The 136,969-nt window shown below is 47.0% G+C and overlaps 6 protein-coding genes across 15 annotated transcripts; 4 read left to right on the top strand and 2 right to left on the bottom strand.

Moving 5' to 3' along the window:
• The first annotated feature begins 39,366 nt into the window (after window positions 1-39,366).
• On the top strand, window positions 39,367-48,180 carry LOC120687677 (probable serine/threonine protein phosphatase 2A regulatory subunit B''delta). 3 transcript variants are annotated; one of them, XM_039969705.1, is made up of 13 exons: window positions 39,367-39,878; window positions 41,518-41,766; window positions 41,861-41,963; window positions 42,037-42,136; window positions 43,409-43,514; window positions 43,943-44,033; window positions 45,236-45,377; window positions 45,624-45,771; window positions 45,867-45,976; window positions 46,387-46,543; window positions 46,609-46,734; window positions 46,808-46,953; window positions 47,403-48,180. In XM_039969705.1, exons 1-12 carry the CDS (start codon window positions 39,726-39,728, stop codon window positions 46,946-46,948), a joined length of 1,626 nt encoding a protein of 541 aa, XP_039825639.1. In that variant the 5' UTR covers window positions 39,367-39,725; the 3' UTR covers window positions 46,949-46,953; window positions 47,403-48,180. The 3 variants fall into 3 exon arrangements, with proteins under 3 accessions (XP_039825639.1, XP_039825640.1, XP_039825641.1); XM_039969706.1 differs by having other exon boundaries at window positions 39,414-39,878; window positions 47,550-48,168; XM_039969707.1 differs by lacking the exon at window positions 47,403-48,180 and adding an exon at window positions 47,056-47,382 and having other exon boundaries at window positions 39,414-39,878.
• Window positions 48,181-50,086: 1,906 nt separating this feature from the next.
• On the bottom strand, window positions 50,087-53,914 carry LOC120690444 (pentatricopeptide repeat-containing protein At1g08610-like). Its single transcript, XM_039973089.1, is given in 4 exon segments — window positions 50,087-50,545; window positions 51,445-52,275; window positions 52,278-53,458; window positions 53,665-53,914. Coding segments are annotated over 2 exon segments (1,764 nt in total). The 5' UTR covers window positions 53,332-53,458; window positions 53,665-53,914; the 3' UTR covers window positions 50,087-50,545; window positions 51,445-51,565.
• Window positions 53,915-60,850: 6,936 nt separating this feature from the next.
• LOC120687545 (exportin-4-like) lies at window positions 60,851-88,275 on the top strand. Of its 4 annotated transcripts, none has more exons than XM_039969557.1 (32): window positions 60,851-61,201; window positions 62,783-62,870; window positions 63,271-63,379; window positions 63,467-63,565; window positions 64,125-64,167; window positions 64,473-64,544; window positions 64,637-64,732; window positions 64,852-65,085; window positions 65,155-65,338; window positions 66,138-66,249; window positions 66,338-66,424; window positions 66,749-66,887; window positions 69,357-69,447; window positions 69,583-69,645; window positions 69,734-69,843; window positions 69,976-70,080; window positions 70,381-70,454; window positions 74,367-74,442; window positions 74,600-74,836; window positions 75,197-75,268; window positions 75,662-75,733; window positions 75,826-75,890; window positions 75,973-76,075; window positions 76,145-76,276; window positions 76,362-76,505; window positions 79,311-79,418; window positions 85,409-85,459; window positions 85,898-85,975; window positions 86,062-86,175; window positions 86,960-87,156; window positions 87,303-87,372; window positions 87,597-88,275. In XM_039969557.1, exons 1-32 carry the CDS (start codon window positions 61,115-61,117, stop codon window positions 87,783-87,785), a joined length of 3,501 nt encoding a protein of 1,166 aa, XP_039825491.1. In that variant the 5' UTR covers window positions 60,851-61,114; the 3' UTR covers window positions 87,786-88,275. The 4 variants fall into 4 exon arrangements, 2 of the variants coding, with proteins under 2 accessions (XP_039825491.1, XP_039825492.1); XM_039969558.1 differs by lacking the exon at window positions 60,851-61,201 and adding an exon at window positions 61,820-61,886; XR_005680779.1 differs by lacking the exons at window positions 75,197-75,268; window positions 75,662-75,733; window positions 75,826-75,890; ... (8 more) ...; window positions 87,303-87,372; window positions 87,597-88,275 and having other exon boundaries at window positions 60,885-61,201; window positions 74,350-74,442; window positions 74,600-74,679.
• A 4,161-nt stretch (window positions 88,276-92,436) lies between these two features.
• Window positions 92,437-95,385, top strand: LOC120688871. Its single transcript, XM_039971227.1, has 3 exons — window positions 92,437-92,641; window positions 92,756-94,035; window positions 94,342-95,385. The coding sequence occupies exons 1-3, from the start codon at window positions 92,437-92,439 to the stop codon at window positions 95,383-95,385; spliced, it is 2,529 nt and encodes an 842-aa protein (XP_039827161.1).
• Window positions 95,386-95,672: 287 nt separating this feature from the next.
• On the top strand, window positions 95,673-124,829 carry LOC120691755 (probable methyltransferase PMT3). Of its 5 annotated transcripts, XM_039974941.1 has the most exons (9): window positions 95,736-95,956; window positions 96,910-97,252; window positions 97,339-97,503; window positions 98,052-98,234; window positions 98,346-98,940; window positions 99,342-99,454; window positions 99,569-99,789; window positions 100,203-100,484; window positions 124,579-124,829. In XM_039974941.1, the coding sequence occupies exons 2-9, from the start codon at window positions 97,004-97,006 to the stop codon at window positions 124,619-124,621; spliced, it is 1,851 nt and encodes a 616-aa protein (XP_039830875.1). In that variant the 5' UTR covers window positions 95,736-95,956; window positions 96,910-97,003; the 3' UTR covers window positions 124,622-124,829. The 5 variants fall into 5 exon arrangements, with proteins under 5 accessions (XP_039830870.1, XP_039830875.1, XP_039830873.1 ...); XM_039974936.1 differs by lacking the exon at window positions 124,579-124,829 and having other exon boundaries at window positions 95,673-95,956; window positions 100,203-100,662; XM_039974939.1 differs by lacking the exons at window positions 95,736-95,956; window positions 124,579-124,829 and adding an exon at window positions 96,376-96,593 and having other exon boundaries at window positions 100,203-100,654.
• A 320-nt stretch (window positions 124,830-125,149) lies between these two features.
• Window positions 125,150-128,553, bottom strand: LOC120691754 (pentatricopeptide repeat-containing protein At5g04780, mitochondrial-like). The gene has a single exon (XM_039974935.1). The coding sequence runs from the start codon at window positions 128,480-128,482 to the stop codon at window positions 125,690-125,692; it is 2,793 nt and encodes a 930-aa protein (XP_039830869.1). The 5' UTR covers window positions 128,483-128,553; the 3' UTR covers window positions 125,150-125,689.
• Window positions 128,554-136,969: the final 8,416 nt, after the last annotated feature.

Below are 136,969 nucleotides of genomic sequence, written 5' to 3'. Positions count from 1 at the left end.
CCTAATACCAGTCATTAGGAAAGGATTATTGGGTAACTGCTGGAGATGCTCTTAGGAATATATTGTCTTGAGCATGAAACTTGTGTGTCACACTATCTTTATCCATCATTTGTCTTACCCCTGTTTATTCAATTGAATATCCAAGCAAGAACTATTCATCAACTTACCTATTTATTAAACGTTGTCTTCCCTTGCGGATTTATCTAGGAACACCAACCTAGCAATGATGCTGGTAAACGCCAACAGGGTGTTGTAGTCTTCTATGGCTCTATTTCGCGGGACAACATGCAGGTAATGCCATACCCTGACTCGCGTCATGCCATAGTCATGTGGCTACAAGTCACATCCAAAATAAGAGAGGCTAACGTCGGCGGCACCTTAGTGGATGGCCTAAGTTCTGTCATGAACCTTCTAATATAAGATAACTAGGTGAATTACCACGCACGATGCTGCGGGATTTAAAAGAGAATCGTAGATACAAACATTTATGATTTAAGAGGCTGAGGTATACAAATGGGTTGCATCATGAGACCATCATATAAATTGTAAAAATATATAAGAAAGAGAACAATGGGTACGGTAGACAATTTATCACACACGAAGAAACCATAAAGAGCAATTGTGCACACGGCCACTTGACTGACCACTCTTGATTGCTCATCTTACTTGTCACTTACAGGAGAACAAAACAATAGATAGTTAATAAAATAAGGAGGACATGAATACATGGGGCATATTGTTTAATTTCAAGTGAGTGGGTGAGCTATTAATGTATAGGTAAGGATGAACCAATAGAGCGAAAGGATAGGATTATCTAAATAAAATAATTGGATGGATGAGATTATTCGGGTGATGTGGTTTAACGTGAGAGTATATAATAGTAGTTAATGATAGATAGTGAGAACCAATGGAGGGAACGGATAGGATTAACTAAACAAAATGATTGGATGGATAAGATTATTTAGGTGATGTGGTTCAATGTGAGAACAAAGAAATAGAAGTTAATGATAGATAGTGGGTTCCGCTTATATATATATATATATAGGATGACCTACCTAGTAATGTGATGAAGTGACCAGGCTGACCACTAACTACTAGGAGTTAAAGCCATGACACAAGAAACTACGAGTCTAAAGCCGCCATTGCCGCCGCAGCGGATGTGATAAGGCGGCTACGGGTATCAATGGGTTTTGATGCAAAATTTAGTATCATCATATTTTGTCGATTGTATTACAGAACCACGTGTAAGATAGTTAAACAAAGAACGGCCCAAGGTAGGAACATATGATTGGAGGATTGTGGCAAAAGAGAAAAGTCATCCTATAAGTTGTGATGGCTTTTGAGACTCATGCTTGCAATTTGCAAGCAGGTAATACTTGCGAATGTTATTTTTGACCGAATTGCACCCATCATATAATAAGTTGGCAAGTGGATTTATATTGGTCCAATAACTTGTAAAATGCATAATTTAGTTCAAACAAATTGGTAAATTGGTGCATCTACTATCGAAATATTAAAACAAGGATGTACTTGGACACACTAGATTGCAAGAGGAAGATATATTCGCACCATAACAAATAATTTTTTAGCATTATTTAGATGTTGATTGTCGGTGTCCAGACCCGGCGGCCTGGCACCAACTAGTGATGATGCTGCGCAATCCCTAACCCTAGATGGTTGATGCAAGAGGCAACACAGTAACGCACGAGTTTATCCTGGTTCCGGCCGCGGGGCCGTACGTCCAGTAAAGGTGTGCGAGGGCACTGTACTATCTTGCACCGGAGTGCTTGTAGTAGGGGGTACAAGCGAGGCGAGAGATGGAGGGAAGTTCCCAGGTCTCTGCTAAGTGATTGAGGCAAGTGCCAATATCGTGCTATGGAGAGCGGGGTGAGTCGTGCGTCGTGCGGTGATCGAGTGTTTGTTGTCCGGATGAGAGGCCCGCCTCCTCTTTTTATAGACACAAGGAGGGGTGGTGTACATGCACTGGGGGTCAGAAGTCGTCGTCTTCTCCCCGAATCGGGGGCGTGCAATGGATGTCTACTGTAGAAAGTACACTGTAAGGTATTGGAGATCATGGCGCCAGACGTGGCAGTTGTCCTGGGCGGCGTCCTGACCTCGCGGAGATTACGCCGGCGTCCTTGTGGCTCCAGTGGGTGTCGTGGCAGTTGCTGTGGAGGGTACCGTCCTCCACGAGTGACGTGGCAGAGCATCGGGGGTCCTGCAGGCGGGGGTCTTGCTCCGGTCAAAGTCCGGACCACGTTCGAGGGTCGCGCCCATGCCGTCCGAGGGTTCCGCAGCAGAGAAAGTACGCGGAGTAGGCAGCACAGTGGCAGGAGCAGTGCCGGGCACGTCTGCGCAGAGCGTCGCAGGCTCCCACAGTGCCGCTGCAGTGCTGGGGATGGCGGAGCAGTGACCGGAGTTGGCGGACGGGACCCCGGTCACAGCCGCTGTGCGGCATGGCGGCCTGACGCCGTCCGACCCGCACTCTGCGGCGGAGTGGTTGGCATTTAATGCCCTTGTCCAACGGGCAGGTGAGCCGGTGGATTGTTAACTCCGTCAGCTGAGGGGTAGCCTCGAGCGAGGCGGAGTTAGTTTGCTCTCCCGAGGGTAGGTCCGCTACCCTCGAGTGAGGCGGAGATGCGGAGTGCTATCGAGGGTCTCGGTGGGGAGGCCTCGAGCGAGGCGGAGATTGCTCCGCGGGTTCGAGGGGGGTTCGGACGGGCCGTACCACAGAGCTGGGCTGTGAATTGGGTGTAAGCATCTAGGCCCTCAAGGTATGTTTCGGTGATTAATGACAACCATTATTGTGACTAATGAGTTTGTGCAGCTTAATAGATCATTATCGCTCATTTGGTCATATGTCAAAAGAGGCCCCTCAATTTCGGTTATTCAAAAAGGCGATCTCGGTTTTCAACTTATATATGTCAAGGCTAAGGATCTTTCTAGTCCTAAGTGTCACAAGGTTGAGAAGGATACTTAGGTTAGTATAGGTTTTATAGTTTTGTAGTGATCGCACTATTAAGAGGGGTTAAGGCTAAGTAACTTGAGCATGGACATGGTCATTTGAAAATGGATGCACACTATGGTCACTCAGGTTTCTAGAAGTTCAAATAAGTGGTTCTCAAACTATATCTCAAGAATATTTGGATTTCATTCAAGACTCAAATCAGAAAAGACAAAATCAGAAAAAGTCTATACACCGGTTTAACCGACGCTCTCAATTTTCTATACGTCGGTTAAACGAAGTCAGCAGAGTCTGGACAATTCAATACACCGGTTAAACCGACGTGTTTGAATTTAACGTCGGTGCATTAGTCCAGAGTTGGTTTTTCCAGGGTATTTCAAGTTCTATACACCGGTTAAACTGACGATGTTTGAATCAAGACGTCGGTGCAATTGACCAGTGAGATGGTTTTTCAAAGGAATTCAGAAGTTGTACTCACCGGTTAAACCGACGATAGGTTTGAGTTAATGTCGGTGCAGTTGTCCAGAGACTTGGTTTTTCAGTTGATCAGTGGACAACTACACTCACCGGTTAAACCGATGATACGTCGGTTAATCTGCCCAAGTTGTAACGGCTAGTTTCCAGAAGGGGTAGTTTACATTCATCGGTTAAACCGACGATGACTATTGGAGGTACGTCGGATTAACCGGCGCTACGCAATTTTCTGGCAGCTTTTCTCCAACGGCTCTATTCGTGTGAGCTGCCTATATATACCCCTCCAATGGGTCATTTTGCTACTGTTGACACCAGGCAACATCCAAACACTTATACTATAGTCAAGAGCCACCTTGAGCTTCATCATTCACATACTTGTGCATTCAATCAATCAAGAAGCAAGATTAAGGACTTGAGTAGAGAGAAGCTTGTGTGGATCCGTTCTTGGTGATCGGTTCTTGCTCAAGTGAAGGCCTTAGCTTGTTACTCTTGGTGATTGGCATCACCTAGGCGATCTTGGTGATTGAGGTGTTTCTCGCGGAGCTTGCCAAGGATTGTGGGAGCCCGGAGAAGAAGATTGTACGTGGCTTGATTTCCACCACGCCGGGATGGTGAACGGAGACTCTTAGTGAGCGCCCTCGTCTCGGTGACTTGGGAGGTGACAAGACTCTTTGTGAGTGTCACAACGTGGATTAGGGGTGTGTGCCAACACATCGATACCACGGGAAAAAATCCGGTCGTCTCTTGTCCACTCTCTTTATTCAAGCATTTTCTTTCATGCAATTTATTCATGTGCTTGACTTAGAGATCATAACTTAGCTCTACCTTGCTAGGCTTTACTTCTCATTTTATCTCTCTTAGCTTATGTAGGTAGCTTAGTTATCCGGTTGGTGAATTGGTGCCTTACTAGCTTTGCATAGGTTAAGGTTGCTTTACTTCGTTTTAGAAATTGAAAAAGGCCCAATTCACCCCCCCTCTTGGTCCATCGATCCTTACATTGGGCCTCTTTGGGTCCTGGAGAGGACTTTTGGTGTTGTTAGGAGAGTTGGGGCCGTAGAGTAATCCTTCTTTCCCTTCAGATCGGAGGAAAATTGTGGGCCTTGACTCGTTGTGACTGTAGAGCATGTCGGGATGGCGGGCGTCATGGGCCCGGTTGCCCAATCGTGTTTTGCATTTTTAGGGGTGATTTAGTCCCTGGGTTAGGGTGCCCCTAATTATGGTACCCGACAGTAGTCCCCGAGCCTTTGTAGGGATGAGCATCAGCCCTATAGAGGCTTGATCCCTCGAAGCCGTGACTCAGATGCTGACTGTGGAGGTTTAGTTCTCCCCGCGGGGGCGTGTTAGCGCACCCGCGGGTGTTGTTGGAGGAGATTAGTTCAAGATCGGAGTTCGCCGATAGAGAAACAGCGGCAGGGCCACTCCGAGTTGTCTATGCAGACCATAGTCGCCTCGAGCACCGTGGTGTCGCCGCTGGGGGTGTCGTCGCCGCACCGATGGGAGGGTTTGAGCTGCTTTGCAGAACAAGATAGAAATGAGGAGAAGGGTCGGGTGCTTGCGGCCTTATTTGGAGCCGGAGGCCATGGGTGGAGACGGGTCCGACTCCGAACCCAATACTAGCTGAAACGAGGAGAAGGCTCGGTGCTAGGCTGGGGGTTGTGATCCTCGAATGTGTGAAGTTTCCTCCATGGGGGCGCGGTAGCACACCCGCGGGTGTAGACCCCGAGGCCTTGGGGGAGTGCGAGCACTCGTCCAAGGGCTAAAGACGTCGTGATGTATGGTTGTTCGGGTGGGGTGACCATTCAGCTTTCCTTTCAGCCGGCCTCAGCGTTCCTTCCAGCCGGCCTTGGCATTTTTCAATGCTATCACGGCGGCCCGCTGCCCTTTAGATGATCATGCGAGGGGGATTTGTTCGACAAGTGGAACTTCACAATTGGCGGCAGCCGATCTATTCGAGGGTGTGGCCTGAGCCGCGGCGTACGTGGAGCCTCCCGAGCCTTTGGCCTGTGTGAAGGCATTCAGGGGACCCTTGACTTTTCGGGTTACGACCCTCGTCGCCCTTCCGCACGGAGAAGGGGTGAAGCGCGCCATGCTACCCATGCCCGGACTGCGAGCCATGGTTGCTTCGGTGAGCTATTAGCGGGTGGTTCAAGTGGACGTCCGTGCCCCGTTCGATAAGGGTCGGCTTGTGGTCCGTGGACACGTCACATAAAGCGCTTGCAAAGGTTCGCTAGGCGGGGCTCGGATCCATTCAATAGGACCCGAGAGCTCGATGCTCTCTCTCGATGGGATCCCCCCTGCAAGGCACCCTCAGCTGACCCTGAACACTACGCAGGACATCTCGAACTTCGCATTCGAGGGTAGCTTGTACGGCACGTCCATGCAGTCCCTGACTCTGGCGATCTGGGATGCCTGTTGAACCCTCGGTGGGCCAGGCTTCGAACCTCTGATCAGTAAGGCCTCGAAATAAAGTTCCTTCGATGGTAAGGAACCCCCGGAGGGAATATTCCGTCACAGTTTGTAAACGGCGCGGGGATCGCGGGTCACGCGCAGGTCCTCCACTGATCGTGGGCTACGTGGCCCGGTGCGTGCGGTGCGGGCGCGCCTTTTCATGCGGCCGTCTCGGGCAGGCGAAGAGGCGTGGGCGGTGGCTGGCGGATGGGACGGCGCTACAGTGCCGCCGCCCGTGTCAGTTCTCGCACTGCGTGAATTATTGCACGTGCGCGTGGGGGGATTCTTGGTCGTGGGGCCCAGCTGTCGGTGGCTGTGAAATCTTCCGCATTTAATGCGGCGAATCCAGGATCGCTGCGTTGAATCCGCCCGGCGTAGTAATAAAAGAGAGAGAGAGATTGATTCGATTCACCTAGCCATTTGCTCTTGCCTCCCCTGCTCCCTCCGCCTCCCCTGCATCCGAGCCAGGAAGCGAGAGGAAGAAGAAGAGGAGGAGCGAGCGCACCTTTGCCTTCATTCGAGCTCATCCTCCATGTTCCCATCGATTGAAGTGATGGTGTAGTACGAGGAGCCGGTGCCATGGGCCAAGTCCACCGCCACCGAGGCGGTCCTGGAGGCGCTGGTCGATGAGGGGCTCCTGCTGCTGAACACCGAGTCATCGCGGCCGGTGTGGATCGCCCCGAGGCCGGAAGAGAGGGAGCCGAAGCCCCTGAGCGGCTACATCGTGAGCCTCATGCGGCTCCACGAGCGAGGATTCGGCGTCCCCACCGGCAAGTTCGTCTGCGCGCTCTGCCACCTCTACGGGGTAGAGCTGCACAACTTCGCCCCCAACTCCATCTCGCAGGCGGCAGTCTTCGTCGCCGTTTGCAAGGGTTTTTGGGGGGTGGAGGCGCACTGGGACCTATGGTGCATCTATTCCGCAGCGAACTCTGCACCGAGTACGTCCAGGGACAGGCGAGGAGATACGCGCGCGCGGGTGGCCTCACGCTCCAAGTGCGCGAGAATTGGGGGACTCTGTACATCCCCTACAAGATGACCATGAACAACGCCTGGTGGACCCGAGGGTGGTTTTACCTGCGCAACGACGATGAGCGGCTCCTGGCGTTCACCGACAAGGTGCTCCAGGAGAAACTGGACGCGTGGAAGTGGGGGGTGCCCCACGAGCGCCAACCCAGGCTCAAGGTGCTCGCCGATGCGCTGCAGCGCTTGGTGAGGAAGGGGTTGACGGCGCCCGCCAAAATCGCGAATTTTTACCGGCAGAGGGTGATTCCCCTCATGGAGAGGAGGTTGGCGATCTTCGAGCTGACTCCCGAGGCCGCGGCCGAGGGCTCGAGGATGTCGAGTGTGCTGCTCTCACTCGACGTCGCTGCCCTGAGGGCGAAGAGTGCGGTGTCACACTTCCCCTCTGACCCTGAGGATCTCTGAAAGATCAAGATGCACCCCGAGGAGGGGCACATCAGTCTAGTGAGTCCGGCTTCGATTATTGTTGATTTCACACCGTCCCTTCTCATTCTTCTTGTCTTTGATCCGGTTCGTGTGCGCAGGGAGTGAGCCATAAAGGCTATGTCTCGAAGCCCCTTCTCCCCGAAGTCCGCGAAGCGAACCGCCTGCGTGCGGCGGCGGACAAGTAGAGGAAGGACGAAGTGAAGGCGAAGGCTGCCAGGAAGAGGCAGAGGAAGGATGACCATGATAAGGCATGCGCCAGAGCGCAGAGGGAGGGCGTCCCACCGCCGTCCATGCCCGAGTCCACTGAGGAGGAAGACTCCTCGACCGGCGGGGTGGATTTCTCGAAGTCTGATGACTTTGGGATGGTGACGGGCGCAAGTCCCCCGCCGGCCCAGCAAGGGGCCGGTGTCGAGGCCTCGACGATGACACTGGGCGAGAGGAGGCTCGTGCCAGCGACACTTGTGGGGATGCCCGCGATGAGGGCGGATCGAAGGTCGCCCACGCTTGTGACGGGGCAGAGGTCACCTGCGCAAGCGGCGGGCTGGGATTCATCCACCCCGGCAACAGGCAGGGGATCGCCCATGCCAGCGGTGGCGACAGGCAAGCGGATGTCTGCGTTCGCAACACCGACGAGCGGTAGGACGTCTGTGGCGAGCACAGAGGCGCCGGGGCAGACGGCCCCGAGGGTTCAGGCCGACCAGAGGGTGACGCCCCCAGGCCAGTCATCAAGAGGCGGCATCGTGCCGTGAGCCCAGAGGAGCGGTGCGGGCAAGCGCAAGCTTAGCTCCCTGTCAGAGTAAGTGATCTTAATTCCTTTTTTTGTACTTGCTTGTTCGATTCCATGATCTTGCTGACTCCGGCATTCTCTCCCCCTTGATCCAGCCGCAGCGGCACCACCAAGGATCCAGTCCGCCTTGCGCCGACCAAGGCCCTCAAGATCAGGGCAAGTGCGACACCGCATTCAGTGCCGCAGCCCCCTACCGGAGGGTCCTAGATGCCAGAGGTGGCTGGCGCGACACTCCAGGAGGTGGTTGCCCGGGGGGCCCAATTGGCCCAGCAGGCCCGAGCGCAGGAGGGTGGGGACGACGCCGGCCAGAGCGGCGTAGCAGCGGCCGCTCGGGTCGATGCCGAGGAGGAGGCCGGCCGAGGCGGCGCGGAGAATGCCGCCCGGCCAGATGTCGAAGTCGAGCCCGGCCGCGGCGACGCAGATGACGCCGCCCGACCGGGAGCCTGGAATGATGCCGGCCAAGACGGCACGGGTGATGCCGCCCGGTCGGGAGCAAGAGAAGGAGGAGAGACTGGAGAGGATGCCCCGGGGCACCCCGTCTGTTAGGAGGAGAGGGAGGTCCTCATCCCTGAGCCCGCGGGGGCTGGGGTCGAGGGTGTCGCGGCAACGGCGACGGCACAATCGGCGCCGAGGGTGGAGGAGACCCCCGTCCCAGAGTCCGCGGGGACTAGGGACGAGGGTGCCGCTGCTGCGGCGATGGGGCAAACGGTGCCGGTGAGTGCAATGCCGGTGGTGGAGTTGCCGCCGAGCAAAGAGTACGGAGACTCGGAGGATATCAACCTGGCCGCCGCAGCTAGCGCCGCTGCCTAGATTGCCGAATTCGTCTCGGCCTCCGAGGGTGTCCTCGGTGCAGGGACGTCTGAGGGGCCCAGCCATGGGGCCAACTGGGGGATCGTTCAGTCCAGGGTCCCCTCGGATTTCGCCCGCGCCGAGCAGGAAGAGGGTGAGCTTGGCGGGCGCATATTGCCATCGGGGCCCAGATCGAGGAGTAGCTCTCCCAGGATCTGAATCTTTTTTCCCAAGCGAATTGCAACGCCAACAATGTGAGTGTCCTATTTGCCCATTCCTGGTTTCGTGCGTGTAATTCCCACTCATGTTTCTTCGTCTGCAGCAGCTGTTGTCCATGTCGCGGGACAAGAGCGACAGGCTGACGCGGCTGTAGTCCAGGGTGCACTGGCTTGATCGATACAATGCCACCTTGGTCACACAGCGAAACGAGGACAATGCCTGGGCAGACCAGGTGACACCCTTGGAGATGTGGATTCGCGGGCTGGAACGCGAGCTGGCTCGAGCCAACAGCGAGCGCAACATGCAGCGAGCCGCAGCTGACCAGAAGGCCCAGGAGGCCGAGGCACATGAGGCTGAGCTGCGGCGAGCTAGAGCGGCGATAGAGCAGAAGGATAAAGCGCTCGAGGCGAAGGAGGCCGAACTCCAAGGCGCAGAGACTGAGCTCCAGCGTAAGGAGGTTGAGCTCCAATGCGAGAAAGCGGCCGTCGTCACGCTTACCGTCACCCTCACGGAGAAGGACGTCATCCTCGAGGTGCGGGAGGTGGTAGTCCGCGAGGCAGAAGCCGCCCTCAAGGAGAGGGAAGCCTCCATATCCGAACTCAAGCAGCAGGCGGATGCCGCGTGGGCTCAGCTGGAGGAGGTGCGGGGATGTATCGAGGGTAAGTATCCGAGAGTTTGCTTAAGTCGATTCTTGATTGGCAGAGACTTATCTTCATTTTTTCCTCAGAGCTGAAGAATGCGGCGGCGGATACCGACGCGAAGGAGACCCTCCAGGTCACATATTCGTCGGCACAGAAGGATCTTAAGGACCTGGAGTGCGACGCCATGGCTGTGTGTCAAGAGCTCGAGGGTGAGGGGGGCTCGTCCGGAAGCTCGGTGACCAGTCGCCTGCGATCGCTGGGCGGTCAGGTGGCCGAGCATATCTGGAGCGCCTTCCGCCTCGGCGTTCAAAGAACCCTCGGCATGGCCTCGACGCATTATGACATGGACCTCGAGCGGGTGTCGTCGGGGTACGTCGTTGCACCCGGCGCTGAGGGGGATGCCGCAAGGGATGCTATGGAAGAGGCCAACGCCGCCGTCAAGGGCTACGCCGCCATTTTGTCTAGGAAGATTGGGGATGACCTCCTCCCTGATGTCGAAGACAATGCCGTTGAAGGTCCGCAGGGAGGAGGAGGCAACCTGTGAAAGCCTCGGGCCATGGAGCCCGTGTAAATAAGTCAGTACTTTGTCTTAGCTATGCGAGAAAACTAGTTAATGTGTATTGACAGTGTGGCCGCTCGGGGCCTTGTGCATTCGAGCCCTCGTTTTCTTTACTTTATTTCCGTGCTCTCGTACGTGTCTTAGATAGGCTTCTACGCGGAAGTTTACGTTCATAAGCAACTTAGGCGTACGGAGGTGAGTGGGGATGCCGTATCTCGGAGGCATAGGCGGTCCCGCGGCTCGGCCGATCCCGTTCCATAGTCGTTTATGCCTTGCGTCTACCTTTCTAAGTATACTAGAAGCTTGGATATGGAAATTTTTCAAAAATAACATTGGCATTTTTTGGGATGTTCGGGGGATCCCCCCCGTAGTAGCCCCCAAGAGAGGCTTGGCTTTGCCGAGGGTAAAACCGAGCCTACCTTAGTGTTCGTGTGCGGTCGAGCCCTCGAGGGTTCGGAAGGTTCCCAAAAAATAAATAAGTAAAGCATACTCTTTATTACTTCGGGAAACTTCAAATACAAGTACAAACGATGTACAAATAGCTTTGAATTTCAAGGATAGAAGCGACGTAGCTGCTGAATGTTCCAAGCGTTGGTGAACACTTCGCCATTTTCGTTCGCTAGCTTGTACGTACCGGGCTTGAGCACTTTAGCAACGATGTATGGGCCTTCCCATGGCGGTGAGAGCTTGTGGCGCCCCCTGTTGTCATGTCGAATCCTCAGCACCAAGTCTCCCTTGTTGAGGTCTCGACGTCGAACCCTCTGCACTTGATATCATCGTAGGGATTGCTGGTAGCGTGCTGAGTGCAGGAGGGCCACATCTCGAGCCTCATCCACTTAGTCTAGCGAGTCCTCGCGGGCTTGCTGGTTCTGCTGCTTCTGGTAGGCCTTGAGCCTTGGCGATCCGTACTCCAAGTCTGTGGGGAGGATGGCCTCGACGCCATAGATGAGGAAGAATGGGGTGAAGCCCGTGGCTCTGCTCGGGGTCATTCGCAGGCTCCAGATAACCGAGGGTAGCTCCATGAGCCACCTTCGGCCGAACTTGTTTAGCTTGTTGAATATTCTTGGCTTGAGGCCTTGTAGGATCATGCCATTGGCACGCTCTACTTGGCCGTTCGTCTGTGGGTGCGCCACAGCTGACCAATCCATGCGTATGTGGTAGTTGTTGCAGAACGACAAGAATTTCTTGCCCGTGAACTGTGTGCCGTTGTCGGTGATGATCGAGTTCGGAACCCCGAACCTGAAGACTTTGTCGATGAAGAACAGAACGGCTTGCTCAGACTTGATCTTGCCGATGGGTCGAGCCTCGATCCATTTGGAGAACTTGTCGATCGCCACCAACAGGTGAGTGAAGCCCCCGGGCGCTTTCTGCAAAGGCCCGACGAGGTCCAATCCCCACACGGTGAAAGGCCATATGATGGGGATGGTTTGCAGAGCGTGAGCCGGGAGGTGTGTCTTCTGGGCATAAAACCGGCAGTCCTCGCAGCGCCGCACAACGTCGGTGGCGTCAGCGACCGCGGTGGGCCAGTAGAAGCCCTGACGAAATGCGTTGCCCACGAGGGTATGCGGTGCCGTGTGATGACCGCAGACCCCGGCGTGGATGTCCCAGATCAGCTCCTTGCCCTCGGGGATGGGGATGCAGCGTTGCAGAACACCCGAGGGGCTACACTTGTACAGTTCGCCGTCGATCAAGACGAAGGACTTGGCCTGCCTGGCGATACGCCACACCTGAGCGCGGTCCGAGGGTAGGACCCCTTGGATCATCCAGTCGAGGTACTGGGTACGCCAGTCCCGCGGGGGTAGGGCCTCATCGATCTCCATTGCTTCAACCTCGTCTACCGAGGAGGTCTCAATGTCAGTGTACATGGCCTCGGACTCCTCTGTCGAGGGGTCTTTGGCCGATGGTTCGACGGCCACGGCCCTCAAGGGCTCGTGTGCCGCTCCGATGGCTTCCGCAGGGTTCTTGAAATCGACGGATGGCTTGGCGAGGTCGCGGGCGTAGACATTCGGGGGAACGGTGGTCTGCCGAGATGCGATTTTGGCCAGTTCGTCCGCTTCCTTGTTGTATTTGCGCGTGATATGGTTGAGCTCGAGCCCGTCGAACTTGTCTTCGAGGCGACGTACTGCATTGCAGTACGCCTCCATCTTCTTGTTGTGGCAGCTGGCCTCCTTCATCACCTGGTCGATGATGAGCTGGGAGTCTCCTTGGATGTCGAGGCGCTTGATGCCGAGCTCGATGGCGATGCGAAGGCCGCTGAGGAGGGCCTCGTACTCTGCCATGTTGTTCGACACCGGGAAGTGCAAGCGCACCACGTAGCGCATGTGTTCTCCGAGGTGTGAGATGAAGAGCAGGCCCACACCCGCACCGGTCTTCATCACTAACCCGTCGAAGTACATGAGCCAGCATTCTGCTTGAATCTGGGGTGGGGGCAGCTGAGTGTCAGTCCACTCGGCAATGAAGTCTGCCAAGATCCGGGATTTGACCGCCTTGCGAGGTGCGTAGGTGAGGGTCTATCCCATCAGTTCCACTGACCACTTGGCGATCCTACCCGTGACCTCCCGGTTGTGGACTATCTCCCCGAGGGGGAAAGACGAGACCACGGTGATGGGATGAGCCTCGAAGAAGTGGCGCAGCTTGCGCCGAGCCAAGATCACTGCGTAGAGCAGCTTTTGGATCTGTGGATACCATGTATTGGTTTCAGACAGTACTTCACTGATGATGTACACCGGCCTCTGGACGGGCAGAGCGTGTCCCTCCTCTTGTCATTCCACAAGGATGGCTGCGCTGATGACCTGAGTCATGGCTGCCACGTATAGGTAGAGGGGCTCGCCGTCCATTGGTGGTGTTAGGATCAGAGCGTTGGTGAGCAACGCCTTGAGTTTGTCGAGGGCCTCTTGGGCCTTGGGGGTCCACGAAAAGCATTTAGATTTCCTTAGGAGTCGATACAGAGGCAAGCCTTTCTCACCGAGGCGTGAGATGAATCGACTGAGAGCTGCTAGGCAACCCATGACCTTCTACACCCCCTTTATGTCTCGGATCGGTCCCATTCGAGTGATGGCCGAGACTTTCTCAGGGTTGGGTTCAATGCCCCGCTGGGAGACAATGAAACCCATGAGCATACCTCGAGGGACTCCGAACATGCACTTCTCGGGATTGAGTTTTACCCTTTTAGCCCTGAGGCAATCGAACGTGACTCTGAGATCGGCTACCAGGTCATCCGCCTTCCTGGATTTCACGACAATGTCGTCGACGTATGCTTCTACAGTTCGCCCGATATGATCTCTAAACACGTGGAGCATACATCGCTGGTATGTGGCTCCCTCGTTCCTAAGGCCAAAGGGCATCGTAACGTAGAAGTACATGCCAAAAGGGGTAATAAAAGAAGTCGCGAGCTGGTCGGACTCTCTCATTTTGATTTGGTGGTAGCCAGAATAAGCATCAAGAAAGGATAAAAGTTCACATCCCGCAGTTGAATCGACTATTTGATCAATACGTGGCAAAGGAAAGGGAATCAATACAGTAAGAGTTTTTGTTCTTTACCAACAGGTCCTCCCCTGCATCTCCCCTCTCCTCTCTCTCTGCCTGACGGCGTCGTACACCACTGATGTTAACTGGCCCTGTTCCGGCCTAGGGCGTCCACATCCGCACAGCCAAGTGGGCCCTGAGCCCCCGGTTTTGGCGAAACCAGCTCCCTTGCCAAAGCGCCAATGTGACTGGCTATATGTGATCTATGCCATAAGAGAATGTCTAACACTGCGGTCATAATTCTACCATAAAAATGTCTTATCTTACATGTAGGTGCAACAAGATGGAAACCTTAGTTAGTCATTGATTCAAAATACTTATTGTTTTTTAGTTGATAGAGTGACAAATTACCTTTTGTAGTCGTTTATGAAGTTTGATGCACGAGTAAAAAAGTTCGACAGTGATTCAATAAGAATCAAAGATGCATTAAATTTCTATATATGAAGACGCAAAAGAGGTTAGAAGCAACCATATCTTGAACTAGAGGGAGCGCTAACACAAGATCGGAAACATGTAATGCTAAGTCATATAAACCTATGTTTTAGAGTGTTTGGATATGTTAGGGTGGGTTGGAGAGACAACAAAAGGGTTCATCTTGTTATGTTGATTTAGAAACCAAGAGTGAAGTTGGGCCGATCTAGACCAAGCATGATGTTACCCATGGTCTGTCGACTTGAAAGGAGTTTCTGCATTTGTAATGAGGAGATTAATACTATAGTTGTTGCATAGTTAATAAATGTTTATTACTACACCATCAAGTTTTGATCTCCAGTCTTGAGAACCCAACACACATAAAAGTGGTTGCTCCTAGGGGCATGTGGTTGTAAGTTTATAACATAACCATAATACGCTATCAATCTGGTTTGCCATATCCATTTGTTGCTATTGACGTTATCAAATTCTGTAACTATTTATATATATACTTACTTTGATTGATGCATACCATAGCGGCATGTAAAAAGAGCTAGTTATGCAAAATGTAGAAGAAATGGTGCCAACTCGTTCCATCTTATCTTAACCATATTTTTACAATAAAATTATATAAATAAGTATTATGTAAGTTTTTTGCATTTAAACCACTTTAAACAATGTTAGTGTAATGTTAGTAAGGTAACGTATTAAAGATGTATCATATAACATAGAATGAAGTGTTCTCAAAATGCAAAACATTTCAATTCTTGTGCACTGCAAACTGACAATGCACAATACGTACTCTACTATACTATATAAAAAGAACGAAGTGAGTCTAGCTCTCCCATGGGTCTGCACTCTCCATGGTTCTGCCTCCTGTGACTCTGCCCAACCCTCTTTCCCGATCCGCTCCCACCCATGTGTCTGCCACATACATGTGTCTGCCGCGTCTCTGATTGCTCGTGAGTCTGCCTTTGTATCCCGCCTCTCTTGTATCGAGAAAAAAACCGATCGCACCCAGCCTATCCCCCCACTCGCGCACTCGCGAGAAGCTTTAGATCGCGTGCGAGCTCGCCCCTATCCCAGGCTGCCCCCGCCGTCGGCCCCACTCGCGCCTCTCTCCCCATGCTCGGCAATGCCTCGCATGAAAGCTCACTAGCGCCGTCGCCCATGTCCCCCCTCCACGGGCCTCCACGCCACCAACGAAGGCTGCTGTGCCTCTCTCCCCCAACCTGCAACCGGCCCTCGCAAGCCGCCTCCCGCAGTCTGTCATCTATGTCGCTCCCGTGCCTCGACCGCGCCGCTTCATCTCCCTCGACCCAACGGTCTCCTCCACGCTGCACCATGTCGCTCTCCCCCTCATTCCTGCGACACCCTAGGTGTTTAAAATGCAAAAGTAGGCTTAAAACAAAAACAGATGACTTAATGTGAGAGCAAGCCAATTAAAAGGGGCACCCAAAAGCTAAATACAAATTCAAAACAAAATTATGAGAGCATATTTAAGTGAAATAGGAAAAACTAAAGCAACTCACTAATAATGTCACCAATACCTTGGAAATTTTGTAGGCTTATTCCTAAGTATAATAGCAGCACATGTCAATTAGAACTATAGTTTAAATAATAATGCTGAAATTTGCATGAAATAACAAGTCCTTTTATGAAATATTTAAAAAATTAAATTAGTTCACAAACCATTGCTCAAATGAAAAAGTGTCTAAAACAAAAGTTGTAGATCTTGAAAAGTTACAAAAAATTGATATTCAAAACTTTTTGATTTGACCTCGAGAACAGGGAGTAATTTTTATTTTACAGTAAGAGTTTGTGTTCTTTACCAACAGGTCCTTCCCTGCATCTCCCCTCTCCTCTCTCTTTGCCTGACGGCGTCGTACACCACTGATGTTAACTGCCCCGTTCCGGCCTAGGGCGTCCACATCCGCACAACCAAGTGGGCCCTGAGCCCCGATTTTGGTGAAACCAGCTCCCTTGGCAAGCCCTGGCCACGCCACACGTCCCGATGGCCGCTCCGGGTGCCACGACGTTGCCGATGACCGTCGGCGTCGCCGTTCGCACGCTACTGTGCCAAATCGCACTCCCCCAGGTGTCGATTGCTTAACTTGGTCCTCCCTCGTCCTCGTCGCCTATAAAATCGACGTCGTCCTCCTTTGCTTCATGCACGAACACCGCCACCCCTCTCCGCCAACGCCGGCGAGCTCTGCTCCACCGCCGAGAGCCCCTCTCCACCCTTACATTGCCCAAACCCGATCCACACCCACCTTCCTAGAGCCCCACTGAAGCTTCTAAGCCGGACCACATCGCCCCTACCTCGTCGGAGCTCATCAGAGTCGAGCTGACCTCGTCGCTAGCGCACTGTCTCTGCCGAGCCGCCGTCTCTGGCCACCCCAGCTCCACACTGTCAGACCCGGGACAGCGGGTCTGCTTATAGACATAGAATGTTCTAGAGTAAGGGATAGCTCATGAATGTACCTTACCTCTTTTGTAACTACCCGAATAGGCATAGAACTAGCTGCAGTACGAAGGAAACTACCCGATTGTGTTGTAGTAGGACTCCAACTGTACTCGGCTAGGACTTTCCATGTAACCCTGTCGCCCCGGATATATAAGGGCGGGCAGGGACCCCCTCGAAACACATCAACACCTAAGGCAATACAAACCACACAGGATGTAGGGTATTGCGCAAACTCGCGACCCGAACCTATCTAAATCTTTGTGTTCCTTGTACCATTGAGTTCTAGAGCAGTCGATCCCTACCTACAAACCCTACTGCTAAGGGTATCCCTGAGCAGGTTTGGCGGTAAACACCGACAGCTGGCGCGCCAGGTAGGGGATTCGGCGAGTTCACCAACGAATTCGATGGCCGGATCAAGCAACGCCAACAGCGTGCCAGAAGGCACGACTTTCATTTTCGGCTCCTGTGCTTGCACGGCTGATGGAACGGGAGGCTTTTTCAACCACCTTATCATGCCTAACTCGCCTAAATCGAAAACCCGCTCCCAACTCGCCGGCATCCGCGAGTCCGCGGATCTCGACGAGAAAAGAGTTCCACCCGAACTCGACTCGGACAACCCAGGAAACGTGACAACTCAAAACCAAATTCTCGGTTTGGTCGAGTTCGACACAAATTCTGATTTCGAAAAGCCTTACTTTTCCAAAACTCATGGAAAATACCTGGCTCATCTGAAGACAATCAAACACCCTAAGACCAAAAACTCAGAACTACTCGCCGGAGTAGATTAAGTTTCATGATCAATTGTGGGCTGCATCAAACTTGCAGAAATTGCTCTCAGCTCATCTGCGCCACAACAGAACCCTAAAGCACTAAACCCACCGCAGAAGAGGTCGGGCGATATGCTCTCTGGGGTCGATCGGGTAAATCCGAAGCTTGCCAACTACATTAAGGTGGCTGAAAGCACTCTGCAAAACAAAGAGCAGAAATCAGGAGGAGGAATCTGCGGGGGAGCTAGTGAGACAAACCCCCGGCTTGTTCGGATGGGACCGTCTACCTCCAGGATACCTCAGAACCCTTCACCGAAACCTGCTCACATTCAGACTCCAAAACCAGTCGAGTCCAAATTCGATCAGGACTTTGATCGCTTCATAAACGGCCTCGAGAACTTTGAACCGTTCGACGATCTTGAAGAGTGGTGAGACAACGTCGAGCTGTTCATGGACGCTATGGCCAAACCAAACGAGCATGACGACGCTTTTTGGGAACTGGCCAAGCTTAAAAAAGGAAAAGCCAAGGCTCCAGAACAATCCAGCTACTCAGTCTATGACAAATCCTGGATTAAGGAGCCTGAGGGGCTAACTCCTACTCAATCATGGCTACACAGGATAAACGAGAACGCCCTCCGTGTAGAGATGGGCATACCGCTTCTTGCTCACCCAAAGCATACATACTCAAAAATTGGTGGGCTAACCGATTCCGAATCTGAGTACTCCTCCGATCCGGAGGAACAGCTGGACGACCTAATCCAGTATAGTAAACAAGTCTAGTCTAACTCGGCTAAGAACTCCAAGTCCGATCAGGACTCCCTCCCTAATTTGATTATATATGCAACGCCGCAAGGACGGACAGTGCACCTCAGGAAGGCACAAGATCCCAACACTTCTGCCTTACAGCTAGAGGATCTGCCCTACCAATAGAGCACTCCTTTAGACCCGTCCTCAAGCAAACAAGACCAAGAAGTTCAAGACCTCTGCCGTGAAATGCTCATGGTTCATATCGCCGGAAAACCTAAGGGCGATCCCACGGAGCGTCTTAACCTCGACGACTACAATTCTGATGATTTCAACGAGTACCTTTCTGGCAACAGGGAAGCTACTCCTCCTACAATCACAGAAGCCCAAGTTACTACCAAGGAGAATTTACCTGCTCCTCCTCCTCCTCCTCCAGCGGTGACCGTCACCATCTAACTGGACGAGCAGCATCCAGCAGAATATCTCTACGATCGTCGTCGCCAGCTCAACCAGAAGAGGGTGTTCAGGCGTCAGTGCCTTGCTAACAGCCTTCAGGAATAGCAAGGCGACAACTACGACTACTCCAACTGCGACCTCCGTAGTGTGATCAACGTTGGGCATGATGCGCGCAACATCATCATCTCAAGGAGAAAGGATCGGGAGGAAGTCGAGGCATATAGCCTTTCTTCCAACTACCGCATCCCCCCAACGGCTTTCGCATCCTTCAAGAAGCACAAGCCGGCAACCTTCACTACCCGTCCTCAGGGTAAACCACGCACCTAGCATCAAGCTGAATCGTCTCAGAATGGAAATAGGATCAACAAAGCACTGCTACGCAAGTGCTTTATCCACCCAAAGAGCTCTGACACGATCTTCCAGTGTGACTCACTCCACAAGGCCCTTGGGGCACCTCTCCTGAAGGAGACCCCACCAACAAATCCAGTCGACCTCTGCATCGACTAGCTCTACCCCAAATCTAGTCGACCCCCATATCAACTAGTACTATCTTCGAATAAGTTTTATTCAGATTATGTAAACCATTGCTCACGTCCAACGAGCAAGGGGTAGGTCTTAAGAGTCAGAGTCTGTCACTTTACAGTTATTGTAATTTCGACAAATCCAAATAAAGTTGATTTCTCCTATATCGACTACTTGGCTCTCACTCAAACGACCAATACCCCACCTTGAAAGTCTTGCTCAGCATTAGAGCAGCTATCGAGTAGTTTCTATGGTTCTCACTCGAGTGCTTTTTTGACATTTACGTCTTGGGCAACCCGACGGGGTCCGTACCTAACAGTTCTGTCCTAAAAGACACTCTAGTCCTCCGGTAGAACACCCTACTCGCCCCGCTCGAGTAGGTCTTGGATACTCTTTCGGCACCTTCATCTTGGGCAACCCGACGGGGTTAGTACCTAACAGACTTGCCCTAAGAGTTACTCCAGTCCTTGGTTAAAAGGACACCTTACTCGCCCTTCTCGAGTAAGTTTTGGATATCTTTCTAACATTTACGTCTTGGGCAACCCGACGGGGTTCGTACCTAACAGTTCTGTCTTAAGGATTACTCCAGTCCTTGGTTAAAGGACACCTTACTCGCCTTGCTCGAGTAAGTTTTGGATATCTTTCTAACATTTATGTCTTGGGCAACCCGACGGGGTTCGTACCTAATAGTTATGTATTAAGGATTACTCCAGTCCTTGGTTAAAGGACACCTTACTCGCCTTGCTCGAGTAAGTTTTGGATATCCCTTCGACATTTACGTCTTGGGCAACCCGACGGGGTTCGTACCTAACAGTTCTGTCTTACGAATTACTCCAGTCCTTGGTTAAAGGACACCCTACTCGCTGGCTCGAGTAGGTCTTGGATACTCTTTCGGCACCTTCATCTTAGACAACCCGATGGGGTTAGTACCTAACAAACTTGCCTTAGAGTTACTCCAGTCCTCAGGTAGGACACTTTACTCGCTCTGCTCGAGTAAGTTTGGGATGTTTCTAGAATATTCACATTTTGGTTAACTCGACGGAGTTAAATCCTAACAGTCCTATTCTAGAAATCAATCCAATCCATTAATAGGACATACTACTCGATACAATCGAGTAGTTTGGGCCATTTTCGTAAACAGTTGTATACTATCTAGGTAACCAAACAAAGTCTATCCTAAATGGTCAACTACGAAAACCCCTCAAGGAGTACAAATAAGTTCTTGATACTCTAAAATAAGTTGACACAAGTTTCCCGCTTACATAGTTTACTATGGGAATCTCCGCTACAGAATCTTTTTGCCTCGAGTACTTGACGGGTACTACTCGCTTGCTTGAGATACAAAAAGAACTCCTGTTCTCCCTCAGTAATTTAAGTATTTGTCAAGAGCTTCTTGTCTTCTTATCTATCGAGAAACTTCTTAAAACTCCTAAATACTCAATAAGAGTTCTTCCCCCATTTGGACAACAAAGTTCATATTAGCCGCATGCTAATTGAAAATTTTTCCTCCAAAAAGGAAATTCATACTAAGCTACGGCTTCTCACACCTTTAAGTGCTATTCCCACTTGGTTAATCCCGCGGGGTTCGATCCTAACCGGTCAGCACTACGGTTATGATTCAGAAACATACAAACTCGATTTGATTCGAGAATATGTTGCCTCCTAAGCCACCCACAGATACAATGCATCGTATCTACTATTATGACTGAGCGGGCTCGACGCTGCCTACACCCAGAACCCACGAGTACAACTACTCGACACATTAAGGGATTCCACAATCCTAGCAAGTATTTGACTTTATTCAAAGTACTTTTGGCTCACACGCCAACTCAAATACAAGAAAAGCTTAAGGAGACTCTGCCCTGCTTAAGGCTTCTACAATCTGATCAGCCACCCCGGAAGTTTCTGCCAAATACTGACAGAAATGATCATCAGTACAATCAGCCTTGGCTCCTCATCCAAGAGCATCCAGACGAGTGGTTGGCCAATAAGATTTCACCAGCCCAAGTACGTGACCTACGTACTGGTGGGTAATATGGGAGACAAACCTCTCGAAGGCCCCAGGCACCCTGCGAAGCCTCCCGGCCAGCGTAAGTGGTTCATCTCCATCTCTAACTGGGATATCCAGGGCCTCGGCTACCTCCAGGGCGGCATCTCTGACTTCTCTCAGCTCCACGAGCTCACGCTGCATCGAGTCTCGAGACTCTGACAAAGTCTTGAGTTGTTGCAGCATCGATGCTGCCTCACGGTCAGAGTCCTCCTTGATCTTCTTGAGCTTCTCTATTTCATCTGCGTTTCGGTACATAAGAATCTTTAAATCCAGTACCAAACTTTTCTGAATCTCTAAAGATTTGGCACAAGCTGTGTACTCGATAGAAAGAAAATCTTATAAACACTAAGCAGATCTACTAGTCGAGTGCATATCAAATGCTAAAGAATAACCTTTCTTAGATTGGGAAAGATTTTTCAGCTTCCCCTCAAGTGCAGTCTTCTCATATGAGAGCGTCTTAACCCTCTCCTTGCGAGCATTTAGCTCTGTCTCATTTGGCGTCTAGACACCCTTTCGTCCCGTTGCCTCCTACAAAACAAAAAGATCAGTATACTACTCGATCTATTATAAAAGTACTCGAAGCATTCGACTACTTACCTCCAGCAGCTTAAAAGCATGCTCCACCTTCTCTAGCGACAAGTCACTTCCTGATGTGACTTGGGAAGTACTCGCCACAACAACAGCCTTCTTGGGCACTTCTTCAATCCTTCCTACAGTATTTCTCGTGTTTTGGGAATCTAAAGAAAGAACACGCTACTTAATTACATTAAGAGCAAAAGGATACCTTTCTACAAGGCACTACAAGCTTACCTGCAGGGGTCTCCGCAGGCTGTTTATCATCGCCTCCCTCAGGAAGCTTCTCGCCTTCTCCTTCTCCTTCTCTTTCTCCTGGAAGCCTCTCACTTCCGCCATCCTCTGGGATTTCCTCATTGGCCCTCTCCAAGTTCGGCGATGGAGAATCCAGAAGCATAGCGTTGGCCATCACCTCCGCATCGCGAGCACTCATCTCAGGAGTACTCGGGAGCTTCTCCAGCCCCGGCTGAGAATCCGAGTGGCTCTCAGCTCCCACGTCCTCTCCTAGGAACGCATCTCCGCAAAGACAAAGTAGTTATAAACTACTAGATTCAAAACAGACCCTACACATACAAGTTCTAAAGAACTTACGCAGGAGCTCTTATTAGGGCAAACCCCTTGATGCCAAATTTGCGGGCAGGCTTTGTGATCACGGCCAGCCTACCCGCATCGATGGTCTTATTTATATCGGAACTACTCGCTGAATGAGTGGCCCCGATCCCACTTGATGGGTCCACTATGGTGGAGGGGACAGTTCGTCACACCGCAGTATCATCCCCAGATGGTGAGGTCCGTGGCATCTTAGCCGCCGGACTGGGAAAAGCAAACACACAAATCAAAACTTGCAAATTGACAACTAGAAAGTACTCGATTGCAAAATAACTAGCTACTTACCTATCGCTAGTGGTATGGGAGGAGCCGCTACGCTTCCTCGCCGCTGACCGAGTACTCCTTGGGCGCTCAGTCTGGGCATCAGCACTTGGAGTGGGGCTGTGCTCCCCATCACTCCTTTCCCCAGACGCTGCCTCATCTGCACAACCAAGTCTGGATATCAATACTGTTTATATGAAACCTCATATGAGCATGCTAAGATTTGATTAACAAATCGAGAAAATTAGAAGAACAAAAGGGCGAATAAATGCCTGGTAGCGAAGGACTACTCTTAAAGTGATCCATGTCCTCCTACAGAAAGCAAATCCTATCAGTTTTTCACTATGGTAAAGTACTCGATTTCTATGAATCGACTACTCTTATCAAGTACCTGCTTTGGTGGATTCGCAGCAGAAAATGTACCAGGAACAACTGGGATATTATTTACATTCTTCAGAAGTCGTTGTATTCAACTAAAAACTACATCATCCGAGATCTCTTCCTTCGAGTATCTTGACGGATCAGTTGTTCCCTGATACTGGAATCCAAACGATTCCCGAGCCTGCAATGGCTGGATTCTTCGCTTCATCCAATCAAACATGACTGTTTCCCCTGTCAACATATTTTGCCTTAAAATGGCAATCCGCACGAGTAGTTCAGAGATTTGACTCTCGTCGGCTGATTTTTTATTCCACTCGGGCCATTGGATTGGAGGGCCGGGAGTAATGGATGGAAAACTTCTCGGCTGGTTCTCAACATAGAACCACTTGGGTTTCTATTCGATTACTTTATTACTAAGGTTATAAGGGATATACACTCTATCCTTCCTTTGCCTAAGTTGGAGACCCGCGCCCCCTACTATATCTAAGACGAATCTGTTGGGCTGCGGTTTCAAATGAAAAAGAAAGCGAAAGAGCTCAAAATGTGGATCGATGCCCAGAAAAGCTTCGCATAAATGCACGAAGATGAAAATATGCACAAAGAAATTTGGGGTCAGATGATGCAATTGGATCCTGTAGTAGCGCAGGAGTCCAGAAAAGAAAGAAGAGCAAGGAAACCCCAATCCTCGTTCCAAGTATGAGGTGAAAGCAACGATTTCCCCCGTATTTTCATACGGATGATCTGAACCCAAGGCAGGATGCCATTGGATAACAGATTTGGGAATTAAAAGACCCTGCGATACCAAAGAATCTAAGTTAGATTGAGAACACTTACTTGTGTTCCAACCCTCATCACGGGTTGGCTCTGCAGCCACACCCTTCCCCTTGGTCGCTTTCTTGGGGGCCATCCGTAAATCTACGGATCGCTTCACGCGCATACACTGGCGGAAACCCTAGGGCGAAAGTGGGGAGCAAAATGAAGCAAGAACTTTGGATCTGGGAGCTCGAGAGCAGAAAGACAGATCTAAAGTAGTAAAAACAAGTGGCGGCCGGTGGGGTAAAACCTAAGTTACCGCTTCATTTTATAATGGCGGTGGCAACATGGCAAAAACACCCAACAGGCCAACAGTCTGTTGCAAATCACAGAAATAATGGGATTTAAAAGAGACATTCCTTTTTCTGAGATTACATTCTGGAAAAGAAAACACTCACATCCCTAGTCGACTACTTGACACTCTTTTCCTTAACTGGGATTACATTCCAAAACAAGGATAAGTACTCGACATAGTACAACTACTCGACAGTACAACTCGAGTACTTTTTACATAACTTTACAAATGACTCGGGTCTGCGTGCACACTTCTAGGATTTCTGAGAAGCATGCTGTAGCTAGATCGGCCCGAGGTCGTGACAAAGTACAAACTTGTTATTCCCATTTTGGGAATAAAGATACTTGTATTCAGGGAGATAAGCTAAAAGAGTATGGAGACAAATTACAGTAATCACCTCATAAGTCCTCTTGTAGCATCTTGCAGAGAAATTTCTCCTTCTCCCTGAACACTTTATGGCAAGATCAAGCTTCCTCGCCAGAGATGTCAATTCTTGGGAACTCAGAAATAGGCAACCCCAAGGATGTGACACAACAAGACCCAACCCAACGACCCCAAATCTGCCTCATTGGAAGATGCAAGGACATGATGTCCAGCATGGATCCGATGAGAGCTCTAGAGATGCAGGAGGAGGCAGCAGAGATTTCTCTTGCCACTCGCAAGTTCTCTTCTAGCATCTTTTGTTGGAACGAACTGTGTAAAATTTAGGAGGGCGAGAACAAGAACACCAAGGAAAAGCCATGGTCGCTACACTTTGGTGCTTCTGGCAAAAGCCTCTCCCCTGTCTTTTATAGCCACAAGGAGATTTGCTAAAGGAGAACCCGTGAATCAACAGTACACGTTTCACGGACACATTCATGGCAGCATTCACGGACGCAGTCAAAGTTGCAATAATGTAGATTCTCCAAACAGTAATGTCTCATGTGAGCACTGAATAAAGAGCCGTACATCCCAGGTTTTATTCCTGAAATTATTTCGGGTGCAATCAATATGGCAAATTCAATTGTATCATTTTTTTGGGATTTTACCCAAAAAAGAGGTCTTTTCGGATTCCGGATCTGATGAATCCTGCAAATAATCTGAAGGATAAAATCTGATGCCACGACTTAAATCCTTAATTCCAAATCTACGCTTGGGGGCTACTCGCAGCAAAAGGAATTTTGATTTAAGGCTCAGGGACTGCTGGATATAGGCATCAGAGATTTATTTTTCAATTTTTTTGGAAAATAGTCTGAAGTGACCCTCAGCCTGATTCTGCGATTCAACCTAAGGCTCGGGGGCTACTCCATATGGAGCGCGAGTACTTCACGCACCATATATGATCAAGATTTCAGGGCTTGAGCACCTCACAGCCTCGAAGCAAACGGAAGTACTTAAAGGACTACTCGACGTATCTGAAGGAAGGACCAGAAGCAACTAGAAGGATGTTCTGACTACTTGAAGTACTCGAAGACGCCCAGCCAAGTACTCGACGCCTGTAGGACTCGGCTACGAAGAGCTCGGGGCTTGTCAGACCCGGGACAGCGGGACTGCTTATAGACATAGAATGTTCTAGAGTAAGGGATAGCTCATGGATGTACCTTACCTCTTTTGTAACTACCCGAATAGGCATAAAACTAGCTGCAGTACGAAGGAAACTACCCGATTGTGTTGTAGTAGAACTCCAACTGTACTCAGCTAGGACTTTCCATGTAACCCTGTCCCCCCGGATATATAAGGGCGGACAGGGACCCCCTTGAAACACATCAACACCTAAGGCAATACAAACCACACAGGACGTAGGGTATTACGCAAACTCGCGGCCCGAACCTGTCTAAATCTTTGTGTTCCTTGTACCATCGAGTTCTAGAGCAGTCGATCCCTACCTACAAACCCTACTGTTAAGGGTATCCCTGAGCAGATTTGGCGGTAAACACCGACACACACCGATCCACCAAAAGGTGCGTAGGGACCTCCTGATGCTTTTCCACCCCTTTGCCCTCGCCACCGGTGCCGGACCTCACCGAAATCCGGCTGGGACCCACCGAGTACCCACGGTCAGGGACCCCATTGTGAGAACTGAATTCTTTTTAGGGACCCCATTACAAGTTTCCAGGGGTTAAAATGAAAAATGAACTAGAACTCAAACATGTTTAGCAATGAACTTTGAAAATTGATATCAATTCGTAGAAAAATTGGTAAAATGCAAATCCAACTGTTCTGGAATGGATGAAATGAACTTTACAACTTTATCAACCTGGCCATGGACTGAATCTGAATAGTTTGAGCACGACGTTTGAATCTTGAATAAAAGGACTATATTTGTTCTAGGAGTTCTACTCATCAACTGTAGGAGATTTTTGGCTGGTAGATACTTTATACTATGTCTATCTTTGTGTAAAATTTTGAGAACCAGAAAGTCACTTTAACTAGATGAAACTATGATTCTTGTTGGATCTAGGGTAGAACTTTACATTTTATTTCTGGATGTTTTATTGCAGAACTTTAGATGAAACTTTTTCTATGATCTAAGAGTACTAAAGGAACAGTAATACGCAAGTTTGCTGATATTTGCAACTGTCTAGGTATATATGTGATTTAATCTAGGACAAATGACACTATATCATGTTAAATAGTTTTATTAACTGGAAAATTCTGAAACTTTTACCAGTATCTAATATTGAGTATATGAACCTGCATGCAAAGTCTGACAGCTAGATTCTTGGTAAAACCAGAGATACATTTAGCTCATGTTTATCCTAGATCTAGAATGTTTATTTTCCTTTGGTTGTTATACTATGTATTTGCTTATGAAACTTGTGCAGAGTTATATTATGAGTATGTAGATACTACATGAAAAGTTTGAGATTTAATTCTTATTAGAAACTAGCTTGATTATTTATTCATGTATTAATCTAAGTAAATATAATATTAAATTTTCTGTTGGTGATAATTGCTGATATTTTTATTAGTACATACTTGTTGTTATGAAAGGCTATGGAAAATTTTTGAGACTCGGAAACCCCATGGAAGTCTCTGTAGAATTTAATCTTGAAAACTAGAGCTTAAGTTTGTATAAATTATTTCTTCTGGTGCTTGCATAGGAAAATTCTAATAAATTTACAGTAAGATGTCTAGAATGTTTAGAACCTACTGTAAAATTGTGAGCACCAGAACTATTGTACATTGCTCTGAGTAATTCAATCTTTTTATTAGAATAACCTGTTTAAGTTATTTTTCATGCCTAGGTTCTTTATTGTTTTTAGCTGAAATTTACTGCAAGTTCATTCTTAAGTTTCATGCACTGTGTTAAATCTCCAATACAAGATACACATCCTAGATTAGGAAATGAATTTATCAAGAATACTCATGATTATTGACTTAGATTCAAAACAACCCACCCAGCTCACTTTATGAAGTTAAATTGATTTTAGAACTACTCTATAAATGATTGCCCATTAAAAATGAGTTAGACAAATTCATCACTAAAGTGCATAATCATTCGACTGCAATTTTATCACGGAGGAAAGAATTGAAATTGTGTCACCAAGTAACTTTAAGCATTCTGCATTCATATAGAAGTGACATCACTTGCTGACGGAACATACGAGCTGGTGCCACCACCCGAGAACTGAGTCCCAGGATGCGCAAGTAAATCTAACTGAAGTGATCCAAGGCCCGAACCAAAGTTCGGAAGAGCCCAAGGCTAACAGTGCCCAAGAAGGCAAGCCCCGGTGCATTTAAATGCCTATCATTTTCAATTACATCAACAATTTATGTTTATATCTATGCATCTACACATTTAAGTTTACAGGAGTTGATTGGAACCTTAGTTGCATGATCCTAGATATCCATGTATTGATTACCAATCGTTAAGCTCGACTAGATGCTCTGCTAATTAGGACCGGTAAAAGTCGAGTGATTTCCTGTCACTCGCGAGATGATAGGATTTGACATGTCTACTACATATTGCAAATATAAGTCTTAAGGGCGGGGTCTGGGTATGTTCATGATTGAGACCCCGTCAGTGTAGTGATAAGATGCTAAGGCCGCAGTGTGTGGTAGTGGTTGTTAAGCTCTTGAGCGTACTAACCACATGCCGAGAAATATGGTAATCGGTAATTTTAAGTACCTGATTGGACCGTCGAGTGGACTTATCCCTCACCCCCTTTTAAACCTTTTTTCAGGATGAGTGCCACATGCCGGTGTAGAGTAGTCGTACTTTGTAGTAGAGGGGGTGACTCCGATCCATAATCCGGAAAGAAAGGGGAAAAGTCATGTGGGTGACTTGGTCCCCATGCGTGTGTGTTAGGTTTGCCTTGCAAGGTTAAGAAACTCGATTCGAATCGTCCGCTTATCACGGTTTGGAACTGCTTTATACCTTTGCCACATAGAGTAACAAGTGTAACATGAACATGATGAATATTGATGCATGATTAATGTTCTTACTACCTTGCTTGATTAGAGATAGATTCTCATCTAGACTGGTCAATTCAACATAGAATCTTGAAGATAAAAATTGAATATAAGGACCTACTCTTTGTTGCTTTTCAGCAAAAGAAACCTCAGAGCTTTTACAGCCTTGCATGTCTAATTAAGTGACTAAGTATATTCGTTGGATGGGTAAGCCTTGCTGAGTATTAGCATACTAAGTCTTGCTTGTGATATTGTTTTCAGGTGACGTTTTTGAGGATATGATTGCTGGTTTGACTTGGTCTTGTACTTTACCTCTGGGTTGGTCCGTGGAGTGGAATGTTTCCCCGGCCAACACTGACTCTACTTCTGCTGAATGATGTCTCGTACGGGCTTCATCGTGACATCATGATCATCGTTAGCTATTGTATTTATCTTTCCATTGCAAATAATGAACTCTGATGAACTGTTGTAGTTAAGACTTCTGTAGTACTTGTCTCATTTCAGAACTGGTTTGTAATAAATTCAAATTCTGCTTCGAACTCTGTGATGTATGAAATGTAAGTTGCTGTTATATCTGGGGTCGCCTTCGTGTGAGTTGTTGCTTGTTCGATCCAGGTTTAACATGGCTTTTATCGAGAGTTTACTCGAGAAACTACCGAGATGTCCGTTTATTGTGCGAGTTGGATCTGAGTTGCCTTGCAACGACGGTCAACGCACTTAAGTTGGTTTAATTTGGTCGGTTCTGCCACAGTTCCACCCTTCCCATCACGGCGGCATCCTTGAGCCCTCCCCCTCCTCGCGCCGGCCTCCCTGATGTCGAAATAGCATGCACTACTACAAAATCTGATTAACAGCAATCTTTTTTTAGAAGCTCTCAAGCGAGCACAAAAAATAACAAAGGCGGACATCTCTTTTTAACCGAGGCGGTTAGAGAAACCGGCTCGCAAAATCTATTAATAGAAGCGGTCAATGTAAAAGTGACTGTCTCTGTTAGTACTCCTATTTTCACAGGTGGTTATCTTATAAGAGCCCGCCTCGGTTAATAGACCGAGTTCATCTCGGAGCCCAAATAGCCCATCCCGACCCGATATTGCACCTGGAGTATATAAGGCTGAGAGTTAGGGTTTTCTTCCCCTTCACTCCTCCCGCTTGCTGCCGTCTCTCTCCCTCTCCCTCCCCTCACTGCCCCCTCTCCCTCCCCTGACTCCCTCTCGCGGTGCACCTCCTCCACTGGATCCGGTGACTGGCGGCGGCCATGGGTGCGCGGCCGCGAAAGGGCTCGGGCGGGCGGCGGCGATAGCCACTGGCGGGGCGCTGAGGCGGGCCGTGGAGGGCAGGGGCGCGGCGGGAGAGATGGGCTCGACAGGCTCATCTCATTGTTTTTAGTTTTTGTGTTCGATTAAAATGCCTCATTTATAGAGGTGTTTGCTTAGAGGCAGTTGCCCCTGCCCGCCTCTAAAAAGATTACTGTAGTAGTGATGCAATCCTGCCTTTTAAGGACATCATCTATTGCGTATATAGGTGCTCCTGAAGCCCCCATTGCCATCCGAAAACCCCTAAAGTTGAGACAATGCGGTCGAACATTCAAAGGCCGTGTATCTTTTGAGCATGTAGGGGCTCTTGGATTATAGTGCTATAGGTGGTTCTGAATTTAGTGTTGATCTGAGGCAAATGCACTTGAGAATATATAGTTCCTCTTTGGTTTTTTATTATGTTTCGATCTCGTCTTGATCTTATTTTCCCCGAGGGCTAAATATTCTAAGTTGCTTATGTGGGTTAGCTGACAGCCTTGACTACTGTCCAAAAAATCAAATGAGTCTTCAGAAATATTGTCAAAATATGGATGTTTTGAAGATACCTATCCGCACCCGCATCCACATGTTGCGGCGTCACTACCGGCACCACCATGCAGCAAGGAAGGAAGACAACACCATGCAAGGGTATGTATATATTGCTAATTGTCCAGAGAAATGTGTCATTCGTTCATGGTACAAGCCTGTGGTCAAAACCATGTTCTTTGGTGGATTTGGCTTATCATATAAACTACCATTTCATAGAATGGTGGTGCTTAGCAGATCACCGGAGATGGTGAATAAGCGCTAGCGCTAGGATGATGGAGAAGTAGCAGCCCTGGGATGATGGAGAAGTAGCAGCCCACTACGACCTACCAAGCATGTAGGGAGGGATGTCCATTTGATCGGATTTTCTTGATTTTCCTATCGCAAATTTGAAGTGGTATGTGCCTGGTTATTTAATTCGACAGAAGCTAAATCATCATGTCTAATGCTCTAAGAGTTGGATATGTTACCACAACTATGGACGCCTTCATTAGACGATATTATGGTGTTCACCTGTGGCTACAGCGGCATGGAGGTAATAGGAAAATTTTGTATTTTATTTTTGTGTCATGCCCTCCTCTAATCATATCCGTACATAAAGTGGAATAATTACTACATCGATTTTTGTCCTGCATTGCAACATATATTTTTCATCTCTTCTACTAAATACATTTCTAACCAACAAGATTATTATCCCAGTTCTCAGCAAACCATTCATGTTGTTTCAGAGCAACACAATTATTGTTCGCCTTCCTGTAGCTATGGTTATTGTGTGTTCATGATCTGGGTTGGAGGGAAGCTAGAGGCCAAAACTATTTGTTATTGTAGTTTTTCTATAGTTTCTTGCTCTTTTGTGCTTCTTCTCCCTTTTGTAGGACCTGTTATTAGCTTCTTTGGTTTCAAAGCTCGTGCATTGGTCTTGTAATTTTAATTCTATAAATATTATATTATGTGATTTATGCAATAAAATAGGGAAAGTCAGTTAGTGTTTTGTTGTGAATCAAAGGTTATTCTCCAGAAAACTTGTGCATAGAGATCTCTGAAATAATTATCGGAATTGTTCATCGTGTTTTCTCTTGCTCCATAAAACAGTGCCAACGATGGAATAAAGAAAGCCTAGAGTGATTAATATTTAGCTTTCAAGGTAATGTAACTATCTATAAGTTATAATAATTTTGTTCCATGATGTAATGAATGGATAAAACATTGATATACGTTTGACATTTTTCGAGGAACATACTGCAAATTGACAATTCTAACTTTCTTTGAATCCATTCATATATAATAAGAATTATGGTATCTGTTTGATCCCTCAATTGTGCATCCACGCCTGGTTCTCCAAATGGGAATGAAGCATATGAGCCGGTGAGGACTAAGAGTTATCTGGAATTACAAGCTTGAAGCATTTAGCCCATTTTTGTTCTACACACTTTACAGTTGTACCACTGCCCCGTTTGCAATTTGCTATGTACTAATTTATACAATTTAGATGGCTTGGGTAATATGATTGCTTTTTAAGAAAGTTGTATTATGAACCCACCCAAGTTAATACTAATATTGTGGTATACGAGATATTGTTGGAATTATGGGCTTGGCCCATTTATTCTATTCAATGCAAAAAAAGAATACAAAATCCACTATTAAATGCTAGGGAATCAATTGCTTAATTCCGTATCGGGAATTTAGGAGGATCTCAACTTACTTAAAGGGTGGACCCTGTGTACACCACTTGTGAAGCTGGTAAGAGGTGGTCGGTGAATCACACGCGCGCACGCTCACTCGCCTCTCAGGGCCGGGCCGGGCCGTGGGCGTGGCGTGGCGAGGCGAGGCGGCATTAACAGGTGAATGATGACATAGAATAAAACCTTTGCGGTTAATGGGATTCCCGTGACTCAATTGCATCAGTAATTGCTGCTCATCAAAGCCCATTATAACGTCAAGGTTCGTTGAATCCGAGGCACCTCCACGCCTATATAAACCACCCCTCCTCATCTCATCCTCACACCACAAGCACACTTGCTTCAGGTACTCCTGCTTAGGAGACCTCTCCCTTCTCCCTCTGCTGTTTTCTGCCATTCCCATCGCTAGCGCTGCGCGCACAGCTCTAGCGAGAGCAGGCCTCCGGAACCTCTGCTCGCTGAAGGTCCTGCACGGGATAGCGGGTAATCGGGTTTTTGGGGAGCGTCTTGACGCGTCTGCTCGCTCCCTGAACGACTACTTCGTCTACATCCCGGCGACCGGTGTGAACGACTACTTTGTCTACTTCCTGGTGACCGTTCGTGGGACTGCACTGCGAACATCTTCCTGCATCGACGTCGTTCGGCTACATCAGGCAAGGCCAGTCGAATAGAATGTCTATTCCAGCTGGTAACAGCGCACGTCTACATCCCGGCGACTGGCGTGAATGACTACTCCGTCTACTTCCTGGTGACCGTTCGTGGGACTGCACTGCGAATATCTTCCTGCATCGACGTCGTTCAGCTACATCAGGCAAGGCCAGTCGAATAGAATGTCTATTCCAGCTGGTAACGGCGCACCCGGTGCCTTCGGCACTGGTCCCGCCTTGGGTACACTCTAAACCTATTCTGATTTAATATATTGTTCATGCTTATTAGTGAGAATAACATGAATACATACACATATTTTGTCCACACACTATCACTCTTTTATGCCATGAAATTGCTAGTAATATTTGGAATTAAAATATACCGAAAATTACATAGGTCTCTAACAATCCAGAAACCTGATGTTGTTAATAGGATTCCGGTATCTAGCTTTGCTGCAACAATCAAACCACCACCTTTTGATGGTTCAAATTACAAACATTGGCAAAAGCGGCTTATACTATGGTTGACAGTGCTGAGAGTGATGCATGTAAAAGAGGGTAAGCCTGAACAGTTCACTCTAGAGGAAGGGAGTGCGTTCGATGAGGCTGATACCCTCTTTCGAGGCTGCGTCATTAGTGTTCTCGCTGAAAACCTGGTGGATTCTTATGTCCTACTGCCAACTGGCAAAGAATTGTGGGATGCCCATGAGGCTCAATATGGAGTGTCTGATGCCGGCAGTGAGTTGTATGCGATGGAGCAGTTCCTTGACTATAGGATGGTCTAAGACCGTTATGTGATGGAACAGGCTCATGAAATACATACTCTGGAAAAAGATCTCAAAAATTGTAGCAAAAAGTCCCCATGTGTGTTACCCGATAAGTTTGTGGCTGGAGGTATTATCTCTAAGCTGCCACCTTCTTGGAGGAACCTTGCTACTTCACTAAAACACAAGAGACAGGAGTTCACCATAGATGGACTCATTGTGACTCTTGATGTTGAGGAGAAAACGAAAGCAAAGGACATACGTGGGAAAAGAGTTGTTGGTGCTTCAAGTGCCAATCTTGTTCAGAAGAACAACTCCCACAAGAATAAGAAAAAGCCACCGCTGAACCAACCAAAGACTAAGCAGACAACCACCTTCAAGAAGAAGAAGAAGAAGGGAGCTTGCTATGTGTGCGCTAGTATGGTAATTAGCGAGCCTGGAGGAATATCGGGGTACGGTAATTTATTACCTACAGTTCTTTTAGTTTTTTGTTCACCCGAGTGGTGGGTTGACACTGGTGCTAATATTCATGTTTGTGCTGATGCTTCTTTGTTTTCTTCTTACCAGGACGGCGAGACTTCCTCCTTGCTGATGGGGAACGGATCGCATGCGTGTGTTCTTAGTGTTGGTACGGTAAATCTGAAGTTTACTTCGGGGAAGACCGTGCAACTGAAGAACATGCAGTATGTTCCCACCATCAAGAAGAATCTAGTCAGCGGCTCTCTACTGTGTAGAGATGGTTTTAAATTAGTCTTTGAGTCCAATAAATGTATCTTGTCTAATTTTGGTATTTTTGATGGAAAATGTTATGAAAGCATAGACTTGTTCCGTCTTTCTTTGTCAGATGTTTGTAATAAAGTTGCATACAATGTTATTAACATTGATGAAACAAATATTTGGCATTCGAGACTTTGTCACGTTAATTTTGGTTGTATGATACACTTAGCTAATTTGAGTTTAATTCCAAAGTTTACTTTTGTCAAAAATTCTAAGTGCCATGTATGTGTTGAATCATAACAAACTCGCAAGCCTCATAAGGCCGCAGAGGCGAGAAGCTTGGCACCCTTAGAATTAATTCATTCTAATTTGTGCGAAATGAATAGAGTGTTGAGAAAAGGTGGTAAAAGATATTTCATGACTTTGATTTATGACAGCACTATATTTTATTACATCTATTTGTTGAAGTCAAAAGATGAAGCTTTACACTGCTTTAAAATCTATAAAGCTGAAGTAGAAAACCAACTTGAGAGAAAGATCAAAAGAGTTAGGTCAGATCATGGTGGCGAGTACTTCTCAAATTTATTCTCTTTATTCTGCGAGAAACATGGTATTATTCATGAGAGGACGCCTCTCTATTCACCTCAGTCAAATGGGGTTGCCGAAAGAAAAAACTGCACTCTAACGGATTTGGTTAACACCATGTTAGATACAGTGAGACTTTCCAAGGAATGGTGGGGTGAGACTATATTGACTGCATGTCATGTCCTAAACCATGTTCCTACAAAGAATAAAGAGATAACACCATTCGAGGAATGGGAGAAGAAAATGCCAACACTTTCATACTTACGTACATGAGGTTGTTTGGCAAAAATGAGTGTGCCAATAACCAAGAAACGTAAGGTTGGACCTAAAACTGTGGATTGTGTCTTTTTGGATTATGCTATTCACAGCATTTGGTATAGATTTTTAATAGTGAAATCTGGAGTACCTGACATGCATGTTGGTACTATAATAGAGTCCAGAGATGCTACATTTTTTGAAAACATTTTTTCCATGAGAGATGGAACAAGTTCATCTAGGCAAGAGTTCATCGAGGATGATAGCTCTGCTGAGCCGATAGAACACAATGAACCTACACTTGTGGAAAATCCTGAGGAGGATAACAATGATGCTCCTAGAAAGAGCAAGAGACAAAGGACTGTAAAGTCTTTTGGTGATGATTTCATTGTATACCTCATGGATGATACACCCAGAACCATTGAAGAGACATATTCATCTCCTGATGCTGACTATTGGAAGGAAGCAGTGAGTAGTGAGATGGATTCTATTATGTCTAATGGAACCTGGGAGGTTGTTGAACGTTCTTATGGATGTAAACCGGTTGGTCTTCTCGTTCATCAGATGGACGTTAAGACGGCTTTCCTCAATGGAGAGTTGGAAGAGGATATCTATATGGATCAGCCAGATGTGTTTGTATTAAAGGGTCAATAAGGAATGGTTTGTAAGTTGTTGAAATCTGTATATGGTCTCAAGCAAGCACCTAAGCAGTGGCATGAAAAGTTCGACAAAACTTTGACGTCTGCTGGCTTTGTTGTGAACGAGAGTGACAAATGTGTGTACTATCGCTATGGCGGGACTGAAGGAGTGATTTTGTGCTTGTATGTGGATGACATACTGATCTTTGGCACTAGCCTTAATGTGATTAAGGAAGTCAAAGACTTTTTATCTCAAAGTTTTGAGATGAAGGATCTGGGAGAAGCTGATGTTATCCTTAATATAAAGTTGGTAAAAGATAGCAATGGTGTGGTGATTCTTACACAGTCTCTCTATATGGAGAAGGTGTTAAGTCGCTTTGGTTATAACGACTATAAACCTGTCTCAACACCATATGATGCCAGTTTAATTCTAAGGAAAAACAAAAGGATAATGCGAGATCAGTTGAGATATTCTCAGATTATTGGGTCATTGATGTATTTAGGTAGTGCAACAAGACCTGACATCTCGTTTGCTGTAAGCAAACTGAGCCGATTTGTTTCAAACCCGAGAGATGATCATTGGAAGGCTCTTGAAAGAATAATGCGTTATCTAAATGGTACAATGAACTATGGAATTCACTACACTGGGTACCCAAGGGTACTAGAAGGGTATAGTGATTCAAACTGAATTTTTAATGCTGATGAGATAAAGGCCACATGTGGATATGTGTTTACACTTGGTGGTGGAGCTATTTCCTGAAAGTCTTGCAAGTAGACCATCTTAACGAGGTCAACTATAGAAGCAGAACTCAAAGCATTAGATACCACCACTGTTGAGATTGAGTAGCTTCGAGAGCTCCTTATAGACTTGCCGATAGTTAAAAAACCGATACCGGCAATTCTAATGAACTGTGATAATTAAACGGTGATTGTCAAAGTGAATAGTTCAAAGGATAACATGAAGTCATCAAGACATGTGAAAAGGCGGTTAAAATCTGTCAGAAAATTGAGAAACTCCATAGTAATAGCCTTGGACTATGCTCAGACGGCTAAAAATCTGACATATCAGTTTACAAAGGGTTTTTCACGGAATGTGATAGACAATGCATCTATGGAATTGGGCTTGAAACCCACGTGAGTCATTCTATAGTGGAAACCTATTCTATGTGATTGGAGATCCCGTGAAGTAGGATGGTGAAACAAACTAAAGTCTGACTGAGAGAAGAGAACCTTTGTAAAAAGGCTCATTCCGTGTATAAGGTGCATTTCTCTTCTAATCTGTATGGCAGGTTGATCTATACCTTAATGTGTTCCTGGTGGTTTCTTTAAAACAAATGAGTTGTTTTCTTGAAACAAAGATGTTTTCCTACAGAACATCTGAAAGGAACACACCTATATGAGTCTGATTATTGGTCATAGTCTATGAGAACTGGGTATTCTCTAGAAACTCATGAAAGGCCTGGAGTGTGACTTATAAGCTCCAAACCGCGGGAATGCTTATGCAGCCTAGTACCAGTGTAGGGTTTTGGTCAAACTTGTTTGCACAAGACTGACAATTCAAGGTATAGTCCATTGTAAAATTGTGAATAAGTGTAGCTTTTGTCCAAGATGGAGGTTCAACTTAACATTTGTCCTAGATGGAAGTTCAACTTAACAGTGTCTGTCAAATACTGTTATATCAATGAGGGAATGAGAGCATTTCTAGTGTGGAATAAAATTTTTGGTGGGGATTGTAGGAATTATGGGCTTGGCCCATGTATTCTATTCAATGCAATAAAAGAATTCAAAACCCACTATTAAATGCTAGGGAATCAATTGCTTAATTCCGTATCGGGAATTGAGGAGGATCTCAACCGACTTAATGGGTAGACCCTATGTACACCACTTGTGAAGCCGGTAAGAGGAGGTCGGTGAACCACATGCGCGCGCTCTCTCGCCTCGCCGGGCCGGGCCGGGCCGAGGCTGTGGGCGTGGCGTGGCGTGGCGAGGCGAGGCCGGACGGGCAGTGCGTGTGCGTGGCGCAGCCGGACGTGACGTGCAGGTGCGGTGCGGTGCGACGTGATGTGCTCACCAGGTGCATTTCTCCAAGGATGTGCTGAGATGAGAGAACGTTTTGCTGTTGAAAGCATTAAATCAGATACAATAAAATATTGGCATTAACAGGTGAATGATGACATAGAATAAAATATTTGCGGTTAATGAGATTCATGTGACTCAATTACACCAGTAATTGCTGCTCATCAAAGCCCATTATAACGTACAGGTTCGTTGAATCTAAGGCACATCCACGCCTATATAAACCACCCCCTCCTCCTCTCATCCTCACACCACAAGCACACTTGCTTCAAGTACTCCTACTTAGGAGACATCTCCCTTCTCCCTCTGCTGCTTTCTGCCATTCCCATCGCTAGCGCTGCGTGCACAGCTCTAGCGAGAGCAGGCCTCCGGAACCTTTACTCGCTGAAGGTCCTGCACGGGATAGTGGGCAATCGGGTTTTTGGGAAGCGTCTTGACGCGACTGCTCGCTCCCTGAACGACTAATTCGTCTACATCCCGGCAACCGGCGTGAACGACTACTTCATCTACTTCCTGGTGACCGTTCGTGGGACTGTAATGCGAACATCTTCCTGCATCGACGTCGTTCGGCTACATCAGGCAAGACCAGTCGAATAGAATGTCTATTCCAGCTGGTAACGGCGCACTCGGTGCCTCCGGCACTGGTTCCGCCTTGGGGTACACTCTAAACCTATTCTGGTTTAATATATTATTCATGTTTATTAGTGAGAATAATATGAACATATGTACATATTTTATCCACACACTATCACTTTTTTATGCTATGAAATTGCTAGTAATATTTGAAATTAAAATATACCGAAAATTGCCTAATTCTCTGACAGATATCTGGTGTCCTGATTCCTTATAGTTTTTGAAAAAGTTCATCAACTTTGTGATTGGAGTCAACATATATCTGTTTTTATTGCATTCATATTTTTAATAGCGTAGAAATATTTTATCTCTCGTGTTAACGCACGGGCATGAAGTTAGTAAAGATCTAAGTAACAACACACAATAACGTGGAGTCATATCCACCCACCAAAAGTTATATTTCATCATCGCCTACACACTAAAGGATGTCGGATCAGTTGGTCACGGCAGTCCGGCGGCACCTCGCAGGTTGTGGGTTCGATCCCTGGTCGGGACGAATTTCCGCCTGCGGGTAAAAAAAACCCTCGCCTGCCTCATGTCCAAAGTACTATGGTGCCCGGCCTAACTCACAATGCGACGGGCCCCCGTGTACGGGTGGGGCAGGGGTTCGGGGGTTTTCTTGGCCTGCTGTGAGAAAGTTATTCTACATCTCAAACAATGCCGTGGGGATGGTCTTACCCCCGCATATCAAAGTTTTTTTTATCATCGCCCACATTAAAGTCCGTTGATTTCGACATCCTGTGAGAGAACATAAGTTGGAATAAAGCAGACAAACCGGACAAGATGAATACCGTGATTTTCATAAACCACGAACCAAGTACGTATGGAGATTGTGGTTACTCGATGAACTTGTAACCATCTCCCGGTTTATTTTGTAGACTGGTAGGTACACTTCCTGACACGAGAGAGATTCAGTGAGGGGTTGCCTGCAACATTCAGCGCATAGCTCGCTTAGCCCAAACCGAAAGTGCCATCCGAAAGACAAATCTATTTCGCCCTCCGTTGTCATATCGACGCCCACCATTACCGCGCCCCCGTCTTCCCGTCTCCCCCATCTTCAGCACCACTCGCTCCGCTGCTTGCCTAGGGTTTCGCCTGCTCCCGCCCTTGCCTCCGGCCGCCGCCTCAGATCCCACCGCCGCTGGCACCCGATCCTCCTTCGTCGCTCGACGCCGATCCTCCCGAGCTCCGATTTGCGTCCTCCCTCCCCACCGGAGCAGCGTCCGGACGCGCGGGGCAGATCTGGGTTTTGGTCGCCCGCTTGGTGCATGAGAAGGCCGTTAGGGTTTGGGAGTAATGGAGGTGGAGCCGGCGAGGAGGGACGCGGCGGTGCTGGACCCGGAGCTGCTGCAGCTACCAGAGCTCGCGCCGGGCGCGCTCCGTGAGAATTCCATTATAGCTGATGCGCTCTACTCGCAGTGGCTCGTGCTACCCGAGACGGCCAAGCTGGTATCCCTCCACGCGTCCTCTCGCCTTCCGCGCTCTGCTTTGGGTTTTATGCCTGATTGACTTGGTTTGTGCTTAATTTTCGTGTGAACTCTGTGATCTTGGGCCCATGCTCATTAGAAATATCGTTTGGTTGGTGTGCTTGGCTCCGCGGCGCGTACTGGCTAGATTGTTCGCATTTATGAGCTTTTGTCTTCGATTCAAGTATGATGACAGAGTTTGGTAGATCAAAGTGTATGGTCCGTTTATTGGCTTGGTTTGTCTTTCTTCTTAGATATTTCCGTACGTCTATGGTTTTGTTCTTGAACTTGCCAAGGTAAATTCAGTAACTGGGCAGCATGGATATAGCATTTGTATGTGCTTAATGTGATTATCTGTCGGTCTTCATCTTGTAGTCTCTGTGCAACGGGTTGGCTTTGATTGTTGTAAACTTGGGAGTCAGGCAGGTGTTAGATCTGTATTTTAGTGAGCGTGGGGTGTTGGGGGTGCCTTTTCTTAGTTGATTATTTGATCTGAATTAGTTAATTTGTCAGTTTGAGTGACAACTGTAGAAGACTCTTATTGATGCCATTCCTCTGCCGCAAGAAGCTCAAGATGGTATCTATGCCCGTTTTCATTTGAGTGAGGTCATGCTGTCGATCAGTTTTGCAAAGAACTTATGGTGGGTGCACCAATGCATGGATTGATTTGACATTTTCATCGACTTGGTGTTTTGGACTTGAGAGTTTCTCTTTGCAATAGCATTATTGTAGAAGAATACGGGATATTTGAAGAATTGAAGTTTGTTGTGCTATAAATGAACTTTTCAACAATAATGCTGGTTTTGATTCTTACCTCATTTTTTTGGTTTGTGGTTGGTAGCCTTTAGTGAATAACTGCATTTATTTATATTTGATGCGGAGTGCAATGGCTTCTTAGTTGATAGAGTATGCGCTGCTGCTTGGCTTGGATTGTCGTCAAGTGCTCTTTGGTAGCTTAGTTTATGCATGCCTCTGTACCTTATTGTTGTATCATAAATAGTATCCACTAGCACTCCACGAATAGACCATAAAACAAGCACTGATGCTACCACTACAGTAATTTGTTTATGTAATAGCATTTCCTGTGGTGGAAGCTATAAATGTAGATATATTGCAAGTGGTAACGATTTCTGTGGTTTGTTATGATCTTTGTCCTTCAATAATTCAATTTTTCCATAAGATTGTTTCCATGAGGAATCAAGGATGTCCAATTGCAGCTAGAAGTTGATGGGGATTTAAGGTTGAATGGATTTATATGCTTGATGCCTTGGGGTTAATTATGAAAAGCCTGTATTGACTACATGATGCTTTACGGAAGCTTAGGGTAGTGTTTTCTACAGCTTTAGATTTTATTAGGATAGTGTTACTTCTTTGTCCGATGATTCTACAATGTTCTGTGTCACTGTGAGCACCACCAATGTTAATACTGTACTTGCACATCTTCTACATGGTTGTCTTTTTCTTATGTGATTATCTAGATACCTTCCCCAGCACCTGCTTTATCTTCTGTAAACTCATGTTATTGTATATTATTGAGTTTCTCTTTCTTTGTGTTTATGTGAATGACCTGAAACTCTGTAGTGTATTATCCATGGTTTCTTATGCTTTCCATGTTCCACTAGGTAAAGTCTTTGATTGAGGATGCAAAAGCTGGTACTACGCTTAATGTTGCTGGTACCTCTGCTAGTACAAATGCTGCTTCAAGTAGTTCTCTACCATCGATGTTTCCTGCTGGTAGTGCTCCTCCACTTTCTCCTAGGAGCACTTCTGGTTCTCCCCGTGTTATGAGACGAGGATCTGGTGCTGGACCATCGTCCTTGGGTTCTCCTTTGAAATTAGTTAGTGAACCAGTGAGAGAAGTTATACCTCAGGTACTTCCTGCCTATCTTTTAACAATAATTCAAGTTTTTGCTCCTACATTCATTTTTTAAGCGTCAAATTTTGTTGGACCAATATGTGTTGTAGTTTTACTTCAAGAATGGGCGTCCTCCTCCAAAAGACTTGAAGGAGCAGTGCTTATCTAGAATAGATCACTTATTTTTTGGTGGGGAGGGTCTTCAGATTCAAGGTGAATATGGTCTCACATCTTGATTTTTGGCATTGATATGAATTCTGAAGCTCATATACCTTGTCCATACCAGAATTCAGATCAGTCACAAAGGACATATGCAAGCTTCCTTCGTTCTTCTCTAGTGTTCTTTTCAAGAAAATTGATATTGCGTGCACTGGAACTGTCTCAAGGTATGATGTTCTACATCCGAATCCAAGGTCTAGTGATGCCCGTCTAAAGACCCAGTTGAGGGACTGTAGTTACTTTCAGATGTCAGGCCAGTGTCCTTTATCTTATTTCAGCTCTTTCTTCTTTGGTGTCTTCATTCCTTTTCCCTGTCCTTGCTGAAGCATGTAAACATGCTCGATCTCAGTCCTGTGATTACAGTCGTCTGTTTCGGCCTTTTACCTCTTCTGTCACTTCAAGACAGATAGTATTCTTAGCTTATGCCAAAACTCTTCATTGGTCTTCAGCATTTTAGTTGGACATTTCATATTGACTATTTTTTTATAACTTATGACGTGATTTCTTAATGGACTATGTGATCTTCAAGTGCTAAATTATCTTTTTAAGATCATGATGTATTGATGTTGCTATCTTGCGACCAAACCAACATTTAATATTTTTTGGTCAGTTTGTTTTCTTTTATAGATGCAAGTTCTTTAAGTTGGAAGTCTTGTATCCTGTCTGGTTAGTACCTGGACTGCTAGGAATGAGATTTCAATGTTTTGTGATAGTTTCTCCGTCACATGGCTTTGAAAACTGGCTGCCTATTGGTTGAAGGATGCATCCATATGTATATTAAAGGAAATATATAGAATTTAGATCAGGTGGACTAAGATTTTAGAATATGCTAAAGTGGTTTTTGTTATCCTTCTACTGTGAATCACTGGTGCTATTTTTTCTTGACTTTGTCCATACATGTAAATCTGCAATGGTAGATCATACCTTAGGCACTGATTTGTAAGCTTTTGGGTCGCAGGCTTCTTGATTGAGCATTCTCACTGTAAAAAATGTATTGTAGCTTCTAGCTTGACTTTCCTCTACTAGTGTGTCAGATCTTGTAACATGCACCATAGCTCTGGTAGTAAGATTTGACACCCCACAACTTCTGCATTGTTTTTTGTTTTAGTAATGACTAGTGGGGAATATGATGTTATGTTTAGTTATTTTCTCTTTGCCATGCTAGAACATGTGATTTGGTACGCAAATGGGTCAATTAACCCATTGACGCACTCTATTTCACTCTAGTAGGAAAGGGGGTGGGTTTTGAGTTAATCTGCATCAAACTTACATCTCCACACATGATGATTTCTATTAGTGGTTCTATGTAATTAGCTGCCTGTTTTACCTCTTTTTTTGAATAAAACCCGTTTTACCTCTCAAACTGATTATTCCAGGTAACACTTGTAATTGCATTTCAGATTTTGATTTGGTATTCTGACTCTTATCTCTGATCACAGGGATGCATTTGTTGAGTATTGGATCAATGACAATAAGATTACGATGGATATGGCTAGCCAAATATTTGAAATATTAAGAAAGCCGGGTTACAACTATCTCACTCAGGTCAGCAGTATTTTCCTAACTATTCTCAATATTAACACAGAAATAGATAACTCAAGCTGGAGAGATTCTAAGGGCCTATTTGGTAGAGCTTAATCTGATTCTGATTCTCTATGGGAGCTGATTCTCTAAGAGAAGTGATTCTGTGGTTGAAAGTGATTCTCTAGCATAAACTCTTAAAATGAGGATGGAGAAGGAGAATCACTTCACAGAATCAGAAGATACTTTTTTCAGCTCCCAGCCTCTTAGTTCATTTCATAGAATCACTTCTCTCTGAAAAATTGTTTGGCAGAGCTCCTGCTGGATTCAGCAGAGAATCAGCTCTGGGAACTCTGCCAAATGCACCCTAATTTTGTATGATTTCTTTTATACTGAGAAAATATTATATTTTCTTTTTTATATGAATATTATATTTTCTTTGATATGTACAGGATGACTTCAAGCCTGTCCTAAAAGAACTACTGGCAACTCACCCTGGCTTAGAATTCTTACAAGGGACCCCGGAGTTTCAGGAGAGATATGGTAATTCCTGCTATCCGAGGGAACTAAGCAGACTAATTATTTACTCCAATTTATACTCCCTCCATTTGGGACTAGAGGGCACAATTTTTTTGGTTCAAGGACCAAGGATGTTGCCACTCGCCTGTTCTTGGTGTGAAGTGTGCATGCCCTGCTAGCCTCTATGGGCTCCTGGTTTCTATCATAGTTAATAAAGCTGCACAGAAGCGGCATGGCTGGGCACCAATTGTGGGTTGAGTTAGAACAGCATGCCTGTTACTCATGACTGCTTGGCAACTTGGGAATAGCAACGTGTTAATGCATCACACACGCATAGACTTAACTAGGGGTATTACTGTACTCCCTTTGTCACATGAAGAATGAAATTTTAGTTTTTTTTCAGACAGATTAGTGGTGGCGTGAAATGACATCCATGCCCTCATTTATTGATCATGTGCAACTAATCAGACTTCCAAAAATCATGGATAGAAGCTAATTTTGGCATGCAAATCAAATCTGACCACTTAATTAGGTAGGTTTTATTGCCCAATTTCTAGGATTGCACTCTTTTGTGGTATTTTTTTTTTCAAATTCTAGGATTGCACTTCTCATGGGATGGAGTACATTTCTGCATTGGGACAACCGTGCTGCCTTTATTCCTGAACAGCTAAACAAAAAAACATGTGCCCAGTAAAAGAAAATGGAGTACTTCATAGATATGCTTTTCAATGCCTTTTTTTTTTGTTCCTTAAGACATGCACATGTGAAGTAAAAGACAAGCCCTGTACCTGATGTATAATGGCATCCTTGCATTGTTAGTTCAAAACTGATCGACTTTTTGCTAGGGTTAGTAAATATGATGATTTTCTGGGTGCATCTGTTTTTGCAACAAACTTGTCTAGGTCATGAAAACACGGTCTCTTCTTTGCAACACTAATAATATGATACTTTTTTTTTATTCAGCCTGATAACTTTGTCTTTCACGTTGTGGTTCTTGCCAGAGATCAATGGGCAATGATAGCACTTCTGATTTAAATTCTTTTCCATAATGATTGTGAAATGCTGTAAAATTAGGTTTTGGTTGCTTGAAGTCTGGAGCATTGCCAATCATTACTTAAAAGCAACTCATTATGATTTTGACATAAGATTTGCTGGATGTTTCGATCTATAGCTGATTTTTGCTGTATTACATTCATCTATAACCATTCTTGATTTTGTTTCTTCAGCGGAAACTGTAATATACAGAATCTTTTACTCCATAAATAGATCTGGAAATGGCCATCTTACGCTGAGAGAGCTCAAACGTGGAAATTTAATTGCTGCGCTTCAGCAATTAGATGAGGAAGAAGATATCAACAAAGTGTTGAGGTAATTAATGCGTTGTTCGTTAACAGATTGCCAGTGTCCATTTGTGTGTGTATGCCCATGAGTTCTGAGCAGAACAGGGCTTTCATTGCATTATTTTTCATGATCCAGTTTCTTACATGCATTTCTGTACCTCATACTTCCATTAGTTATTGTGTGGATTACATTTACTGATGCTCTTCATACAGTAATAATATTCTTGCATGATGCTTCCCAATAGTGATAATGTTGGCTTACATTTTGACACAGATACTTCTCATATGAGCACTTCTATGTGATTTACTGCAAATTTTGGGAGCTGGATACAGATCACGATTTCTTGATTGATAAGGAAAACCTTATCAGATATGGAAATCATTCATTGACCTATAGAATAGTTGATAGAATTTTTACACAGGTTAGTCTATTCCCTTGGTGCATTCAGAACTTGGCCATTGTTTACGAAAATGTTATGCTTTGTGTCATTATATTGGCTATTGTACTGTGACTTAGATACCAAGGAAATTCACAAGCATGACAGAAGGAAAGATGGGTTATGAAGACTTTGTTTACTTCATATTATCAGAGGAAGACAAATCATCTGAGCCTAGCCTTGAATACTGGTAATTGTGTTCTGAATAGGTGTCTTGTACGTGCATTTGGAGAATTGTTACTATTGTCTTCCATCTTACAATTTATACTCTTAACGTGTGGCGGAGGTGCACACACCCCATTTCCAAGTGCTGGGATGCCTAACATATTTCGTATTTTTTATGTACATGTATTGAATCTTCATAATTGATGTTTATCTGATGAACCCCCATTGAATTTTCATAATCTTGACAAATGTAGTAAAACATCAATGATGTTTCCCATTTTAAAAGATAAAGATTCAGCATCTTTTAACCTGAGGAGGGTACTATATTCTCATACTGCATCTGCTTTTAATTGCAACCTGTGTATCTTTGTGCTAGTGTAGTGTATAATTCAGATTGTTGTATGTTTTTTGAAATATGTGAAACAATTTTTACAGGTTTAAGTGCATTGATCTTGATGGTAATGGTATTTTAACTAAGAATGAAATGCAATTTTTCTATGAGGAGCAATTGCACCGTATGGAGTGCATGGCACAGGAGCCTGTGCTTTTTGAGGACATATTATGCCAGATGATTGATATGATTGGACCAGAGGTAGATTCTCAAACATAATCATAAAGCATTTTAACTGGATTTGATAAAACTTTCCCTTTCTACAGAACGAGAGTTATTTTACACTACGGGACTTAAAACGGTGTAAACTCTCAGGAAATATATTCAACATTCTTTTCAATCTGAACAAGTTCATGGCATTTGAAACTCGTGATCCATTCCTCATTCGCCAGGTGATTATAACCCTTCATAAAGTTTTAGATTCACTGCCAAGTATAAACTTAAATAAGATACTGTTTACTGCAGGAACGTGAAAACCCAACCCTAACTGAGTGGGATCGATTCGCGCATCGAGAGTATATTAGGTTGTCAATGGAAGAAGACGGTGAAGATGCTTCAAATGGAAGTGGTGATGTGTGGGATGAATCACTTGAGGCTCCATTCTGAATAGCGTAAGCGTTTCTACATGATATTGTTTGATAAATCTAATATCGCAACATGATAGGATAGGTAAATGAATTGGGGAAGACACCATGAATTTTTCAAAAACACAGGGACACCCTTGGTCTGATGCATACAGGCGGTGGGCAGATATCTGTTGTGCAATGGAGGGAATGCTATCTTATTTTCTCTAGCGATTAAACTTGACATGTTCATGTCCTTTTAGTGACATGATGGTACACTTTAGACATCACATATTGTCAGCTTAAGACCAGAACTGACATAAAAGTTTTGGTGGTTTAAAACCACTTCTGGCACCTAATGACTGGCTGGCACATTGGTTTCTGGTGTTTTATTTTCCTGAACTATTATTATGTTTGCAAAGTTGAGAAACTTTTCTAATGATATACCTATGGTCATGGTCCTACTAGTTTTTTAAATTTTCATTTTCCATGAACAGTTCTTGCTGCCTGAATTTGGTCAGACATGGATGATTTTGGTTGGGAAGCAGAAGAATTGTAAAGTTGGTGGCTACCCTGTGGATGCCATTGGTGGCTCGCAGCAGATTCAGTAACACCAGAAACTACTTACAAGTTTTACTGTGCAGGTCTGATTCAATATTTGTCAGTTGTCATGTTGTGCAAACATTTTTGCTTGGCTGGAAAACGTGGGAAGGGAGGTTGATGGGCGTGCTCTGCAGTGTAAAGGCTACAACCTCAACAGTCACAAATGATACTGAAGTGAAGGACCCTTCCTGGTCGACTAGTTCCATTTGTGTTCTGATTGGTCCTTTTGGGGGGTGTATGTTAATTCAATTGCTGTGCGCAAATTTTGGGGCCGAACTGTTAATGTTTGGCTGCCATTTTCGTTAATCTCTTGAAGGGCAAGCTAGCTATTCCACCAGCGACTTTGATCGTGGTATGTAGCTTTCAGATTCTGCTTTCTCATCAGCGTGGTGTTTTGTAGTTCTTGGTTTATTGCCGTTCAAACATTTTGAGAGAGCTCAGAGACCTCAGGGCATGGATACTGTTGTCATTTTGTAACACTACCAGGAAGCCGTGGATTGGGTGCATAGTATTTTTTTTTAACAAACAGGTAGATAACATTGGCGATCCAATTTTTGTTAAGGTGTAAATTTGGAGAATGTTCTAGGTTGGTTCGTTTTGTTGGCATTGATACGCTGTTTGCATTTCGAGTCAACTTTCGCCCTCTATGTTGAAACTTTATATGTGCATCTATATTACTTGCTGTCACTATCTTTTAAAGGAAACTTATGTTGGCAATATTTCCTTTATTTTTTTGTTGTGCAATTTTTCTGTCATGATATCACGATAAAGTCTTGTTTACGTATGATTTATACGGTCCTGTTACCAAAAAGCAGGTCATACCAGAATATAAGGGTGACCTCTCCAGAGGTTTATCCCAAAACGGTGTGCCACTCTCCGACCCAACCATTGACTAGTGTTTGCTGACTGCCACCGCAACCACCATCTTCCATGTTCGCCGAAACTGCTCTGCTCCCTTGGATTAGAGAACGGGGTGCTCCTTTGCTTGTCATGGTGGCTGATCCGAGTCCTCAGATTAGAGCACGTGGATCTCTTTAATTGTGGTGGCATCGTTCCAACATCCTTGATGGATGTGATCTTGGTTAAGAGCTTCATTGCAGCCTTGAAGTTGGCAGCGAAAATGATGTCGCCCATTGTCAAATGCATCAAATGCAAAACAGCAGCTGACATGCTGTGTGTGGACTGTGGTAAGATTGGATGGGGATTAGCAAGGGGGCGGAGGCGTGCTCTCCCTCGAGGAGGCTCTGAATAATCAATTAAAGGAACAACTAATTCCTTCGTTAACCTTGAATAGGTTTAGCCGTGCTCATTATATAGCAGCGGCACTACCAAATCTCATAACAAACTCCAATGTTTATCTTGCTAACAAGCTCGTGCTATTAGGCTACTTCAACGAACAATAATCTCGCAAAAAAAAATTAAGTGCACGACATCTAACTCTAGCTACTCGTGGACGCTTGCTTCTTCTCCTCCTAGCACTTTATGTGTTTTTCTAAGAAAAGATTTCGCACCTAGTCGGCGGAAGAGTGGAAAAAGATGTCTATGCCTGAGGATATTTTTGCTATAAATATAGGTTTAACCATAAGAAAAAACCACAAAGAATAGAACGCCAGTCTAAGGCCAACTTTAATGGAGTTTACAATCTATTAACTATGCGATAACACTCCCCATTAAAAATGGTCTAAGTGAACACAAATCGGTCGAAGAACCATACTATCTAGGATAGGATTGTGAAGGCAGTGCTGACGACCCATTCCTTTCGACCAATCCAAAATTCTTAGGCGAGTCTGTCCTCGTACCAAACGTACAACAGTGTGCAGTTTGACAAATTCTTAGAATCTTGTGAAGGATAGTTCATCCAATCTGTTATTAATTGCCTTACTACGCCAAAGCGATCATCTGCATCCGACCGAAAACAAACGAATCTTCTGCTGAACCTGAACTAGGCACTGGCTCTAGTTCCCTAGCAGTAACTGCACAGGATACGCATCCCCATCCAACTGGTATCATGCATGCTGTAGTCCGCAGGCGTACGCACACAACTATCTCCTCAATCCAACAGACACATACCCGTCATAGCCCATAGGTACACCGTATACCGCGCATGTATGCTGCTAAATGCGCGCCCTGCAACTTTCAAACCAATCGTGGTTCCAGAATTTATCTGGCCATTGGACTCTGATCCGTGAATGAACAGTGATGTTTGCGCAACGATTTTGGCGACCGTTAGCTGAGGCCTACCGTGGTTTTCACATCGCCAAGCAATCTCTGATACATGTGCAACCTCCTTTCCTTTTTTTCTTTTATCGTAAGTCTAGTCTTAATGGAAGTTTCATCAAGAGTTTCATAAGCATTAAATAGCATGCCACTTCAGCAAGGGAGAATTTCATGAGATATAAGAGAAGAGTTTCATCACCGTGAAATCCAACCGGTATAGTTACCAATTTCTCAATCTTGTTAACTCTGGAATGCAACTGTGCACTTAGACTGGCCTAACAACAAAAGAAGATTTTATGAGATAAATGCAATATTTTGTGGCACACCTAAAGAAAAGATTTTGAAATTAGAAGAGACAACGTTTGCCGTGGTGAATATGCCCCGGTCCCACATGTCCATTCCATCCATTCCATCATCAATGACTCTTCGATCACAAAAGAAATCAACGTGAGCGCAACCATATACAATTTTGCAAGCAGCATTGAGCATTGGCCACTGCCAATCCTCCAGAAATACAGGAGGCCGTCGTAAGGTCCCGTTGAGGTGACTACATGAACAAAGACAACTTCTCCAGGAGTACAAGCACAATATGTGAACACATAATCAATCATCGGCTGATAACCATGCTTAATGAGGTGATGCGTGCAGAAGAATGGCATGGAACTACAGTCTCTGAACAATCCTGCTGGCTGCTGCTTTGTAAGACTAAAGAAGAAATGAAGAAATGTGGAGCATGACCCCACCGTGTCCATTCTATGCCAAGAGCCATCAAGCAAGCATCATGGTGTGGTACTGGTCAACAGTCCTCAAACAAGTGGACCTGAAGACAGCAGCACGGTTATGTGATGCTGTATAAGTTACGGAATATTACATACTTGCAACAGTAGCTAGAGTGCTAGACTATACTTCTCTTTGAAGGAAACAGTACAATGAAAATTTATTCATTAACCATGTACTAGGAACAGAATTTTTATGGCGTGGAGGTGTGAAAGCCACCAGGAGAGTTGCTTAAGCTCGCCCTTTTTTTTCTCTCCAAGTTTAATGAACACAACTTATTCTTTCTGAAACATGACCCCAACTAATTCTACCATAAGAGAGGAAAAAGACAGACATAGCTTACTACTTTGAGACTTAAGAGACAAAGCATTTGTAAAAATTTGATGTTTCACATAGACAGTCTCATCTAACTAAAAATACAGGGACAAATGGAGCCATCTTTGGAAAGAAAACAGTGCACATAGAGAAAATGCAATAGATTTGCAAAAGGTATGGTAAAAGCTTATCTTAACCAAATACTAATAATTGAAGTCTGTGGACATCGACAACAAATACACAATGTGGTTGAGAAAGAAATATAGTTGCAAAGAATGGTATCCCCAACTTCACATGTTCTATGGGAAAACAAAAATCATGTGCTAATGATGCAACAGAAGGTCTGGCATAGAACAACAATTGACATGTGCCTATATTCGACACGAGCATCCGAGCCAAATCATTGATTGCACGTGAGGTCCTAGTAAATGTTTATAAAGGAATACCAAAAAAATCTAAGCCAAATCATTGATTGCACATGAGGTCCTAGTAAATGTTTATAAAGGAATACTAAAAAAACTATACGAGACTGAAAAGGCATGAACCATGTCATAACTGCCATTGCATCCATACCCACTAAATATGCAATATAAACAACCACGAAAATAAACAACAGGAGTGAGGTACCTCACTGAAGACATTATTCACAGTGCAAAACTTCCAGAAATTATCTGCTGTGTCAGCTGATTTGCATTTTTCTATCACTTTGTTGATTATTGAGTGACTTGAGGATCTTACAATCCAGAAACTAACCGCTTAAAGTAAATTGGGAGTTTTCTTTAAGGACCTGGCACTTTACTAACTCCTGGTATAGCATTTGGGCCTCTTTAACCTGACCTGACTTGGCAACTCTGGTGACAATAGATAAATAAAATGCAGTCCTGTGGTTGATATTTTTCGATACCATTACTCTTAATATTTTAGCAGCAGTTTCAGCTTTACACTCTCTGCACAATGCTTGGATCATCATGGAAAAGGTAGTTGCTTTAATCTCAAAGCCAAGAGCAAGCATCTGATTCAAAAGCTCCAGTGCTTCCTTGGCCATGTTCTTCTTACAGAAGCCCATGACAAGTGATCCATAAGTGACATTATCAGGATTGATCCCATCACCAATCATTTCATCAAACAGAGCCATAGCACTAATAACCTCACCTTTCTTTGCTAAAGCATCTATGAGGGTGTTGTATGTGATACAAACCACCTGGCATCCATTTTCTCTAATAGCATGAAAAATTCCAAGAGCTTCTTCAACCATCCCCCTTTTAGAGATGGCATTCAGAAGTGTGTTGTATGTCACTATATCAGGAAAGCATTTATCACTCACCATCATCTCCAAAACATCAATTGCCTGATCCAGATGTCCATACTTACAGAAGTAGTTGATAAAGATATTGTAGGCAGTAACATCAGGCTCACGATTTGCCTGCTTCATGTGTGCAAGCAAATCACCGACTTCAACCACCTTCTCTTGTCACAGAGGGAATGAAGCAGGATGCAATATGTTGTACCATTTGGTTCAATGCCTTCAGCTGCAAGACAAGTCAAGATCATCTTTGCATCGTTCAAACAGCCTGCTTTGCATGATGCATTGATAAGGGCATTGTAAGTGACAACATCTGGTTGGCATCCCTCCAAACCAAGTTCATCTAATACTTCAAGAGCCCGCATGGGACCACAATGTTTGCATACAAGATCAACAAGCAAGGTGCTCGTCATCTCATATGGTGGCCAACCTATTGTGAGTTGCTCTTTCCAAAAGGAAACTGCCCTGCCATACATATGCTGGCCGCACATGCACCTAATCAAAGTGTTAAAAGTGATGCCACTTGGAGAGCAACCGGTAAACCTCATATCCTCCAAAACTTTCATTGCAGAACTCAGCTGCCCTTCGCGGCAAAGTTGTGCAATCAACATGTTGCAGGTGATGGTATCAGGAATCCCACCTGAAAGCACCATGACCTTAAGAACATGCGTAGCTTTGTTGACCTTACCAGTTCTCACAAGCCCACGGATTAATCTAACACAACACTTTGAATCTGGAACTTGGCCATGTAATACCATCTCATCGATCACGCGGCAAGCTTGAATGAGCTTCCCATTGTTGCAGTGCCGGCGGAGGCTGTCGGCATAGCACTCAGCTTTATGCTTTGAAAAATATGCCCCATTAGCCACCATGTCTGAGTTATGATTCAAGGACCTTCTTGGTTTTTGTTGCTCATTCAGCAGCTTTCTCAGATTAGCTTCCAGGGATGGTAAAGACTTCTTGACCTCTGCAGCTATTCTGCCATTTCCGTGGTCTGCACCTGCATCTACAAAATCATCCCGCAGTCTTCGATCTGGTCGTATCACCACTAGATTGGCCTCATTCTTCTGCTCAGTCCTAGTGGGATAATCCAAAGAGACAGCATGCCCTCTAATCCTCAAAGACCGTGTAGACGCGTTTATGATCACTGGAGCAGAACCATGTGACGACATACCACATCCGCAGCAGCTGATATCCCCAAAATATACCATTTCCTTCTGTAACAACCATGGCAAGATCTACTTCTACGGAATTTAATTCCAGAGACAACGCATTCCGCTCTTCAGATGACTTGGGTGGAACTACAATAATTCCCCCAGCACCCCCTCAAATTTCTTCCTGCGCAGATCAGAAAGGGCGGCATCAGCGTAAAAGCAAGGAGAGCACGCCCTAAGCTCAACCAATCAGCAAATAAATCCAACCAATCTCTCCCAGGCGAGCGCCTGAGAGTTCTTGCTTAGAGATTTCTTAACAGAGGACTACTAGGGTTCGCACGAACTAATGTGGGGAAGAGAAGGTAAAAGACAGCCTCCGCAGATGCTTACGAGCTGCAGAGGATTACACCGGGACTGCCTGCGGCGCTGGCGCACAAGGCCTAGAATGGAGTTGCGAGTGGAGGACGCCCCGGAGATCTGCTCTTCTTCTGTGAGAGATGGACTCCCAGGTAGGAGAGATGGCGGCGCTGGCGCGGTGGCGCCGGCGCGGACGGCGGTGAGGCGAGGTACACCCCGCTCTTGCGGCCGGGAAGCAACCAAACGAAACTGTGGGGACGTCGAGGAGCAAGAGTAGCGGCGGAGCCGCGGAGAGAGGCGGTCGGTTGCCTGGCTGGTGGGCCCGAGGCGCCGGGCATCACGATCTTGGAGGCGGTGGGCCGGTCCGTGCGCGTGCCAGCCCGTTTTGGGGCGGTTTTTTCTTTTTTATATTTAAAAAAAATTAAAATTTCAAAAATATATGTCCGTTTTGGAAAATTTCAAAAATATACCCCGGTCGCCCTATGGGGGGTGACAGGGCTCAAATGTAATTTTTTTTCTTCAAATTTGCAACGAAGTCCCTGGAGAAAAAAAAGAGGGGGGCCTGTCGCCCGTTGACGGGGCGACAGGGTCCCTCCCCCCTATTTTAACCCCTGGCCACCATTCGCCGTCATTCCCTTTGTCATTTGAGTCTAAAAATTCAGAAACAAAAGAGAGGGGTGAGGAGAAGAAAAGCGGCGAAACTCTGTCGAATTGCGTACTCCTGATCTACTACAGAAAAGTGGATTAGCTGTATTAGATTTGGTGCTTTAGAACACTCGTTTAGTATTACAATTTCAGTACTATTACAGAATTTTTTTAAAAATTAATTATGAATTAGAATAGAATTATGAAAGTGCCTTATTGATATTGCAGCATAAGACAATGGATGCCTCAAATTGTGGAGGATTTTCATGGACCGAAGAAAAATCTAGTATAATACTTGATATCATGACACATCTTGTTATCAGTAAGAAGTTGGATCCGTTAGCGGATGGTACGATAGCGATAGTGTTGTCCAAAGTAGTAGAGTTTAAAGATTTCACATTATTTCGAGGTATTACGACGCAAGATGTAAAGGGACACCTGATAGAACGTCGGAAGATATACATGAGAGTATGTGAACTAGCGAATCATCCTAATATCATTGGATTCTTACAAAGTTCTTGTAAGATATGGATGCGGCCAGAGGTGTATGAGATGCACATTAAGGTAACTCTCATTCAGTTGTAATCCCGTCCGTCATTTCGAATCCATATTTATGAAATAGTAACATTGTTTTTTTAATTATATGCTAGGATTACCCTGAGAATACGGAATTGATTAACAAAACGATACCAAATTTCCGTAAATTGGTATGTATCTTCGGTGGTGGACTTATGCCGCAAACTAGACGAAGGAGGCGGATAAGATCTTCGGGTGATAGTACTTGGCCTGCGCAAGAACAGATGCCCGGAAGTTCGTCAAGTCATGTTGCACCACTTGCAGCACAAACTTGTGTTAACTGGGATGATGACATGGATGACTTCATGCCCCCCAAACTATGGCCTCCAACACATGATGTTCATCCCCCTGTACATGAACCTAGAATCAGAAAAGAGAGAAAGTGAAAGCCAAGAGATTCGTCGAGCCATACTACACCATCTGCAGCACCACCATCTGTCAACTGGGATGACGACCTAGATGATTTCATGCCATGATCTATAACATATGATGTTCATCGGTTTAAGATGTATTCGCATTTAGTATTGTTAATGTTGTATTATGCTTGTATGTATGTCTCGTACCAAACTTGCATTCACTGGACATGTACATAATGTCGAGTTTGAATCGTACTTAGTCGTAATGGAGCATCGAAGTATAAACATACCATCTATTGATTGTAATGGAAAATACGAGAGTGGTCAGAGGCGAACGTTGAAGTGTATAAATAAGCGGTCCACAGCTGGGCGTCGGATCCTCTTAGGCCTCTGCTGGGTACGGACATGGCCCTCGGAGCTTTTAATGTCACTAGAATATTAAAAAGCACATATGCAATTAATATAACGATAAGAAATAAGAACTAAGAAATGAATTACGTAATGTGAACCACCAAATTTTACATCATAATACAACGATAATGAAACACACATCACACATGCAGTGCATGTCAGAACCCGTTGCAAACTACGGTAAACAGATTCCGGACTAACTTAACATGCCTTAGGTAATTTAAAAAAACAGAACAAACACAATGATGCAGCATGTCACTAGCACTAGGGTAGTCCTAGTAGCCGTACCCCCACGTAGCAAACTGCGTTGAGCCTTCTCCGCAGTATCCACCCATTGCAGGTGGTGCAGGCGGTGGTGCCGGAGGCGCATGGCTCTTCTTTTTGTGACAAGGACAGTTGCAGTAAGGAATAGTGCATGGTTCATCCTGTGAACCGGCTGCATTGCTGGTATCATCAACTTCGTCGTCTTTGTTACCCTCGCTCACTTCCTCATAATGGTTCACTTTACATTCCAGATCAAAGATCTTTATCTAGAGGTACTCGATGAACTCCTGAACAGAATCAATTGGTGCAGGATCTACCCACCTAGTAAAACCACAGTTTTCTGAAGCATCGGAAGACTGCAAAACAAATTCCATGTAAGGTGTCTCATTGAAGATAAAGAAATGAAACAACCGAGTATTACCCATGCGTGTGGACATTTAAAGAAACGCCGATCGCCATCCATCCCGTCGGTGCACATCTGCACTAAGCAGTCCTCACCATGTCTGCATTTTGGCCACGGTTCTCTACGGTTATCGTATTGTCGAAGAGGAGTTTCATTGGTAAATTCACTCTTGTGCTGTGGCGGAAACTCAAACACTGGTTCCGGAAAGGAATCAGGTCCAAGAGACCCCTCCCATATTCTGGGTCTCCCTTTCTTCCCCCTTTTCCTTTCCCAAAACCATAGTAATTCTTCCCGCTAGACCCACCTCCAGACATTGGGTATACAATGAGGTTTGATGTTTGAGTTGTGCTGGGAGTTCACAAACTTGGGAGTATTTATAGGCGCACAAAGGTTTGATACCCGGAGTGTGGAGTGTAAATGCACCTAAAAAACCTACATGACAACACAGCGAAGAGGCTAGCTGACCTAACACTGAAAAGGCTAGATTCGATTCTCGAAATGACTACTCGATGCATCTCTGTGCATGCAGAGTCACAGCACTGCATTACTGTCGCTCGGTCGATCGCGCCTAGATGCCGCCTTCCCCACTACACGCCACAGACCTTCGCTGTAGAATGACAGGTCCGTTGTCCTCGCCAGAGAGACTGCTTTGAAGGTGAGCTGGTGTGGTTGCCGTGTTGTCACATCTTTTTGAAATGTTGGAAGAGCACTGCTATTGGGTTGTCGTCTTTTGTCACGTATGTCTGGGCAAAGAATGCGACATTTGGGAAACCCGTGATCGCCGTGCTGAGCAGTGGCAACCTGTGATCTCGTACTCGCAGCTAGATACACTATGGTTCCTATTTTGAGCTATTCGAGCTTTTTAGCAGCAGACCCTGATGTATTTCTTAGTTCTTAATTCTTATCGTTATATTAATGTGTGTTTTTTAGTATTCTAGTGACATGAAAAGCTCCGAAAATATTAAGGAAAAGTTCAAAGATTTCATAGACTCCCGGCTACAACTGCAAATTAATGGTAAAGGCTACAACACACAGAGTTAAGCTCTCAACTTAAAACATAAACAACTAATTGCAGTGGCATGTGCACGCGACAAGATAATTTTTTGTTGCATCTAAACCTACCCTGCCTTATAGAATGTAAAATGCCGGGATTACATGATACTACTCTACTGAGTGCACCTAGGATATTTGCCCTTCCTAATTGCTTCGGGCCCGGCTTCCTTCGCACGGCGTGCCCTCTCTCGCTTTCTCTCCCTGTCAGCTTCACGTTCGGCCGCCGCCTTACGATCCACCTCCTCCATCCTCTTGCGGATCTCTTCTTGCTCTTTGTTGCGCTTCTCCTCTTGCTGTTCCTCGTGCTTCATTCGGCGCCAACGTTCTGCAGCCCATCTTGCTTTTTGTTCCACAATGTCCTTTGCCTGCTGCGACTGCACGGTGTCGAACCACTGCATAAAATCACAAAGAGGCGGAGGAGACTTTGTCCAACACAAGTTAGAATCATAATTCAATGTTAGGTCATATAGAAAAATAGCGTATGTTGTCCTGCTACCTTGGCCCGGTCTTTACCATATCGCTTAGGTGGATCATATTCGTAGTTCTCACATATAAAGAACCTCATGCCGTAGTCATCTCCTAAAACCTCAGATTGCATGAACTTGCATAACGAACCGCAGAAGCACATTGGCACATCAATTCCTTTGGGTACGGTGGCTTTACACTTGCTCCACGGAATGTAGGTTGATCCTGACGAAGATATTGGCGCTATAGTGTGGTGCGCCAAATAACAAACAATAATTTAAGCAATGCACATATCGTATACCAAATCGATGCGTGAAAATATAGGTACTGTTATAATTCTATTGTCTTATACTGCAATATCAATAATGTACTATCATAATTCTATTCTAATGTATAATTATTTTATTTGAAAAAGTCTGTAATAGTACTGAAATTGTAATACTAAACCAGTGTTCTAAAGCACCAAATCTAATTCAGCTAATCTGCTAATTAAATTAAATTGTTATACAATATCAACGAATTTATACGGAAGTTACCGGTAGATCACAAGTGCGGAATTCGGCAGAGCTTCGCCGCTTCCCTTCTTCTCACCCCTCTCTTTTTTCTGAATTTTTTTGGATTTTTTGAGGTCAAATGAGAGGAGGGAATGAGGGGGAGGCCTTATATATGCGGCCTGACCCGGTCGCCCGGGGGGGGGGGGGGGACAGGCCCCCCTGTCGCCCGCAGGATGGGCGACCGGCCCCCCTGGCGCCAGTGGGCTAGCCTACTGGTTGGTCGCCCCTGGGGTGGGCGACAGGGGCCTGTCGCCCGTTGGGGGGGGGGCGACAGCCCCCCTCTTTTTTTTTCTCCAGAGACTTCGTTGCAAATTTGAAGAAAAAAAATTACATTTGAGCCCTGTCGCCCCCCGTAGGGCGACCGGTGTATATTTTTGAAATTTTCCAAAACGGACATTTATTTTTAAAATTTTAATTTTTTTTAAATATAAAAAAGAAAAAACTGCCGTTTTGGGAAGTGTTCGTACAGGATTCGGCCCATGGGTGTGGGGCCGAGGGGACGAACACGAGGGTCGGCCCGGTGAGGGAGCCCGCGCGTCTTTGTAGCCCAAGAAGATTCTGGACCAGCGTGATCCCCTAGGCGTGAGTGAAAGGGGCCCAGTTGGGGCTGCGGGGAGCATGGGACCCATGGGCCGACAGGTTGCCACTGCGCTTTTTGGTCTTTCCCTTCTTTTGAGCCGCACCCTGCAGTGCACAGCAGCTCTCCAGCTTTGTGTTCTAGTCCTCGCCGTTTTTCCCCCATGAAACATGAAAGTTTTGGATTCACTTTTGTTCCGCTTTCTTCTCTGGTACTTTTGCTTTGGGGCTACTTTGTTTATAAGATATATGGAAATGCCATTTGTCCGATTTAGAGAGGGAACATGAAACCATAATCCTTGGAGTGTCGTCTTTTTAGTGTTGAACTCATTCCTATCACAAACAATTGAATTGACACTTCCGCTAAGTGTTTGAACAGCTAGAAATAATGAAATATCTATCTTTATTACACACTTATTTCTAGATAACATTTCTTGTATCACAATTCACAAACCTAGTGACTAAGACTGTAAAAATGTTTGTTGCCTATAATATTATGGATGTTTTCATCAATCTTTGGCTGTGTTTAGATGAGGAGAAAAGGTGGAAGAAAAAGTCACATCAGTCACTGTAGCACACTGTAACACTTTTCGTTTGTTTGTGGTAAATATTGTCCTACCATGACCTAACTAGATTCAAAAGATTCGTCTCGCAACGTACATCAAAACTATGCAATTAGTTTTTTTATTTAACTATATTTAGTACTTCATGTATGAGTTATTTGCTATATTTAATATTTCGATGTGATAGGGGATGTGATGGAAAGTTTGGAAATTTTGTGGGAACTAAACACACCCTTTGCAGGAATAGGGTATGAATATCATCATGTGTGTAGTACGGGGATTTAGGATGTACTACGCATAGGGATGTGAGTGAAGGTATGTGCACAAGTGTATTTGTATAAGTTTATAGAAGATGCTATACTGATATCAAAGGTATATAAAAAAGAATAAAAAAACCCTAAACTCCATATAATTTATAAGGTAAAGACTACTCTACGGATGGCCATGCGGAAACACTGTAATAGGGCCATCACGTGACTTGCTACTGTCCACATGTTTCTGACAATCCAAATACCATATGAGGTGACAGTCTTTCATTTTCTTTCTTCCACACCGATACACTCCTATATGCATAGACAAGTATAATTAGGCGACACATTATATGCAATGTGGTTTCAAAACTTAAAAATATTATAAATTCAAAAATAAACACCCAAGTCAAATCCGATTAGATCACTGTGTTCCTCTCACATTCAAAACAAGACCCACTTGCATATGTTTAGATGTCATTTTTTCATGGTAGAAAATACTTTGTCTTTGGTCCAATTTGCTTATTATTTATCACAAATATGCTCAAGTGTTTCTAAAAGGTTGCTTATGATAAATTGTTTGCGGAACTAAGTTTGATACTAGATAATGATGTACATGATGTGAAGATAACACTAATGATAGGAAGGCATTATAAAATGATTGGATAATTAAGTAGTATGAGTAAATTTTTTGTGTTAAAGATGTAGGCTATTTTGGTCATTACTCCTAAGTATTAATTTCTATTTTAGTTTAGCATAGGCAACTTCGTGTGCACTTAATATGGAGATTGGTCTTGTTTTAGTGATAAAAATTTAAGAGTTATAATGGCAACAAGGAATTCTAAATCCAACATATCATTTAGAAAATATAAGCATTTGAAGATGATTCGATTTTTTTTTTCACGCGTTCACACTTGTCTCATGGATGCATGCAATTTTCTGTGGCTAAAAGTAGAAACGTATGCGTGCTAGCAATACTTTCCAAATTTATATTTGCCGTAAAGAAAGATCAAAATACGACCGTATATTAGATGAGCTCAATGTATAAACCTCGTAGATCGCAAAATGAATAAATGAAAAAGAAAATCGCTTGCACTTCCATCGATGATTACACAGGGCTCACAGCGCCAGCAGAGCACACGCCGGCTGCGTCGCCTCCAGGCCCCAGGCACTGAGGCACAGGCACCCAAAGGCCATCCGGGCCTCCATCCACCCCTCTCTCCTGCTGCTCTCCACCTCCGCCGCCGCCCTCCCCTCGGCAACTGCTCCACGCCCGGCGGGGTGGCCGCTCGCCGGCGGCCAAACCCTAGGCGATCGCGGAGAACCAACAACGCTCCAGGCGCGATCGGTCGCCGCCGCCGTCGCCGCCATGCAGGGCTTCCCCGGCGGCGCCCCCGATCCGCAGCAGCTCCAGGCCACTATGGTCGCCATCGAGCAGGCCTGCTCCCTCATCCAGGTCCAGTTCCGCAGCCCACATCCTCGTCGACGAGCTTAAATTCCGCGAGCTCTGTGCTTTTGCGCTGTGCTCTTCGGCACCGCGGCGTTAGATTCAGAGCGCGCGTGGACTTCTGCTCGGTTTGATTGTGCTCTTAAGCCATCGATGAGTTGCTTGGGTTGTGTCGATCTCTCCACACCTTGTTATTTCAACCATAGGTCAGGGAACTGATTGGTTGTGGCTTGTGAGTTGCGTGCCTGTTGATCAGTGCTTATGTGCGCGTTTGATGTAGGGATCCCCATTTGGTGCGAGTCAGATGTGGTTTAGCGACGGATTGGTTGTTTTACTTCTGCATTTGAAACTTTTAATTGCTTGCAATTTAGGTTGTCTTGGGCACCTCGATTGGTTGCTTCAGAGTGAGATGTTAGTACCTCAATGAGTTCTAAACACATTTTGTGTTGGTACCTCAATGAGTTCTAACACATTTGAGTTGGTTATGAATCCATATGGGATTGCTCTGTTAGCCTGACTTGGTGTTTTCTCAACCACTGGTACTATAGGGTGGCTTTCGTGAGCTTTATGACACACCTGTTCATTGGATGACATGTAGGCTGTAGCAATGGAGCTGGCTGTTAGGAGCGCGTATTAGAGCTGTGCTGTGTAGAGAAAGATGCTGTCGGAATAGCATTTTCTGAACCACAACACGGTAATCTGATTCTTAGCCGTTCTAACCTTTGCTTCTTTTTGTGTCAATGTTTTCTTTTAGGGAAAAGTCCGGTTTACACCCTCCAACTATCGCAAAAGTCTGATTTTCAACCTTCAACTACGAAACTGGACAATATAGGCCATCCAACTGTCAAAACCGGGTAAATTTGGCCCCTGGGGTGGTTTTGAAGGTGGTTTTCCATTTTGTGAGAATTAAAAATATTCAATTTTACACTAAAAAATTTATAAGTAATTCATTTTAAGTCAAAAAATTATGAAATGGGTATCAAAAGTTTTCTAAAAATGTAACCTATCTATTGTCACATGACTTGTGAGCTATTCAAATCTAATTTTTTTATGTTCATAATATTTGACTACTTGCAGTTATGTCTATTATTTTTAATAACTAAGATTCAAATGGAGCAATAATAGGTTACATTTTTAGAAAAATGTTGGTACTAGTTTCATTTTTTTTCTGATTAAAAGTGAATTAGTTTTGATTTTTTAAATCTAATTAGATTTATTTAATTTTTTTAGAAAATGCAAAACCACCTTCAAAACCACCCCAAGGGCCAAAGTTGCCCGGTTTTGACAGTTGGATGGCCTATGTTGTCCGGTTTCATAGTTGAAGGTTGAAAATCAGACTTTTGCGATAGTTCGAGGGTGAAAATTGGACTTTTCCCTTTCTTTTATTATGGCTCTGGATGCTTAGTTTATTCCCTATCATTAACCAAGCTGTCCAATTATGTGGAATTTTTTTACAAGAGTTTCTTCCTGGTATCCGGCTACCGCTTAATATGGAACTGTGATAATGAACTTGGGTTTTCTGGTAGAATGCTATCTATTGCATCAACATTGATTTATTAGCTATCCTTTTGACAATGCGTAATTTTGCAGCTACACATGAATCCATCTGAAGCGGAAAAAGTGATAAGTTCACTGCATTTGTCTCTGATGCCTTATCAAGCATGCAGATTCATTCTTGGTATGCTGTTTTATATCTATGAGCCTGTGATGAACTGGAATTATTTCTCGATAGACCATTTATCTCCATTTTTATTCTGACTTCTGAGTAAGGTTTAGCACTTACTGGCAGAAACAGGAGCCAAGATGTGTTAGTGATGTTCTTTCTATGCCTTTGTACTCTACTGTAATGTTTATTATCTCTGATGATATGTTTCTTCCCTTTTGAAGAGAAACACATCTTTATTTGTTTGTCTGCTTTGTTGTTCTGCAGACTGCATGTAATAACTTTTGAATTTTTTGTTATTTGAATTTTGAGGGCTTTTGTGCCATTTTAAGCAAAATAACTTTTCTGTTCATTTCTCATAAAAATAGCTAAGCCAAGATACTTGAAATGTGCTGAAAACATTGTATTCTCCCAGAGACATCGCAAATGCCTAATGCAAGATTCCAAGCTGCCGGTGCAATTGGTGATGCTGCAATAAGGGAGTGGGGAATCCTTACAGATGACAACAAAAGATGCCTAATACTGTGAGTTTTCCTTTTTGAGGGTGAAAGCTTTCAATTAATGTGAGAGCAGCATCTTTTAATGATCACTATAATTTTTCTACACTGTAGATTCTGCTTGAACTACGTTATGGAGCATGCAAATTCCCCTGATGGCTATGTGCAATCGAAAGTTTCTGCTGTGGCAGCTAGATTACTGAAAAGAGGCTGGTTAGTTAATATGTTTCTACCCACTTTAGCAGTGCAATGTCAAATGCATCTCTTGTGTCTGGCACTTTGTCTTGTCGTAACATGTTTTCATTTTGTTCCCTGTTAACTTTGGTCAAGTAATGCTTCATTCATATTGATTCATATTCATATTAGTTAAATTTTTCATTGGTTGGGTTGCTGAGTTGGACGTGATTTTATTCAAGGGGTGATTTGCAAATTCATTAAAAGGCTATGTTGTTGTGGTGATTTGCAATTCATGCATACAATCCTTCCTTAAGATAACTTCACAGTTCACACAGAAATGACCTGATTTGGTGTCTTTAGCTCATCCCTGCTCACTTCAGACTGGACAAAGGCACATGATTGTCCAAGATGATTATATGCAATAGAAAACATTTTCCTCGGAACCCAGACTCACAAATATTTTGCTTGTATTCTTTGAAATGAACTATGTGTGTTTCATTCAGTGCACTGGAAGGCGATTGATTGGTCTACTACTTTGGCCATCAAAGATTTTTGATTTCAAATACATCTGTCTTGACACGGTATATGTCTGCAGGGTTGAGTTTTCGGACCAAGAGAAAGCTGCTATCTTCTTTGAGGTACCCATTTCCCTGGAAGGCCTTACAAATCAGGATTAGCCTAAAATTTTGTGATTGTGGATCTTTATGCAACAATGCTGTACTTTATTGGGAACACTAAAAAAAAAGCATGGAGAAACCCGGATGGTGTTTCCCCCCTTTTTTTATAATCTTTTTGGACCTTTACACCCTTTGAGCAAACATAGAACCCCAGCTTTGTGACTGATTTTTTTATTCAGTCTTTCTTATCTGAATTTTAGTCAATCAAGTTGCACACAAGATTCTTGGAAACAATTTTTTATGTGCATATCTCGTACGCTTTTCAGGTTGAGCAATCCATCCGGGGTATCCATGGTCCTAATCGGCAGTTTGCTGCGATCAATTTCTTGGAAACCTTGGTATGCAAATTCTCTTGAGGTCAATGCTATGGGTTCTTCCATTTTTGTATCCTTTTCCAATTGATCTTGATTACATTTCACGTCGAACCTAGGTTTCAGAGTTTTCCCCTTCAACTGCTTCTGCTATGGGCCTGCCTAAGGAATTTCACGAGCAATGTGAACGTTCACTTGAACTGCACTTTTTGAAGGTTGTTCCCAAATATATAGAATTTTCGGCAGACATTCTTACATGATAATACAACAACTATGCCAATCACTTAAACCTTGTATTTATTGACATTTGACATGCTACTATTGCTTTTCCAAGGATTTTTATTGCTGGGCACAATCTGCTGTATTCAATACTGCGGATAAAATCTTGAATTCAAATGTAACTATACCCGAGGAGAGAGCATGTTCAGCGGCATTGCGCCTAATGTTTCAGATATTAAGCTGGAACTTCAAGCATACTGTTGAGCATGCGAGTTCAGATGCAAAGATAAATTCTGGCTTGAGGATTGATACCATAAATCTGAAGAAGTTTGAATGTTCATTGGTGAAGGTATACCCTAAGAGCAACTTTCATGTTTACCCTGTTTCAGCTTATAAATGGTTGCATTTTCTTTTGTAGCCAGGGTCTATGTGGAGAGATATTCTAATATCAAGTGGACACACTACCTGGGTTTTGAACTTCTATACGACCTTGCGCCAGAAGTACTCATATGATACACTATGGGGTGATTCTCCAATTGCTGTCTCTTGCAGACAGCTTATAGTGCAGTTATGCTCCCTGGCAGGCTCTGTGTTTCCTAATGGTATATGCTTATTTCAAACAGACATGTTTTTGTTTAAGATTTGGAAAAGGTTCCATTTCAACCTTGAACTCTGGCAATAGTATAACTTCTGACCTGATACTACAAAACCGTTGATCACAGCCTCAGACTACTATGAAACACAATCTTAATCCTAAATCTTGGCGATGTTTGTGACAGATGGCATCCAAGTTAGACCACTGTTATGAGAAGCATCTGTATACGCTATGCGGTTCTTGGGAGTATATATAGAAATCTGCAAGCATGCTTCCTTATACAGTTGGGAACTACAAATACAAACATGTTAAATATGCTAGATTTTATGCCCAAAACCACTGGTTTTGGTTCTATGTCAGACAAAAACACCTGTGAGGGAGTGGACGATTCTTATAGTTTAAGGTTGCAAACTGGACGGTGTTTGAGTTCGGGTTTGAAGAACTGAGAGGCTAGTGTTCAAGTTTGCAAAAGCTGATTAAAATCCGAATGAAAAGCTGACTCTTTTCATTCGGATTTTATAAATTTGATGTATACCTGGATAACTCATAAATAATTTCATATGTGGTCTTATTTATCTAACATGTTCACTTTTCATTCTGATGAGTCGGTTAAGAGAGACCTTAAGGATTGGAACATCTCTAAAGAGATAGCTTTGGATAGGAGCGCTTGGAGACTAGCTATCAATGTGCCTGAACCTTGAACTTATTTCTTTCGGGTTTCATCTCTAGCCTACCCCAACTTGCTTGGGAAAAAAGGCTATGTTGTTGTTGTTGTTGTTGTTGTTCACTTTTCATTCTGTATTCAGACAATGGAGATGCACAGATTAAACACCTTATGATGATATTATCTGCTGTCGTTCTATGGATTGAACCTCCTGATGTAATTGCAGCATCAATCCGAAATGGAGGAAGTGAAAGGTTCTCTCAGGATCCATGTTTGCAATATTTATTTAATCTAAGGAAAAGGTTGAGAAATTTTGATGAGCGAGATTCACCTGTTTTGCAGTGAGTTTATAGACGGTTGTCATGCTCTGCTTTCAATGGCGTCTTTGACTACTGGCTCACTTTTTGACAACCTCCTGAAGTCAATAAGGTCAGGTTTGCAGACTGTTGTATACGTCTAGTTCCACATTGCATTTTAGGTAACTTTTTGGTAATTAGTTCCTTGTACTCCTACATATTAGTCAATTGGGCCTCTAGTATGTCCAATTTTGTAAGATGTCACCAGACCACTTACCATAACCAAGACCCCATAGCTACTGTTTTCCTTAACATAACTGACAATTCTGTAATTGTAAAATATATATAATGACAAATGAAAAAAAAGCCATTCTGTTGTGAGTATATTCAGAATGTGCTGCACACTTCACACCATTTGTCCAATATTTTATCTTTTGTTTGACACACATGCTTGCAGGCACTACGGCACTATTAATCTGCTTTCTGCTTTGACATCAGAAGCTGTCAAGTCCGTTCTTGATAGCCAGAGTGAAGAGGAAACCTGGGGCGTAGATTCTCTTGATATTTTGTTAGAGACATGGAATGTTATTCTGGGGGTATTACCCTTGACCTTTGCACGAAATTCTATATATATATTTGTGTGCTTTCCTTCTTACACAACCTCATCAAATGCTTATTTACAATAGTAGTTCCAAATTCCAGTGTGATATGGTTGTTGCCATTGTTTTTTTCCCTCTTATACTTTGGGTAGTAATTAACACATAATGACTGTTGGTTACATTATTTTTTGCTCTTTTTCTTGGATTACAACAGATATCTTGGTTGTTTCTGACACCATTTTTTCCTTAGTCTCCTTTAGTTGAAGAAACTTTTTACCTCAAAAGAAGCTAGAAGAAAATAATAGTGCTAACTTTTAATGTAAACCAATGTAACAATATTGAGATTACATGGATTGATTTTTCTTTGCCATATACATTCTGACTACATCATTTACATAGTTACATGTGCATCCTTTATCTCATTACAACTATGGCATCAACACCTTTCAAATTATTTCAGTAACTATTTACTTTGCTATTTATACAAGTGCTGTTCATAACAACTATATGCTTGAACATTTGCTTCACGTTGTAGAAAATGTGTCTGAATACATACAAGATAAATCTAATCTAATTTATCGATGCTGCACAAAAAAAATTGAAACATTGTCTAAGTATTGACGTCCTGATCCATTGAGTCTGGAAATGTTTTATTCAGTTTTGCTTGTAGATAAAGGAAATATTTTATTGAGTAAAATGCACTAGGGGTCCTTAAACTAGTTGATCTGTTCTGTTTAGGTCCATGAACTTCGAAAGTGCATTTTTAGGTCCACGATCTATTCAAGTGTGTCACTTGAGGTCCAAAACGCCTCTGACTAGCATTTACCGCGTTGCTATGCCGCTCGCCGCTGTACCTTGACCTGCTGTCAGCAAGCGGTGAGGCGGCAAGGGAGGCGAGCGGGGGCAGGGATGGCGCACGCATGGGCCGTGCGGGGGTGTGTCGAGCCTCACCGATCGGGTGCAGGGCGGGTAACGGCGGCGAGGAGGCGGCCCGACGGAGGACGGTGGTGGCAGGTGGAGCTTCGATGCTGGGAGCTCAGCACGACGAGGCAAAGGGCTGGGTGAGGGCTCAAATGGGTAGAGGGGAGGGACGAGGAGCTGTGGGTGCGAGGAATCGACGAATGGCTCACCAGAGAGGATGAATCGATGGCGGCCGGCGTCGGGGAAGGAGCTCATGTCGGCAGCAATGGAGGAATGGAATGAAATTCGGGGGCTAGGGTTTGGGGCCGGGACCGGCGGAGCACTTAAAGGAGGAGGAGGGGGAGGGCGAACGGGCAGAGGTGGCCGTGCACATGAGCTTGGCTACGGGCGGAGGCATGCTCGATCAACCGGGGATCCGCCGCCGCAGCACTGCGCCACGACCGAGGAAGCACCGTCACTGGGTGGGGAGAGCCCGCACGCGCCGAGGACCCGTGCCGGCGCCTGCTCAGCCCACTGCTTGGATCCACACGCCCACTCGTGCCTGGATGCGCACCCCCGCAAGCCCGCGAGCCCGCACCGGCCATTCCGCCTCCTACGCGCCACTGGTCCCGCCCCGGCCCGCCTGGCCGCCGCCTGGTTCCGCGTGTGCCTCCCCTGCTCCTTGCGCACGCCTCTCCCCTGCTGCAGGCCCGCGCTGCGCCATGAGCACCACTCCTGGACCTCCACCTCGCGCGCCTCCTGGCTTGCACCGCTAGGCCCCAGGCCCTGCTCCGCCTACCACGCGCACGTCGTGTGCTGCTCTCCTGCGCGCGCGCCGCGTGGGGAGAGAGGAGAGGAGGGAGGGGAGCTAGGGTCCACCGGAGGTGGTTCGCGCTCGGCGCAGCAGGGCTGCGCGCGCGGGAGCCAGCGAGGCAAGTGCGGCGGCCATCGGCCACGTTGGATCGGACGTGGCAGCCCACGTAGGCGGTCAACGCTGGTCAGAGGTTTTTGGACCTCAAGTGAAACACTTGAATAGATCGTGGACCGAAAAATGCACTTTCGAAGTTCATGGACCTAAACAGAACAGGTCAACTAGTTTAAGGACCCTCAGTGCATTTTACTCTATTTCATTTATACATGGAAAAGCTCAGTTCACTATCAAGTACTCTCTATTCCACAATGTTGGTCATTTTAGTTTTGTTGTAAGTCGAACTTCTCTAATTTTTACGAAGTTTATAGGAAAATATAATATATCCAGAAGCACAATACCAAATAAATGCATGATCAGGACATATTTCAGGACGGATTTAAGGAAACTAGTATGATGTTACAGATGATGGTGCATTGTTATATAAACTTGGTCAAACTTAGAGAAGTTTGACTTTGGAAAAAACTAAAACTACCTACAGTTGTAACAGAGGAAGTCATTTATATTGCACTTTGTCAATTGGGAAAGCCATCTTAAGCTACTTAAGTTGGTTTGTAAAGCTCATTCAGCCCTTCTGTTTATTACATAACCATTAACTAAAGCCTGAGGTTTTGTTTTATTTCCTGTTTCTTTTGCAGGATGTCGATGCTGATAAAAGTCCTATCTCAGTTGATGGAGTGCTTGCAGCTTCAAGTTTGTTTAAGATCATTGTTGAGTCACACTTGAAGGGTATAAATCTTTTTTTCTCATTTAAATGTACCATCAGACTTGAAGGAATGTTGTACTTGATGTTATTCACGTGAAAATCATTTTCTATTCTGTTTTCGTGCGGCATACTGATTACCCATATTTTCTTTGACGTAGCTGCTGCTGATTCTGCATTCGAGGATACCGATGATACTGAATACTTTCATGTTTCTGTTTCAAGTATGCTTAAATACCACAGAGAGTTCTTCTGTTCCAGTATCCCACCTCTTTTGTATTCAGCATACTAATGAATTACTTCTTGTTCCAGAGCGTGATGAGCAGTTGGCCTTGTATGCTCTTATTGCACGTGCTGCTCCAGACACTACTATTCCATTTCTTGCACAATTATTCTCGGAACGATTCGCACGGCTACACCAGGTCTTCATGTTAGCTTCATGTTTCAATTTACCGCAGCTATTATGCTTCCCTGCTACCATAACCTTATGCATTCTACTGATGTAATGTTATGCTATTTTTGTAAAATAATATTTAATAGAGTTTTCTTAGCAGAGAAATGGTGAAAGTGATCCTACTCAAACACTGGAAGAGCTCTATTGGCTGTTATTGGTTACCAGTCATGTCCTAACTGATTCAGGTGAAGGAGAAACACTGCTCGTAAGTACTCTAAAACTTCTCTTTCCTTACTAGCATTTATAAAGCCTTACCATGGTTATGTCATCTATATCTTTCTTTGCTAGCATATCATGAGTGTCCTTTTTGTGCTGCATATCATCTCTTCATATCTCTGTTATTAGTTTGAATTATTTCACATGGTTTGGTGCCCCATTGTGTAATTTTGCAAAGTATAGAGACTGCATTCTTGTATGCTTTTTTGTTAAATTTATAACTTATATAAGCTAAGATAAGATACATGTCTTAATGCTAAAGTTTCTAGTGTTAATTAATTTTGAACAGATTCCTGAAGCATTACAGGCTGGATTTTCCAACGTGATTGAAGTAGCACAGCATCCTGTCGTTGCACTCTCCTGGTGAGAAATGACCTGATCCCTCCCTCCTTCATTTCCTCGAAACCCAGGAAACAACTTGGACCTTTTTGAATGGGAAAAAATAAAAAACAGAACCAGCTTACCTACAGTTTTTGGGTCAGTTTCAGTTGTGAAGACCCATTTGACTGATGGTCCGTGTTAATATTTTTATGGCAATATAACTTGAATAGTTCTTGTAGGAGAGAATAATGGATGTATTCCTCCAAACCCTAGAAGGGTGGGTATATATAGATTTTATACATGGGCCTCTATATACGGTCTCACATATACACCAACACCCCCCCACAGTCTGAACTACCGGCGCAGCGGTGTTCAAGATTGGACAAGAAGAGAGTACAAATAGAGTACAAAGGGCAAATACCCCCCCCCCCCCCCCCCCCCCGCAGCCACAACTAGCCACCGGCTACGTTGAGGCTGGAGCGAAACTCCGAGAAGGTCGAGGAGGGCAATCCCTTGGTGAAGATGTCAGCAAACTGGGAGGTAGTCGGGACATGGAGTACCCGAACATCGCCGATGGCGACTCTGTCGCGCACGAAGTGTAGGTCGATCTCCACATGTTTCGTCCGCTGATGCTGGACGGGGTTAGTGGAGAGATACACGGCGCTGACGTTGTCGCAATAGACGAGCGTGCTCTTGGCGAGCGGGCTGTCGTAGCCAGGACGCCTCCGCCACGCCGTTAGCGATAGCCCGGTACTCCGCCTCAGCACTGGAGCGGGAGACAACCGGCTGCCGCTTGGACGACCAGGAGACCAGGTTGCCGCCCAGGAAGACGGCGTAGCCGGAAGTGGAGCGACGAGTGTCCGGGCAGCGAGCCCAGTCAGTGTCGGTGTAGACCACCAGCTCAGCAGAGGACGAGCGGTGAAGCACCAGGCCGAGGTCCACAGTGCCACAAACGTAGCGGAGGAGACGCAAGGTGTGACTCCCGGGGATCATGCATATGGAGACAGACCTGCTGAACAACGTAGGTGAGGTCCGGCCTGGTGAAGGTGAGGTACTGCAAGGCGCCAGCCAGACTCCGGTAGGCAGTAGGATCAGCCACCGGATCACCCAGATCAGCAGACAGCTTCGCCTGAGTGTCGACAGGAGTGGAGCAGGGCTTGCAATCAGTATCCCATCCCGCTCCAGAATATCGAGTGCGTAATGCCGCTGGTGAAGAAGAAGACCAGACGGGCGAGGCTCAACAGTGACGCCCAAGAAGTGGAGTTGACCCAGATCCTTAATAGCAAACTCCTGCTGCGAAGAAAAGATGACACTCTGAAGCAACTGCTGACTGGAGGCTGTGAGCACAATGTCATCGACCTAGAGCAACAGATATGCAGTCTCATCCCCACGGCGGTAGATGAAGAGAGACGTATCAGACTTGGCCTCGGTGAACCCCAATGTCAGCAAGAACGTGGCGAACCGAGAGTACCAAGCCCGAAGAGCCTGCTTCAGACCATAGAGAGACTTGTTTGAGCCGGCAGACCATATTCGGACGACTCGAGTCTACAAATCCAGCTGGCTGAGAGCAGTAGACAGTCTCTGACAGAGTGCCGTGAAGAAACGCATTCTTGACGTCCAGCTGGTGCACAGGCCAAGAGCGCGAGAGCGCAAGCGAGAGGACCGTGCGCACAGTAGCAGGCTTCACCACTGGGCTGAAGGTTTCATCATAGTCCACACCAGGTCGCTGAGTGAACCACCGGAGAATCCAGCGAGCCTTGTAGCTCTCCAGTGTGCCATCAGGCCGACGCTTATGTGTCCAGATCCACTTGCCAGTCACCACATTGCAACCAGACGGACGCGGCACGAGGTCCCACGTCTTGTTGGCAAGAAGAGCCGCGTACTCTTCCATCGCGCGACGCCAGTGTGGATCCGCCAAAGCGTCGTCAATAGAAGAGGGTACCGGAGAGACCAGCGGCTCTCTCTCGGTGGCGGAGAGAGTCGCGGGCTGAGACGCCATCCGCCGAGTCACCATGGGATGGATGTGCCGAGGATCCCGATGGACGACGGGCGGGTGGTACACCGCTGGCTCGGCACGAGAGGGAGCCGGTGGAGGCGGCGGCGGCGACGGCTCCGGTGTAGGCGTCGCAGGAGCCTCCGGAGCAGGAGGCGGCGCCGATGTCGGCACCGAACGACGCCGGTACACCTGCACCGGCTCAGCGTACCGCGGCGGCGCCGAACGACGTCGGTACATCTGCACCGGCTGAGCGTACCGCGCAGGTGCAGGGGAAGGCAGCGGGGCCGCGCGTGGCGCAGCAGGAGACACCGGGTCCGCGCGCGGCACGATCGGAGGTCCGGGGACCGCGCGTGGCGCGACTGAGGGCACCGGGGCCGCGCTCGGTGCAGCAAGGATCACCGGAAACAGTGTCGGTGTACCGGGAAAACCTGCAGGGAAAGGACAGACGGGTAACGGTGGCTGAACCACCGGGTCAGTCGAAAACAGAGACTCCAACTCGGGGTCAGGAGAAGGTGTGGAGGAGGTGGAATAGGGGAAATTCGACTCGTCAAAGACGACGTGTCGGGAGATCAGAACGCGGCGAGAGGTGAGGTCAAAGCATCGGTACCCCTTGTGGTCAGGGGAGTATCCAAGGAACACACAACGAGTCGAGCGGGGCGCTAGCTTGTGACAAGCGGTGGCGGAGGTGTTAGGGTAACACGCACACCCGAAGACCTGAAGGTGGTCATAGCGAGAAGGGTATCGAAGAGAGCGTGGTGTGGAGTGGGAGTAGGAGAAGCAGTGGACGGAAGGCGGTTGAACAAGTAGGTGACGGTGTGGAGGCTCTCAGCTCAGAAGCGCGGGGGCAGAGAGGTCTGGATCAGAAGGGTGCGCACGACGTCGTTCGTTGTGCGAATCATCCGCTCAGCCTTGCCGTTCTGAGGAGAAGTATACGGACAAGACATACGCAATTGAACTCCCCGAGAGAGGAAGAAGGAACGGGAGGTGGAGTTATCGAACTCACGCCCGTTGTCGCACTGGACGGACTTAACGGTGAGGCCGAACTGAGTGGACACCCAGGCAAAGAAGTGGAGGGTGGGAAAAGTCTCAGATTTGGCACGCAAAGGGAAAGTCCAAGAGTAATGAGAGAAATCATCCACCACGACCAGATAATATTTATAGCCAGACATGCTGTGTACAGGAGATGTCCACAGGTCACAGTGAATAAGATCAAAAGCATGCGCAGCATGCGAAGAAGAAGAAGAAAAAGAAGTCGAACATGACGACCTAACTGGCACGTATGACAGAGGTGCTCAGTAGGAGCCCTAGTTCATGGAACATCGGTACTACGACTGAGCTGAGCCAAAACGTCGCGGCCGGGGTGTCCAAGCCGGCGGTGCCAGGTGGTGGAAGAAGGCGTCACGGCAAAAGCAGCAGACGAAGAAGAAGCCGAAGGCGGAGCAGCGGAAGCAGGAAGCCGAAGAGTGTAAAGGGGGCCCCGGGCTGTCACATCGAAGGAGCGGACGCCGGGAAGCCGAATCCTTCACAGTAAGACCAGAAGAGTCAAATTCGATATAATAGGAGTTGTCAGTAGTAAACTCTTCGGCCTGCTGCCGTCGGGCGCGGCTCGAGCAGGGCAAGGGCGATGGCGGGCCGGATCTGCGGCCAGGCGGTCTGCGGCCAGGTGGCGGCGGCGGCCCAGGCAGAGGCGGCGCGCAGCGCAGGGGAGGAGAAGGAGGAGGGAAGGGGAGGGAAGGGGGAGGAAGGAGGAGGCGCCGGCAGCGGTGGCTGGGAGGGGAGGAGGGAGGAGAGAGAGGGATCCCTAACCCTAGGCTAATGATACTATGTAGGAGAGAATAATGGATGTATTCCTCCAAACGCTAGAAAAGGTGGGTATATATAGATCCTATACATGGGCCTCTAGATGAGCCTCTATACACGGGCTCACATATACACCAACAGTTCTCTTTATACTGCAGGTCTATAATAAATTTTTCCAGGCAGTGTCTAGATCCAGGAATTAGAGAAAAATACTTCAGTCCACGATTAATGGAGGTACTTTTCTGTACTGTTATCTGTTTTCTTCATTTTCTAGACACAAGCCTTTTTTTTTCTGGACCGAGCCTACAAATAATTTTTGCCTGTGCACGGTTCTTTGTTTTATACTTTATTTCTTTAAGTACTGTCTTAAATTTTTTATTGATATTGGCAGGCTGTAATTTGGTTCTTGGCCAGATGGGTTGCAACCTATTTAGTACCACTTGATGTGAGTAGAGGGCTAGTAAGCAGAGGAGAAATTGATAGTATTGGTACAAATGGATCCCAGCATTCTAGAAAACTGCTAAACAGTTTTGCTTGGGAGAATAACCAAGGAGAGCTTGTTCTTGATTTTGTTGTTCTCATTTCAATGTTAGCACTTACTACATATCAGGGAGAAAGTGAGTTGCAGGTAAGCTTTGCTTTTACTTATTAATCTGGATTTATGCAGAGTATGTGCCCAGACATGCTTGTCCATGCTTATTTTGCAATGCTCACTGAGCAAAAAAAACCGTCTGTCCATCTAGTATAACATTTTGGTTTTGGACTTCATGATCACTGGGATGCAAGCCTTATGATTTTATCACACTTTGTTGTTGATCCAAAATACCAAATATTGACATATTGTATCATTTGACCAAAAGTCTATGTCTAAATAACATTCTCCACAGTTTCAAGAGAGTATTTTCTTTGGCATTCAACAAGATAAAAGTTTCTTCTGTTTCTGTTTTGCTGGTTATCCCTTATCTGTTGATTTGATTCCTTTTGTCAGACTCTGACATGCCAGAAGTTACTTGCTACGGTTGTTCGCCGGAAGCACACATGCACTTATCTTGTTCAATTGGTAAGCACAAATCTACTGCTACAGCCAATGACATCTTACAGATATTAGGATTTTGCATATAGTACCATGCACATTGGTTTGTGCATGCTCAAAAGTTTTACAGCATTGTCTGATGTTTCGATGAGCAAACTCTGGTTCATATTATTGATTCCTATCCTAATTGCTAATTGAATGGAAACATTAATGACCAAGAAGATAATTGTAAAAAAAAATGGTTATGCTGGTTTCATGAAGCTGTGATCTTTCAATTTTCAGAAGCTCTGCATTAGAGGTGCTATCTAGAATATCTTAGTAGTTGGTACCTACTTCTCTTTTCCACTTGACAAAGAATTATTGAACAATAAACTGTACTATTAGCATTTTCCTAATCGTTGTGTTACTCTACCCTTTTAGGATTCATGGCGTGATCTTACAAGAGCTTTTGCAAGTGGACGCTCTTTGCTTTCGTTGAGTGGACGTTTACAAGTAAGTGGTGTAACATATGTACACATCATACTGTTCTACCCTGTCCCTTCATATCTGCGAAGATCTTATCCTTTTATTGCCATTTTTCTCAGAGATCGCTAGCAGAAACACTTGCCTGTGCAGCTTCCTGCATCAAAGATCCTGAAGCATCTGCACAGTAAGATTATTGTTTGCTTCTGTCTGTTATTCTAAGAAACAATATGAGAGGCTTAACAGTGCCTGTATTGGTTCCTTTAAAGGTACCTGAGGGATCTCATGGGACCAATTGCAGGGTGCCTAGTAGAAAATGCTAGTAGGAGTGATCTCAAATCTGTGGCACAACAAGCAGATGTTATTTACATGGTAAGTCTGCATGATCTTTGCTTTGTGCTCCTTTAGACAAGAATAAAGGAAATAAGTCCATGACTGCAGGTCTGTTGTCTATTGGAACGACTAAGAGGAGCTGCTAGGGCTGCTCAACCTCGAACTCAAAAAGTTCTATTTGAGATGGGTCGTACTGTGATGAACCCACTCTTGACTCTTCTGGAGATCTACAAAAATCAGGTATGGTTATTTTTCAAGCATCCTACTATCACTATACAAGTGAACCTTGAAGATCATTCAATTGACTATGTTTCCTGTTCTTTAGTCTACAGTTGTATATATGATACTCAAGTTTGTGGTTGACTTTGTTGATGGTCAAGCTGTATTCTTGGATGCTAAAGAAACATCAGCTTTGGTGAGCTTCTGCCTGCGACTGCTCCAGATATACTCCTCTCATAACATTGGGAAGGTGAGAATATGAGTTTTTACTATTTTTTATTTCGTGTTAATAATTTTTCCAATATCAGGTGATGGTGTAATGGACTTTTGCTTAAGAAAGGCAGTTCCAGAGCTCCATTATTAAAGGGTATCTTGTATTGCTGCAAGTTGCAGGCTCAGATTGTGGATGAATTAAAATTACTTAATTTGATTACTATTAAGCGTTAGGTATCTTATGATTTTGAATGAACTGGGAACTACAATGGTTCTCAAAGAATTGTTGCCAACCATTTTACTAAAACCAACAGTAGTAACTTCACGATAGTAATTATATTTCCTTCCCAGCTTCCCTATGCCAAAAACATTCTAAGAATTTTTTCCTCTGGTGCTTTTTTTGTTAATTTCTGCAGAAATGCTTGTCACACTAATGAACTCTGTTCAGGGCTGGCTCTACGGATTTGAGGGCCCTAGAGTGAACCAATACTATGGACCCTTGAAATAAAAATTCTTTACGTCTGCAAAATGATAAAGCATACAATGATAGTAGTAACGTGTACTCAATTCTTGGAAAATAATTTACAAACTAAAAGAGCATAAAATGAGACTAGTATGATTACCTCAAATAAGAGTCAAGCTCCAATAACTCTAGCTATCAATAATAATGCTCCATGATTGTAAAATTGAAGAGTAAAGAACTAAATTGTCAAAGGCAATAAATATTAGAATTGAAAATTTAAAACCCTAGCAATTTTTTTCTAACTTGCTAAGAAGATAATGAACTAAGCAGTAGAGAATTAAATGAATAATCAGTATCTTATGGACCGGTTGAAAGGAAAGACAAGTGTCCAGGACAGGGGCACCAAGCACAGCAGGTAGGCAGCACCAGGCACGGGCATTCGTGGGCATTTTGGTTTCACGATGAAGGCAAGGCGCAACAGACAGCCATCCCATATTCCCATGTGACTCGACGTTTCAGTTTTGCCGCTGGCAGTCGCCATCGCTCGCTGAATCATGACTGGTCCCTTTCGAGTCGACAAGCTCGCGCACGCAACGCATGGTTGCCCCGGCGATGCTGGGCCTGGTCACCTAGAGTCCTTGACGGACTGGACTTGGGAGTCTGGACATGGGAATGTATGGGGTTGGGCCTGGTCACCTAGAGTCAGGGGCGGAGCCACAGGGGTTGGGCCTGCCCCCCCTAACAACGGATCTCCCAGTAGATATTAATCAGCAGGCTAATTGTATCAGTAGTTTGTTAACAGCTGCCCCCTGCTATTCCTCACGGACATGCAAATGAGCTCACGGATTAGCACAACCTGCTGAGTAAGGCTTGAGATTTTAATTGCCAAAGCTTAAGCCTTCTGATTGTTCTCCTCAATTAGCTGCTGATACGCGTCTTATTTATTCATCTGTAAAATCTGAATACGCTGCCAAGTACGCAGACATCGTTTGGCTATTTGTGACTGTCATCTTTATGCCCTGCCAATCTAGTTGGCCACGGATAGGGGTGGTAAAGGGTCTTATTTTTTAGCCTAGATAATAAGAGCCAGGCCCTAAAAGGGCCGAGCTCTAATCTTATTCAATTTTGAGCTAAAAATATTAAGGGCCAAGTTGGATTGTGAAGAGAGTATTAGGACCATGGCCCATTACCAACCCTAGCCACGGATGTTATAAAATACTCCCATTTTGGCTTCTGCAATTCTTTAATGATCAAGCCATGAATAATTAGTATTACTTGCTTCAATACATAAAAATTATTACTACTAATTATTGTTTCCACCCTAATTTTTTTGAGGGGGACGTTCCACCCTAATTGTTTCCTTCTTTTAGTTGTAGTTATTTTTACTCTCTTTCAATCTTTTTGGGATGGCGTCGTTGGCAGTTCTTGGGCCATAAAGAAAATGAAAAAAAAATTAAGCCTATTGGTTAGATAGTTTGAGAAATAAATGGCAATATATATGAGGATCTATCTATGTATACAACCAGATATATGGTCTGATAGACCTATTCTTATTGATCGATTTTTTCCCAATATGACCATTTTTCATTTACCATCTTGCCCCCCCCCCCCCCGCGCCTATGTTCAGATCCTGGCTGCGCCCCTGCCTAGAGTCCTTGACGGACTGGACTTGGGAGTCTGAATGGTCACCCCTCCCGCCTAGGCCTAGAGCCGGGCCTGACTCTTTTAAAAGAAAAAAGAAAAGATCTAATTGGTGATGTTTAGGTGACACTAGTGGCTAGTGCATGTTTAGATAGTCATCAAATGTTAATAACTTAAATAGTCTGTTAAAGAAATTAACATGAGTGAGTGATGCAATACCTATCGAGAGACAAGTGTGGTTCAGCATGTAGCAGAAAGGATGGTTTGCAGGCTTGTAAGGGGCTCAACTCGATTGTCACTCTGGGCGTGTGGTCCATTTGGAATCACCACAGCCGCTGTGTTTTTTTATGGAATTCTGCCTAATCTAGTGGGAGTGTTAATGCTCGCTATGGAGGAATTGCAGCTTTGGGGCTAGGCTGGGGCTCAGGTTTGTCTTACCTTAGCCAAATGGAGGCTACTCTTCAGGAGGTTTTTGCTCTAGGTCAAGGTCAGGATGTCTATGGTTCAATAGGCGCATGCAAACTCTTCGTTAAGGTGTGAGTGGGTGTTGGCGTTCAGTTTGTTGTATGGGTTTTAAAACCCCTTTTTCTCCTTAATATAATGATACACAGCTCTCCTGTGTGTTCGAGAAAAAAGGAATTTAAAATGTTACTTGCAGTTTGCAGCAATAAAATTCCCATCTTTTTGGAGTTTGCAGGTAATTTTCTTCATGGCCTGACCCTTATATCTATTTTGTAGGTAATGCTCTCAGTTTCTTCAAGTTTGCGTAGCGAGTCGCAAGCTGAAAAATACAAGGATCTGCGTGCTTTGCTTCGTCTTCTTACAAATATATGCTCAAAGGATTTGGTAAGTTTTGTTCTCTTACACCCTATTGTGTGTTATCTGACCAAAATGTTGGTGTATATTGAGCCCATGTGTATAGAGGCCCATCTAGAGGCCTATGTATAGGAATTATATATACCCACCCTTCTAGGGTTAGAGGAATACATCCATCATTCTCTCCTACATGGTATCATTAGCCTAGGGTTTCACCTCTCTCCTCTCCTCCCTCCCATCCCAGGGCCGCCGCCGCCGCCGGAGCCATGGCCGGCCGCCGGCGCCGCCCTCCCTCTCCCCTTCCTCCTTCCCTCCCCTTCCTTCCTCCCCTGCCCTGCTCCAGGCCGCCGGTGCGGGCGGAGGTGCTGCCGCCGCCGGGGCTGCGGGGGCCGACGCCGCCGGGCGCCCGGGCCTCCCTGGGCTCCGATCCGGCCTCCCCCGCCCCGTCCCATCGCCGCGCTGGTCCTCCTGGCGCCCGCAGACACCGATGCGGCTGTCGCGGGCGCAGGGGGCGTGGTGGCCGCAGGGGCTGGCGCCGCCGCCTGGCCTCCTCTGGCCTGGCGCGCCCCGGCCGTCGCGCTTGCCGCCATCGCACCTGCGCCGGACGCCGGGGCTGGTGCTGCCGCTGCGGAGACCGCGCCCGTGCACCCACTGCCTGTCCTGGAGCCTCCTGTGCCGCCGCCCATCGTGGAGCCGCCCGTGCAGGCCGCCGCCGCAGGCGCCGATCCGGCTGCCTTGCGGGCCGCAGCGCAGCTGCTGCAGGCCGCGGGCGCCGATCCGGCGGTCTTGCAGGCCGCAGCGCAGCTGCTGCAGGCCGTGGGCGCTGCTCCAGGGGGTGCGGCCGCCGATCTCGCCGCCCTGCGGCTCCCACGGATGCCGCCGGCCGCCGATCCCGCCGCCGCTGCTGCCCACCGCACCGTCGCCGCGAGCAAGCAGCCCGCCGCCGCCGCCGAGCCCGATCCCGCGTGGACCGGGCTCGGGATGTCGCCCGCGGATGCGCCACTCTCCGCCGCCGCCCTCCGCGGGCACCAGGCCGATGCCGCTCTCGCCGCAGCCCTCCTCGCCGCCAAGTCGGAGGCTTCGGCGGCCCAGGAGCGGGTCCGCATGGCTGCCCTCGCCTGGGAGCGCGAGCGCGCCACGGCCGAAGCCTCCGCTCTCCGGGTCGCCGAGGCGGAGCACTTCCTCCGCGTCCCCTCCGGCCGGCCCGTCGTTCCGGAGCCCGGCGCCTCTTCCTCTCACCAGGCCCCGCCCGCTGGATCTGGAGCCCGGTACGACCCGACCGACCTCATGGTCGTCGAGCTCCACCTCCAGGCCGCCGGCGTCCAGAACATCAGGGCCCTGGTCACCGTCCTCCTCGACACAACGTCCTCCTCCTACGGACGCTGGCGAGACCAGGTCCTGCTCGCCCTCCGCCGCTACGCCCTCAACGACCACGTCATCCTCGACACACCGATCGAGGCGCAGGATCTTCGGGACCATCTCCCTAGATCTTCAGGACCTCGTCAGGACCCACGGAGGCACAGTGCGGCAGGCCTGGGTGGCGCTCGAGGGGCAGTTCCTCGGCAACACCGAGTACCGCGCCCTCCAGCTCGACGCCACCTTCCGCACCTTCGTGCAAGGGGACCTCTCCGTTAGTGAGTACTGCCGGCGGATGAAGGGCATGGCCGATGCTCTTCACGACCTCGGGGATCCGGTGTTCGATCGGGTCTTGGTGCTCAATGTCCTGCGAGGCCTGAGCAGCACCTATGACCACCTGAAGAGCTGGATCGCCCGCCAGAGGCCCTTCCCCTCCTTCCTGCAGGTCCGGGACGACCTCGCCCTCGAGGAGATCACCAGGGGTCTCGTGCCTGGATCGCCCACGTCCACCTCCACCGCGCTCGTCGCTGTTCCACCGGCTTCCTCCGCCGCCCCTGCCACCTCTCTCCTTGGTGCTGCTCCCGCCGGGCAGACTGGAGGTGGGGGAGGCCGTGGACGTCAACGACCGGGGGGGGGGGGGGGGGGGGGCGTGGTGGTGGTGGTGGCACTGGTGGCCCTGCTTCTGCGGGTATCAGTACCGGTGGGGGCCGTCGGGGCGCGCCGACTCTGCCGGCTCCGGCTCCGACTCCCGCTTCTGCTCCTGCCCCTGGAGGTACGCCCTGGCCACCCTTCAGCAATCCATGGTCAGGGCGCATGTCGATGTGGCCGTTCTAGGGTCCGGGAGAGGGGCTTGTCCTCAGCTCCAGCCGATGGCCATGTTCAACGGTGCTGCTCCCCTCTCCGCGCCGTACTGGACCCCGCCCGCTCAGCCCAGCCAGCAGCCGACGTGGCCTGGGGGGTGGGACCAGGCCGCTCTGGCGCAGTCCTTCAGCACCATGGGACTGACGCCGCCGGTCAGCACCGAGTGGATCGCCGAATCGGGTGCCTCCTTCCACACCACTCCTGATGCCGGTATTCTCTCTTCTGTCCGACCCCCACACCCTTCTTGTCCTTCTTCTATCAGGGTTGGTGATGAGTCTTGCCTTTCTGTCACCGCCGTGGGTTCTGCTCCTTGTCTTTCTAATGTTCTTGTTGCTCCTCAAATGGTTCACAACCTTCTTTAAATTCGTCAGTTTACTGCTGACAACTCCTGTTCTATCGAATTTGACTTTTCTGGTCTTACTGTGAAGGATTCGGCTTCCTGGCGTCCGCTTCTCCGATGTGACAGCCCGGGGCCCCTTTACACTCTTCGGCTTCCTGCTTCCGCTGCTCCGTCTTTGACTTCTTCTTCGTCTACTGCTTTTGCCGTGACGCCATCTTCCACCACCTGGCACCGCCGGCTTGGTCACTTCGGCCGCGACGTTTTGGCTCAGCTTAGTCGTAGTACCGATGTTTCATGTACTAGGGCTCCTGCTAAGCACATCTGTCATGCGTGCCAGTTAGGTCGTCATGTTAGACTTTCGTTTTCTTCTTCTTCGCATGCTGCGCATGCTTTTGATCTTATTCACTGTGACCTGTGGACATCTCCTGTACTCAGCATGTCTGGCTATAAATATTATCTGGTCATTGTTGATGATTTTTCTCATTACTCTTGGACTTTACCTTTGCACGCAAAGTCTAAGACCTCCACTTCTTTGCCTGGGAGTCAACTCAGTTCGGCCTCACCGTTAAGGCCGTCCAGTGTGACAACGGGGCGGGAGTTCGATAACTCCACCTCCCGTTCCTTCTTCCTCTCTCGGGGTGTTCAGCTGCGTATGTCTTGTCCGTATACCTCTCCTCAGAACGGCAATGCTGAGCGGATGATTTGCACGACGAACGACGTCGTGCGCACCCTTTTGATCCAGGCCTCTCTGCCCCCGCGCTTCTGGGCTGAGAGCCTCCACACCGCCACCTACCTGCTCAACCGCCTTCCGTCCACTACTTCTCCTGCTCTCACTCCACACCACACTATCTTCGGTAAACCTCCTCGCTACGACCACCTTCAGGTCTTCGGGTGTGCGTGTTACCCTAACACCTCCGCCACCGCTTCTCACAAGCTGGCGCCCCGCTCGACTCGTTGTGTGTTCCTCGGTTACTCCCCTGACCACAAGGGGTACCGATGCTTTGACCTCAAATCTCGCCGCGTCCTGATCTCTCGACACGTCGTCTTTGACGAGTCGGATTTCCCCTACTCCACCTCCACTCCTCCTGACCCCGAGCTGGAGTCTTTGTTTCCGATTGACCCGGTGGTTCAGCCACCGTTACCTGTTTGTCCTTTCCCTGCAGGTTTTCCCGGCGCACCGGCACCGTTTCCGGTGATCCCTGCTGCGCCGAGCGCGGCCCCGGTACCTGCGGTCGCGCCACGTGCGGCCCCCGGACCTCCGGTCGTGCCGCGCGCGGACCCGGTGTCTCCCGCTGCGCCACGCGCGGCCCCGGTGCCTTCCCCTGCACCTGCGCGGTACGCTCAGCCGGTGCAGGTGTACCGGCGTCGTTCGGCGCCGACACCAGCGCCACAGCGGTACGCTCAGCCGGTGCAGGTGTACCGGCGTCGGTTGGCGCCGACACCGGCGCCACCTCCTGCGACGCCTACACCGGAGCCGTCGCCACCGCCGCCTCCTCCGGCTCCCTCTCGAGCCGAGCCGGAGGTGTACCACCCGCGAGTCATCCATCGGGATCCTCGGCATATCCATCCCATGGTGACTCGACCGATGGCGTCTCAGGCCGCGACTCTCTCCGCCAACGAGGGGGAGCCGCAGGTCTCTCCGGTACCCTCTGTCCGCGACACCTTGGCGGATCCTCACTGGCGTCGCGCTATGGAAGAGGAGTACGCGGCTCTTCTTGCCAACCAGACGTGGGATCTCGTACCGCGTCTGTCTGGTTGCAATGTGGTGACTGGCAAGTGGATCTGGACGCATAAGCTTCGGGCTGACGGCACACTGGAGCGATACAATGCTTGCTGGGTTCTCCGGGGGTTCACTCAGCGACCTGGTGTGGACTATGATGAGACTTTCAGTCCAGTCGTGAAGCCCGCTACAGTGCGCACGGTCCTCTCGCTTGCGCTCTCGCGCTCTTGGCCTGTGCACCAGCTGGACGTCACTCTGTCAGAGACTATCTACTGCTCTCAGCCAGCGGGATTTGTGGACTTGAGTCGTCCGGATATGGTTTGTCGGCTCAACAAGTCTCTTTATGGTCTGACGCAGGCTCCTCGGGCTTGGTACTCTCGGTTCGCCACGTTCTTGCTGACATTGGGGTTCACTGAGGCCAGTCTGACACGTCTCTCTTCATCTACCGCCGTAGGGATGAGACTGCCTATCTGTTGCTCTACGTCGATGACATTGTGCTCACAGCCTCCAGTTAGCGGTTGCTTCAGAGCGTCATCTCCTCTCTGCAGCAGGAGTTTGCTATGAAGGATCTTGGTCAGCTCCACCACTTCTTGGGCGTCACTATTGAGCCTCGCCCGTCTGGTCTTCTCCTTCACCAGCGGCAGTATGCACTCGATATTCTGGAGCGGTCTGGGATGACTGATTGCAAGCCCTGCTCCACTCCTGTCGACACTCAGGCGAAGCTGTCTGCTGATCTGGGTGATCCGGTGGCTGATCCTACTGCCTACCGGAGTCTGGCCGGCACTTTGCAGTACCTTACCTTCACCAGGCCGGACCTCACCTACGCTGTCCAGCAGGTCTGTCTCCATATGCATGATCCCCGGGAGTCACACCTTGCTGCACTGAAGCGTCTCCTCCGCTACGTCCGTGGCACAGTGGATCTCGGCCTGGTGTTTCACCGCTCGTCCTCTGCCGAGCTGGTGATCTACACCGACGCTGACTGGGCTGGCTGCCCGGACACTCGTCGCTCCACTTCCGGCTACGCCGTCTTCCTGGGCGGCAACCTGGTCTCCTGGTCGTCCAAGCGGCAGCCGGTTGTCTCCCGCTCTAGTGCTGAGGTGGAGTACCGGGCTGTCGCTAACGGCGTGGCGGAGGCGTCCTGGCTACGACAGCTCTTGGCGGAGCTCCACAGCCCGCTCGCCAAGAGCACGCTCGTCTACTGCGACAATGTCAGCGCCGTGTATCTCTCCACCAACCCCGTCCAGCATCAACGGACGAAGCATGTGGAGATTGACCTGCACTTCGTGCGCGACAGAGTCGCCATCGGCGATGTTCGGGTACTCCATGTCCTGACTACCTCCCAGTTTGCTGACATCTTCACCAAGGGACTGCTCTCCTCGACCTTCTCGGAGTTTCGCTCCAGCCTCAATGTAGCCGGTGGCTAGTTGTGGCCGCGGGGGTATTAGTCCTTTGCTCTCTCTTTGTACTCTCTTCTTGTCCAGTCTTGAACACCGCTGCGCCGGTTGTTTAGACTGCGGGGAAGTGTTGGCTTTCTTGTTGTCCAGTCTCGAACACCGCTGTGCCGGTAGTTCAGACCGCGGGGGGGTGTTGGTGTATATTGAGCCCATGTGTATAGAGGCCCATTTAGAGGCCCATGTATAGGAATTATATATACACACCCTTTTAGGGTTGGAGGAATACATCCATTATTCTCTCCTACACAAAACTTCCCACGCAACTAATAGACACTGTTGACAACTGCAGGTTGGCTTTCTGTCTGATTGTGATGGTGAAGGTTCGCCAGATATTGCAGAGGTACACAGCTGGTGTTTCTGCAATTTTGTTTCTTTCATAAAAAAATGTATGTAGTATCTTTCATGTTGAGTGTCAGATTGTTAGGACTTGGTTGGAATCACCAACTGAAAACTCCAGAACATTGATTGCTCATGCCATCTTTAGCCAACTCTTTTGTACTTTTTTTAACCACAAAACCATGAAGATATAGATTCGTCAATCAATACAAGGGTCAAACTGTTATATTACCACATACCTTGGGTTTGAACTTTGGAGCTTCTCCTTGTTTTAAACTCATAAGGTGCTGCATTCTGCTTGCCGGTTGTATTTTCCAGCCAAGGAAGAAAACTTAACGATGTCAATAATTTATTTATTTAACCAAGCGCATTGCTTTTTCTTCAGATGAAGAGATAATTGTAATTATCTTGAAACTCTATAACTGAGATGTTACTTTCACAGGTTATCTATGTTGGTCTTGATATTGTGACTCCCTTGATATCTTTGGACCTTCTGAAATACCCTAAACTCAGTCGTGATGTAAGTCCTTTTGAGTTTTCTCCTTTGTTTTGTAATAGAGGACAGTGGCAATTAAATGCTAACAGAAAATCTGGTTTCTTTTGCAGTATTTCGTGCTTATGTCACTCTTGTTGGAAGTATACCCAGAAAAGGTTGCTCACTTAAATAGTGATGCTTTTGCAAGGATTATTGGAAGTCTTGACTTTGGGCTCCGTAATCAGGCATCAACACTCTCTAGAGCTGCATTCTCTGTTCTGTTCTTTGTGTCTTAAGTCGGTTTTGGGTTAGCATCAGCAAGTTTGGGAATTGCTGAATAAAACAAAAATTCGACCATATATTTGCAAAAAAAGTTCTGAACTGAAGTCGCATAGTTTGCAGTCATCACTGTATAGTGTCTATTGACTGCTGCTACTGAAAACTTAGTAGCTCTTGATCCTTTTGTCACTTCAAATCTTAACTGTTGTGCATAGGGAAGGCCAGAGAATTAGTTTGCGGGCTCTCTGAAACGAAGTATATCTGAAAGCTTAGATCGGAGTCTAAGGACTGAGCCACAGGATAACTTTTGCTATTATTTATAGGGATCTGTGCAGAGCAGGTGTTTGATGATCTTGTTGGTACATTACTGTGACATATCATGGAGAACATGAAATGTCACTTTCGTTAATAATGTCACAACCAGGTCATTTGTGGCCCAATAGGCTAAAATTATCCTGGTTATAATCAGTGATTCAATTGGTTCTTGAAGAGAACCATGTTCCAAGAACAGCTATAGTATAATCTTCACAGGTATATCAAAGATTCAAAGTCCACCTTCAGGAAACTTATGGAACTAGTGTGAAGTTAGTTCTTATCAACCAAATGGAACTTACCCCATTCACTTCTGGTGTCCTTTACAAATTGAATTCTCTGTTGTATGTGAATTAATTTGCACCTTTACACTGAAGTGCAAATTTTTATTCTTCCAGCTGATATAGCTCAGACTTTTTTCTTTTTGATCTATTGCAGGATACCGATGTTTTTGAGAGGTGCCTGACAGCAGTAAATGCTCTTGCTTCATACCATTTCAAAGAAAGGCTGAAAGGCAGAGGAGGACTGAACTCACAGCTTATGGAATCTGAAGGATCAGGTGGCAAAGTGCAGGAAAGCATTTCAAGTCACTTCTTGAGGATTCTCCTGCAAATTCTTCTTTTTGAAGATTTCAGGTGAGCTCTGTGTAGCATTATTTGATTTAAGGAGCTCCCGAATCTTGAGTGAGGCAAAACTTTATTTGGCATAATTTTTCAATCTTTTCTCAGTAGCTCCAGTTCTATGTAAAGTATACTCCTAAGCCCTCATGCTACTGTTGCAGATTGGAATTAGCAGGTCATGCTGCGGATGCTTTGCTTCCTTTATTGTTCTGTGAACAGGAGCTATATCAGGTCTGCCTCTCTTCCGTAGAGATGAAAACAAGTATTGTATCACGGAGTTATTTATAATCTCACTGAGACACTGACAAACATTTGTTCCTTTCTGAAGTTTGTTGTGCAATTCTATCCTGTACCTTTTGGTTTTAAGTAACTTAATAGTTATCAAATCAAGCACAAAATTATTACATTTTTTGCTGTTTTGCTACATATTCTCACCTTGCTTCCATCATCTGCAGAGATTGGTCCATGAGTTGCTCGAGAAACAGCAGAATCCGACCATGAAATCAAGGCTGGCAACTGCTTTCCATAACCTCACAAGCTCAAACAATCTCTCAAGCTCGCTCGACCGGCTGAACAGGCAGAGATTCAGGAAAAATCTCCTCAGCTTCCTGGTGGACGTCTCAAGTTTCATGCAGATCAAGTAGATAGTATGATGTCATGGAGCACCAAGCACCATTATGACAGGGGAGTGCATGTGGGCACCCCCGGCGGGGGTGGGAGTGAGGAGCGAGGACGCTACCATGACGCCATCTTCGTCCAGTAGATCTTGGAAGGGGTTGTGTCACCAGAAAGGATAGGGAGATGTGCTAGTCTTAGGGTTGGCATTCATTTGTAGTTTCGTTGCTGGAAAAGGTAGAGACGTCCTCAGCCATGTGCTCGTCGTGTATATGGTTTTGTTGGACGTGCTACACACAAGTGGTGGGAATTTTGTTGCGACAACTACATTGGCTCCATACGGAAGTTTCCCACAGGTAGAAGGTAGAATTGGTTTTAGCTGGTTGCAACGAGATGGCCACTCGGTGTAAATTGTGCCTGTAATACTGCTCGACTTACACATGCCTTATTTGCAAAAGGTTGGTGCGTCAAGGGTTGCTGTAACCAGATGGGTTTATTAGTTATTACTTTCTCCCGTGACCTAGGAATCTACCCCAAAGAAGGCTTTGCACGCACAGTTACAACCAAGTGATGAGCAGTATGATTGCGGGAGGTCTTCAACCTTTCGTACCAAATTTGGCCTGCGCTCATGATGGCACTGTTTGCAGGTCCGGTCATGCCAAAACTGGCGGGCACCATGTGTCTCGGTGGGGGGCACGGTTCTGTGGCGGTGTGGCCCTGCGTTTGCGCGGGCATGCCCGTTGTCCGAGCATCTCTAGGCTTCAGCGGCGGCACTCCAGTCCACAGCTCGCCACTGGGCAGCTTGTGCGTCGGTGCCGGCGTGCGCGAGCTGTAGCCAGATCTGGGATCGAACATTCTGTGTGTGAACAGGCACGGGGCCAATCTCTTCACTCTTCATGTGAACCGACACTGCTTTGAATTCGATTGGTTGGCTGCCCCTGCCCATTCGCGTGCCTGTGTATGGCCGCTGGCAATTTCCTCCATTTCTACACAGCTATTTGCAAATTACGGTGCGCGATTTGATGCCAGCGTGTCGAAACGGCACAACAAAAGAACGAAGGAAGTCCTCCTCTGTGATTTCCATGTCACGGCCGTTCCAGGTGCTGTCGCTCCTTCCCCCCACTGCTCCCCCGTTTGGATCACCCCCCCCCCCCCTTCCATGCCAGTCGCTTCACCTCCTCCTACATCTCCTCGGTGCTGTCCTTCCTCCTAACGGCTCCCCCGGACCTGGTTAGAGTCGTGGTCGTTACCCGTTCGGTCTTTCGTGCTCGAGTCTCAAACGGTCACGTCGCTAACTTTCTGATCGCGCACGGTTTCCTTGAGTTCAACAGGTTCCGGTTTTACCTTCATAGTACTGAAGCGCAAGCTCTAGCCATGGCGAACGAACTCAAGGAGGAAGACACCTGCAGTTACGCCAAACCACCAACCAACCCGGCCCAGGCCCCGAGAAACGCGCCCGCCCCCACCGGAGCTGACCTTCCCCCTCTCCCCTCCCAAGACCGCGTGGCCCCTCCGTCTGGGACTGGGCGTTGCCGCCCAGGGGAGATCGCAAAAGATCGCGCCTTTACTGACTCCTCCAGGCCTGCACTGCTCCCTTTCCCCCTGACTGCCGCTTCTATTGCGACAAGACGCGGCGCCGCGCCGCCTGTCCCGTCCGCATTCACCCCGGCCCACTCCACTCCCTCCGCTCTCGGGTCCCCCTACCTTGAAGCGGTTCTCTCCCCTGCCCGCCCCGCCCCACCGCCCAGACACAGCCCCACACCCATCCCCCTCCACCACCCTGGCTGCTTCCGTTGCCTCGCCCTCGACCACCAAGTGCGCGACTGCCGGGACCCCGTCCGCTGCCGCATCTGCCGTGGCTCCGGCCACCACGGATACTCGTGCCCCATGGCTGCCCGCCGCGAGCAGACTCCCTACCCCAAACGCCGTCCTACGGTCCCCCTGCCTGCGTCTCGTGCCGCAGTCAACGCCGTCCCTTTCGCACCTCGTAGCTCGCCTCCCCCATCCGCCACGCCCACGCCACCCCCAACCCCACTCAACCTCCCCCCTTCACCTCGTCCTTCGACCCGCTGAACATGCTCGCCTCTTCCAGTGCTGGTCCTGCCGTTGGCCGCCAGGTTGCTGCCGACGAGGGTCCTTTTTTTTCTGGGTGACCTGTTCCGCGAGCCGGTGGAGACTGGGAGGGGAGTCTCCTGCGCTCCCACCCGGCGACCTGCGCACCCCAGGGCTCGCGACATCAGGATGGTGGGCCTCCGCGGCTCCCCCCCTCTGAGCGATGGCTGCTCGGAGGGGTGCGGTCGCTCCCCACCGTCCCCCACACCGGTGCCGGAGCCCTTTCCCCGTGCCGAGCCTACCTCTGATGAGGATGGCGAGGAGGAAAGTGAAGAAGAAGTTGAGAGCGACGCCGACGGCAGCCCGGAGTACTTGGAGGTCTGGGTCCCGGAGGGGGACTGGTCGCGCGCGGCCAGGTGCGTCTTCGTGCATCTGGACGCACGCGGCGCGGCGGCGTCGCCTGGCCCCCTCGTCCGCGCCGCCATCCACTCGCTGATCCCAGGTCTGCGCTTTGAGATGACCCCCTCCTCCCATGGCGTTTTCCTCCTCCGCTTCCTCACCTGTGCGGCTCGCGAGGCCGCCGTGAGTCTCCAGCCCTTCTCGCACGAAGGTGTGGAGATTCGCCTCGAGCGGGTGGAGGAAACGAAGGACCGCTTCATCGGGACCCCCCAATGGCTGGCTCACGTCGTGGCCTGGAACTTCCCGGAGGAGCACTGGGACAATGCCCGGATCCGCGCGGTCTTTGCCTGCGTGGGCACGGTCATGGAGATCGATCCCCTGTGCTTCCCTGGTCCAGATCGCTCCTCCCTTCGCCTGGTGATCGAGCTCAACAACCCCCATGTGCCCTATCGGGTTGGTGTTCACCCTCCCAGCGGGCGCGGTTTCCAGCTCCGCATGAACGCCCTGGAGCTCTGGCCGTGCCACCAGCAGTTCGACGCGATGGGGGACTGGATCCCTTTCTTTGGGCCCCCACCGGCTGGGGGCAATGGGCCTCAGTCCGACCCAGGTTCTGCTGGTCTGCTGCCACCCCCACCGCAGCCTTTCGGCCCGCCTCGCCCCCCTGCGCCACCACAACAAAACCAGCCGCCGCCGCTCCACCCCACTGCCTTCCTCGGCGCAGCGATCCTCTGCCATGGCTACATCAACCCGCTGCCCCTAGCGCGCCTTCCGCCTTTCCCCATCGTCATCACATGCCTGCCGCCGCCACCACCTGCCGCCTCCGCTTGCCGCGCATCCCCGGCCCTGCTGCTCACCTGGCACTCGCCTCCTGCGGTGGACCCCCCCACCCCCTCTGCTCCATCCCCAATCCCGTCGCCGCACGCCCCTCCTACTTGCACTGACGCTGTGCTCCCGCCCAAACCCCCAAAGCCCCATCGTCCTGCTGCGGCTACCAAGAAGGGGATGGCCGCCACTCGCAGTAGCTTGCGCCTGGCCGCCAAGGACACTGGGCTCTACGTGCACTCGACTGATAAGGCGTCCCAGCTCAAGGCGCTCCAGAACAGTCTCACGCTGTGCTCCAAACCTGTGCAGCTCCACGTCGCCAAGAAGAAGCTCCTGAAGCAGACCAAGAAGCCGATCGCTGCTGCTGACCTAGTCAAGCTGGCTGATGCCGTCGGCCTTGGCGCGGCAACGGTGGTTGCCCTGAACAAGGTGCTGGCTATCGGCGACCGCACGAGCGCTGCTCTGGACTTGGCGCTGGCCGGCTCGAAATGATGGAATCCAAAGTTTCATCTGCGCGGACTGCTTTGACCTTTTCTGTTAGCAGTAGCGCCTACCCCCCGCTTAATCTCCCTTGCTTTAGTTCTCTCAGTCGCGCTGCTTGTAGCTTGTTGCTCCTTTGGAGCTTGTCAGGACCTTTGTGTGTTGTAACGTGCTTGGCGCTCTGGCACCAGGTTGTTTCGTCCACCCCGTTTCTTCTACGTTGTCAGGGACGCTCTCTTCGTTGGGCTGCCCACGTTTATGTTCTCGGTGAGCTCTTTGTCACTTAATGACCTCTAACGCTGCTAACTGGTCTTTGGTCTCCTGGAACGTTAGAGGCCTGGGCGACGCTAACAAATGTAAGCTCGTCCGGGATACGCTTCTCACTGCCAAACTGGACGTGGCCTGCCTCCAAGAGTCAAAGCTCCGGTCGATTCCTACCCACAAATGTCGTAGCTTCCTCCCCCCTAATCTCACTGACTTCCACTTTGCTGAATCCGTCGGCTCGCGCGGGGGCATCGTGACCGCCTGGGACTCCAGGTCCCTGACCGCTTCCTCCTACATTGCTCGCCGCCACACTCTTACATCCTTTTTCGCGTCCACCGTCTCTGATGACCGCTTTGCAGTCACAAATGTCTACGCGCCCGCAGACCACAGAGACTCCCTCCACTTCCTTAATGACCTAAGCGACATTGCTAGCCACATCCAGGGGAGCTGGGTCATTGCCGGTGATTTCAATTTAACGAGAACGTGCGACGAAAACAACAATGGTTCGTTCAACCAACCTCTTGCCCAAGCCTTCAACGATGCGATTGACGATCTCGGTCTTATTGACATCCCGCTCTTAGATCGCCTTTTCACCTGGTCCAACCACCGTGCCTCCCCCACCCTTGCGCGCCTCGACCGTGTGTTTTTAACAACTCCATGAGCATGGGCTTCCCCAACTCCTCGCTCACTTCCCTCCCCAAACCTACCTCAGACCACACCCCAATCCTGCTCACGGTCAGCACCTCCATCCCCAAACCGAACCTCTTCCGCTTCGAGAACGGATGGCTCAAGGATCGTGACTTCCTGCCTTCCGTTCTTCCGGCCTGGCACAGACATCCGCAGGGGGGCGCGGCAGGCGTTCTGGCAGGTGCGCTGAAAGCAGTTCGGAACGCGTCTAAGGCTTGGGCTCGGAGTAAGCGTGCTCCACCTTCTCTCCACCAAAATTGCAAATTTGTCATCTATATGTTTGATGTGCTTGAAGAATCCCGTGTTCTCTCCACAGGGGAGCTGTTCGTTCGACAGGAATGCCAAGAGAAGCTCGCCACCTCCTTGCGTGCGCGTGCGGCATACTGGAAGCAGCGCGGCAAGCAGCGCGCTATACGGGAAGGCGACTCCAACACCCGGTTTTTCCATGCGCATGCCAGCCAGCGCTTGCGCCGGAATCAAATCCGGGCACTGGAAGTGGACGGGAACACGATCACGTCCCACGAAGCGAAGACGGCGGCGCTGACGACGCACCTCCGGTCCCTGCTCGGCGAGGTGCATGCCACTACCTGGTCCTTCTCCCTCGAAGAGCTTTATGCAGTGGCTCCAACTGTCAGCGGCGAGCCCCTCGTTGCTCCTTTCACCGAGCCGGAGGCGCGCGCAGCGGTGCAGGCTATGAACCGGAACAGCTCCCCTGGCCCAGACGGCTTCGGCCCAAGCTTCTACCTAGCTGCCTGGGACACGGTTGCTGGCGCTGTTATGGACCTCGCACACGCTTTCCACCGCGAGGAGGCAGGGCTCGAGCGGCTGAACCGTGCTTTCGTGGTCATGATCCCCAAGCACTGCGCAGCTACCCGTGCGGGGGACTACCGCCCGATTTGCCTACAGAACTGCTCCCTGAAGATCGTCGCAAAGATGTTGACAACAAGGTTGCAAGCTGAAATCCCCCGGATCATTGATGTGGACCAAACCGGCTTCATCAAGGGGCGGTCGATCTCGGAGAACTTCATCTACGCCATGGAACTAGTCCAGTGCTGCAACAAACGGAGGTTGCCAACACTCGTCCTGAAGCTTGACTTTGCCAAGGCGTTCGACTCAGTGAACTGGGATAGCTTGCAAAGAATCATGGCAGTGCGCGGTTTCCCCCAGCTTTGGTGTCGCTGGGTCGCGGCCCTCCTGTCCTCGTCCAAGTCGGCGGTGCTCGTCAATGGCACGCCAGGCCCCTGGTTCTCTTGCAAACGGGGTGTCCGCCAGGGAGACCCTCTCTCCCCCTACCTGTTCCTGATTGTGGCTGACGTCCTGCAACAGATGGTTAAGCAATGTCCGGGGATCAAACACCCCGCGGATGACAACCTGCCATGTCCGGTGCTGCAGTATGCCGATGATACTCTTGTGGTGCTGCGGTCAGATCCTGCAAGTGTGCGGCTACTGAAGAGGATCCTTGATGCTTTCTCAGCGGCAACGGGGCTCAAAATCAACTACAACAAAAGCACCATTGTGCCCATGCATACTTCCCCGGTGGATGTTGCCGAGCTGACCGGGGTTCTTGAATGTCAGGTTGGGAGTTTCCCCCAAACTTACCTTGGTCTCCCGTTGTCCTGTGACAAGCTTCGCCTCAGTGCCTTTGCCCCTTTGATCAGCAAGTCCGACAGATACTTGGCCGGGTAGCAGTGCACCTTGCTGAACTCGATGGGTAGGGCTGTGCTGATCAACAGCGTGATGGACAGTCAGCTAATCTATGCCATGTCGTCGCTCCTTCTTCCCCAAGGCATACTGGATGCGCTTGATCGCCGCCGACGGGCCTTTCTGTGGTCGGGCGAGGACCATGTCTCGGGCGCGCAGTGCCTGGTCTCCTGGGAACAGGTTTGCCAGACGAAAGAGCAGGGTGGTCTGGGGATAAAAGATCTGGCCATGCAGAACAAGTGCCTCCTCTTGAAATTGCTTCATCGTCTGCACAATCCAGGAGAATCCGCCTGGGCAGTCTGGGTACGCAGCAAGATGGACCTCGTTACGATGCACGGCGGGCTAGCAGGCACGCACTGGCAGGACCTGGAGGATCTGCTCCCGATGTACCGGGCGGTCACGGCCTGCAAAGTGGGAAACGGCGACGACACCAGCTTCTGGGGTGATCGTTGGCTTGCTGTTGGGCGCCTGTCAGTACAGTTCCCTCTTCTTTTCTCCCATGCCACCACTACTGAGGTTTCTGTCGCAAGTGTGCTCGGTGCCGGGATTGAACATTTCTTGGTTCCCCGCCTCTCGGCTGGAGCGCGGGCAGAGCTTGCTACGCTCAGGGTTTCTCTGATGGGAGCGCAGCTGAATGAAGGCGCTGACATAAGATTCTCACTGCTGGCTTGTGAGGGGGATGCCCTGCGTGCTGGGCCAATCTACCGGCTCTCCATGCAAGCCCTGGGGGCCGATCAGTGTGAATTCACAGAGTTTGTTTGGCGCAATCGTGCTCCTCCACGGGCGCAATTCTTTGCATGGCTTCTGGCACGTCAACGGCTGAACTGTCGAGCCAACTTGAGCGCCAAACACCTGCTGGACGACGCCAAGTGCGAGGTTTGTAGTGTTGAGGATGAAGATTGCCAGCACCTGATCCTCTCCTGCCCGTTTGCAAGTCAAGCTTGGCATGCGCTGGGCATGGACGCCAGCCAGGGAGAAGTGACAAAGCTCTGGGCCTTTCCCCGCCCGACATCTATTCCATCAAAACACTTTGACAGCTTTGTTCTGCTGATCTGTTGGAACCTCTGGAAGCACAGGAACGAGGTGATATTCAGAAGCCTCCCACCCTCACATCGAAGGCTCTGGGACGCCTGCCGGAGCGAGGCACGGGAATGGAGTTATAGATGGAAGAGGGAAGACTACATTGTGTGTGATGCCTGGTGCGCTGTGTTCTCCAATATGTAGACAACTATAGCATGTTTTTCTTCTCCCCCTATGTTTCCTGCTGAAGATCCTTGTTGTAAGACTTTTGGCCTTGAAAAGGCCCATGGAATGAAATTCAGGTGGGGATGCTCTCCCCCGTGACCGTCAAAAAAAACAAAAGAACGAAGAGGATGATCTTTTCAAAAAAAAAAAAGAACGAACAGGATGATCTTTTCAAAAAAAAGAACGAACATGATGGAATCGGAGGCTCCCGTAGTCACGTGACAAAGGGACGCCGACAGAGATCCCCGTCTAATTCCACAACCAACGCCGCTAAACCTGATGCTAATCTAGGATTTGTTCCTTCCCCTCTCTCTCCCCCTCCCCCTCGCGCACGGCGCACGGCAAAGGGAGAGCTCGCCAAACCCCTCTTTCCACAGCACCCCGCCTCTGTTTGCGCGTTCGCTCGCTCCCTCGCTTTACCCCGCGAGTCGAGGCCTTCCGCTAGCTCCCGCTCGCTCCCTGACTGGCTGCCTCCCCCCGCCCCGCGACCGAAGGCGACCGCGCCCCGCGGCGGCACTGCGACCCGCGCCACGGATCTGCGGCTGCGACGGTGCGTTGCTCCCTCCGTCCCTCCTCACCTCCTCCCGCCCAGCGCCGCAATGCGGCGGCCTCGGCCTCGGCGGCGGCGGCCGCCCCTGCTCGATCTGTTGCCGCCGCTCGCTCGACCCTGCGCACCTCCTAGCGGCGCCGGTGGACTGGCGAGCGCGCGCTCTTGCGCGACCGGAGCCCGGTGTCTGCGCGGCCGATGGCTATCCCGTGCCGCGATTGCTTCGGTTCTGTTTTTTCCTGTTCTGTTAGGATTCGGTTGGTTTCGTCAGTTTTGGGATTAGGCCGCCCGTTTAGGTTGTTGGTTTGCGATATTTAATCTGCTTCTGCCCTCGCGCCGGACGCACTCGGCTCCCGTCCCGCGTCGCACTGCCGCAGTGGTGCCCGTCGCTGTCGCGCATTTGAACCGCGTCAAATTCAAAGCTTTTTTTTCCCCTTCTGCGCGTGCGTTGAGATGGCTGCCTAATCCAAAATTGTTCCAACCCTTCTTTTTGTTTTTTGTGCGTCTATGCTTGAGCGCCTAATCCATTTCGTTAGCTTCCGTGCCAGTGAACCGAATTCAAGGCCGCCTCGTTGAAAGGGAGGTCCCCCAGATCGGAATCCGCGAGTAAAATAGCCCGGAAAATGGTGCTTTATTTAAAGTGGGTGCGGTCTTTCCACTTTGTGATCTGCCCCCCACTTCACTTCACTGCCGCTGCTGTTTCTTTTCTCACCTTTGTGCACTGAAAGTTGGCTTGCTTAGACGGGAAATTCGCTGTTCAATTTCATCTTGTTCAAGTCTTGGAGCGTTTTGTGGGAGCATTTTAATCTCCGTTCTTGTGAGGCCTCCATCTTGGTTTCAGTTCGGCAGCTTTGTGTTTTTTTGGTTCGGCTTCTTGAATTTTCGTTTTATGTTAGCTTCCTGCTTAGTAATAGCTTCAGCGGGTTATGTCTAATAACTGGTGTTTGTCTTTGCAGATCCGTGTGACAGAGGGTAGGAATTTCGTTTGGCCTTTATGAATCCCGAGGGTTCTGCTTGCTAAAGGGAGGGCAAGGCAAGTTGGAATCCGAGATGAGGGGAAGAAATGACGCAGGGCAGAGCAAGAGGCCCATTGTGCTGTGCTGCATGATGATTGTGTGCCTATGCCTTCTCTTCCTATATTTCTCGGGCTCCAACGGGCAGGCTAAGAGCACCGCGTTTGAGTATGGAACCAAATTCTCGCGTACACTTGGATGGGGCACTGATGACGGTGAGGATGGCTCTGAAGAATCCATTTTCGGGACTGGGGATGCAGATGATATTAAGCCCAAGAGCTTCCCTGTAAGTTTTCAGCTAGTGATCAATTCTTTTGTGGATTGTCTATTTTTCTGTTCATGATTTTAATTTTTTTTTTCTTCGGTGTTAAGGTGTGTGATGACCGGCACTCAGAGCTAATCCCCTGCTTGGATAGGAACTTGATATATCAAATGAGGCTAAAGCTGGATTTAAACCTGATGGAGCACTATGAGAGGCATTGCCCTCCTCCTGAAAGGCGCTTTAATTGCTTGATTCCTCCACCACATGGCTATAAGGTCACTATTGATCTGACTCTTCTCTCATAGTTTTGTTTTACTCCATTTAGATCGTGACTGAGTTATAGCTTACTTGACTTGATTTCATGGACTGTTCATTTCAAGTTTTCAACTAGACATTTTAATATGATTGCATCAACTGCATCTTTTATATAGAATAATATGTGCTTCATGTAATCAAGAATATAGAACTCTTTTGCATGTAGACTTAGATGATTTGGTTGCATGTAGATTAAGATGATAGGTGTAGAATAATAGAATTGGTGTATGGATGGATTGTATCAGCCTGAGCCTTGGGGCTGAATATATAGGGGTACATGACTTGGAGGGCAAGGAGCCTACAGATATGGTAGGATACGGATACAATCCTAATCTACCTAATACAGAGATATCCCTAATATACTCTAACAGCAGGAAATAATTAGCTGTTTTTCCCTTGTTAATAACATGTGCACTGACCATTTCAATCTATACTTCTCTGAGAATACTTCTGTTTGATTGGATCCTTCATGAGCTGTGTCACACCTGCAAAACTTGTTTTTTTCCAGGTTCCTATAAAATGGCCGAAAAGTCGTGATGTAGTGTGGAAAGCAAATATTCCACACACTCACCTTGCAAAACAGAAGTCAGACCAGAACTGGATGGTTGAAGCAGGTGAAAAGATCAAGTTTCCAGGTGGTGGAACCCATTTTCATCATGGAGCTGACAAATATATATCAAATATTGCAAATGTAAGCTGTTGTCTTGATGCCCCTGTAAAGTTGCCCTGGAACAAAACATGTGTTTTAAAGCATTGTGTATTCTGGAACTTTATTATCTGATCCATCTCTACTGTTTGACAGATGCTAAATTTCAAAGACAACAATATAAACAATGAGGGAATGCTTCGTACAATTCTTGATGTTGGTTGTGGAGTTGCTAGTTTTGGAGGATACCTTCTTTCTTCTAATGTGATAGCAATGTCTTTGGCACCAAATGATGTGCATCAGAACCAGATTCAATTTGCACTTGAAAGGGGGATCCCTGCATATCTTGGTGTTTTGGGAACAAAAAGGCTTCCGTACCCAAGTAGATCGTTTGAATTAGCCCATTGTTCACGCTGTAGGATTGATTGGCTTCAAAGAGATGGGATTCTTCTGCTTGAATTAGACAGATTGCTCAGGCCTGGAGGTTATTTTGCTTACTCCTCTCCTGAAGCATATGCACAAGATGAGGAGGATCTCCGAATCTGGAAAGAAATGAGTGCTCTTGTGGAAAGGATGTGCTGGAAAATCGCAGAGAAAAGAAACCAGACTGTTATTTGGGTCAAGCCTCTGAACAATGATTGTTACAGGAGACGAGCACTTGGAACGAAGCCACCTCTATGTAAAAGTGGTGATGATCCAGATTCAGTGTGGGGAGTGCCAATGGAAGCTTGCATTACTCCTTATCCAGAACGTGAGTGCTTATCCTGTTCCCGCTGTAATCATTTGATGCTAAGTGTGTACCCTCCTTTTTTCCTTGGGAAACAACTTCCTATTTGCGACATTTTTGGTTCTCTCCTTTCTCACACATGACAATTTTGCAATCAGGAGGTAAATTTAGCAATAAAGTGGTTTCTGTGTTAGTTTGTAGTCTATGGCGTTTTTGCTTCCATTGAGTAGCAATGATTCCTTTTCTGTAGATAATCAATGCTGAAATGGTTGTCCTTCTGTTTTTCCCTTATAATTGCCATGTTTGTCTGTATAGTTAGCCATAGGGTAGAGAGTACCTCTGTTTCTATGATTTTGTTCACTCCACTTTCTAGCTAATCTTGAGATGCAAGAAGAAAAAGTGAAAAAGTGATTTTATGTTTTCAGAAATGCACAGAGATGGAGGAACTGGGCTGGCTCCCTGGCCTGCTCGATTAACAACCCCGCCTCCCCGTCTTGCTGATTTATATGTTACTGCTGACACATTTGAAAAGGATACGGTTAGTTGACCTTACAATGTCTTTATGCATATGACATACCATTTAGATTCAGAATTTTCTTATTTGAGTCTTAACAACTGCATAGAAGGTTGCTTATATAATTCTTGCTTGCAGGAAATGTGGCAGCAAAGAGTAGAAAATTATTGGAGTTTGTTGGGCCCAAAGGTGAAACCAGACACTATTAGAAACATTATGGACATGAAAGCAAACTTTGGGTCATTTGCTGCCGCACTCAAGGATAAAGATGTATGGGTGATGAATGTTGTGCCACATGATGGACCAAGCACCCTGAAGATAATCTACGATAGAGGACTGATAGGCAGCAATCACGACTGGTATGTGTCAAGCACCAATAAGTTTAGCTTTCATATAATTGAATTCTATACGGCTAAGAGATTTCAGCATGGCGCCACTTTGTGGTGTGTTATGTTTTAATATTAATTAAGTGTGATCTGGAAATAACATCCTTTGTAAAATATCAATGGCATACACTGTCTCTTGCGGCTATGGTCTTATCAGATTTTAGGTTGCAACTTACTAGATCACTATCAAGATTGTCTTCTGGTTTGCGTGAAGCTTTAGTAGCATTGCCATTGCAAATGTTAATCATCAGGCCCCTCATTGGGTACATCTAGATTTGTTGGATCTTGCTGTGTTCAGTCAATATTGTTACTGGCAATTTTCCTACAAGCAGGAAGTTTGTGTTCCCACTGTTATTATTTACTCAAATACAATAATGTGTCTGCAGGTGTGAAGCCTTCTCGACCTATCCTCGAACATATGATCTTCTCCACGCATGGACAGTCTTCTCCGACCTCGACAAAAGAGGTTGCAGTGCGGAAGACCTGCTCCTTGAAATGGACCGTATCCTCAGGCCGACAGGGTTTATCATTGTGAGGGACAAGAGCGTTGCCATTGAGTTCATCAAGAAGTATCTCCATGCACTTCACTGGGAAGCAATAACTGCTGTGGATGCTGAACCCAGCCCAGAATCAGAGGAGAATGAAATGATCTTGATAATCCGGAAGAAGTCTTGGTTCAAAAAATCGCTAAGCGCTGCGCGCGCGCTCGAGCACGGAAAATGAGTAATCGTGAATAATCGTGATTAAATGTGATTAATCGTTTGTACTAATATTGCCAAAAAAATAAAAAGGAGGTTTTCAAGAGGTCTTACAGCAATAAAAAGGAGGATTGTCATTTGATTTTCTCTTAAGCTGAAACACAGGCTCACTTTGCTTCTCTCCCGCAGACACTGGGGCATCCACAGCAGCCTGCCCCTCTGTCCCAGACATCCTAGGAAGACATGCACAGCATCATAGCAGTGAGCAGAGCATAGCACATGTAACACCCCGGTGTTAGTTTTGACGCTAATGCCGTGATTAATCGCTAATTAAGGTTAAACACCATTGTTAGCGTTAATCGAGTTCGTGGTAAAACATTGTTTAGCAGTGTTCGATCTCATTTTTCTCCGTGATCCAAGCTTCAAATCAACTTTCGCCCAAAACAAAAGTTGTAGCTCTTATCGTCCTCTACAACTTTTGTTTTGGCCAAATTTCATGTTCCAATGTAAAATTTGGAGCTTTGGACGGTCAAAGTCGGCTAAAATCACACAAATTCGGTTACTGTGCCCCGTTTGGTCAGTGCCTCGCCGGCCTCGACGTTGGGGTCGCCACGCGTCGCGCCGACGAACCTCGCCCATCGTGCACACACTCCCATCCTTATCCGCACAGAGTCGTGCTCATTTTCGCCTCTCATTCCCCTTCCTCGCGCCGCGAGCAGAGCCGACCAACCCTAGCCCCGCTGCTCGCCGTCGCCGGAGCTGTGCTGGCCGCCCACCGCCGTCTCGCCGCCATTTCCTCGCGCCTCGACCTCCCTCGACCCTCCTCGCCTTGCCCAGCACGCACGCCGTCCCGTTCCCGAGCTCGTTCGAGCCAACCCTAGGCCGAATCAGCGCCTGCGCCGCGTCCGCCATGGCTGCTCCGTGCTGAAGCTCTGCCTCGCCGTCGAGCTCCACCTTCCGATCTTCCTCCGCTCAAATTGAGTCGCCGGTGAGCTTCTCCGCGCTATCCTCTCCCTTCCCAACCCTATCCCCGCTCGATTCCGCGGCCGTCGGCGCTGGACCGCCGCCGCGCCGCCGTGGTCGCCATGGCGCCGCCGCTGCGCCCGCTGCGGGCCGCCTCTGTGCAGCCTTGCGCGGCGCCGCCTAGCGCATGGGGTTCGCCTGGGCCACTAGCCGCGCGCGCGCCCCGCCTCCGCCGCCGGCCGGCCACGGCTGGACCGGACCGCCGCGCCGCCGCGCGCGCCCCTGCGCTGCCGCCGCCGTCGCCTCGCAGGTGCCCCGCGCCGTCGCCCCGGCCCTGCGAGCGCCCTTGCCCCGCTCCGCCGGCCGCCCTGGCCGCGGGCCCGCACCACCGCACCGCCGCCCGGAGCCCGCCCGCGGAGACCGCCGCCGCCGCCGAGCCTGGTGGTTGCCACGGCCATGGCGTGCGGGCGAGCAGAGCAGGGGAGGGGCGCCCCCTTTTCTCTCTTTGAGCCACTGACGGGTGGGACCCGCGGGTCAGAGAGAGAAGGGGGGATTAGGGATGGTTTTGTTTTCTTTATTGTATATTTTTGGCTGGAAGTTTGATAATTGGTAGAAAAATGCATAAAAATGCTAAAAATGCAAACCAAATTTTGTTAGTCTTCTTAAATCTAGATCTTCAGAAGAAAAATACTGGTTCATGTGAAATGTCACTTTTGCCCCTACTAAATTTAGGGTTTGCGTTTAAGCTAGATTATTTTGTATCGGTTGTTCTATTTGTCTAAAAATCCTGAAAAATTTGTGGTAACCTACTCATTGCATGTGTAATCCACTGTAAAAATCTCATGTGCTGGTGTTGTACACTTTGGCATAAATCTTTTTATGTTTAGTTTACCTTGCTAGAGTTAAATAAATGGTTTCGGTCGTCTTTAAATGTGAGAAAATTTGTGTAGCATGCTTTAGCAAAATCATGTTATTCTTATTTATTATTGCTAGATCATGTCTGCAAGTCAAGTCCTTGCTTTTAATTTATCCCTAGCTAGGTTCTGTTCTTATTTTTGTTGTAATTAATTCTTTTATGCATGCATGTGTTTTGCAACAAAACAAGCCCCTAGTTATTTTGATCCATGTTGTTCTAGGGTTGTGTTAATCCTTTGAAGCGAGTTCGTAACTTTTGCTTGATAGGAGACACTTCAGGCTAAAAAGGCCTTAGAACCAAAAGCTGCACATCCGTTCTAAACCATTGCTATCGTAACCCTAGTTGTAAGGTTGCTCTATAGACACTTTTGGAGTTGGTCCATGTCTTTCGTTGTTAGTAGTGCTTTGCATCATTTCTTGAGTCTCATGCATGGCATATTTTTCCTCGTGTAGCCGCCGACACCGAAATCGCCTACGAGCTGGTTGCCGAGCCGGTCCAGGAGCCTTTCGCAGGAGAACCGCAGCCAGGAGAAGTCGTTAATCAAGCTCCCGGAGAAACCACTAACCCCGCTGACTTGCAAGGCAAGCCCCGGAGCATATCCCTTATTTTAATTACTCCATGTTATATTTAAAATATTGTGCATTTACGTTCAAGGAATTGATTGGAACCATAGATGCATAATCTTGTATACCCAGTGTCCTTACTAGTGCAGTTATCGCTAGCACCGCTATGCTTAATTAAACTCGGTAGAAGACGGGTGATTTCCTGTCACCCGCGAGATGTAGGGTTGTTACCTCAGGCAGTGTTTGAGAAATAATGCAATGAGAAGGAAATTGGAGACCGGGCGGAGGGAAAGTTGGACATGATTATTGATTAAAGAAAGTTGAGTCTCCGCCTGTGTCGATTGAGGACCGTTCCGTTGTTGGCCCTTTGACTGAGGATTGAACAGTACTAACCACATGCCGGAAGTAGGAGGTAGTCGAAACCGGTAAGCTAATTACCTTAATTGCGTCGGAATCTGGGTCTCGACCTGCGGTGCTGGGTAGGGTTGACGGATGGTGAAGTAGCCCACGGGTTCACTGGGTGTTCGCACGTGCGGGGCTCATCATCCGGGTGCTTGCGGGCTTGATTCAGACTTCGGGGTAATTATGGGAACAGTTGACGTGTGTGGCCCGACGGGGTTTACGCGTGTCGTGTGAGTTAGGTCCACCTTGCAAGGTTAAATCGGATCGATTCGCCGTGACTCGCGGATATGAGAGCCTTGGTCAATGCGTCGCATCGTAGTAAGAATTAAAAGGACAGAAAGAGAAAAGATGGTTTTATGTGGTGTTCTTGAAAAGATAATATGATTAACCATGTGTGCTCTAGAGAAGTAGGCAAACCTAGTTTCTAGCTATCAACACAATTGGAGCTAAAATATTGAAAGTAAGGATCCAGTTTTAGTAGCTTTTCAGCAAAATAACCCAGAGCCAAAGAGCTGTGCATGTCTAGATAATGGGCTAAGTATACCCATAGACGGGTAAGCCTTGCTGAGTATTAGAATACTCAGGGTTTGGTTGTAACCCTTCTGAGCAGGCTGTATTCCGGAAGACTTCGAGGAAATCAGTGCGTCCTGGAGTGGTCAGCCTCTTCCTCCAGGTTGGACGTTCGAGTGGGTTCCGCCTTCTCCGTGATTGCAGGCAGGTGAGCCTCACATCAGTGGGCAAGATGTGAAGCTCGTCTTTTGTCATCGACGTTATCTACCGTACGGTATTTCGAACTTGTTTTAATCTATTTTGTATTTTCCGCTGCGTTTGAACTCTGTATTCGAAATGTAACTCTGGCTTGTAAAACTTTATTGTAAATTAATTTTGAAGACTTTTGTTTAACTCTGGCTGTAAGTTAAGTTTGGAAACTTTTGTTGCTTGTAATCACCTGTGCTCGTCTTTTGGCGAGAGTTCCTGTGCAACCGATCCTGGTTAAAGCAGGCAGTCTGAGTGTACTGGTGAAGTGCATTATTGGAGGATTAAGTTAAATGGTTAATTAGTGCACTTGATCGGTATTATTTGGACTGTTCTGTGACAGCTGGTATCAGAGCTAATTGCGCTGGGGGGGTGATTACTTGAGTGCTTAACTGCAAAATTTTTGGGTTTTTCGAAAAGTTGACGCTAGATGCGCTAAGGAATAGGATAGATAGTTCGTATGCCCTAATTATGTGTTATAAGTTAGGAGGCATCTAAGTATCTATTCATTCCAGCACTTCCAGCATTTACTTCTCGTTAAACCTTACTTTTGTGCACAACTACTATTCTGTAACGACGCACCTACGCTGAGGTAAGAAAGGTAAGCATTCTGGTAGTCCTTAGAATAGCCCACGTGTTTCATACGTGCGCGGGTCCCGTATGATGAGCATATGAGGAGGTGATAAGGCTCAATTCAAACGAGCCTGTCGCTATCTGCCGCCTGATATGGAGTGCGGATTTCATGTCGTGTGATTGTGATCACGGCCATTTCGTAAGTCAATGTTACGAGATGTAAACCTGTCATGCGGTTGGCCATGACCGTGACCCTTGGGACACGTCTACCCATGGATGTCCCGTAAGGCGAGTGTACGGGAAGTGAATACGTTGTTACGACGTATGCAGCGCTGCCCATTCAGCGTCGAACGTTTGGGTGCCGTCTCTATAGTGGACGGTAATGTATGTGTTAATATGTGGGAAACTGCATATGCGTTACCCGTGTGGCGTAGGACACATGGGGGCCGTTCGTGTGTGCTGGCACGAAGGGTCCAGAAATGGATAATTATATCTCTCTTGTTGTTTTGGTTTGTCTGCAGGAACACTAACTCTGTTAAGCGCGTTATGAAATCCTTGATCGTAGGAACGACTAGTATATATAGGGAGAGTACGTAATTGTGCCACTAGTCGTCTTCGTATACCATAATTGGTACTTGCTTGGGTGAGAAACGATAGAACGTGCATGCATCTGGCATATTTGAGTTGGTTGATCGCTTTGTTATTTGCGGTTGCGTCTCATCAAAAAAAAAAAAGGTTATTTTGATCGCTTCGTAGTTAATAGTGTGCAACCCCGAGTTACCAATCTGTGGTTCAAGTGAGTAGATGAGGTTCAACCAAAACAAGTCAGTTTATTTTTCCTTGGTGAACCATATCGCAAGGGAAATGATTCATGCTGTGTGTTCATATTAGATATGCACATTTTTTTATTTGCATGAATTAGTCCTGATAGCGGAATGGCTAACCAAGGGGTGGTTATTTTGCAGATGGGTGATAACCACGCTGCCAACCATGAAAATGAGAATCACGGAGCCCAACCTCAACCACCTCCTTCCTTGGCTCAAGCTATTGCAGCTCTTATCGCTGACCGTAATGAGCAGACCGAATTGATGAGGCAATTGGTGCAAAATAATGCCGGCAGAGGTCGACAAGCACCACCAGCAGAAACTGACTATGTCGGTTTTCTGGCCACCCAACCACCTCTGTTCCACAAGGCAGATGATCCTCTTGAAGCCGATGCATGGATTCGCACCATTGAGGACAAGTTCAGTATCCTCAATTGCACAGAAGTAGACAAGGCCGCCTTTGCAGCGCAACAACTGAGAGGCCCAGCGAAGATATGGTGGGTTAATCACAAGTCTCTACTCCCCGCTGGTGCGCGTCTCACTTGGAATGAGTTTGTGGCAGCATTCAAGGCCCATCATATTCCTACTAGTCTGATGAGAAGGAAGATGGCAGAGTTCCTGGAATTGAAGCAAGGAAACAATACTGTTCTTCAATATGCTCAAACCTTCAACCAGTTAGCTCAGTATGGTGGTTTTCATGTGGATAGTGATGAAAAGAGGCAGGATTGCTTCAGGAGAGGAATGAATACCAAGCTGCAGGACAAACTGGCCCTAACTACTTGTGCCCACTTTACAGAACTGGTTAATAAGGCTATTACTCAAGAAGATGCTACATTAGCTCATAAGGCCGACAAAAAGAGGAAGGCACTTGTTGGATCTTCCAGCAGTACGCCCCAGAAGTACAAGCTAGTACAAACAGGAAGTCAGTGGACTCTAAGTCGTCCACCGCAGCAAGGCCGTTGGGTTGCTAGGCCGCCACAGCAGCAGTCGTGGGTACCACGTCTCCCAGCGCCACAGCAAGGGCAGAGACCTCCCGCTTCGCAGTTTGTACGCCCCAGCAACTATCCTTGTTATAACTGCGGGCTTTCTGGGCATTTTGCACGTGATTGTCCCATGCCACGCAGACAAGTCAATTACCAGCCTCCTACACCAATTTCAACTTCTAGTACCCAAAATAATAAGAAGAAGACTGTACCTATCAAAACGGGTCGTGTGAACTACACCACATTGGAAGATATTACTGACGGTACTCAAGTGATGACGGGTATCTTCTCCGTTAACCAGCGCCCTGTTGTTGTGTTATTTGATTCCGGAGCATCTCATACTTTTATCAGCAAAGCGTGCGTAGCACGGCTCAACTTGCAAGTAACACACATGAAGAGACCATATATTATTCATGCACCGGGTGCACCGTTAAAAGCCGGTCAATGTGTTCCGGGTGTATCCCTTGACCTAGGTGGGAAAGTTTTCCAGACCGATCTCATTGTTCTTCCAAACCAAGGAATAGATATCATTCTTGGAATGAATTGGATGGAGGAACATCGTGTTATCCTTGACACTTCATCTCGCATTGTCCGAATCAATTCTTCCACACATGGCATTTTGAATATTCATCTTTCCCAGCGTGAAATTCCAACCACTATCATATACCATCTTGAGGGGAAGATTCTAGAAATAATTCCGGTGGTTTGTGAATACCCCGATGTGTTTCCGGAGGACTTGCCAGGCATGCCTCCCGATCGGGATATTGAGTTTGTCATTGAGTTACAGCCTGGCACAGCGCCCATATCTCGAAGACCGTACAGAATGACTCCAAGTGAGTTAGCTGAATTGAAAGTTCAGTTGCAAGAGTTATTAGATAAGGGTTTTATCCGACCCAGTGCTTCACCATGGGGTTGTCCAGCCTTGTTCGTGAAAAAGAAAGATCATGGGTTAAGATTGTGTGTGGACTATCGACCTTTGAATGCGGTCACCATCAAAAACAAATATCCTCTTCCTCGCATTGATATTCTCTTTGATCAATTAGCCGGTGCCAAGTTCTTCTCGAAGATAGATCTTCGATCTGGTTATCATCAAATCAAAATCCGGCCATCAGATATACCAAAAACAGCATTCTCCACTCGTTATGGTCTTTATGAGTATTTGGTCATGTCCTTTGGATTAACCAATGCTCCAGCCTACTTCATGTATCTCATGAATTCGGTGTTCATGCCAGAGCTGGATAAATTCGTCGTGGTATTCATTGATGATATCTTAATCTATTCCAAGACGGAAGAAGAACATGCTCAGCATCTTCATATAGTACTCCAACGTCTCAGGGAACATCAGCTATATGCTAAGCTCAGCAAGTGCGAATTTTGGCTAAAGGAAGTTCCATTTCTAGGTCATGTTATTACGACTGAGGGTATTTCTGTTGATCCCAGTAAAGTACAGGATGTACTGAACTGGAAGGCTCCAACCTCAGTGGCTGAAATCCGAAGTTTCTTAGGGTTAGCGGGTTATTATCGTCGGTTCATACCGGAATTTTCCAGAATTGCTAAACCTATGACCGAACTTCTCAAGAAAGGTACAAAATTCTATTGGAGTGACCAATGTGAGACAGCTTTCCGGAAGCTAAGAACTCTACTTACTTCAGCACCAATCTTAGCTCTGTCACAGCCCTGAAAAAAAAAAAGGAAAAAGAAAATAAAATCCTCTGCCGGGCCCCACCTGTCAGCCCCTTCCCTCTCCTTCTCTGTTTTCTCTCGCGCGCCCGCACGCGTCGCCCGCCGGCGTCCATCCTCGGCTTCCGCGCCACGTGCCGGCCATCGTCGTGAGCCGTGCCGCCCTTTCACTCTCTCCTCACCCTTCTCCTTATCCGCCCCCGGCCCGTTCCCGTTCCCCGCCTCAAACCCTAGCCCCCCCCCTCCATTGCCGCGCCGCCCGAGCTCCCGTCGCCGCCGCGATTCGCTGTCTCCGGTGAGCATCGTCTCAATTCGTCGCGTAGGAAGCTTCCTCGCGTCGTCCTCCTCCGATTCCGGCGCTAATCCGGCCTTTTCTCCCTCCCTGCAGAGCCGGCGACGAGCGCCTCCGCCCGCCGCCGCCTCTGTTCGTCGCGCCGCCGGTCCGTCACCGCTCCTGGCCCGCATCACCGCCGGTGAGGCTCGCCTACTCCTCCTCTTCCCCATGCGCGCCGCCCCTGGTCTGCTCCGCCCTGCCTCGCCGCACCGGCTTGCGCACGCCGCGCCGCGCAACGTCGTGGCCGCGCCCACGCCGCGGTCAAGGCCGCAGCCTACCTTGACCCGGCCTGGGGTGGGTCGCTGGCCCGTGGGACCCACCTGTCGGCCTCTGGCTGACGGGTGTGGCCTGATCCGGGTGTACCTAGCGAATTAGCTAGGGTTCCTTTAGGTTTTATTTTCCTGCAAGCTTGCAAAATCCATAGAAAATCATGTATAGCTCCAAAAATTATGAAACTTATTTTGTTGGATTCCTCTAGCTGAGATCTACTTAGGAAAAATATTGTTTTGCATGTTACTTTGCTGTATATTGATCTATAGTTTTATCTTGCAAAAGTGAGTTTATTACTTAGTTATTTGTGTGCTGCTTGAAAAATGTCAAACCAAATTTTGTTAGACTCCTTGTGAGGTGTAGTTTTCAGTGGTGCATCTTACTCTTGTGTTTCCTTGCTGTTGGTTAGGGTTTCATTTCGATTTCGTGCTTGCTGTCCAAAAGGTGGTTTAGTATAGAACTTTTTGCTGGAAAGTGATAAAATAGCAAAACCAGTTTTGTTAGCTTTGTGTTGCTGCCTAGTTTCCAAGATAATTTTCTTGGATTTGTTTAGTTTAGTTTGCATTCCTTTTCTGTTTTATTTTGCTTAGAGTAGCTGAAAACGGTTTTATTTATGGTTAATTCTAGGAAAATGTTTTTGCTGCAAAACCAATTTTCTTGAGTTCTTTGCTTTGTTCTCTACATGCTCAAATTGTTTCATGATTTATGCTTGCTGTTTAGTTCATTCCTTAATTCTTGCATCGCATTCATGCATTTTAGTGACCGGACCGTCGGAGAGCGAACCCGGGGAACCCGTCGAGTCCGTTGAGCCGGAGCTTGGAGTCCCGTTCGTGGTCGAGCCGGAAGTTAACCCAGGCAAGCAGCTAAGCATTTTCCTTGCACCTATTTAATCTGATTTAGTTAGCTATCTCATCGGGTACTGTTGGGTTATATATTATCTATGTATTGCATCCTTGTACCTACTTTGATGCACTAGCCATCCTTGAATTGTTTAACCATGTCCTTGCCACATGTTAGTCAGCTAATAACTTAATTTGACTAGATGCTTAGTTTTGCTTTGAATACTTGTATAACTTGCAAGAAAGGATTGGGTTAGAGTATCACATTTACCATCCATCCTTGATCGCACTTGGGAAGCTGGGATAAGTGGAGTGTAGTAGCGAGGTTCGAGCGGAATGGTAGGGCCTAGAGAATGAAGTCACATGGGCATAGTCCGCTTGGATCGATTAAGGACCGAGTGGATGCCATCGGCCTTGAGCACCTTTTCGTGCTACCACATATCCAATATAATGGAACGGATGAGCCAATTACCTTCTTTGACTTGATCATTGATGTGCAGTCCTAGCTACGTGGCTACAGGCTATGCAGAGAGGCTTAGTGTGTCCCCAGGTGGACTTATGTGTAGGAAAGTTTAGAGATGTCCCTGGTGGAACTAAGTCTCTACTCGTAAGCTAGGTGTGAGGTTCAATGATCGAGCCTTGTTGGGAACGGTTGACGTGAGTACCCCCTTGCCCGGCGTGATCGGTTGGGTGAGTCGCATGGTCCTCGTGTCGTGTGGGTAAAGTAGTACACCCTTGCAAGGTTATAACCAATTCGAATTGCCGCGCTCTCGGATATGAGCAAGCTCTTGGTTCGCCGAATTCCTCTTAGAGAGTTTCGGTATTGTTGGTTTTGGAATCATGTCTTGATAATGATCTATTGTTTAGTATTTTGCTCTCTTAATCAACTAAAATTGTTTGGGGTTGGGCAAGATTAATTAATTCTGCTAGGTGGTAGTGTAAAGAGCTCATGCTTATGCAATAATTACTTAACTTAAAGCTTTTCTTTGAGCCTTTGCATGATCCTTGTTTATTTAATCGCGTAAGTCTTGCGGAGTACCTTTTGTACTCAGGGTGCTTTCTAAACCTAGATGCAGGTGAGCCAGAAGTGGTGTTCGGCCATTTCTACCCCGCTGATCCTAATGCGGGGGAAGAGTAGGCTGTTGCTGCTGTGGTGATGTCCTTGAGCAAGGCATCATCATCTTAAGTAGGTTTTATCGTAGCTGAGCTTCGGGAGAGCATGTATTTTCAATAAGCTCTAAATCTCTGTTTAATATGACTCGCGTGAGCCCAAGGCTTGTAAAGTGAAGCTTTAAACCCACCTATGTTGAACTTGTAATATTAAGTCTCGAACTCTGGTTTTTATATAACTGCTCTTTGTGGATTGTTGGCTATGTATTCGATTGTATACAGTATGTGCATATGCTGATCCTGGGCGTATGTTGGAGCACATACCGGGACTACCGGATTTGGTATTATTTTGAATGAATGACGTGTCGGTTATTCGTGTCTCTAGATGTGGGATAACACGTGGCTCGCTCTACGGCAAGCACGTGTTAACTCTCATCTGGGTGATAATGACCGGCGGTTCATTTAAAATAGTATCAAATTGGGCGGTTCTCACAACGGGTATCAGAGCCAAGGTTTCATGAAGTGAACCTAAAATTTGCTTAGTGGGTTGTGAGTCAAATAAAATTTGATCACTTGCACTAATGTTTACTTTTGCTAAAACTTTGAACTTAAGGCTGGTTGCTACCTTTCTTTCTTGGTCTTAGAGCTATTTCTTCCTTACTGCTTCACTTGTTTAATTAAGATATGCTTAACCTCTCTTATCTGCATGAGTAGCGGTAGCGTAGGAAAACCCTTTCACCTGCTGGAAACCTTTTGAGCCTTTTTACCGGAGTTGAGAAGGTGGGAATCACCCATTGTCCTGAGCGCTAGTAGGTGGGTTGTAGCGCTGTTGGACAATGCAGTTGTTGCGGATCGTAAGTGAGTGTTAGAACGTTAAGGCGTGCTCACGCTGTGAGGAGACGTCATGTTGCATTCATACCTCTCATGCATGCATATTTTCTTGTGGTTTTCAAACCTGCATCTAACTAATCTAGTGTGTCGTGGTCTAGTTTTCGCTGATCTCGTTCTTGCTAATCTTAGTGGACCAAATCTGCTCTATCTCTTAGAGTTGCTATTCCGGTGTTGATCATGTGTTAGATTTTTATCTACACATTGTCTTTCCACCCTGCCTTTGTGTATCATCCTCTATCTTTCATTCCTGACCGCTAACCGTTTTGTTTATTAGCAGGATGGTGTTGCGTTCGGGAAATGAAAGGGATGGTGCCAGTGGTTCGGGTGGCAATAACCACCGCAACAACGAGGATCCCCTTCCTAATCCTCCAGTTCACCCAAACCTCGCGGACGTCCTGGCCCGACAAACTGAACTCATGGCACACCTAGTCAATCAGTTGGGCAATCCCGGCAATAATGGTCCAAGAGCTGAGCCTCAAGTGAACAGGTTCGGAGATTTCTTCCGCACCAACCCGCCTATCTTCCGTGGCTCCAAAGATCCTCTGGATGCCGATTTCTGGCTCAATGTGATTGAAGAGAAGCTTGATCTTATTGAGTGTGAGCCCCATGAGAAGGTTCTCTTTGCTGCTCATCAACTTCATGATGCCCCTGGGGCTTGGTGGCGGAACTTCAAGGCATCTCACCCTGCCAACTACCGCTTCACATGGGAGGAGTTCCGCACAGCTTTTCGCTCCTTCCATATTCCCAAGGGTATCATGGACATCAAGAAGAAGGAGTTTCTGAATCTTACTCAAGGAGGTCGTGATGTGATGGCCTATGTCAATGCCTTCAACACTCTCTCCCAATATGCACCTGAAGAAGTGGCCACCGATGCCAAGAAGCAAGAACGCCTGTATGATGGGCTCTCTGCAGAGTTGCAAGACAAGCTCTCTACTACCAAGTTTGAAGACTTCAATGACTTGGTGAATATTGCCATTAGAGCCGAGCACAAGATGAAGAATCTGGAAGCAAAGAACAAGCGTCCTGCTCCTACCTCAGCAGGCGGTAGCTCCTCGCGTCCACGTCTGGGGCCTTCTCCTTTTCCACCTCGGGCGCCGGGTGCTCAAGCTCCACGTCCTATGTGGATTGTGCGTCACCCTCAACCTCCTCAAGGACAAGCTCCTAGGCCGGTCAGTGCTTATTGGAACAACCCAGGTGTGACCGCAAAGGGTCCGTGCTTCAATTGTGGTGGCTTAGGCCACATCTCTAGGGACTGCCCCTCTCCGAGGCGTGGTGGTGCCTTCAATGCACCTAGACCCAATGCTCCTCCGCCTCAAGCATCGCGTCAAGAAGCTAAGCCACAACAAGCTCCTAAACGTGGCCGTCTCAACTACACCACCGCTGAAGAAATTCCGGAGAATGCTGAAGTACTCATGGGTACGCTCCTAATCAACTCTCACCCTGCAAGTGTTCTTTTCGATTCTGGAGCAACTTTTTCATTCATAAGCAAGAAATTTATGCTGCATAGTAAGCTTGAGATTCAAAACCTACAAGTGCCATACCATATAGAATCACCGGGTGGGAAAATCATTGCCAGACACTTTGCTAGTGAGGTTCCGATTCTCATTGGGGGAGTTACTTTTCGAGCCAATTTTCTCATTCTAGACAAGCTGGAGTTAGATGTGATTCTTGGGATGAATTGGTTGAGTAAGCATGACGGAGTTATTAAATGTGGGCCCCGCACCGTTGATCTTTTGCACCCTTCTGGGAGTAGAGTTGTACTGTCCCTTGCCAAGGTGGAATCTTGTTTATATGCCTTGGCGGGTACCAAAACCACGGCGTTGGAAGATATTCCCGTGGTTTGTGAGTATCCGGATGTCTTCCCAGAAGAATTACCGGGTATGCCTCCTGATCGTGAGGTGGAGTTCGTCATAGAGCTCAAGCCCGGAACTGCTCCTATCTCTAGACAGCCTTACCGAATGCCTCCCCATGAGTTGAAAGAATTGAAGAAACAACTCAAGACTTTATTGGACAAGGGTTTCATTCGTCCGAGCTCCTCTCCTTGGGGATGCCCGGCTCTTTTTGTGAAGAAGAAAGATGATAATTTACGGTTGTGTGTTGATTACCGTCCGTTAAACGAAGTCACTGTCAAGAACAAATATCCTCTTCCACGGATTGATATATTGTTTGATCAACTCTTTGGAGCTCGTTATTTTTCTAAGATTGATTTAAGGTTGGGTTATCATCAAATCAAGATTCGAATTGAAGACATTCCGAAAACGGCTTTCTCTACTAGATACGGTCTCTATGAATTCACTGTCATGTCTTTCGGCCTCACCAATGCACCGGCTTATTTCATGTATCTGATGAATAGCATCTTCATGGAGGAACTTGATGTCTTTGTGATCATCTTCATCGATGATATTCTCATTTATTCCAAGACCAAAGAAGATCATGCTCGTCACATTCAGATTGTCCTTCAAAAACTTAGGGAGCATCGTCTTTATGCCAAGTTTAGCAAATGTGAGTTTTGGCTTGAAGAAGTATCTTTTCTTGGTCATGTCCTCTCTAAGGATGGTATTGCTGTAGATCCTAGTAAGGTGCAGAACTCCGATCAACTGGTCCGAATCGGGAGAAAGGCCTTTCTATGGTCCAGACTTGGTAAAAGATGCTGAGGATCAAGTCAGAATTATCTGTGAGAATCTTCGCATTGCTCAATCTCGTCAGAAAACTTATGCTGATCGTCGTCGCCGAGAACTCCATCTCAAGATTGGTGATTATGTCTATCTCAAGGTTTCTCCATTTAAGGGCACTCGCCGTTTCCAAGTCAGAGGAAAATTAGCGCCACGCTATGTCGGACCTTTTCGAATCATCAAGAAAGTTGGAGCAGTGGCTTATCAATTGGAACTTCCTCAATCACTCTCCGCAGTGCACAATGTCTTTCATATCTCTCAGTTGAAGCAGTGCCATCGTGTTCCAGCTGACGCCGTCGACCTTGAGTCACTTGATCTTCAACCAGGTCTTACCTACGAAGAACACCCAATTGCCATTCTTGATCGAGATGAAAGAAAGGTGAAGCGTAGCATGGTGAAGTTTGTAAAGGTTCAATGGAGCAATCATTCCGAAGATGAAGCCACTTGGGAGCGTGAGGATCGGTTACGTCAAGAATACCCGGAATTCTTTTCCGATGAGTAAGTTTTCTCCCTACCACCCCCACTTTCTTGATGAAGCTCAGTTTCCCAGATATTGTTATATGTGTACACAGTCACCATCAAGAAAACCCTAGGAATGTCTCACATCACATCATCCCTGCCTTTGTGCATCATCTCTTAGATGTTTATCTTGTCTAGGTAAATATGGCCTCAACCTAGTCCGAGTTTTATCCTTCCCCTCTTGTCTACCTAAATCTCGGGACGAGATTTTCTTAAGGGGGGAGAGTTGTCACAGCCCTGAAAAAAAAAAGGAAAAAGAAAATAAAATCCTCTGCCGGGCCCCACCTGTCAGCCCCTTCCCTCTCCTTCTCTGTTTTCTCTCGCGCGCCCGCATGCGTCGCCCGCCGGCGTCCATCCTCGGCTTCCGCGCCACGTGCCGGCCATCGTCGTGAGCCGTGCCGCCCTTTCACTCTCTCCTCACCCTTCTCCTTATCCGCCCCCGGCCCGTTCCCGTTCCCCGCCTCAAACCCTAGCCCCCCCCCCTCCATTGCCGCGCCGCCCGAGCTCCCGTCGCCGCCGCGATTCGCTGTCTCCGGTGAGCATCGTCTCAATTCGTCGCGTAGGAAGCTTCCTCGCGTCGTCCTCCTCCGATTCCGGCGCTAATCCGGCCTTTTCTCCCTCCCTGCAGAGCCGGCGACGAGCGCCTCCGCCCGCCGCCGCCTCTGTTCGTCGCGCCGCCGGTCCGTCACCGCTCCTGGCCCGCATCACCGCCGGTGAGGCTCGCCTACTCCTCCTCTTCCCCATGCGCGCCGCCCCTGGTCTGCTCCGCCCTGCCTCGCCGCACCGGCTTGCGCACGCCGCGCCGCGCAACGTCGTGGCCGCGCCCACGCCGCGGTCAAGGCCGCAGCCTACCTTGACCCGGCCTGGGGTGGGTCGCTGGCCCGTGGGACCCACCTGTCGGCCTCTGGCTGACGGGTGTGGCCTGATCCGGGTGTACCTAGCGAATTAGCTAGGGTTCCTTTAGGTTTTATTTTCCTGCAAGCTTGCAAAATCCATAGAAAATCATGTATAGCTCCAAAAATTATGAAACTTATTTTGTTGGATTCCTCTAGCTGAGATCTACTTAGGAAAAATATTGTTTTGCATGTTACTTTGCTGTATATTGATCTATAGTTTTATCTTGCAAAAGTGAGTTTATTACTTAGTTATTTGTGTGCTGCTTGAAAAATGTCAAACCAAATTTTGTTAGACTCCTTGTGAGGTGTAGTTTTCAGTGGTGCATCTTACTCTTGTGTTTCCTTGCTGTTGGTTAGGGTTTCATTTCGATTTCGTGCTTGCTGTCCAAAAGGTGGTTTAGTATAGAACTTTTTGCTGGAAAGTGATAAAATAGCAAAACCAATTTTGTTAGCTTTGTGTTGCTGCCTAGTTTCCAAGATAATTTTCTTGGATTTGTTTAGTTTAGTTTGCATTCCTTTTCTGTTTTATTTTGCTTAGAGTAGCTGAAAACGGTTTTATTTATGGTTAATTCTAGGAAAATGTTTTTGCTGCAAAACCAATTTTCTTGAGTTCTTTGCTTTGTTCTCTACATGCTCAAATTGTTTCATGATTTATGCTTGCTGTTTAGTTCATTCCTTAATTCTTGCATCGCATTCATGCATTTTAGTGACCGGACCGTCGGAGAGCGAACCCGGGGAACCCGTCGAGTCCGTTGAGCCGGAGCTTGGAGTCCCGTTCGTGGTCGAGCCGGAAGTTAACCCAGGCAAGCAGCTAAGCATTTTCCTTGCACCTATTTAATCTGATTTAGTTAGCTATCTCATCGGGTACTGTTGGGTTATATATTATCTATGTATTGCATCCTTGTACCTACTTTGATGCACTAGCCATCCTTGAATTGTTTAACCATGTCCTTGCCACATGTTAGTCAGCTAATAACTTAATTTGACTAGATGCTTAGTTTTGCTTTGAATACTTGTATAACTTGCAAGAAAGGATTGGGTTAGAGTATCACATTTACCATCCATCCTTGATCGCACTTGGGAAGCTGGGATAAGTGGAGTGTAGTAGCGAGGTTCGAGCGGAATGGTAGGGCCTAGAGAATGAAGTCACATGGGCATAGTCCGCTTGGATCGATTAAGGACCGAGTGGATGCCATCGGCCTTGAGCACCTTTTCGTGCTACCACATATCCAATATAATGGAACGGATGAGCCAATTACCTTCTTTGACTTGATCATTGATGTGCAGTCCTAGCTACGTGGCTACAGGCTATGCAGAGAGGCTTAGTGTGTCCCCAGGTGGACTTATGTGTAGGAAAGTTTAGAGATGTCCCTGGTGGAACTAAGTCTCTACTCGTAAGCTAGGTGTGAGGTTCAATGATCGAGCCTTGTTGGGAACGGTTGACGTGAGTACCCCCTTGCCCGGCGTGATCGGTTGGGTGAGTCGCATGGTCCTCGTGTCGTGTGGGTAAAGTAGTACACCCTTGCAAGGTTATAACCAATTCGAATTGCCGCGCTCTCGGATATGAGCAAGCTCTTGGTTCGCCGAATTCCTCTTAGAGAGTTTCGGTATTGTTGGTTTTGGAATCATGTCTTGATAATGATCTATTGTTTAGTATTTTGCTCTCTTAATCAACTAAAATTGTTTGGGGTTGGGCAAGATTAATTAATTCTGCTAGGTGGTAGTGTAAAGAGCTCATGCTTATGCAATAATTACTTAACTTAAAGCTTTTCTTTGAGCCTTTGCATGATCCTTGTTTATTTAATCGCGTAAGTCTTGCGGAGTACCTTTTGTACTCAGGGTGCTTTCTAAACCTAGATGCAGGTGAGCCAGAAGTGGTGTTCGGCCATTTCTACCCCGCTGATCCTAATGCGGGGGAAGAGTAGGCTGTTGCTGCTGTGGTGATGTCCTTGAGCAAGGCATCATCATCTTAAGTAGGTTTTATCGTAGCTGAGCTTCGGGAGAGCATGTATTTTCAATAAGCTCTAAATCTCTGTTTAATATGACTCGCGTGAGCCCAAGGCTTGTAAAGTGAAGCTTTAAACCCACCTATGTTGAACTTGTAATATTAAGTCTCGAACTCTGGTTTTTATATAACTGCTCTTTGTGGATTGTTGGCTATGTATTCGATTGTATACGGTATGTGCATATGCTGATCCTGGGCGTATGTTGGAGCACATACCGGGACTACCGGATTTGGTATTATTTTGAATGAATGACGTGTCGGTTATTCGTGTCTCTAGATGTGGGATAACACGTGGCTCGCTCTACGGCAAGCACGTGTTAACTCTCATCTGGGTGATAATGACCGGCGGTTCATTTAAAATAGTATCAAATTGGGCGGTTCTCACAAGCTCAACCAGATACTACAAAGCCATTCGATGTTTATTGTGATGCTTCGGGCACCGGAATTGGCTGTGTTCTGATGCAAGAGAATCGGGTGATTGCTTATGCTTCTCGATCACTCAAGCGTCACGAAGAGAACTATCCCACACATGATCTGGAATTAGCAGCTGTAGTCCATTCTTTGAAGATCTGGCGACATTATCTTCTGGGCACGAAGTGTAACATTTATACAGATCACAAGAGCCTCAAATATCTTTTCACTCAATCTGATCTGAACATGCGTCAACGACGATGGCTTGAGTTGATTAAAGATTATGAGCTCGAAGTACACTACCATCCAGGAAAAGCAAATGTGGTTGCTGACGCGTTAAGCCGCAAGGCTCACTGTCATTGCCTCTCTGCTATACCCCTGAGTGAGTCTCTCTGTTTTGAGATGGAAAAGCTGAACTTGAGCATTGTACCCCATGGCACATTGGCTCATCTAGAACTTACTTCTACCCTTCGTGATCTGATCATTGAAGCACAAAAGAAAGATAAAGGAGTAAAGGAAATTCAAAGAAGATTATCAGAAGGAGATCCGAAAGTAAACTGTTTCCACCAAGATAGTGAGAATGTGTTATGGTTCAAGAACCGAATAGTGGTACCTAAGGATTTTGAACTCCGAAAGCAAATTCTTGATGAAGCTCATACTTCCCGACTGTCCATCCATCCTGGTAGCAACAAGATGTATCAGGACCTGAAACAACGATTTTGGTGGACTCGGATGAAAAGAGAGGTCGCTAAATATGTGTCCGAATGTGACATCTGTCGCAGAGTTAAAGCTAGTCATCTCAAGCCAGCAGGAACTCTTCAGCCTTTGAGTATTCCTGAATGGAAATGGGAAGATATTAGTATGGACTTTATAGTTGGATTGCCTCGGACTCAGAAGGGCTATGACTCTATATGGGTTGTGGTTGATAGACTAACCAAGTCAGCACATTTTATTCCAGTCAGTACTCGTTATTCCACCAAAAGATATGCTGAGTTATACATTGAGCGTATCTTATGCCTGCATGGTATACCCAAGACTATCATCTCTGATCGTGGAAGCCAATTCACTGCTCGCTTTTGGGAACAATTGCATACTTGCTTAGGAACTCATGTGATTCGCAGCTCTGCTTACCACCCTCAAACAGATGGCCAAACAGAAAGAATCAATCAGATTTTAGAAGATATGCTCCGTGCATGTGTCTTAGCCTATCCGCAGAAATGGGATCAATGTCTGCCATTAGCGGAATTTTCTTATAACAATAGCTATCAAGAGAGCATCAAAATGGCACCGTTTGAAGCATTATACGGTCGTCGATGCCGAACACCTTTGAATTGGTCTGAAGCAGGGGAAAGAACTATTTTCGGACCTGACATGGTTCAAGAAGCCGAAGAACAAGTCCGTCTTATTCAAGAAAATTTGAAAATCGCGCAGTCTCGGCAGAAGAGCTACGCTGACAAAAGGACTGATCCACTCGTCTTTAAAGTGGGTGACCATGTATACTTAAAAGTATCACCTTGGAAAGGCATTCAAAGATTTGGAGTAAAAGGAAAATTAGCATCCCGCTACATTGGTCCATACCCAATTGTGGAGAGATGTGGCCCTGTAGCTTACCGGTTGGATCTTCCAGCAAAATTTTCAGCAATTCATAACACTTTTCATGTATCACAACTTAAGAAGTGTTTGAGAATTCCAACTGAAGCTATTGATAGTGACTCAATTCAGTTAGAGTCTGATCTCACTTATCCTGAGCATCCTATCAAGATTATTGATCGCAAGGACCGAGTTACTCGTCGCACCACCAACCGATTCTACAAAATTCAATGGAGTAATCACTCTGAAGAAGAAGCTACTTGGGAGAGAGAAGAATTTCTGAGATCCAAGTATCCGGACTTTTTAAATGCTCATCAAGGTACTTCTCACTTGCCCATCTCATCTTATACATTCCATCGTGCTTGAATCTCGGGACGAGATTCCTCTAAGGGGGGAAGGCTGTAACACCCCGGTGTTAGTTTTGACGCTAATGCCGTGATTAATCGCTAATTAAGGTTAAACACCATTGTTAGCGTTAATCGAGTTCGTGGTAAAACATTGTTTAGCAGTGTTCGATCTCATTTTTCTCCGTGATCCAAGCTTCAAATCAACTTTCGCCCAAAACAAAAGTTGTAGCTCTTATCGTCCTCTACAACTTTTGTTTTGGCCAAATTTCATGTTCCAATGTAAAATTTGGAGCTTTGGACGGTCAAAGTCGGCTAAAATCACACAAATTCGGTTACTGTGCCCCGTTTGGTCAGTGCCTCGCCGGCCTCGACGTTGGGGTCGCCACGCGTCGCGCCGACGAACCTCGCCCATCGTGCACACACTCCCATCCTTATCCGCACAGAGTCGTGCTCATTTTCGCCTCTCATTCCCCTTCCTCGCGCCGCGAGCAGAGCCGACCAACCCTAGCCCCGCTGCTCGCCGTCGCCGGAGCTGTGCTGGCCGCCCACCGCCGTCTCGCCGCCATTTCCTCGCGCCTCGACCTCCCTCGACCCTCCTCGCCTTGCCCAGCACGCACGCCGTCCCGTTCCCGAGCTCGTTCGAGCCAACCCTAGGCCGAATCAGCGCCTGCGCCGCGTCCGCCATGGCTGCTCCGTGCTGAAGCTCTGCCTCGCCGTCGAGCTCCACCTTCCGATCTTCCTCCGCTCAAATTGAGTCGCCGGTGAGCTTCTCCGCGCTATCCTCTCCCTTCCCAACCCTATCCCCGCTCGATTCCGCGGCCGTCGGCGCTGGACCGCCGCCGCGCCGCCGTGGTCGCCATGGCGCCGCCGCTGCGCCCGCTGCGGGCCGCCTCTGTGCAGCCTTGCGCGGCGCCGCCTAGCGCATGGGGTTCGCCTGGGCCACTAGCCGCGCGCGCGCCCCGCCTCCGCCGCCGGCCGGCCACGGCTGGACCGGACCGCCGCGCCGCCGCGCGCGCCCCTGCGCTGCCGCCGCCGTCGCCTCGCAGGTGCCCCGCGCCGTCACCCCGGCCCTGCGAGCGCCCTTGCCCCGCTCCGCCGGCCGCCCTGGCCGCGGGCCCGCACCACCGCACCGCCGCCCGGAGCCCGCCCGCGGAGACCGCCGCCGCCGCCGAGCCTGGTGGTTGCCACGGCCATGGCGTGCGGGCGAGCAGAGAGCAGAGCAGGGGAGGGGCGCCCCCTTTTCTCTCTTTGAGCCACTGACGGGTGGGACCCGCGGGTCAGAGAGAGAAGGGGGGATTAGGGATGGTTTTGTTTTCTTTATTGTATATTTTTGGCTGGAAGTTTGATAATTGGTAGAAAAATGCATAAAAATGCTAAAAATGCAAACCAAATTTTGTTAGTCTTCTTAAATCTAGATCTTCAGAAGAAAAATACTGGTTCATGTGAAATGTCACTTTTGCCCCTACTAAATTTAGGGTTTGCGTTTAAGCTAGATTATTTTGTATCGGTTGTTCTATTTGTCTAAAAATCCTGAAAAATTTGTGGTAACCTACTCATTGCATGTGTAATCCACTGTAAAAATCTCATGTGCTGGTGTTGTACACTTTGGCATAAATCTTTTTATGTTTAGTTTACCTTGCTAGAGTTAAATAAATGGTTTCGGTCGTCTTTAAATGTGAGAAAATTTGTGTAGCATGCTTTAGCAAAATCATGTTATTCTTATTTATTATTGCTAGATCATGTCTGCAAGTCAAGTCCTTGCTTTTAATTTATCCCTAGCTAGGTTCTGTTCTTATTTTTGTTGTAATTAATTCTTTTATGCATGCATGTGTTTTGCAACAAAACAAGCCCCTAGTTATTTTGATCCATGTTGTTCTAGGGTTGTGTTAATCCTTTGAAGCGAGTTCGTAACTTTTGCTTGATAGGAGACACTTCAGGCTAAAAAGGCCTTAGAACCAAAAGCTGCACATCCGTTCTAAACCATTGCTATCGTAACCCTAGTTGTAAGGTTGCTCTATAGACACTTTTGGAGTTGGTCCATGTCTTTCGTTGTTAGTAGTGCTTTGCATCATTTCTTGAGTCTCATGCATGGCATATTTTTCCTCGTGTAGCCGCCGACACCGAAATCGCCTACGAGCTGGTTGCCGAGCCGGTCCAGGAGCCTTTCGCAGGAGAACCGCAGCCAGGAGAAGTCGTTAATCAAGCTCCCGGAGAAACCACTAACCCCGCTGACTTGCAAGGCAAGCCCCGGAGCATATCCCTTATTTTAATTACTCCATGTTATATTTAAAATATTGTGCATTTACGTTCAAGGAATTGATTGGAACCATAGATGCATAATCTTGTATACCCAGTGTCCTTACTAGTGCAGTTATCGCTAGCACCGCTATGCTTAATTAAACTCGGTAGAAGACGGGTGATTTCCTGTCACCCGCGAGATGTAGGGTTGTTACCTCAGGCAGTGTTTGAGAAATAATGCAATGAGAAGGAAATTGGAGACCGGGCGGAGGGAAAGTTGGACATGATTATTGATTAAAGAAAGTTGAGTCTCCGCCTGTGTCGATTGAGGACCGTTCCGTTGTTGGCCCTTTGACTGAGGATTGAACAGTACTAACCACATGCCGGAAGTAGGAGGTAGTCGAAACCGGTAAGCTAATTACCTTAATTGCGTCGGAATCTGGGTCTCGACCTGCGGTGCTGGGTAGGGTTGACGGATGGTGAAGTAGCCCACGGGTTCACTGGGTGTTCGCACGTGCGGGGCTCATCATCCGGGTGCTTGCGGGCTTGATTCAGACTTCGGGGTAATTATGGGAACAGTTGACGTGTGTGGCCCGACGGGGTTTACGCGTGTCGTGTGAGTTAGGTCCACCTTGCAAGGTTAAATCGGATCGATTCGCCGTGACTCGCGGATATGAGAGCCTTGGTCAATGCGTCGCATCGTAGTAAGAATTAAAAGGACAGAAAGAGAAAAGATGGTTTTATGTGGTGTTCTTGAAAAGATAATATGATTAACCATGTGTGCTCTAGAGAAGTAGGCAAACCTAGTTTCTAGCTATCAACACAATTGGAGCTAAAATATTGAAAGTAAGGATCCAGTTTTAGTAGCTTTTCAGCAAAATAACCCAGAGCCAAAGAGCTGTGCATGTCTAGATAATGGGCTAAGTATACCCATAGACGGGTAAGCCTTGCTGAGTATTAGAATACTCAGGGTTTGGTTGTAACCCTTCTGAGCAGGCTGTATTCCGGAAGACTTCGAGGAAATCAGTGCGTCCTGGAGTGGTCAGCCTCTTCCTCCAGGTTGGACGTTCGAGTGGGTTCCGCCTTCTCCGTGATTGCAGGCAGGTGAGCCTCACATCAGTGGGCAAGATGTGAAGCTCGTCTTTTGTCATCGACGTTATCTACCGTACGGTATTTCGAACTTGTTTTAATCTATTTTGTATTTTCCGCTGCGTTTGAACTCTGTATTCGAAATGTAACTCTGGCTTGTAAAACTTTATTGTAAATTAATTTTGAAGACTTTTGTTTAACTCTGGCTGTAAGTTAAGTTTGGAAACTTTTGTTGCTTGTAATCACCTGTGCTCGTCTTTTGGCGAGAGTTCCTGTGCAACCGATCCTGGTTAAAGCAGGCAGTCTGAGTGTACTGGTGAAGTGCATTATTGGAGGATTAAGTTAAATGGTTAATTAGTGCACTTGATCGGTATTATTTGGACTGTTCTGTGACAGCACAACAGCAGTCATCAGAGCATAATCACAAGGTAATCAGCAAAGCAAGGCACAGGAATAAACCTACATGGCACAGGCTACATCAAAGCAGAGCACAAGAAAATCCTGCAGCACAAGAATAAGCACAATTGACAATCCTACGACAATCAGCATAGCAAGGCACAAGAACAATCCTACATGGCACATGCTACAATCCTACTGATGCACAATCACGAGAACAGGAAAAAATAGACGGAGGAACAGAAGATTATTACCTCAATAGCAAGGCGCCGACGGTCAGTCCCGGCGGACAGGCAGGCCGGCGGCAGGGAGGTGGAGAGGCTGGCCGGCGGCGGGGAGGCGGAGAGGCGGCTGGGAGATGGAGAGGCTGGCCGGCAGCGGGGAACCGCGGCGGACGAGCAGGCTGGGCGCAGCGGACGACGAGGGCGAACACGGCGAGGGAGACGAGCAGGGCAGGCGGGCGGAAGAATTATGGCGGACGACAAGAGCGCAGCGGCACAAAATCCCCTTCCCCACGCCAATTTTTCCCGCTCCCGTGCGCGGCTCGGCAATATTTCCCGCGCGCTGCAGCTTTTCCCGCCGCTGGAGCGTTTCACACCTGCTGGACCGCGCGGGAACAAATTTCCGCGCGATTTTGCGCATGTTACGTTCAATTACGCGGCGACGCGTTATTACGCGAACGATTACGCGCAATGAACGATTAAATGGGCGATTAATGGGTAATCGACGCGCTGACCCTCGCGTAGCACGTAATATCGATTAATCTTGTGATTAATCGTGATTTCTTGAACATAGAAGTTGTGGCTACCAGAAGCAAGCTTGCAAGATTCCACCACGTAATCCTTTTCGTTCGACTCCCCTTTACGCTCCCAGCATCTGCAGCCCAGAAGCCAAGAAGCGAGGCTCAGCTGCACCAAGATGATTCTACACCATCACTCCTGAGATAGGGTCCGGTTCTTGATTTCTAGTCCTACCACCCACGTGAAGATAGATTGTTTATCAGGATATGACAAATATGTAGCAGGCTTGGGCTAAGAACAAAAAAAAAGCCTATTTTTGTCTCAACGTATACTGCAAAAATGTCTGTTCTCTAGTCTGATTAGGAAATAAACATCCTTTTTTGCTTAATTCTTGAGCTTCATGTACGTATCTTGAGTCCATTTATTGAAGTCTGCTGTAGTATCCCAAACAGATTTGGTGTTTACTGTAAGGAACTTCGACTGTACACACATTTTGGGTTATGAGCTTTGCCCAGGAGCCTCAAGGTCACCAAACCGAAACTATTTGTGTATAAATTTCTACCGTAGTGCCTGCTTCCATATGTGACGTTCACGGATAAAGCTAGTAACTGGTAACGGGAGGACGTGATTAAAAAGAGACGGATAAAGTCATAGACAATTAGGGCATGTAATCTGTTGTACATTGATTATGAATTCTGTCAAATCTGAGGATGTATGTCTATGCAAACTGATTCTGGCGGGAGTTAAAGATAGTTTGGTCACCAAACCGAAACTATTCGTGTATAAATTTCCACCGGTAGTGCTTGCATAGATGAAAGATTGAACAGTTCTGTGTATATCAACTATGAAGCTGCAGAACAGTTCTGTGTATATCCTTTTAGAAAGTGGGGATGCTGCAGAACCGCTCAGTCCTTCTAGCTTGGCCCTTTCTAGCAAAGAACTCCAGCTTCATAGATGAAAGATCATATTTGCTGCCTGGCTCCAAGGAGTGCAAACTGGATATACACAGAACTGTTCAGTGCTTTCAAGATGGTGACATTGACTATTGATATCCAGCCATTACCGATAATAGTGCAATGGTGCAAATGTACACCATCATCCGATACTACTGTCCCTAAACATAATTTTCATGGCATACAAGATCCACCTTTTTAGTTAGTCCCCATATTTACCATACATCTCCACAGCTGCAAGTTCCATCCCTAAAATGGTGATAGGTGCAACCATCTGAAACAAGTATTTGCCGGTTCTTGTCCCTTGAGATAAATTTGATCGATGAATGGCACTCCATGCACATTCTAAAATTCTTTGAGATGCGTATTGGTTCATTATCATTCGTTGAAATAAGCCCATAACACGCAGCAATCTTCTCTGTGTGGTGGCATGAGAATGGATCAACTTCTACATTGCAATAGGGCTCAATATCTCGAGGGGAGTACCCAGATTGCTCCATCCTGATAGTTAAGTCTTTCCATGTACTCAAAATCGCATCAATTGCAGGATGTGACAGATCTCCAGCCTCGAAAGGGTGTACAGTTGGACCATGGTGTAACCAGCTGCATTGTCTCTCAACATGTAACCCTTGCTCTGTCATGGCATGCCTCACAGCCTCAGTGGATTCCCACAAGCCTGTGTCTGCATATATATTCGAAAGCACCATGTAGTTTGATGTATTCTCTGGTTCAAGCTTGAAAAGAGCTTTTGCTGCCTTCACTCCAACCTCTAGATTTGAGTGCATCTTACAAGCTCTAAGAACAGTAGACCATAGGCATGCATCTGGTTCAAGCGGCATCTTCTGGATAAGTGTTAGTGACTCCACCAGTAGCCCAGCTGATCCCATGATGTCAACCATGCAAGTATAGTGTTTTAAAGTTGGTTTTATGCCGTATACATTTTCCATATTGTAGAAATAGCTCTGAGCTTCCTCCAACAGGCCTTCTTGCTTACAAGCTGAAAGAAGTAAAATGAAAGTAATGGGGTCTGGTTGAATGTTAGATTGTTCCAAACAATTGAACAAATCTATAACATCCCTAGGCATCCTATGAAGCAAGTAGCAACTCATCATTGTGTTCCATACTGCTATGTCCTTTGGAACAGTGCACTCGAAAACCAATCTGGCATCCTCAATATTACCACATTTCCCATACATATCCATCAAAGCACATGCAAGAGTAGTTGGGTAGCCACCAGACCAGCATTTCGTGATGTAGCTGTGCAGTTCTCTGCCATATCCCAATGCCATGGTCATACCACATGACAAAAGAGCTATCTGTACTGTAACCAAATTGGGATGCAAATTGGACACGAGGACTTCACCAAACAGCTTCAATGCAACTTCTGGCTTCCTGTTATGCTTGTAAGCTGCCAACAGACTGTTCCATGTGACAACATTCTTGTTCTCAATTTTCTGGAAGACGTTAGCAGCAGATGTCATATCGCCAGTCTTACCGTAAAGGTCAACCAGTTTGCTTGAAACAAAGATGTTTGATGTCAAACCATTCTTTAAAGCATAGCAGTGTACTTCCTTCCCGAGACGATCTAACTTGAGGTCTGTTAACAGTGAGAGGACACCAGTAATGGTTGTGCCTGTTGGTTTAATTGGGCTGCTATTATCAAGAAATTTCCAAGACTTTGCTTTCCCATCACCAGAACACTGCATGTATCTGAAAACGTCCAGTGCATCGGTGTAAAGGCCATGTTGGTACAAACCACATATTAACGCATTCATTGAGACCACATTAGGCCTCAGGCCCATGTCAACCATGCCTGAAAACAATTCATAAGCTTGTTCTTTCTGACCTGCTCTAGCATATTCAGCAATGAAGCTGTTATATGTGACAATGTCAGGCTCCAATCCATCCTCATGCATCAAGTTAAAAGCTTCCCACGCCTTGTCCATCCTCCCCTCTCTGATATACAATTGAATTAACTCATTCCAGACAGTGACATTCTTCTCTTCCTCAATGTAGGAAAACACAACTCTTGCATAATCAAATTCTCCGCATTCAGAGTACAAGCTAATCAAGGATGCTCCAATGTAAACGTTGAGCTTGATTCCATGCCGCAAAACATAAGAATGCAGTTGCTTTCCTATTCTTAGTGCCTGCAAGCCCGCGCAAGCAGGGAGAATACTAGCCACAGTCACCGAATCAGGCACCTTGCTCTCACACATCTCCTGAAAAATCCCCATAGCCTCCTCATACAGTGCATTCTGCACACAACCCGAGATGATGCAGTTCCATGAATTGACCCCCGGCTCGACACCTCTAAGCCGCATTTCGTCAAACAGATGCAGTGCAGCACCGAGGTCACCATTTCTTGCAAACCCGGACACCAGCGTGTTCCAAGAAATCACGTCCGGCCGCACGCCACTCTCTTGCATCTCTTCGAACAGGCCGAAGGCCTCGTCCAGCTCCCCGGCGTCGGCGTGCGCGCCAATGAGCGCGGTCCAAGCCACGACGTCGCGGTCGGGCAGCGACACGAACGCAGCGCGCGCGGAGGCCACGTCCCCCAGCGCCGCGTACATGGCGACGATCGCGTTCCCGACGACGGGGTCCCCAGCGAGCGCGGCCCCGCCCTTGGCGGCGAGCGCGTGCGCGGCGGCCGCGAGGCCGGGGGCGCCCAGCCCGGCGCAGGCGCGGAGCACCTGCGGGAGGAGGAACCTGTCGGGCGAGGCCCCCACGGCGCGCATGGACGCGAACGCCTCGCACGCCGCGCCCCACCGCCGCGCGCGGACGCAGGCGCCGATCTCCCGCGCGAAGGGCGCGGCGAGGTCCCGCTCCCGCACCCGCGCGCGCGCGTGCCGCGGCGACGCATGCCCCTGGCTCTGGGGTGCGCCGTCGAGCAGGTGGCGGTGTTGCGCGTGAGTGGATGGGTTCTGGAGGGCGGTGCAGCGAGGGGAGATGACGGCGCGCGGGGGAGGGGACGGGGACCAGGGCCGCGGCGGCGGCATGGTCGCCATGGTTTTTTTATGGCGTCAGTTCGGCTGAGCTCTGGGTGCGTTTGGATGCTGCCACTGCCAAGTCCCGCCAAACCATATTGGCCGCCCAAGAATTGGCAGCGCGCGGGCTCGAAAATGAACCGTGTGTGGCGTGTGGGCATGGGCGAGCCAAATTTTGGCTGATATCCAAACGCGTGCTCGTCAAAGGCCAAATTTTGGCCTAGCAATCACGGGCATCAATCCAAACACGACTGAGACGAAGCATTTTCGTTTTTTTTTCCCCCTCCTTCCTCTACAGGTAGCGTATCGCGCACCGTACAAGTGAGTGTGTGGAGCATGCTAATTGGGCTTTATGGGCTTGAGTTTTTTAATGGGCCTGCAAGAGTGGTGGAATCCATCCTTTCCAGTTGGTTTGATCTGGGCCAGAGAGCGGACCCAATGGGCTACTAAAGGCCGAAATTCGTGATTTATGTTTGTCGATTTTCTGTTGGGGACAATAACTGACGTTGATCCCCTAAAAAAAATAACTGACGTTGATTTTTAGTTATAAATCTGTAATTTCTATATACGCCATCCTAATTTAGACGTTTAGATTTTCTAGATGCGTAAATTTTGATACAATTTTAAGAAAAAAATCGTGTGCGTCCTCAATGGCGCACATCCATGAATGTCTATATGAGAGGGGACTAGCAGGTCTGAGATTGATGGAGTCAATATAGACATCTCACTATGACATGCACATCACTTACCACTAGAGAAAGCTATCTAAATAATAAGCGACACAACACAAGACGTAAAACTTGGAGTTTGCCTCGCAAGGGAGAACTAAGAAATATAACCAACTCGTTAAAAAGAAATCTACTAGCCATCCAATATCGGTGCTAGTTATGAATACTGTCGTGGTTGTAAAAGCTGAAACGGGACTTCAGTTTCTACTATCTAGCCGGAAAAGAAAAATAGAACCGGCAGCTGCTTTCCTTCTCAGTTTCTCACTATGGCCAGACTCATGTGAACTGGGGGAACACCAAGTTGCAGGCAAATTGCATGAAGCAATAATCCAACACGCTCATGCATGCATCCTTCTTCCCAGAGCTAGCTTAAGACCAGGCCAACTGGCCAAGTCAGGAATATTTGCAAGTTGAGCCCTGCATGAGCCAACCAGACAGTTATGAGCACGTCCCAGATGGTCTTGCACTCCTAATAGATGCCCCATGTCTTTTGCTGCAAATTGCACTGGAACTTGTACTTGCACTAATATTCAGATTTAGAACTACTATTGGAGAAGATCGATTGGTTCACTACTGCTAGTCGTTAGTGTACCTAGGCGTCATTTAAACGCTCCATCTTTGCTTCGATGCGTTTGATTTTGCTCTCTTATGATGATTGTGTTTCTCTCCTCTTGTTTTGTTATCTGAATGCAGGGTGCTGGTGCTGCTGGCAACTGGTCTTTTGTCAGACAAATTCCGTGATGACAATGATCGAGAATCTCGTTACAGGGATGCAGAGTGTCAGAAAAAAAATATATGCGCAACTGGGTTATGAAAGACAAGTTCTGGCATCTGTGGAGGGTAGGAGGCTAGCAGCTACTTGCTTGCTCGCCATGATCGACCCACCAAAAAAATAATCGATATGTAGAAACTTTTTTATTGGAACTCTATACAAATCTCCTGATGAGGCAACATACTAACATAATTAAGTATGTGCTCTCTAATCTTCAGAAAAGAAACAAAGTAAAAGTACGTTTGCATTCGGAGGTTTCCCGGCCCGGAGAAAGTTTGTCCCAAATTATATGGACTTTTGCATTACTATGTATCTACTGCACTCACTTTTTTAATATAAATTGGCATGGAATTGGCCAATTGTGTACCTGAGCATACCTTTAACCTTTACATCTTTCCCACAGAATCTGACGCCCTTGTCCTCTTTATTTTCTTACTCATCATGATGTGTTAATCTCAGACATTATTGCATTAAAGAATCCAGTTATTTATCTCTATCAGACAGTTATTTGTCCACTACAAGCTTCTTTTTTAATGAGCAACCAGCTCGATCCTTACACTTTTCTTTGTCTTCGGAAGGACTCAGGGACATTGTAAAGTGAGGTTATTTGTAGGACAGGCAAGGGGCCGCCGTACTGTACTCACTAGTCACAAAGCTATAGATTACACAAGATTAAAATCAGAGCTGATATTGTATTATATGTTGTAAATCTTCATAGCAACATTGCAGGTTCTTGATCTTTCGAAAACATTTCACCTTCTTGTGAATGAGCGTCAAGTCGTTTTCAGGTTTGTTTCGGATTGAACGTTGACGATGCTTGCAGGATACCTCCGTGTAGACCCCACTTGATCGTAATCTATCACTCAAATTACAATACCTATTTGTTTGCCATGCATGTAATTATATTGAACTCCTTTTGTCGATGAGTACGTACTTTGTGAACAAGGAAAGGAAAATTTGGTTCTAGACCCTGACTTTTCTAACAGCACTGGAATCTTCAAGTTCACATTATTTTATCTCCAGTTTAAAATATAAGAGAAATTTTACAATGGTTGAAAAAATAAGAGGCGTCCATCTGATAAAATTTACGGTGATGAAAGTAGGAAGTACCTAGGATAAAATACCTGGTACTTCCAAAATGCGGGACCAAGTATCAAAAGTGGGACCAAATAATAATTTAATTTAATTTTTATAAATAATTTCCATAGATCAATGGTTAAAAAAAGTTCAAGGTAAAAATACCTAAAAGTACCCATTGGTACTTTACAATCATTGTAAAAGAGTTCAAAATATAAAGAAATGGATTACAGCCCCTCAATAATCTGAAGTAGTCATGCATGTTTGCGTGCCATGCGTGCGTGGTTATTACTAAAAAAGAAATATTGGGAAGAAACAGTACTAGTCCCTATCCCTAGAACACTCAGCAATAACACAGAATTGGGAAGAAACAAGTTAGTATTAATTTTACCAGCGAGAGCAAAATAGCCCCAATCCGATTATTCCTCACTTGGGTACGCCATGTAGACCTAGTCATGGACCATCCGACCCGACGAACCCGACCCAACCCATCCAAAAAAACCTAATCCGACCCAATAAATATATGGGCTGAAATTTGTAACCCAAAATTCAAAAAACCCAATCAGATCCTAAAATTGTACATGAAAAATCAGCTTTTATCCTATCACGAACCGGGTCAGGCTCGAGCCGAAAAATCCGACCTGATAATTTCTTTTGACCCAACCCAATCCAACGGATGATCATATCAAACGCCATATCACTGTTGATCGGTTTCCATTCCCCTCCAAAGCCTAAGCACCCAATCAGGATCACACATAATAACGCAAAGAGATGAGCGTACGTAATCCACAATGATCCGGTGCCTAATTGTTGGACCGGTCGATCAGGACGACGACGCAGCAGCAGCCAGGCACAGCTGCTGCCATGGTACACGTACGATACGTTTCGGAAAGGGGCCAGCCGGCCAGGCAAATGCTCGGCAGAATGGCGACCCTACCGGGGCCATCTTACACTGTAGAAGCCCACGCACCGATCGAAACCGAGAGCGCCGGCGACAGGCATCCGCAGCTCATCAGGTCGATCCACCGGCCCGGCTGGCGCCCATGTCGGGGACACAATTATTTCCGGGGGGAGGCGGACGGCGAGTCGGCGACCGAGAGAGGATTCCGGCACCACGCCGCCGCGCGCGGATGGCCGATGCATCGGATCGTAGGACCGCTCGTACGTGTGGCCGAGCTAGCAGCTCATCAGGTTCGTGTCATGATATACAGGGTAGTAAGTCAGTCTGTGGTACTATTCATAAATGCTGTGAAAATGATACATGATACTTTAGATTTTACTTTTGTTCTGAGTTAATAAGTTCTTTAATGTTGGTTAGGTTAGCATAGTACCCGTGTATTGCTAGTTGCTACAGAATTTATTGAGACATATATGAGATCATCAATTTTATATTCTTTCATCTCATGTACAAGCCATGTCGTGATCACGTGAGGTATTGATTGTTCGGATTATAATCGGAATTCGAATTGATTTAATTGGGTTCCGATTAGAATTCCTAGTGACGGACTGAGAAAGGCCCAGAAATAAAATGCGTCTTAAGCCCAAAATGGGCCAAGAAAATAATCCTTGCTTTAAAAATAGATAAAGATAAGAATACATCAGTACATGTATCATCAAATTAGTTTCATTGAACTAACCATAATAAAATATGCATTGATATAGTACATTTATTTTATATTTTCATGTTATTAGATTTTTAGTTGCGAGAACTAGGGGCGGGTATCACAATTCACATCCGCTCCTAAAAATATGTTTTTTACTCACTCCTAAAAATTATTTTATAGTAATGACACGAAGTGAACGGGTGCAAAGTTTGTGATCTTATGTAGGTCTATAATATTCGTAGCAACGCACAGTACTATGCTCTATATCTAAACATATTTCTAAAGCAAGTAAGATTTCCACCTAAAGTTTTGGTTTGGTCTGCCTTGTGTCATTAACAGGTGGATCTTAGTCCATCCCGTATGCGAGTCGGATCAGCCCTCCATCCACAACTCAATCACAAATATTTCTATAAATTAATTTATGAGCAACTATACGTATCCGATACTTAGAGCATCTCCAAGAGTTTTTCTAAATTTTACTCTCTAAATCATCATTTGGAGAGTCATCTATATAAAAATCGCTTTCTATAAATTTTCACTCTCCAATAATTTTTCTATATCTTGTTTACACTCTAGAGAGCCATTTTCGCTATCTACCTTTGGCTAGCTAGAAATCCGAAATAGATGATGGGTATATTTGGATAACCACTTAGAGAAGCTCTTAGATGATATTTTTCTATCAAAACCTCTATTCCTAACAATTGGAATGGACATAGAGAGTCTCTAGGAGTTGCTCTAACCAACCTTATCTGTAGCAATATATATACATAATTGCCCAGTAAAACAATAAAACCCCACCAACTCAAACCACCACAAAGTTCGTAGTACCTAGCTAATATAAGAACTACATACGACTGTACAGTATAGTACTACTTGCTTCTTCCATTTGAAATTAATCAAACAAGGCTTAATTAGTTTGTTAGAAAATAAAGTATATATTTGAGTAACGTAAAATTCTGTGGTACATCACACATTTAAGCCGTGTTTAGTTGGCGCCCCTAAACGCAAAAAAAATTTGCGAGAGAATCTTGCCAATTTGAAGTACTAAATGAAGTTTATTTAAATTTTTTTTTGCACAGATGGGATGTAAATCGCGAGACGAATCTAATGAGCCTACTTAATCCATAATTTGCAACAGTGATGCTACAGTACCATCCGCTAGTTATTGATTAATCATGGATTAATTAGGCTCATTAGATTCGTCTCGCGATTTACAACCCAACCATGCAAAAAGTTTTATAAATAGACTTCATTTAGTACTTCAAATTAGTAAAATTCCTTTTCACTTTAATGCGTTTACGGATTTTTTGTGTTTACGGGGTGGGAACGCCTTACGTGCTCGCCCTTCCCGTGTCCCATCCACCCCCTGGGCCCTGGCCATGATTGGATCAATCATGGAGCACGCTAATCATTGTACCCGTCTCATTTCTTTGGACGACGCGTGTGCAGTTCGTTCACAACGTTCGATCGATCCGATCGCTTCATGCTGCAGATGGGGAGATGGTCGCAGAGAGAGAGAGAGCTCCTCAGATCCCTCAGCTGACAGCAGAATACATCCAAGAATTCAAGCTTCATTGTGACAGGGACGCCCATTGACGTCAGTAGCTAGCATTCCTTGGCAAGAAAGAACTCCTGCATCTGCATGCGAGGTAAACTAAGCTAATTAAGCAAAGCTAACACATTATTATTTCCATTAACCCCTGCCTGTTGGTTTGGTTTGCTTGCTTGCTGCCTGCAGGTAGATCGATAGAGATCGATCGATCGACGGGGCATCGATGGGGTGGTGTAGAGTTGGCTCGGGCTACCGCGCGCGCGCGTCTCTCTTCTCGTCGACGACCGTCCAGCATAGATCACTTTTGTACAAGCCTGCACTCAACGGGTGTATGGCGACTGGAGATGTAGGCTATGCTAGCTTATGGCCTTATGCTATCCATGTACAGGGTGCGTGACATCGACGATCGAGATTAGTTGAGCGATGTAGCTAATAAATTAAATTGCGCGTGTTATCATCAGGGTTTGGCTGATGTGTTCTTAATGTTTCTGTTAGAAGAGCTTGAGAGAGGAATTGCAGCTTTAATTTTGGGTTTGGCTGGGCCGTATTTTTGGCATATTGGTAACTAATTTATTAACTACACCTGCTAACTATATCTAAATAAATTTACTAGCTACACTTGCACTACTACATAAACGATTTCTAGCAATGCCCGGTTTTTTTTCAGAGGTGGGTGCAAATGTACCCCACTCCTACAATAGGAGCTGGCTACTGTAGCATTTTCACCCACCCCTGGAAATACATCTTCAGGGCGGATGACGTCACCACCCGCCCCATGAATATAGGGCTCATTTTCAGGGGCGGGTGGTGCCGCCACCCACCCTAAAGAACAGATTTCCAGGGGAGGGTGGTGGCATCAGTCGCCCCTGAAAATGAGCCCCACTTTCAGGGGCGGCTGATGCTGTCACCCGTCCCTGGAAAACAATTTCTAGGAGCGGCTAATAAGGCCACCCACCCCTGAAAATCTTCATAAATATCTGGGCGCACCATCTTCCTCCTCCCGACAGAACAGTGCTCTCTCTCGGGGGAGGTGCTGTCCGAAAATTTCATGAATCATAAATAGGGGAGGGAAGGTTTTAAAATCGAATTCTTTGGAGTTGGAGGCTCTATGAGATAAGTAGCACCTAATTCTACATTTTTTTCTAAGCTTTTGGGTTAATTTTAATGCTCAAAGTGTGCTCTCATCCCTCTAACTAGATGTAGATCTCCATTAGGTGGATTTAATATTTAAGACAGGATTTGCTTTAATTCTTTGGATAAAGTTACGCTATTTTAGTTGGATCACATGATTATGTAATTATTTGGGCCAAATCTTCAAGTTTTCATGATAATATAGAGAAGAGAGAAAATCATATGATTTCCCTCCTATATTTACATACATGCATGATAATTTTTTCCATCCTATGTTTTCATACAAATTAATACTTCCCTTGTTTTAAATTATATTAAATCCGAAAGAATAACAAAATACTTTCAGAACACATAAAACTTTAACCCTAGGATTATTGTGAATAATGAAACAAGATAAAAATAAGAGAACAATTATTTACATGCTAATGAATAAGAAAAAATTATTCTAATACAAATTGAAATTTCCCTTGTTCAAAGTTGTATTAAATCCGATTACACATTAAATTGACTTTTTTCCAATATTTATGCTTAGGTGTAGATTTACTTAGCATTTATTTCGCAAATTATTTAAGAGATTTTTTTAATTCGTTTAAATTATGTATTGTTTTTCTATTGTTGGTGTTTAGAGATGGATAGAACTTGGATGTACAAAACACGAAGTACGGATGCATATTTCCGTTGAGAAGTTGATAAATTCATTCAAGTTGCGGAAAACCATCCAAGAATTGAGAAGACACAGATGATACATTGTCCATGCAGAACCTGCAAAATATGAGAGTATTTAGCTACACAACTATAATTAGATCGCATGTGTTGATTAGTGGTTTTGTAGACAACTACATGATCTGGAATAAACATGGTGAAGAAGAACAACCTCAGAGAGAGAATTCACTCGATGAAATAATGCAAGACCCCGAGTTTAATATATTGTTTGATGATTTTAATGATGCTGGCGGTGATGATGAATATGTTGGTGGTGGTTATAGTGAAGGTGTCGACGGGGTCCCATCGATCTTGGCAGTGATAATGATAGCGATGAACTTGATGATGATGATTTCCTGAGCCAGTTGTTGCGTCACTGTTGACGGCCATTATTTCCCATTTTGACCGTCAACTTCTCGGGAATAAAATGAGCTTTACACCATGTTTCATACATATTTTATTTATTTCTAATAAGTTTCATAAGTTTTGAATGAGTTGTGCTTTCAGGAGATAATATACCAAAACTGAGCCGAAACTGGGGAAAATCCAGGACGACCGGCCTCACCTAGGCCGGCCGGCCTAGCACCTCCACTAACTGTGCCACGTCTTCGGTCCAGGAGTGAAGTGACATGCTCACATTACCTCTAAACCATGGATTGCAAGTTGGTTTGATCAAATGGACCGAAAGGCATAGCACATGAATTGAAGGTCCCACCTCCAGCACTTACCAAGAACTTTTGGCCCGGAGCACCACTATGGACTTCATGCACCCTTGGATCAAGATGTAGGTGAATCGGGAGGCCAAGATGTGCCAGACCCAGGCCGGCTGGCCTAGGAGAGGCTGGCCGGCCTACAAGTTTCAGCGTTAAACCCAAGCAACCCACACCGACATCAGGAAGAGATCAGGAGCGTCCACGAGAAGGCCGGATGCAAACGGAATAA

The sequence above is a fragment of the Panicum virgatum genome, chromosome 9N (assembly GCF_016808335.1).
Source record: "Panicum virgatum strain AP13 chromosome 9N, P.virgatum_v5, whole genome shotgun sequence".
Classification (NCBI taxonomy): domain Eukaryota; kingdom Viridiplantae; phylum Streptophyta; class Magnoliopsida; order Poales; family Poaceae; genus Panicum; species Panicum virgatum.
The sequence above is the reverse complement of the archived record's forward strand: the minus strand, read 5'-3'. Positions and strand labels throughout refer to the sequence as shown.

Coding starts and splice junctions, on each gene's coding strand:
- LOC120687677 (XM_039969705.1), top strand. CDS start 39,726: ATGGAGGTGGAGCCGGCGAGGAGGGACGCGGCGGTGCTGGACCCGGAG. Junction 45,378..45,623: donor GATATCAACAAAGTGTTGAG/GTAATTAATGCG, acceptor ATTTTGACACAG/ATACTTCTCATATGAGCACT. Junction 46,735..46,807: donor ATCCATTCCTCATTCGCCAG/GTGATTATAACC, acceptor TGTTTACTGCAG/GAACGTGAAAACCCAACCCT.
- LOC120687545 (XM_039969557.1), top strand. CDS start 61,115: ATGCAGGGCTTCCCCGGCGGCGCCCCCGATCCGCAGCAGCTCCAGGCC. Junction 63,566..64,124: donor AGATTACTGAAAAGAGGCTG/GTTAGTTAATAT, acceptor ATATGTCTGCAG/GGTTGAGTTTTCGGACCAAG. Junction 75,891..75,972: donor GATCCTGAAGCATCTGCACA/GTAAGATTATTG, acceptor GTTCCTTTAAAG/GTACCTGAGGGATCTCATGG.
- LOC120688871 (XM_039971227.1), top strand. CDS start 92,437: ATGGGCTTCCCCAACTCCTCGCTCACTTCCCTCCCCAAACCTACCTCA. Junction 92,642..92,755: donor CGCGGCAGGCGTTCTGGCAG/GTGCGCTGAAAG, acceptor ATGTGCTTGAAG/AATCCCGTGTTCTCTCCACA. Junction 94,036..94,341: donor CCGGGGTTCTTGAATGTCAG/GTTGGGAGTTTC, acceptor TCCTGGGAACAG/GTTTGCCAGACGAAAGAGCA.
- LOC120691755 (XM_039974936.1), top strand. CDS start 97,004: ATGAGGGGAAGAAATGACGCAGGGCAGAGCAAGAGGCCCATTGTGCTG. Junction 98,235..98,345: donor ATATATCAAATATTGCAAAT/GTAAGCTGTTGT, acceptor ACTGTTTGACAG/ATGCTAAATTTCAAAGACAA. Junction 99,790..100,202: donor ATAGGCAGCAATCACGACTG/GTATGTGTCAAG, acceptor ATGTGTCTGCAG/GTGTGAAGCCTTCTCGACCT.
- LOC120691754 (XM_039974935.1), bottom strand. CDS start 128,482: ATGGCGACCATGCCGCCGCCGCGGCCCTGGTCCCCGTCCCCTCCCCCG.